Source organism: Mobula birostris, chromosome 7 (assembly GCF_030028105.1).
Source record: "Mobula birostris isolate sMobBir1 chromosome 7, sMobBir1.hap1, whole genome shotgun sequence".
NCBI classification, from domain to species: domain Eukaryota; kingdom Metazoa; phylum Chordata; class Chondrichthyes; order Myliobatiformes; family Myliobatidae; genus Mobula; species Mobula birostris.
In genome coordinates this window covers 154,520,017-154,641,912 of record NC_092376.1, presented here as the reverse complement: position 1 = coordinate 154,641,912, position 121,896 = coordinate 154,520,017, and the positions used below count along the sequence as shown (strand labels likewise).

The window sequence follows — 121,896 nt, the reverse complement described above, 5'->3', positions numbered from 1 at the left end:
AGATAAGTATGCTAGACAAGTTTTTTCACTCTACTTCGGTACAAGTGACAATTGTTCCCATTTACCAAACGTTAAATCTGTATTAAACCGCTTGGGATTCTTTTTGTATTATATGTGGCTATATGAGTGGCGAGTTGTTGTCCTGCCCAAAGTGGAAAACACTTCAGTTTAAGCAAACAGTTTGCTGACTGAAGGGCGATCCGTGATGGTAAACGTCTCACAGTCTAATTATAGTTGAGGCGATCGATATTACTCATACTTGCAATTGCTTGCAATCCACGGCCGCCCTCCATTGGTAAAATCATGCATGTTTCCGGAAGAAAGTCACAGTCGTTTCTGCCACTGCAACTGACATGCGGGGCTATGAAGAAATTGTCGCGTTTCTGGGAGAATGGGGACCGTACCAGAAGTTAATGTTTTTCGTCTTGAGTTTTAGCATCTTTAGCAACGGTTTTTGCGGACTCTCCTTTGTTTTCGTTGGTGGTGTACCGGAACACCGCTGCTTAATTCCTGGGAATCTCAACCTCAGTGAAGCATGGAGGAACAGGACAATTCCTCTGATACAAGGTGCCGAACTACAGCATAGTAAATGCACTCGGTACCGGCTGAACGTGATAACGAACCTTTCGGAGACATTCCCCGACCCAGATTTCCTCAACGTGTCTGAGATCGAACAGGAACCGTGTCTGGATGGATGGGAGTACAGTAAGGAGCAGTATATCTCCACTATCGTCTCAGAGGTTTGTGACTGGGGAGGTACACTGCTCACGCTCAACCACAGTTAGCCTGGGAATATTCTTTTGAAATTGGCTGTGGTGCAATAATTTTTAAAGAGCGAATGGACGAAGTGCGTTTGAATCCATTCATGAGCCTACAGCGGTAAATTTATCGCCAATACGAGCTCGAGTCAGGGATATTTTTAATGTTTAACCTTGGATGAGGATTTTAAAGTATTAAACTTCAACCCTGTCGTTAACTCCCTCGATCAGAATTCAAAATGTCCCCTTCTTCCAAGAGGTCTAATTTCATTCAATTTGCCGCCCACTTCTGTTAGTTTAACATTTTCAAAAACTTCATAACCTCCGATTGTAGATTGTAGACAGGAAGTTTCTTGGTTCTAAGAGTGGGGAGTGAATGTAAAAGCTGCCAGGGGAAGGGGAAAAAAAAGTGTTTTAAGTTCCCGAACAAATTTTTGACAGTAGAATTGTTTGCTAAAATGTGCTGTAGAACCAGATGGGATGCATCATCTTTCAGTTTATTCATGTATTCCTCTAAACCATCCTTTCTTAACCTTTTTATCCCGGAGGAACTTGTGAAATAATTTTCAGGTCTCAGGAAATCCCTGCATAAAAAAAAATCTACAGCTCCTAGTTCCTTAGCATGATGGGTAAGTCGTAGATATAATAATCCAAAAATAATTGTCAATGTTCCTTTGAGTAGAGAATAATTTTTTACCCAACCTTAAGAAAGGTAGTTAAGCTTAGCTTACCTTTCTTGAAATTAATCTTTCTTTCCCTTTCATAAATTTGAAAAACTCATAGGGCAAATATAATACATTTCTGTTAAATAACTAGCTTAAGTCAAATTGGGATTTAATTTTTTCTAAAGGTAGGCTCTGTAGATTTAATTTGAGTAGTTTGAAAAATGATTTTATGCTATTTACAATATGAAAATTTATTGACAATGTTGAAATGTAAAGTTACTAAAAACCATAAGCCAAAGCAATATGAATAAAAATATAGCCTAAGACACAATTTTATACAAAGTCTTGAAAAAACATTTTCTTACTAAGTGACACGATCAGGCTCAAACATAGCATGTGAAACTTGTGCTTGTTTTTGCTGCATAAGTACTCAGTTCTTGTCATGGTCCGGTCCGTGAAGTCTGCATTCCGTTTACGGTCCGATCCATCGATCTTTATTCCAGAGTTTCCTGTTTTCTCCCTTGTTCTGTTGGGTGCCTTAATTGAGGCACCTGATTCTCATTGTGGGCTGGCACATAAATACCTCTCAAACCAAAGATTCCCTGCTGGATTGTTCCCTTTCCCTCCCCTTCCTTCTGAAATCTTGTCAGTATCCCTGTCAAGTTCAACTGCTGGAGTGAGACTGGAGCCTTGCCATGCCAAGATAAGGAATTATCTATTGTTGAGTTTGGAACTGTCTCTTTGGGTCCCTGTGTTTAGTGTTCATGTTCTGTGTATGAGTCCCAGCCCTACATCCTGTTCCGAAGGAGGGGACCTGACTCTGTGTTCCCAGTTCCTGTGTTCCAGTCCAAGGCTCTGTGTTCCTGTGCTCCAGTGTTCCAAAACCAAGTCCAGGCACTGTGTTCCAGCTCTGTCCAAGTCTGAGCTTCACGTCCTTGCCCAGCCCAGGAGTACCTTGCCCAGTCCGGTGCTAGAGATTCCTCATCCTGTGCTGGATTGTCCCCATCCGAATCCTCGGCAGTTCCCTCAGCAAGCATCCCAGCCCTGCATCCTAGAAAGTGTCCAGGCCCTGCACTCCAAGGAGTTCCTGCTCCGTACCCAAGAGCCTAACCAAGCCGAGTCCAAGAGCCGAGCCAAACCTAGTCCAAGAGCCTCGTCCAGCCCAGGAGTACCTTGCCCAGCCTGGTGCTGGAGATTCCTCATCCTGTGCTGGTGTACCTCATCCTGTCCTGTAGTCACATTCTGTCCTTGCCAAGATCCTAGTCCTGAGTCCTTGCCTAGACCTGACTTCTGGTTCTGAGTCCCAACCAACACCCAGATTCCGGGTCCTTGTCCAGACTCTGGTTCCAGAGTTCCGAGTTCCTAGTCCAGACTCCTTGTTCCTAATTCCACATCCAGGTCCCGGCTTCTAGCCCAGGCCCTGAATCCTAGTCTCGTCCAGGGCCTGTGTCAATGTCCAGTGTCGTTTCTTCCTGACTCACCTTGCCGTCCCGATAATCCTAGTCCTGTTCCTAGAACTTCAGTGTCTGTGTCTTGTAGTTGGGTCTGCTACCAGTGCCCCCCTTGTAACAGTTCTGGGTTGAACTTGAGATAAACACACACAGATTTCACCTTCAACTGGAAGGAGACAGTTTTTATCCTTGCTCTTGACGCTTGTTAAATAAGAAAAGCTTGCTTACACATGTAAAAAGTTGGGTGAGGTAATCCAGGAGGGAGGGGCTGACATCACAGCCCAAACTCAGTGGGTCCATTCAATGCTCGGAAAATGCACTTCACGCTCCTCACCAGCCTACTGTCCTCCCCTCTGTACAATACAGCACTCACCAATTATCAATGGTATTCCGTATCACACATTAAAAACTGAGAATAGACACAACCAAACAAACACAGTCCTACTGCACACTGCCATACTGGGCTGAGAGACATCTAATGAGATTGCTAATGGGGCTACACACACACAAAATGCTGGAGGAACGTAGTGGGCCAAGGAGCATCTACGGAAAAGAGTACTGTCGACATTTCGGGCTGAAACCAGTCCTGCCAAAGGGCTTCAGCCCAAAACATTGACAATACTCTTTTCCATAGATGCTGCCTGGCCTGCTGAATTCCTCCAGCATTTGTGTGTGTTTCTTGGATTTCCAGCATCTGCAAATTTTCTCTTGTTTGTGATTAAATTGCTTCGCATGAAGTTCACAAAACAATGATTTTTTTTAATCACGATCTCTCACAGAGCCCCTAAGCGACCTCTCATGGAACTCTAGCTTTCCCCAGAACCCTGGTTGAGAAACCCTGAGCTAAAGTATGCCCCGTTAATCAAGTGAGGTCAAGTTTATTGTTATTTAACTATATACACATATACTGTCAAATCAGACATTTCTCCGAACCAAGGTGTAAAGCATACATAATGCACATATAATACACAATAACTGAGGAAAGTAAGGATAAAATCCACAGATGAAATACACATAAACAAAGTTGTTGGCATATGTACGTCTCGAGAGACAATCTTTTTGTGATGTTTCTTGGGGTTGTAGTCTTGCAACTATTTGCACTTTCTAGAGTGGCTGTCCAACCCTACTCCAGAGTGACAGGCTCTTTCACAGAGGCTGCAGGTGAAGGAGGAAGGTGCTCTGGGTGATCAGCTCTGGCTTTTCTTCTGGCTCTCTTGTTGATGAGCATGTTGGTTCTTGATATCTCTGCACGTCGTACACCACTTTTGACTGCAGCCCTCCATTCTATCTGGTCTTCAACGGTTTCCTCCGAGGTGCTGAGGTCCATGCCTGCCAGCTTCATGTAGTGTTTGCAGACATCCCTGTAGCAGAGGCATGGTCTCCCTCATGGGCTTTAACCCTCACTCAGCTTGCCTTGCATCACGTCCTTGGGAATGCCTCCCTGGTTCACCTGTTTGATATGGCCCAATCATCTGAGGCATCTGTGGCTGGGTGTGCTTGGATACTGGCGGTGTCGGCCCACTGCAGAACCTTTGTGTTGGTGATTCTGTCTTGCCAGGAGGTGTGCAAGGTGTGCCCGAGGCAGTGTAGGTGGAATGAGTTTAGCCTCTTACCTGAAGTATAGCATCCAAGCCTCACTGGCATAGAGGAATGTGCTGAGCACGCACACCTGGCACATACCCAGTTTTGTTTTCTTTGTGCGCTGTCTGTTGTTCCACACTCTCTTGCTCAGAATGGCCATGACAGCTGCAGCTTTGGCAATCTTGCTGTTTACCTCTGCTTCGAGGGACAGGGAGCTGGTGATGGTCAACCAAAGATAGGTGAAGAAGTCAATTACATAAAGACAGCAACCATCAATGGTGATGTTTGGGGGAGATTCTGCACCCTGGACAGAACTGATAAACAAAGTAAAGTGCATAAATTAAATATTGTGAGGTACAGAACAGATTAATCCATAACACTTCGAATGCAATGCAGTAGGAAGTTCAGAAGCCTGGTGGGACCCCTGATAATACTAAGGGCCTTGTTTATGCAGCATTCCTGATAAATATCCCTGATGGCTGGTTGGGAGACCCCTATGATCCTGTCAGCTGCTCTCACAGGCTTTTGTAGGGACTTCCAGTCCAATGCTTGTCTGATCTCATGCCAGAAGGACAGGCAGCTTAATCACTTGTTTCCTAAATTCTTTTATGCAATATGCTGGAAATCCCAAAATATAAAGAATGGTGCTGGAAATATCCAGCATATTAAAGAAGCTCCTCTGTCATGATTTCAAGGGAGACAAGAGTAGCTTGTAAAGCTAGAAGAGAGGGGATGTCTCTGATAGGGCAAAGCTGGGGTTACCATGGAGCAGGATGTAAACAAAGTAACTGGCCAATGACTGAATGGTAGCAGTTAAGAATGAGAAGACAAAAAAAAGAAGGTGGGTTCAGTAAAAGGGAAGAAATTTAAAGAAAATCTGAGGGGCAATTTTGTTTATGCAGAAAATGGTGGTTATATAGAACAATCTTCTGGAGGAGGTGGTGTGGAAAGTTACTACATTTAAAAGGCATGTGAACAGGTACTTGGACAGAAGTGGAGGGATATAAATCCAGTGCATGGCAGGCTGTTCAAGAAGGTTCAGTCTCTTGGCATTCAGAGTGAGGCAGTAAAATGGTTTTGACATTGACTTCATGAGAACAGCTAGAAATCAGTCATAGATGGTTGCTTGTGGTGTGCCTCAAGGATCAAAGCTGTACCCATTGCTGTATGCCATCTACATCAATGACCTGGATGATAATTTGGCAACTTGGATTATCAGATTTGTGTGGTGAATACCAGGAAAGGCTATTGAAGCTTGCAGTGGGATCTGGATCAGCTGGAAAAATGAGCTGAAGAATGGCAGATGGAATCAAAAGCAGACAAGAATGAGGTGTTGCACTTTGGGAGGACAAACCAGAGTAGGTCTTAGACAATGAATGGTAGGGCATTGGGAATACAGATCCATAATTCCTTGAAAGTGGTGTCACAGGTAGAGAGGGTGGTAAAGAGAACTTTTGGTATATTTGCCTTTATAAATCGAAATACTGAGTACAAGAGTCGGGAGTCGGGATGCTATACTGAAGTTGTATTAGACATGGGCAAGTCCTAATTTGGAGTGTTGCGTGCTGTTCTGGTCATCTTCCTCCAGGAAAATTAACAATAAGACTGAAAGAGTACAGAGAAAATTTGCTAGGTATAGATGAGGTAAATGATCACAGTTCTATTCCTAGGATAGCGGAGCCTAAAACTGGAGGGCATAGATCTAAGGTGAGAGGAGGAAAGATTTAAAAGGGATCTGAGAGGCAATTTTTTCAGAGGGTCATGGGTATATGTAGTGAGCTTTTGGAGGAAGCAGGGTATAATTACAATGTTTTAACAATCGGTACATGGATGGAAAAAGTTTAGAGAAATATGGGCCAAATACAGACAAACGGGACTACCTCAAAGAGGTATCTTGCTCTGAAACACCTGATATTTCATATCAGAGGAAGTACAGGTAGGTGCTAAGTAAAGGATAAATCAAAAGGACAAAGATTAAATCAAGCAGATTTGTCTCTTTGCTCCCTTAATATAATTTCCTATTTAAATGAAAGAGCCTTTTTTCATGAGAAATTCATTCCATTTTGTTTTACAGAAGTTGTAATGTGTTTGTAGTCCAGGGTCCCTTTTCTCGGTAACATCTGCAAAGCTGGTTGATGCACTTAAGGCTGAAGTTGTAAGGAACAACCATGCATTAAAGTATTAGGGACTGAAACATTACCCTAGATGATATGCTACGTAATGTTTCACTGTATGTTGGAATAATGGAAGAGATCTCGGCAGCAGGATTCAGAAGATGTTTTCAAAAAAGAAAGCAAGTGGGGCAGGAGTAGATATCCTTGATGTTGTTCAATAGTCATTGGCCCTTGGAAAGAAATTATGCGTTTACTCAAATTTGCTATAAGAAATGAGAATTTGCCATAAGAACATCAGAATAGGGGTAGTTGTGTGGGTCCACAAAACAATAAGATCATTGCTGATCCTTTGTCAGTTTGAACTCACTTGATTCAGATTGTCCTTGATTCCATCAACAAAAATATGAGTTGTTACATTATCTTACAACAACTTGACTACACATAATGATAGAGGAAGCCAGCAGACCAGGCAGCATCTATGGAGGGAATAGATGATGTTTGGGCTGATACCCTACATCAGGACATCATTTCCCTCCACAGATGATGCCTCACCTGCTAAGTTCTCCAGTATTTTGCGTATGTTGATTCAGGTTTCCAGCATCTACAGCCTCACTGTGTGTCTCCGTTAACATATGGGCTTGCTGAATCTACTCCAGGTTTTCTAGGGCAGCCCAGAAGATGGAATAGATTCTGCAGGTGCTGGAAATCTCTGGCAATGCATACAAATGGTAGAGGAACTCAACAGGTCAGGAAGCGTCTTACAGAGGCAAACGGATCATCAATATTTTGGGTCGAGACCTTTCATGAGGTCTAGAAAGGAAGGGGGAAGACAGGAGGTTCTCCACCTCCTTCCCTTTATTCCATTGTCTACTGTCTTCTCCCATCAGATTCATTTCTCTTCCTAACTTTACTTCTTCAAACTCTCACCTTCCAGCTTCTCACATTGTTACATTTCACTCCCTCACCCCCACCTACCCACCTCCTCACTTGGAATCAACTATCATCTGCCAGCTTGTGATCCTCGCAATCCCTCCACCTTTTTATTCTGGCTCCTTCCTTCTTGCTTTCCAGTCCTGATGAAGGATCTCAGCCTGAAATATCAACTGTTAATTTCCCTTTATAAACACTGTCTGATCTACTGGGTTCCTCCAGCATTTTCTATGTGCAGCCCAGAATAACTCACTTACTTTCTGGTCCAAATGAATGTGCTCCAGCCTTCCAGGTCCATCTGCAAGCAATCACTGTCCTTCCAGCTCAGGTCACTCCATTCCAGGATCCCAGGATCCCAGGAATGACCAGACACAGCCACTTACCACAGAAGCATGGTAAGAGGTCTGTACTGCAACTGAGACTGAAACAGCATAGGTTCAAATTCCCTATCCGCACTGTACTATTAGTTAATGCCAGGCTGCTAAGAACAAAGTTGATGAATTAAGGGCAAAACTGACCTCCCTAAAAGAACTGAGGAACTGCTTTGTGCTCTGTTTTACAGAAACATGGCTTATACCTCTTCACAACAGCCTTGATACAGGATGCCCTGAAGGTCTCTTCCTTTTCAGCGCAGCTAGCACCTTCAACCAGTCCAACCAAGAATGTGTTCCAAAATACTACCAGTATGTCTCCTGTCTCACCTGGGGACCAGACACCTTTGACTAAAGTGCCTACCCAGACAACCCACACCTACACTTTGGAAAAGCAGACCTCCAGGCTGTGCTCTTTCTCTCTGCATACAAACTGAAGCTGAAACAGGATCCAGTACAGAAAGTCATTCAGTGCTGGTCTAAAGAAACAGACGATCTTCCACATAACTCTTCTGAGTCAGTAGGCTGGTCCATATTTAAAGAGTCAACAAGCAGCTTAGGTATGTATACCACAAACATGGGAAATTCTGCAGATGCTGGAAGTCCAAAGCAACACACACAAAATACAGGAGGAATGCAGCAGGCCAGGCTACATCTATGGATGTAAACAACCGATATTTCAGGTCAAAACCTTTCATCATGACTGATGAAGGGTCTCCGCCCAAACCATCGACTGTTTACTCTTTTGCATAGATGCTACCTGACCTGGTGAGTTCCTACAGCAGTTGGTGTGTGTTGCTTTAGATGTGTATATCACCATTGCCATGGACTTTTATCAGCAAGTGTGTTGAGGGCTACGTACCAAGGAGGAAAATCCATGTGTTTCCAAATCAGAAACCATGGATGAACTGGGAAATTCACTCCAACTGAAGACTAGCACTGCAGTATTCAAATCAGGCAGCCCTGACTTGTATTAGCCGCTGTAAAGCTATCAGGGATGGCAAGAGATAATGCCACCCCAAAATTGAGTACCCCCTCTTGCCAGGGTGCTCTCAACACAGCTTCTATCCTGCTGTTAAATAATCAACATTCAAGATTCAAGATTATATATATAAGAACAAACCTATTAAACACAATGTACAAATAAGTGTGGAGAGTGGCTATATATAAATAAGATTAGCTTATATACAGTACAGTACAGTACATTGACTGATTGCATGTACGTAAGGTGACACTGACAGGAAATGATGAAGTGACAAAGTGACTCTTGGCAAGAGGAGCTCTTCTAGATTGCAGCAGGACATGACTGTATCAGTGTAGGTATGAGGTGTGGAGTGTAAGCATAAAGTGGCAGTACATGGGGGCTGGGGGCAAAGTGTGTTGAAGGGTTATGGAGGGGAATGGCTGATGTCGATATATTGGTGGTGGGTTACTGTATGGAGGTGTTGGTCAGCCTGAGGGCTTGGGGATGTAAATGTTTTTGAGTCTAGTGGTTGTGGTGTGCATGCTGTATAACCTCTTCCCTGACTGAAGTGGGACAAACAAGCAGGGTAATGTTGGCCTTTTTCTGGCATCTTTCTGTATATGTGCCCTTGATGGCAGGTAGGCTGGCGTACATTGTAGAGCTGTCACGTCTGCCGCAATGCAGTTTCCGTACCACACAGTAATGCAGCATTTCAGGAAGCGCTATTAAGAATATTGAATCGTTTCTAAGTATGATGAGATGGGCTCTTGACCTCACAATCCACCTCGTTTTGACCTTTCACCTTATTGTCTACCTGCACTATACTTTCTCTGTAACTGCAACACTTCATTCTGCACTGTTATTGTTTTACCTTGTACTACCTCAATACACTGTTGTAATTAATTGATCTGTATGAACAGTATTACGCAAGATACATTTTTTATTATACTTTGGTACATGTGATAATTATAAACCAAATTGCCAATTTACCAGCCTTGAATATATGCAACTAAACATTCTCAACATGGTAAGGAAGTGATTTCCAAAGAATCACCATCTTGGAAGAAATTGTTTCTGTATATCTATCCTCATTGACAATTGCCTTATATTTAGACTATCTCTCAAGTTCTAGACCTCCCCAGCCAGCGGAAACAACCTCTCATAATCCTAGAATCTTGGATACTTAAATCCCAATGCAATATGAACAATGAGATAAACACATTTAATTATTTCTGGTTATGCATATTATTGAACTAGAATTATTCATAACACTGTCAAAAGAAAAGCAATGTAATTTTACAGCTATTCCATATTCTTCAAAGGTGCCATAGAATGTTTCATATCTGTCAAAGAAAACAGCTGGATTCACAAGTTTATCAATTCATGCAAAACATATCATGACATGGCAGTTTTAACTTGTCATGGGACATTGCTCACAGTATAACACTGACGAAGTTCCAAACACTGTAACTTTATAACCTCGGAGGCCACGTTACAGGCAAAGATAGTTGTGGCAATGGGAGTGCTTTCTCATTCTGGAAGAAAATATATAGTTCACATAACTGTATATGCTTTAGATTATTAAAAGAGATTTGAAGCTCTAGACTAATGGTTTGGACATTTGTTTGTTGCTTTTGAGACTCATCGGAGAAGTTGACTGAGCTTTGCACCTGTTTTGAAAGTCTATAGTGCATGGATTCAGATTCAATATAATGTAGCACATATTTGGACCCCTCATTTTCTTCTTGTTTCTTTTTAGTGGGACTTAGTATGTAAAGATCATTGGAAAGCCCCGTTTTCTATGTCGATGTTCTTTGCAGGCGTGCTGGTTGGTTCCATTGTTTCCGGCCAATTGTCAGACAGGTGAGTTATCTCTTTTATTTCGTTTTGCCACAAAAGTTTTTTTTTGACATTCTTGTTTGCTATTTGTAAGAGCTGCTATGTTTTTGAATTAAAGTTCAAAGTTCAAAGTAATATCTATTATTGAAGTACACATACAGCTATGTCATTATATCCAACCCTGAGATTCATTGTCATGCAGATATACTCAATAAATGCATAGAATAATAACTGTAACAGTATCAATGAATGCACACACCAACTTGGGCTTTCTACCACTGTGCAAAAAACAAAAAACTGTGCAAATACAAAAATAAGTAATTAATAAATAAATCAGCAATAAATATCAAGAACATGAGAGAAGTGTCTTTGAAAATCAGTCCATAGGTTGTGGGAACATTTCAATGTGGATTAAGTGAAACTGAATGAAGTTACCCCTTTCTTTCAAGAATCTGATGATTCAGCAGTCGTGAGTGCAAATCAAATTTGCTTAATTGAGTGTAGGCCTCTTTGTGATGATGTGAAACCATGAAATTCATTACATTATTTGATTTTAAAATATAGTTTTACATTGAAAGTAACTATTGGTCATTGATCCAATGGGAGGTTGGTCACGAGGTTACAGTTGCTCGCCATTCAGGATGGAGTAGTAAATTAGATTACACATTAGCTTTGAGGGAGAAGTCAATCAGTGGTAGTAGAGGGTTGTCTCTCTTACTGGAGGCCTGTGACTAGTGGTGTGGTGCAGGGACTGGTGCTGTGTCCTTTGTTGCTTGTCATCTTTATCAATGATCTGCATAATAATGTTGTTAAGTGGATCAATAAATTTGCAGATGACCCCCAAGATTGGGGGTGTAGTGGACAGCGAGGAAGACAAGAATGTTGATAGATCTGTTATCAAAAGTCTGTCTGTCAACATTCTTGTAAATTTTGTCTGTATTCTTTCAACCTTGTTTACACCTTTCCTTTTGAAAGAGAACCAAAACTGCACACAATACTCCAAATTAGGCCTCGCCAACGTCTTATACACTTCAATATAACATCCAATCATTTGTCTTCAACCTATAAAAGAGTGAGTAGGTTAGGACTGTAATCCTTAGAATGTAGAAGATTGAAAGGAGATTTAATGGAAGTATACAAAATGATGAATGGTATAGATAGTGTAAATTCAAGCAGATGTTCTCCACTGTGGCTGGTTGGGACTACAACCAGAGGTTATGGGTTAAGGCTGAATGGTGGAAAGTTTAAGGGGAATATGAGGGGAAACATCTTCACTCAGAGGGTCAGGACAGTGTACAATGAGCTGCCAGCACAACTGGTGCATGCAAGCTCGATTTCAACATTTAAGAGAGGTTTGGATAGGTACGTGGATGGTAGAGGTATGGGGGGCTATGGTCCCAGTAGTGCAGGTGGATGGGAGTAGGCAGTTTAAATATTTTCTGCATGAACAAAATGGGCCAAGGGGCCTGTTTCTGTGCTGTCCTTATCTATGACTCTATGAAATGTCGATAACAGTGCACTAAGCAAGCATATTCCTTTGACTTAAGGTCAAAGGAAAATGGCTGGTTTATCTGCTTCAGTTAATCATTATGTGAAAATATTATGCCAGAAAGCACTTGCTGCTGTAGATGAAACATGAGATGTTGGATTATATTTTAAGTCCAGAATGGGACTATGTGTGATCATCAGCAGACTTCCCCATTCCTGACATTATGCAAACAGAAAATCATTCATAATGACTGAATGCTGCCTTATTAAGAAATACTGCTGTATTATCCTGTGGCTATGATAAATGGCCTCTGGCTAGCCAGAGTATAATATTTGTTAGCTATAACTTCAGGCACTGTGAGCTTTGCTATCTGACACAGATGTGTTACTTTGAGCCAAGGACAGTTACTCTTTTCTGATATTCATCCAGTGCAATATTAAAAGTAGATGGATGTGTATCATCTCACCAAGCTAGCTCCACCTCTTGCACACTGATGATCTTTGAGTCCAGGGTTTTGGGAAGTCTTGATCCTAACTTCTTGGTTTCTCTTCTTATTATCTTGTTTTATTTTTTCTTTCACAGGGTATGGATAATGCTAGCATTGCTCTCAATTAATTGTCAATTCCTGATTGTCCTAAAATGAAATTGCAGTTAACCTTTGGATGTACATTGCTGTGGGTTCTATTGTGGTCAAGATCTGAAACGTTAAGAATCAACCATCTTGGTGGGTTTGGAGTCAAGTAAAGACCCAACTGTGTAAGGATGGCAGATTTCCTTTTCCAACGTACATTTGTGAATGTACAGAGGAGGAAGAGGATGCTCAGCAAAGCCATATTATCAGTGAATCAGTAATGGCTTCTTTGTGCACCTTGGCTTTGTCTGCTGCAAAAGGCAAGGTCTCCCAGTGATCACCCATTTCAATTTGACCCCATTCTGATGTCTGTCCTCTACTGCTACAATGAAACCATACTCGGGTTGAAGGAGCAAAACTTCATATTCCATCTGGGTAGCCTCCAGTCTGATGGCTTGAACATCAATTAATCTAACTTCCAATAAGTGCTACACCTCCTCTGTTTTAATGCTCCCTCTCTCATGCCTTCTCTTATCATTTTCCCATCTCCCTCCTCTGGTGCTCCCATTCTTCCATGGTCTATTGCCGCCTTCTTCAGCCTTTTATTTCTTCCATTATCACCACCCAGCTTCTTACGAAACTCTTTTCCCACCCACCCAACTTTCCCCTCTCCTACCACCTGCCAGTTTGTACTCATTCCCTCCTCCACCTTTTTTATTCAGGATTCTGCCTTCTTCCATCAGTCTTGATGAAGAGTCAACTGTTTATTCCGCTCCATAAGTGCTGCACGACTTGCTGAGTTCCTTCAGCATTTTGTATGTTTTGCTCAATAGTCAGGTTGTTTCTGCGGGGAAAGGCATGATTTTATTCTATGTATTTTACATGACTGTTGCTACAGAGAATTTCAAAGAGGAAAGAGATTAAATTACCTGAGCCCATTCTAACCCTTCCAATAGCGCTTGGCGGAAACCGGTATGTAATCAACTGGTAGATTGCTGGGAAAGAGGGAAGTTATTACAAACCAGCACTTCAGTAGTGGCAATCTTTGGGTTTCAACTAACACCAATGACGAGTGAATAACACTCAGTGGCCACTTTTTTAGTCACTTTCTGTACCTAATAAAGTGGCCATTCAGTGCACATTTGTGGTCTTCTACTGCTGTAGCCCATCTGCTTCAAGATTTGATGTGTCAGCTGTTTGGAGATGCTCTTCTGCAACCATAGTTGTAATGCATAGTTAGTTAAGTTACTGTCACCTTCCTGTCAACTTGAACCAGTCTAGCCTTTCTCCTCTGACCTCTTTCATCAACAGGGCATTTTTGCCCATAATGTGGCAGCAATTCAAAGCACGAAGGCATACGAACATAGTCAAGAGGTTGAGTGATTGCTCAGACCAACATCAGAATGGTGAAGAAATGTAATCTATGTGTCTTTGACACTGGAATGGTTATTGGGGCCAGACAGACTGGTTTGAGTATCACCAAAATTGCTGATCTCCAGGATTTTTATGCATAACCGTCTCTGGAGCTTATAGAGAGTGGTATGAAAAACAAAAAAAAAAATCCAGTGAATGGCAGTTCTGTGGGCAGAAATGCCTTGTTAGTGAGAGGTTGGAGGAAAATGGCAAGACTGGTTCAAGTTGGCATGAAGGCAACAGTAACTCATATAACCATGCATTATCACAGTAGTGTGTAGAAGAGCATTTCTGAATGCACAGTACACCAAACCCTGAAGTGGATGGGCTACAGCTGCTGAAGACCATGAACATGTACTGAGTGGCCATTTTATTAGGTACAGGAGGTACTAATAAAGTGGCCACTGAGTTTATGTTAAGCCTCCAGTCAAAGGGAAAGAGAAGAGAATATACATTCATAAGTTTTCAAGAAGTGATAAAAACTCTCGGGCAACAGTTCATCATCATCATCATCATCATGGACCATCTTGTATGATGTAGAAATCATGGTCTATCCATGACCATGATTGCTCTTGGCAAATTTTTCTACAGGAGTGGCTTGTCTTTGCTTTCTGGGCAGTGTCTTTACAAGATGGGTGACTCCAGCTGTTATAAAGAAGATGTAACTATGCTTGCCTTCATTAGTCAATGCATTGTCTTCAAGTGTCACAAAATGAAGTTACAGCTTTATAAAGCTCTGCTTCGGCCACATCAGAAACGTTGCAATAATTTCTGGTTGCCCCATTATAGGAAGGATGTGGATACTGTAGAGAAGGTTCTGAAGAGACTTCCCTGGTTGTTCTAGGATTAGAAGACGTGCTGTAAGGAAAGGTTGGAAGAAATTGATCTGTTTTCCTTGGGGCTGTGGAGGCTAAGGGGAAATTTCGTAGAAGCTATTACAATAATGAAAAATATAGATAGACTGTTCGCACTTTTTTGTCCCAGGGCCAAAATGCCTAATAGTAAAGGGCATGCATTTAAGATGAGAGGGAAACATTTCAAAGGAGGTGTGTGGGGAAAGATTCTTTACATAGAGTGGTGGGTGCCGGGAATGCACTGGTAGGGGTGGTGCCAGAGGCAAATATGACTGAGGTGTTAAAGAGACTTTCAGATAAGCACATGGAAATGTAGAAAGTAGAAGGATGTGGATGTGGGCAGACTGAAAAGATTAGTTTGATTAGACATCATTAGCTTAATTATTCAACATAATGTGTGGGTCAAAGGGCCTGTTCTCGTGCTGTTCAATGTTCCAGAAAATCTTAAATCAGAATACAGAAAACTAATTTTGGTGTGGGGAATAAATATCAGTGTGAGAATGTTTTGTTGGCAGCAAGCATACAGATTCATTTAGATTTAACAAAGGTGAGGGAAAGCACAAACGTAGATCGAAGATACAAATCTTCAATTCGAGCAAAAATACTAGATAGAGAAAGGCTGTAGCAAAAGTTGACTGGAAAAATCTCTATAAAGTTCATCGGTGATAGTGTGGGACATATCCAAGTACACTGCAGAGTTCAGGGCAAATACATTCTCAGTATAAAGAAAGCTGGAGCTTCCAATTCTACAAAGAGCCAAAGGTGGAGAAGTATTCAGGATTGGGTGAGGCAGTAATGAATGCTTAAACTCAGTATTAATGTTCTGTAATACTGCAACCCAAAATGTAGGAACTGCAAACTGTCCATGAATATATTACCAGCAAGTTGAAAAATCAATGGTGGAGGAAGGAAGCTCAGTAAATCCAACAACTAGCAGACACCAACGACACTCGAGGCTTTTTCAACGCAACTGAAGCTATTTTTGGCCCATCCGCTCACGGTCAAGCCCCTCTCAAAAGCAAAGATGGTTCAACCATTCTGAAGAGCAATGCTGACATCAATTCTAGATGGAGGGAGCACTTTGAAGATCTTCTAATTCAAACCGTCTCATTTGACAGGAATGTGATTAACAACATTCCAAAACAGCCTGTTGACGACTCCCTAAGCAAAATACCAACACTTGAAGAAATCAAGGAGGCCATCAAAACCTTGATAGATATATTCACCAAAAGCCATCTTTGAGGCATTCAGCAAGGTCGTACCAAAAATTAAGTTGGAATCTAGAGATTCACTGTGCATAAGTAAGATCCAACTTAATTTCTAGTCTATCCTTGCTGAATTCCTGGTTTTGTATGATGACTGTGTAATGCCCTGGTTGAGATTTTTACTGCTATGCTGTAGGTACTTCTTTTTAGCAGTTACGTAAAAGCAGATTAGAATGTTTTGGTTTTGGCTAAAAGCTAAGGGGCTTTAATGTTCAGCTTGGGAATGCTGTGTCACCCAATCAGGATGGTGAAATGGAGAGACGGTTCTCGAGGGAGCTGTGTGTGAGGTGAGATTTCTGATGGACAGTGTGGTTTGCGTTTTTTTTGATGGGAGCTGCTGAGAGGACGGGAGGGAAAAAGGCTGAGGATGCCCCGGGAAGGAGCATCCCTGTTGCACGAAGTGCTTTATGCAGATGAATGGCTTCAAGGGCCAGTACTCCCAATAAGAGCACCCATTTGTTCGAGATGGATTTCAAGCGGTTTGGAATATGGTTTGTGTTTTCACGTGTTCCGTGGGTCCAGCGTGTGGGTAATAAGGCAACTTCAGGATGAGCTCCAACTTTATGTGCAAGTTTGGACATAACTTGCTGAATTCCTGGTTTTGTGTGATGCCCTGGTTAAGGTTTTTACTGCTCTTTATTTTTCTCCTTTTCTTTTTCCTATTAACTGCTCAATAAAGTTGAAATTTGTAAATACACTTTCTTTATAAATTTTATGCAGTGTACAATTTGTTATTTCTTGCCGACCGACATCTGTGTATGGACAGTATTTATGCAGTATTTACTCAAATTGAGGTTTCTTTAACCAGAACATGACGACGTTCCCGTTTAGTTGAAAGCCAAATCAGACCAACCCCAGATGCCCATTTTTTATGAAAGGTGGACTTCTCACCGCTGAGTGCCGTGGCTGTTGGCAGGACTGAATAACGAGCCAGGTTTACATAAGAGCCTGGTGAGGAAGCTGCATCTGAATTAGGTGCCCATGCAGTTTTTCATTTGTTGACATGCATAAATCTTTGCTTAGATCATTTCCATGAAGTAACGTACAGAATAAATCCATATCATGTGTATTAATCAGTGGCAGAGAGTCTGTGCATTCATATCGAAATCTTCATTTGTTGTTGCTTTGCAGGTTTGGAAGAAAGCTAGTTCTATTTGGAACAATGGCTGTACAGTGTATATTCAGCATTGCTCAAGTGTTCGCTCCAAGCTGGGAAATATTCTGCCTTCTTAATTTCCTCATTGGTCTCGGACAAATATCAAACTATGTAGCTGCCTTTGTTCTTGGTATGTATCTTTACTGGCCCTTCAATATCATAGATTATTTTGTAACTGTCAGTAAAGCATTAAGTCTGGTCAGTTGACTAGAGGCTAGTAGAACACCCATACATTTTTGAAATCTTATTCTTTATCTAATTCCTTTGCTATGGAAAGAATATCTCAAAAATCTGGAAACATGTTGAGTAGCTTGAGTGCTTCAGTTGACCAGCTAATCAGATAATTTCTGAAATGCAGAAATATTCAGAACAGTAAAATATACACAAAAATTCCTGAATTTTACATTTATGTGTCTGAAAGCTTTGGCCCTATGTACAGACAACAGCTCCACATGAGCACCTGAAGAGCAGTAAACATTGAGATTGCAGGTCAAAAGTAGGAATCGTCTTGAATAGCTTTTTTAAAAAATATTTTTGCTTAGCACAGTCATGAAGAGCAGAATAGCCTCTTATTTTTTAATTCTATAATTCTATGAGATGCATTTGTTTGGCTGGAAAGAATGGTTAGGAAGGGGGAAAACACAATTCTTGTGATCTTTATTGAATCTGCTAACATCAGGAGGAAGGGAAATGGTCCTGTTGAGATTTGGGAGCTAACTTCAAAAGGAGTTCAAGTGCAGTGGTTTCCAAATGCATCTGCTAATGGAAAGGGGCAATGAGATCCAGGAGGAAGAAGCAGTTTTATTTAATTTGACATTAGACTCAATATTAGGAGAGGAGAAAATGTTATTCCTGGAACAGTTTGTTTCTCAACCATGTCAGATAAGGTGGTATAAAGAACTTTAGTTACCAATAAATGGGAGAGAGGTCAGTCAGAAACAATAGTGCATGCAAGGAAGGAAGAATTTGGTACATAAGAAAACATTAGGGATATGGGCCAAGCGTGGGCAAATAGAATTACTGTAGAAGGGCATGCAGTCCACATGTACAAGTTGGGCTGAAGTGCCTAATCCCATGTTATATTGCTCTGTGACTCCATGACTCTAAAAAGACAGAGTTCAGGTCATAAAAGATATTGAAGAATGGGAAATAAACGATGAACTTTCTAGTAATGTTTAGAAATTTCTAAGTAAACTGGTGATAGTGATATGGTAGGTGAATGAAATTCTTGTTTAATTATAAAAGGGAAGAGAAATGGAATTAAAGAACTTACCGGCCTGATTAAAATTGGTTGGGTGATAGAAGAGAGACTTTAGTGATGATGGATAAACATTCAACTCAGCAAGAGGTGATGGTGCACAATGGCAACAATGACATAGGTAGAAAGGGGAAAGAGGTCCTGCACAGTGAGTATAGGGATTTAGGAAAGAGACTGAAGAGCAGGACCTCGAAGATAATAATCCCTGCTTTACTCCTACTATTATGTGCTAGTCAAGGCAGGAATTAGATGATAGTATATGTGTAGGAGGGCAAGGTTTCAGGTTCTTGGATCATTGGAACCTCTTCTGGGGCAGGGGTAACCTGTATCAGAAGAGGCCTAGGGGAGAGCTGATAGAGGTTTATAAGAATATGAGAAGCTGAGACGGAGCAGAGAGACAGTATCTCTTTCCCAGGGTTCAAATATTCAATACCAGAGGGCATGAATTTCAAGTGAGATGTGGCCATTTCCGAGGAGTTGTGAAGGACAAGCATTTTACAGAGGGTTATGGGTGCCTGGAATGCACTACCTGGGATGGTGGTAGAAGCAGAAGATTAGTGACTTTTAAGAGATGTTTAGATAGGCACATGAGCGTGAGTATAATGTAAGGATATAGACATTGTTTTGGCAGAAGAGATTAGTTTGTTTAACCACTTGATTACTAAATTAATTGGTTTGGCACAAGATTGTGGGCTGAAGGACTTTTTTCTTGTGCTGTGCTGTTCTATGTTCTATGTACTATATTCATGATGTCTCAAAAGAAACAAATGGCATTTAATCATTCACAGTTTTATTAAATTTATAGGTATTATATTAACAAAAACATTGAAATCAACTAGCTAATTAACTTAGGTTGCCTGTGACACAAAGATTGCTGGCCCAATAAGTAGTGTAGACAAAAGCATTAAATTACAAAGAACCATGGATAATCAGAATGTGGGTTGAAGGTGGAAGATGCACTTTACTGAGACCGTCCTTTCAAATTGGTATAGACCTGAACACTCATAACTGATGATAATCAAAGAATAGAATTCTAATATATTTTGGGATCTATGTACATGGATCATTAAATGTACCACTTAAATACTGAAATTTTTTTTTGTCTGCTATATCAAATAAACGGGAAGTTTTTCTCCACAAAGCACTGAATCAAGCACGCCTAGAGTGTCAAGTAATGTTGTTGCATCCTAATTTCAGTAAATATGCAAGTAATAAGATCTCACTGGGAATTTATCAGAGTTCTAGTGATCAATTTATGAGAAGAGTTACCTAAACTAAATTTGTACAGCCTGGGAATTATCAAGATAATTTCAATGAGATTTTTATGATTTTATGAGGCAGTTTGAAACTCCTAGTACTAGCAGAAACCAAAAGCAAATAGAAATAACTCTAAAATCAGAGTTGGTCCTTTAGGAGGAAATCAAGTCCCTTTCTCACAAAATGTACAAAATATATTGGAAGTGTGAAACTTTTTCTCAAATATAGCAGATGAAAGAATAATCATTTTAAATCAGGTGATTCATTTGAAATTCATTAAATACTGTATTATTATAGTGTACAATATGGATGGATAAATTTAACTACAAATTAGTCCATGGTCTCATTAAATAATAGGTTGGAGGGACTGCTTTTCTAATGTGTCTGTGCTCCCATGTGTTTTAATTCTCTGTGGGTCCGATATTTGTTTTCATTGTACATGAGCTAAATACTGTGTGCGGAAATTAAACACAACCCACTGCATTTTAACAATCAGAAGCTATACATTCCACACTCCCACAATGAAATTAACCAGTGTTTATCCCACTGACCAACACATTCCTGGTATTCCTTTACAAAAGGAAAAAAGAACTTAAGGACATATTCATTGAATCAACTATTTTCAAATTTGTATTTTTCACTTGTGAGATAATCATTCTTCATGTATAATTGGTCAAAGTATTTAACTATTTCTATTTCACATGGTAGATAATTTTGAACTTGTTTCCTCTTATATCTCGTTAATTAATCAGAATCAGAATCACTTTATTGCCAGTATGTGAAACACACCAGAAATGCTTGTGTTTCAGCGCCAAGCACAAGCACAGCATAAGTCCTCTTCATGCATATGTTATCCTTAATATAATTTGAGGATTTTTTCCAAGTACGATTTCTATTCTAGTGCTCCTGTATTTCACAACAGAAATGCACTCATCAGTAAATAAGCTGTTGGGTAACTTCTGGATTTGCTCCATTAGTATCACCCTCCCATTCCAACTTGCACAGGTCACTGCCTGGGGTGATTGATTTGAATCTCCAAGAGGCTTCAATATTATCACCAGCTCAATTGCCAGGATGATAACCACATTAGCATTGAGGGAATAAGAGTGGCTTAACAAGAAAACATGTTTTCTTACACTTCTGTTGAACTGACTTTATTTCTTACATCCTTCACATACATGAGAAATAAAAATCTTTACATTACATCTCCATCTAAATGTGCAATGTGCAATCATAGTAACTTATAATAAATAGAACAGTCAATGTAATATAGAGTACACTCAAATCAGAGTGAGTTCATCAGTCTGATGGCCTGGTGGAAGAAGCCTGTTGGTCCTGGTTTTTATGCTGTGGTATTGCTTCCCAGATGGTAGCAGCTGGGGTAGATTCTGGTTGGGATGGCTTGGGTCCTCAATGATCCTACAGGCCCTTTTTAGACACCTGTCCTTGAAAATGTCCTGAATCATGAGAAGTTCACGACTACACATCCGCTGGGCTGTCTGCACCACTCTCTGCAGAGTCCTGCGATTAAGGGAGGTACACTAGATCTCACTGGAACCAATGAATACTTGCTGTTAAAATTTTATGACATTTTAAATGTCCTTAGCAAAACCTGTGTTAGTTTTCTACATTTTGGGTGTTGGGTACTTGAAAAGATATAATTTCCCATGGGAGACCATGAAGCCTGCTAGTGGCATAGTGGCATCAGCGCTGGACTTCGAGGCGAGAGGTCCTGAGTTCGAATCCAGCTGGCTTCCTTGTACGCTTTCCAGCCGTGCCATGCCTGGATTGAGTGTCGAACTAACAACTCGACCTCGTAAAAAAAACCTGGAGAAGGATGGTCTCCACCAGCTTTCAGATGCCCAAGACACACGGTATGATGAGCATACCAATGAAGCTTGTCATGATCGCACCTCGACAACTGGATGCTGTCCAAGTTGCATGCCATAGTAGCAGCTGTACAATAGTACATAATGTACTGGTTGGGCACAGGATTACATTCAGCCAGAGACTCATTCCACCGAGATGCAACACCTAGCGTTATAGGAAATCATTCCTGCCTGTGGCCATCAAACTTTACAACTCCTCCCTTGGAGGGTCAGACACCCTGAGCCAGTAGGCTGGTCCTGAACTTATTTTATGGTGCAACTGTAATGAAAACCAATTTCCCCCGGGATCAATAAAGTATGACTATGACTTAAGTATATACACACACACACCCCCAAGAATTTCCCTAGTTATATTTCTTTGTTTTGGGAGGACATATAACCCTTTCCCCAATCCTCATCTAATAACTTCATTGTTCTCTATAAATGAATTTGAATCATACAAACACACTGTTTCCATTCTCTTCTCCTGTGAAGAAACTCAGAACTAATTGCAAAAATAGGATTGTTGGCTTCTCCTGATCTGATTTATGGTAGTCAATCGGATGTTACAATTGACCTTTGCACTTCTGTCCAGTGCTGAGGAAATAATATTTCATAACCATACATTTGCTCACATCATGTCCACGTGCTCTATTTTAGGTATAACTGGACAATCAAGTCAACAAAATGATGGTTAAGAAGAAAATGTATACTACTGACAGAAAATGCGCAAAGTACAATATTGGCAAAGAACAAAATGTCATTGTGTTGACCTATCACCAACTGAAGTCATGAATTCTGTTGTAATTACTACTTTTTTTCTTCCAGGATCAGAAATTCTTGGAAAATCCATTCGGCTTATGTACAGCACCTTGGGAGTGTGCATTTCTTATGCTCTTGGCTACATGTTGCTGCCCTTCATTGCATACTTTCTAAGAAACTGGCGGATGCTGCTTTTGGCTCTTTCTCTCATAGGCCTGACATACATTCCTTTGTGGTGGTACGTAGGAATTTCTACCTTAACCACTTATTCTTGGTGTCTTCTGCCAGAAATTACAAACAACTTGAAATAGGCTGGGTGTCCTCTTTAGGTGAGGTTAGGGATTGCATTAATATTGGCAATGTATTAGAAAAGTCTAGTAATCTCTTGCTCGTTTGTAACATAAGTATCAAATATTTCTTGGCATCAAATGATTGCTAGCCCGTTGTATCATTTTCATGAGACCAAGCCAGTTAAATTAGGTTGGGTCTAATTAAACCTGAATTTTATTTTAATTTTTATAATGAATTACATTTTTGTTTGGTGTTCAGTTAAGAAATACACAGGGAATTAATTTAAATTTCTGCTTAATAGAATCTGCAAACAGAACTATGCAAATGACCTTTAGTGCTCAGTTGTCACGTCAATCCATATTACTGCCAGCCAAAATCCAATGACTGAGGGAGAAGGTGAAAACCAACTATCAGGGCAATTGTTAGAAAAAACTGTAAAAAATTGAGTAAATTTGAAATGACTGGGCCAGATCGAACCAGCATAGACTGGACAGGCTTCACAGTGTTTGGTATTGCTCTCCGGGAGGGTTTAAACTCGAGTGGTAGGATGACAGGAACTAGAACAGAGAAAGAGAAGGGAGAAACATGAAGAAATCATCAAAAAGAAAAGGAAGCATAAATGGAAGAGAAATCAAAAAAGACGAGAGGGAAGTAGGGCCATGACGCAAGTAAAAAATATCTAAGAGGGGTTATAATATTCCAAAGATCAAGTCTAAGGACATTGTGCCCAAATTAAAATTCCAGCTCAGAAATGGGAGCAATTACTACCAGTGAACAAAGAACTGGCAAAACATTTAAATGTTACTTTGGTTCTGACCTCACAAAGAAACCACATAAGAGTTTACTTAAAAATCTAATTTTACTTCAGGTCCAAAAATTGCAATTCATTATGCCAATATTATCTACTATCTCTTTTAATAACAAAATGCAAAGTAAACTTTGGACAGAAAATAATGGAGAATAATGATTGGATTCAGAGGAATTACAATCTCCTGATACACAACCACAAGAACAGTCAAGCTAAGCACCATTTTGTTCTGTTTCCCTCTGGAACAGGGGTTCCCAACCTTTTGGCATAAAATGGGGCTGGGCCAGAATAGGCCCTTCTGGCCCAACAAGTCTCACTGCCCAACAACCCACCTATTTAACCAAAGGACAATTTACAATGACCTATTAACCTACTAACCGGTTCATCTTTGGAATGTGGGAGGAAACCAGAGCACCTGGAGGAAACTCACATGTTCGTGGGGAGGGTGTAGAAGCCCCTTGCAGATGGTATGGGAATTGAACTCCAAACTCCTACACCCAAGCTGTAATAGTGTCATGCTAACCACCAACTGTCCATCGCTTTGCTGGTTCCATCTGGACTAGTGTCATTTATCCTAAGGATATGAATCCCTCCCTCCTACATTCATTTCTCTAAGCACATACTCATCCCATATTCTGTATCTTCTTGTTTCAACTTTTACTGTAGAGTGGTATGGGGAATAATTTTGAGATTACTAACTTTAGGTCTAACTTCTCATATACAGGTTGTGGGGCCTCAAGCAGTATACATCAATGTCAATGTCAAAGTCAATATCATTATATCAATCAATATCATTGGAATAGTAATATGCCACACCTATTACAGGTAATTCATACTTCACAGCTTTACAGTGCCTTTTATTTAGATTCAGAGCTCTTAGTTTCAGATTGAACTGCGTCAGTTTCATCTTAATGATCCATTCTGTCATGTTATGATCACCCTTTTAGTTGTTTAGTCCAGTGGTCCCCAACTACCGGGCCGTGGACCAGTACTGGGCCGCAAAGCATGTGCTACCAGGCCGCAGGGAAACAATATGATTTGGTAGTATGCTGAGTAAAGAACAAACGTCGCTTGAGAGTTTCTTTAGAAGAGGTGGTAGGGGACATAAAAGGCCTAACGATGATGATAACGCAGAGACAACTGAGGCCAAGACAACAAAAAAAAAGAAAGCTTTCTTCAACAGAAAACACGACGAGTTGTACATAAAATATGGCTTTATTGTGACCGGTAACTCGCACGCTCCAAGCCCCCAGTGTGTGATATGCAGAGACAAGCTGGCTAGTGAGGAAATGAAGCCCTCAAAACTGCTTCGGCACCTTGTCCAAGCACCCTGCACTTAAAGTCAAACCCGTTGAGTTTTTTGAGTGGAAAAAGCACGAGCAAGTGCTGAGAGCCACCACCTCCACAAAATGCTGCTGCTCTGAGAGTGTCGTGTTTAGTAGCTAGCCGTATTACTAAGGCTAAGAAACGTCTATCTGAGCAGCTTTGCGAGAGCACAGAGCACAGACGCTTCTCTTATACACTGAAGTCAGGTGGCTATCAAGGGGGAGAGCCCTGGCCAGGATTTTTGAGTTAGGAGAGCAGCTACAGAGATTTCTTTTAGGAAAAAAGTCACCACTGGCAGCACACTTCAGTGACGAGGAGTGGATAGCAAAACTCGCTTATCTGTGTGACATCTTCAACCTGCTCAATGAACTCAATTTGTCACTTCAGGGGAGAATGACAACTGTCTTCAAGTTGGCAGATAAAGTGTCTGCTTTCAAAGCCGAACTGGAACTGTGGGGATGGCGAGTGGACAGAGGCATATATGACATGTTCCCAACATTAGCTGGGATTTTGGGAGAGACTGAGGCTGCACCATCTTTCTCACAGCTGGTGTGCGATCACCTATCTTCACTGTCAACAGAGTTCGAGCGTTACTTCCCAACTGCAAATAACCAAAATGTGCCAAAGGAATGGGTCCATGACCGATTTGTGAATGTCCCCGGTGAATCATCCATGTCAGCGCGGGAAGAAGATCAACTCGAGCTTGCAAATGACGGTGGGCTGAAAAGTATGTTTGACATAACATCTCTGCGGGCATTCTGGATCAAAGTCAAGGCTGAATAGCCTGAGATAGCCACGAAAGCACTGAAAACATTGCTTCCATTTCTAACATCATATCTCTGCGAAGCGGGATTTTCTGCAATGAATACAATGAAAACTAAATTGTGGAATAGACTGGACATAAGGAACCCCCTTTGAGTATCGCTGTCTCCTATCACCCCTCGATGGCACCGTCTCGTTGCAGGAAAACAAGCCCGGGGCTCCCACTGATTCAGCGATATTGGTGTGTTGCAATGATTTTATATGTTCATACAAGAAAAATATGCGCTGTGTGTTTAATATTTAAACATTACTTAAAATGTTATGACACTATTGACTTTTAAGTGTCTTATAATTGACTTATCACTACATTCATGCAAGGAAAATTTGCACTGTGTGTTTAACGCAGCAAGCCTGCTGCATTCCACCAGCAATTTTTGTGTGTGTTGCTTGAATTTCCAGCACCTGCAGATTTCCTTGTGGCTGTGTGTTTAATATTAAATTCGTTAGGTAAACACTTTTAGAAACGAAATTGAGTGTATTAGCCACTTATAAGTGACTTATAATTGAATTATCACCTATATTCCGGTTGTGATTAACCCCACACCCCCGTTGGCCAGTCCGCAAGAATATTGTCAATGTTAAAGCAGTCCGCGGTGCAAAAAAGTTTGGGGACCCCGGCTTAGTCTGAGAAGTCATGTTCTCAAATTTGGGACTTCGATAAGGAGAAATTTTTTCACCCACAGAAAGGAAACTTGTGGAATTGACTACCATGGAGGACTGAGGAGGCAAAGTTACTGAATACTTTAAAAAAGGGAATAAGTTTCTAGATGCAAAAGTCTTTGGGACTGTGGGGAGAGCATTTCAATATGGCACTGAGGGGGATTAATCACAATGAGCATAAATATGTATTAGTTGTAAATTTAGCTCTGAAATATGTTCTGCACTGGAATTTTATGAAGTTGCAGTCACTGGGTTCATGTAGCACTATTCCTAGAACTTAGACAGGCAATAAATTAGACATGGGAACTTAGTAGCAGAGGTACACGAAAGGTCATACCTCTGGCAAAAATAGATCAGGGAATGCTTTAACAGCTGAGATAATTTCCTCTAGTTTACTATTTACATTTGGTAATTACAAATGTTCATTCAGTTCAAATGTTATTTTCTAAATTAATATAAGTTTTGCTAAATCTACAGATACAGCTTCATTTACAAAGTAGCTCAGAGATATTGAAACTTCCTATGCTCTTATAGAAGTATTATTGAACCAAAATTCTATGAAACCATAGAAGAACTACAGCACAGAAACAGGCCTTTTGGCCCTTCTTGGCTGTGCCAAACCATTTTCTGCCTAGTCCCACTGAATAGAACCCATGTTGAAACTACAAAACGGAAAGAATCTTCAATTGCATTTTATGCTACCGATTGTATTCCCTGAAATTTCAAACGATATGAACTTCTAAAATTGAATTAGTTTTCAGTTAACGGCACATATCTTCAAATAGCGTGTTTATTGAAAACATGGGATGAGAAGTAACAAATGGAAGATGAGTCAATGATTCACTGCAGTGCTGTTGTCATTTGACACCTCAGTTTAAATTGGCGGTAATTGTTAAAGTCCTTGGCAAGGCTGAGAAAAACAAGTTCTAACTCTGAATGCCAACTGACAAAGTTTTAACTTAGATGACAGAGTTTATGATTTCATTTATTCTTTATATCTCAGTAAAGAGATGGAAAATTCTGGTCAGTAAACATACAAACTGATATTTTAGACGCAAGAGTTGTTGACTGACAATTTCTTTTAATGCAGCTGTCTTTATCGTAGAGCAGAGATTCCTGCTATCCTAGTACTCTGATACTGATGCCAGTAAATTTCATGATGAGACCTCAAGGTGAGGCCTCACTAGTGCCCTATAAAGCATCAGCATCATGTCCCTGCTTTTGTATTCCAGACCTCCTGAAATGAATGCTAACATTGCATTTGCCTTCCTGAACACCAATTCAACCTGCAAATTAACCTTGTTCTGTACAAGGACTCCCAAGTCCCTTTGCATCTAAGATTTTTGGATTTTCTCCCCGTTTAGAAAATAGTGGGCACATTTATTTCTACTACCAAAGTGTATGAACATGCATTTTTTAATGTTGTATTCCATTTACCACCTTCTTTCCCATTCTTCTGATCTGTCTTCTGCAGCCCTCCTGTTTCCTCAAATCTACATGCCCCTCCACCAATCTTCGTATCATCTAAATGATTGATATACAACATAAAAAAAGTAGTCCCAACACCAACCCCTGCAGAACACTACTAGTCACTGGCAACCAAACAGAAAAGAGTGAATCAGCTATGACCAGAATATTTCCAATGGAAAATACTTTGCATTTGCATGGATAGTTGTCAAAAGGGATAGTGCACATGGAATCTTGGGTAATGTACTGACATAGCTAGAGAACTGTATGCCAGGCATAAGGCAAAGAGTATGAGTGAGGGAATCCGTTCAGCTTGTCTGGTGGAGTACTGCAGTAGTTAGAGGTTGGGCCACAGTTCTCCACAATGAAAAATATGACCTCGAGAACCAAATCTTGTATTGCCATGAACTTGCTAATTTAGGTGGGATTTTGATTACAGAGAAGAATGTAAGTAGGCTCTCGTGTAATATACGGAAACTAAATAAGTGGGAGAAAAGATGCCAGAAGGAAGGAATTACATGTGGAAAAAAATGTGTGAACATATTTCTTCGACCCATTCCAAGGCTAAAACTAGAGCAACCATCTCAGATGTGAATACCAATACCTTGAGAATCCTTTCTTAATAATCATCTGAAACTTTGGAATGTAAACAACAGCTAAACATCCTGTCACTGGATCTTTTAAAAGATCTTTAAAAAGAAAAGACAGTATATATATAAAATTCAGAAGATGGTGGCAACTCAAGTAGGAGATGTTTCTGATTAGAGTAATATACTTTTTAAAGTGAACTCCTATTTACCGTCGAATCACACGCAGCTAAGTACCTGAGCACATTAAGGGCTTTTTCACACTTCTCTAGAATTTTATTCATATGGACCTTCTATGTTAGCCTTATGTTCATCCACATGCCTAAAAACTTTACAACTGACTCCTGTTCAAGAGATTTCCCATATAAAGTGAGATAAATTGTGGGTGTAATTTTCCTATTAGAAAAACAAATAACTTGAATTTTAGCAACAAAAAATTTAACCCCCCCCCCCAACTAATGTCCCCATTCCACTACTTCATTAATAGCTGCCTGCATTCTCCCAACTATATAATTTATATTCCTACCTTTCTTGACACTGCACCATCACCAGCATTTGACAATTCGGAAATGTCAAGATTCAAGTACATTTATTATCAAATTATAAAACCTCACAGGTAGCCACAAAGCAAGAAACCTGAAGGAACACAATTGAAGGAAAAAAAGAATAGAAATAAGAATAAAAGACCAACTCTCAATGCGCAAGAGAAAAAAAATACAAATCATGCAAACAATTGAAGTAAACAACAGCAATCCGAACCAAAAATGAGTCCTCAGATCCGAACTCCAAAGCAGCCTGGTATTGGCTCAAAGCCTCACTTATGAATTCATCGTAGTAGTGGGCACAGAGCACAGCAGCCCGGGCGGTCTTCATAGCCTCAGTGCTATGGAGATGACCATCGCAGAGAACAAGCGAAATTGGCTCTTGCCCCAACTGATCTGGGCCGGCAAATAAATTGACCAAACAATGGAACAATGAAAGGCTCTGTGCCCTGAAGTGAGGAGGGAAGGTCATGGAGAGTGTGTGATATCGGTTCTCACCTCTGGTAACTGAACCAGCATTTAAGTAAATGTGATTAATCATAATATTAAAAAAGAGTGGGCTACACACACTCCCCTGTAGTGTCCCATTTTCAGTCTCATACTCCTCAGAAAATGTTCTCTACACCAACAAAAAACTGCTACTACTGAAACATTATTAACTTGGGCTTTACAAATATCAGATTCCAAAAGTAACACCAAGTCTATGGTCATTCTCCATTTCAGAAATCCTATTGGTATGCAGCTAATTTTTCACCACTTTCCACAAAATATGAAAGCTTTGCTGTAACCATTCATTCTATAATATTACCTACATGAGAATTTAGTGAAATAGGTCTATAACTAGAATGATCTGATTGATCCTTACCAGGTTTCTAAAAGCCAGAGATAAAAACCATTAATTTCCAGAAAGCAAGAAGTCACCCTTCAACCCATAGCATTAAAGAATTTCAAAACTCGTATAAGTTTCAAATCCAATAATATGTAAACCTATAACAAATATCATCTTTCCAAAGTGATGTCTGGCCAGCGCAATTAATAGCCCTTTTACTTTCAACCAATATACAGTATAGTAAATTCAACATCTAAGCAGGAACTGGAAAATTCTTTTTTCATGGCAAAGCGAGGATTGCTTGCCTAAACTGTTTGTGTATCTGGTCTTTCTTTTTTTTTAAATTTAAATTGGCTGAACTATATGTACTGATAAAAGTTTTTGCCAATAGTTCTACTTTTTTTTCCAAGTCAGTAACTGCAAACCTCTCACAAAACTAGTAATGCATCATATTTTCTAACAGCACTCATTTTCTGTATCATGCCCCAAATTTCTCCTACCTGGAACTGTTTCCCAATGCTATTACAGTGTGCTCTCCAATACATTTTCACTGCTTCTCACTACTTTTCTAACTATAGCTTGAGCTCTTTTATATTGTATGAATAATGAATAGGAGTAACACTGCCTAACTTTCCTAAAAGTTTTATTCCACTCCTTCACAACTCTTTTTCATTGATCCATCCACCAGGAAACTGACTTCTTTTACTATTTCCCAATAATTTGGGAATTCATTCCTGAGTTATTGAGCTGAGTACAGAGCACAAGGTACTCAACTCAGTCTCCTCCAAAACAAGAAAATCAGGAAATCTACTTTCACATAGATCAGGGATGGCCAACCTATGGCACATGCGGCAAAAGTGGCGCATTGCACCTCAGTGATAATAATAAAAAAGTAAGCCTACTCATGCAAAAATTATTTAACCAAAAACCAATTTGTAGAAAAACAACCTATAACAGGATTTCAAGTAGCTTAGAGCCAGAAATGGGTTTTACTGAGAATAAATGTAAAACTTAGCAATTATTCTTAGCGATTTTATTATCTCGTGCACATCTTTTGGCGAATGTTATCTTCTTTCACATTAACACACATAAAAATTGCTGGTGAATGCAGCAGGCCAGGCAGCATCGCTAGGAAGAGGTACAGTCGACATTTCGGGTGGAGACCCTTCGTCAGGACTAACTGAAAGAAGAGATAGTAAGAGATTTGAAAGTGGGAGGGGGAGGGAGAGATCCAAAATGATAGGAGATGACAGCAGGGGGAGGGATGGAGCCAAGAGCTGGAAAGTTGATTGGCAAAAGTGATATGAGAGGATCATGGGATGGGAGGCTTAGGGAGAAAGAAAGGGGGAGGGGGGAAGCTTAGAGGATGGGCAAGGAGTATAGTGAGAGGGACAGAGGGAGAAAAAGGAGAGAGAGAGGAAAAAAAATTAATAATATTAAAAAATAAGTAAATAACGGATGGGATACGAAGGGGAGGTGGGGCATTAACGGAAGTTAGAGAAGTCAATGTTCGTGCCATCAGGTTGGAGGCTACCCAGACAGAATATAAGGTGTTATTCCTCTAACCTAAGTGTGGCTTTTTCTTGACAGTAGAGGAGGCCGTGGATAGACATATCAGAATGGGAATGGGACGTGGAATTAAAATGTGTGGCCCCTGGGAGATCCTGCTTTCTCTGGTGGACAGAGCGTAGGTGTTCAGCGAAACGGTCTCCCAGCCTGCATCGGGTCTCGCCAATATATAGAAGGCCGCATCGGAAGCACCAGACACAGTATATCACCCCAGCCAACTCACAGGTGAAGTGTCACCTCACCTGGAAAGCAAGATCTCCCAGTGGCCACACATTTTAATTCCACGTCCCATTCCTATTCTGATATGTCTATCCGCGGCCTCCTCCTCACCTTATGTTCCGTCTGGGTAGCCTCCAACCTGATGGCATGAACCTTGACTTCTCTAACTTCTGTTAATGCCCCACCTCCCCTTCGTACCCTATCCCTTAATTATTTTTTTTTCTTTCCCCCTTTTTTCTCTCTTTTTTCTCCATCTGTCCCTCTCACTATAACTCCTTGCCTATCCTCTGGGATTCCACACCCCCCCCTTCTTTCTCCCTAGGCCTTCTGTCATGATCCTCTCCCTTCTCCAGCCTCGTATCCCTTTTGCCAATCAACTTTCCAGCTCTTAGCCCCATCCCTCCCCTTCCTGTCTGATTGTTGGTGGTTTTGTATTGCTATATTTACGCTCTATTCTTGGTTAGTGCAGCTGTAATGAAACCAAATTTCCCTCAGGATTAATAAAGTATATCTATCTATCTATCTATCTATCTATCTTCTATCATTTCGGATCTCCCCCACCCCCTCCCACTTTCAAATCTCTTACAACCTCTTCTTTCAGTTGGTCCTGACAAAGGGTCTCGGCCCAAAATGTCGACTGTACCTCTTTCTATAGATGCTGCCTGGCCTGCTGCGTTCACCAACAATTTTTATGTGTGTTGCTTGAAATTCCAGCATCTGCAGATTTCCTCGTGTTTGCGTTCTTTCACATTAATCTGTTTTCAATTTTAAAAAATGTTCAGTGAGTCAAACTAGGAAAGAAAGACTTTGTTCTGCGGTAGTTCCATAACTGTTCAACACACGTTTTATACTTGTTTGATCCTGAGGCGCCAGGCGTCTGCGCCAGCGGTGCGTCGCAGGTTTTTGCCGGTCAGTTTACAATTGACACTCGTGCCCTACGGAGTTGTGCTTTATTTGTCCTTTGTAGACATTTGCAGTTTTGTACTTTTTCAAAAATTATGCCTTGTTTTTACATTCAGTTACCCATCACAGTGCAAAAGAAATGCAGAAAGTGATAGTAAGGGTGAATTCAATGAACAGTGGGAAAAAGAGTTTTTATTTTGTAGCGGGTCCGTCAGGAAAACCGTTGTGCATTGTTTGTGAAAACACTTTCTCACATAATAGAAGACATGATCTTACTAAACACTATAAAACACAACATCAGAATGAAATAGAAGGAAAACTGAAGCTAGAGCTTGGGTCTGACTTAAGGAAAGAATACGTGATTAAGAAAAAGGAAGAAATCAAAAAAAGACAAAATATATTTCTTAAAAGAAGTCTCATTAAGGTAAGTAATGATTATCTTGTTTTTATATCAAATCAATTCATCATGTAAAAATGCTAAGTATTTTTACAAGAACTGAATGCGGGTACAAGAGTTGTATGGTGCATCTGAGCTCGTGCATGAAAAAATTGATGCATGGAATGTAAAAGGTTGGCCAGCCCTGACAAAGATCATCAAAAACATCTCAATTTGCTTTTTTTTCAAATTCCGTCTGGAGATACGAGAACCTTTCCTCTGATTCACATCAACTCCTCACTGTTCTATCTTTATACACTCCCCAGTTACACACACTTGCTATATCCTCAAATACCAGTATAAAGTCTGTAGCAGGAAAATTGCTGTTAAATAGATTCACTCTTGTACTCCTACCATTATTCAAGCACACCAAGCATTTTTCTTCCAGAAGGTTTTCCACCACCGTCCCATTCACATTTGTGTCACCATGCTTCTACATAGTACTATAAGCATCAAAATTCCTACACCATATGACCTTATTTTTCCCATTTCCACCCGCACTTGCCAATATATTAGATGTTAACATTTCACATGGGTTATAAAAAATTATTATCTGTACTTTGCTATTCTTTCCCCAAATTACAACCACAATTGACTTATAAACAACTCCAAACTCTATATGCTATTCCATTTTTGACAAAGGTAGCCATTCCTCATCCATTACCCATTTTCCAATCGTGTCTTATATCAATGTAACCGTGTACCTTATAACTTAGGCAAGATTTTAACAAGGTTTATTTGGTAAATCTTCAATAAATGTCGTAAATTCTTGACAGGCTTCCAGCATTCCAGTGTAAGATTAGAAAAGCCATTCGCAACCCTCCTTTGAAGTCTGAACATTATTTATCCCTCCTTGTAAGGCGTTATTAGTAACTTCTAGAGTTAAGTCTTTTATCTTTGAATGTTTTTCTGCAGCTGTTAATATAATCTTAATTCTTTCTGTCCAACTATTAGTTTGTGCTGGGCAATTTACCACACTTGCCATGAAAGAGACAATCTTTAGTTTATCAATGATCTATAATAATCATGCTCTTCACACAATGTCCCTAATATATCTGTATTCCGGATATAAATATGTCCCATTACAGAAGTCATGGTCTTCTGTACATTCTGCAGAGCCTCAACATATGATATGCCCATTTCCACTCAAACACACTGGACTTCCACAGCTTTCTCTTATACGGAGCATCCTGCATCGGCAGAGCTATGTTCTCCTCCACAGTTGGTACATTTTAGCCTAACAGCTTCTCCACAATTGTCAGCATCATGTTCTCCACCACATCTACCAAACTGCTTTTTACCCTTACGCACAGCCTAACTTCAAGCATTGAAAATATCTCAGAGGAGGAGGCACATAGGCTCGAACCATGTAACTTTTATAAATGAAATTTACCCTATCTGGCAAATTTTCCCATCAAATTTAATCAACACAGATAAGTTATCTGTTCTTACACCACCATGGAACCCATTTAAACATTTAGCATTCACAACTTTTCCCCAGACTAAATTATTTTTAACACTGTCCATGAATAGATCGAGAGGCTCTACAGGGACTGCAAATCTCCTCACTGAGAAACTGTTTTTAAATTTAGAACATTAGCCAATGCTGTTAAATTATGTGCAAGTGCAACTTTCTTGCTGACTTCCAAGGATTTGCATTCTCTTTCCTAAAAAGCTGTTCTGAGGATCGTCACTTTGTTGTGATGGAGAGGCTCGTGAGTTCTTGAGAGTCTAAGAGCAATGCTGTTTGGAGTTTATCTCCTGGTAGGTCTCTCAGGACAGTAAGTTCAAGGCAAAGGTTCCAGACAAAGAACGATCCAAACAAGAGCTGAGCAGTGAAGCTGGCAGAAGATGATAACTCATCACAATGGCAATGAAGGCAATGGAAGGCTGCAGCAGTGAAGGGTCTCCAGTGGTCTTGCGTTCCACAGCACTGGACCCTGACACCAATCTGTCGAGGACTGTGTAGTGGTTTCCTGTTCACGTTAAACAGACATCCTCCATTAAGGGAATAACCCCTTTGGGAGAACATTCACTCATGTAATGCTTCAAAAGTTTAAAGTTGTGCTGCTGGACAATGAACAATCTGTCTGCATATCGAGACACCTTGTGAATTATTCCAGCTGAAGCTGTATTCAGGAATCACCCTGCTCAGTGCAGGATGGTTGATTCTGTCTTCCGGCACTCATTACTTCTGCACGAAGGGAAACCAGGAATACAATATGTTGGGCAGCACATGGCGGTAGTGACATTTGAAAAAAAAGTGAGTTGGGGCAGTTAGGACATCGTACACACCACAGATCCCATGGAAATTAGGCACTTGACAAGGACCAAAACAAACAGATTTTTAGGGTCTGTGACATTGCATGTGGAATAGCATTTGTGAGACTTCCCATCCCCCTGTGAATAAATGTCAGCCTGGTGTAGATTCTGACACAGATTAAGCATATTGATTCCAAGGCAGGTTTATGGATTTGTTGGAATTATTACTTTACAAGCCTCTTTTGTTATCTAAGTCTGGCATTGTTTTTCATCATTTCTGAATCACTCTTTTTAAGTAAAACCATTCTGCTACACTTGATATCCTTCAAGAAAACTCATTGTTACCCCCAGTGTGAAATAAATACAGAGCCAAAGACTGGGTGACCAATCAAATAGAGCCTTGACTTTCCACCAAAGGAGACAAGACTACTATTTAATCTGAAACCTACCATTAGTGGCCACTTTATTAGGTACCACCTGTACACCTGCTTATTAATTCAAATATATAATCAGCCAACAACTCAATTCACAATCATATGCAGACATGGTCAGGAGGTTCAGTTGTTGTTCAGAACAAACATCAAAATGGGGAAGAAATGTGACTTCGACTGTGCCAGACGGGTTGGTTTGAGTATCTCAAAAAACTGCTGATTTCATGGGATTTTCACACACAATAGTCTCAAGAGATTACGGAGACTGGTACGATAAACAAAAAGAATATCCAGTCAGTGGTAGTACTGTGGGCAACAAAGCCTTGTTAATGAGAAAGGTCAAAAGAGTATGGTCAGACTAGTTCAAGCTGACAGGAAGGCAACAGTAACTCAATAAGCATATGAAACAACAGTGGTGTGCAGAAGAGCATCACTGAAGCACGACATGTAGAACTTAGAAGTAGAGAAGCCATAGCAGCAGAAGACTATGGACATACTTTCAATGACCACTTTATTGGTTACAGAAGAAGCCAGATACAGTTGCAACTGAGTGCATTCTCATGGCTAGCAAGACTATTGCTGCACCTGCCCCCTCCCTATGGCCCTCCTTCCTCATTCCTCTTCCCTTCCTCATCTTCCAGACTTACCTCCTTCCTCTTTGTCTCTCCTCCTCCATCCCTTCAATGTCATTCTTCCTTTCCATTGTCTCTCCTCCTCTTCCTTCCCCAAGACACTGTCTCTCCACCTTCCTTTCTCCCTGATCTCTATCTCCACTTTCTTTTTTCCCTTGCCCCCTCCACCCGTTTCTCTCACTTTGCTATCTTTCCCTTCAAACTCTCTCCCTCTCTCATCCTCCTCCTTCTTTCTCGGGGGATATTCCTGCAGATAAAGGCAATGTAGTTTGCCTCATGTAGTTGAACATGTCACTTGCAAATTCAGCAGGTTTCATTCTCATATTATGTGTCAAGATTAACCCAGTTCTTAAAGTGCAGGAGTCAAGTAGATGCACATCTGATAATATTGAGGGCAGCTGAACGACATCCAAGCAAAGAGGTGAGGGCATTGTGCACCATGCCAATTCAATTCTGATGGTGCATCACTGCATCACAGCATGCCAGGGAACACGGATTCGTAGTAGATGACTTTAATAATCGTACTTTTTGCTGATAGGTACATGTCCTTATGAAGTTGGTAGTAAGCTATTTTCTTGAAGTGTCAAATTAAAGTCCTACCATAATACTGTTAAAGTCAACAGAATGAGAATTTAGATCCAGTGACAATGAAGGGAAGAAGAAACACATTTTAAGTCAAAATAGGTTGCTGATTGAGAAAGGCAGATCTTTGCCAATGACACAGGATTGTTGACGCTTTTCCATAAGCCTGTCAGAATATTAAGCCATCTTTCATACTATCTTCTGCTCTTTGAGATTTCTGAATCAACTTCAAGCTAATAAGAGGGATATAATTTTAAGGAGAATGGAGGAAAGTATATGGGGGATGTCAGGGATAGGTTCTTAAACAGAGAGTGCTCAGAACATATTGCCAGGGATGGTGGTAGAGGCAGAAACTGTATACTGGGGACATGTAAGACACTCATAGATAAACACATAGATGAAAGAAAAATGAAGGATTATGTGGGAGGAGGGCTCAAACTGACTGGCATCTCCTTAGAGCAAAGGGTTTGGATGGGGTGGAGTTTGTTAGATGTGCTCAGGAAGGTTTTCTGACGCAATATGTAGATAAGCCATCTGGAGGAGAGGGTGTTCCTGATCTGGTATTGGGAAATGAACCTGGTCAGGTGTCCGATTTCGCAGTCAAAAAACACTGCAACTACTAACTCTTTATTTCCTTGGGCCTTCCTTATTTCAGTCTCTAACCTTATCACTGAGTCCTCCTTCCTAAAACCACTCTGATAACTTGCCAGCATTCCCCTCTTCTCAAGCTCATACGATAACTTTTCTGTTATCATCCTTTCCATTATTTTACATATATTTGATGTTAACGCTGTTGGTCTGTAGCTAGTGGGTTTTGACAGATCCTTGCCAGGTTTCCTTATTAGAATCACTACTGCTTCTTTCCATTCACTTGGTAATCTTCCCTCCTCCCACACTCTGTTATAAAAATGCAGCAACTTCAAGAGCGCTCTTTCTCCAAGATTTTTTAGCATAACATAGCATATCAGATCTTTCCCTGGGGATGTTGGTCTCGATCTCTTTATTGCTCTCACCGTTTCTGCCAATGTAAATGGATCATCAATTATATCATCAGTTTCTTCCCTCCTGTTTAACACACCTAGGTGTTGACTGATGTTAACATGTGGAGTGAACGAGCGAAAAAATTGATCGCCAGGAAAAACAAGTTTCGGGTTGAGAGAAAGAGAGTGGAGAAGGAGTGGGATAGGGATTCGGGATCAGAGGTAGGCTGCTGGGGAGAAATGGATTATGGTGAAGGGAGAAATAAAGGGAATGAGGAGATAGTGAGGGGACAGATGAATGAAAACCAAGACAAAGGTAATAAAAGAATAAGAAATGACAGTGGAGAGAACTCTGAAAGTGAGGAAGATAAAGAAGTTCAGAGAGAAGGTGTTGTCATAATATCCTCCTTTACTTCCTGGAGTGGACACTTCCTGGATGTTACAGCTATATAAGATCTTAGTTAGGCCCCACTTGGAGTATTGTGTTCATTTCTCGTCACCTCACTACAGGAAGGATGTGGATATTATAGAAAGAGTGCAGAGGAGATTTACAAGGATGTTGCCTGGATTGGAGAGCTTGCCTTATGAAAATATGTTGAGTGAACTTGGCCCTTCCTCCTTGGAGCGGCAGTGGATGAGAGCGACCTGATAGAGGTGTATAATATGATGAGAGGCATTGATCCTGTGGATAGCCAGAGGCTTTTTCCCTAGGCTAAAATGGTTAATACGAGGGGGTGCTTGGAAGTAGGGACAGAGGCAATATCAGGGGTAAGTTTTTCACACAGATTATGCTGGTTGTGTGGAATGCACTTCAGTGAAGGTGGTAGAGACAGATACAATAGAATCTTTTAAGAACCTCTTAGATAAGTAATTGGAGCTTAGAAAAATACAGTGCTATGCGGTAGGGAAATTCTAGGCAATTTCTAGAGTAGGTTACATGGTCAGCACAACATTGTTGTCTGAAGGGCCAGTAATGTGCTGTAGAGTTCTATGTTCTATGATCTTAGATGAGGTTGAAATGTTGGCATTGTGGGCTGAGGGGCCTTTACTGTGTTGTAATGTTCTATGTTTCTAGGTAATTAAATTACGTTATGTCATGTGATTTGAAAGTATTTCAACTTGTGAAATTATTTGTGAAGTCAGTATCCTAAAATAACACTTCTACTTTCAGGCTTATTCCTGAATCTCCACGCTGGTTGTTGGTAAAAGGAAGGGTAAAGGAGGCAGAAGAAATACTCCAATATATTGCAAAGAAGAATGGTGTCACTCTCCCAGAGGTGCTTCTCGATGAACCTGAGGTATCAGCCGCCATGTTTCTGCTTACTGAGTGATTGGTTAGTTCAATAATAGAGACCAGTTCATTTTTAAAAAAATAATATTTCTTCCCTATCCCCTCTCTTTTTGCTGTAGCAAGCTGTGTGTAGGTAATTTCAGCTCCACTTTCACCCAGCAACAAACCACACATGTACTTTCTAGGAGGATTCTCCATGTATTGATTAGACCATGAGAACCTCGATGAATACTTCCCCATAAGTTTTAGCAACAACAATATTATGAGCAAAGCACAGAGAAAAGTTCAGATATGTTTGACAATACTATTTTGTATTGATTAAGTTTGCTTACTCACTCCTTAGTAATGTAGGCAACTATACCATGTGCCTTTTTAACAAGTTTATCTATATCTGCTGCCACTCTCAGGGACACTTGGATATTCCCATTTAGCTCTCTTAACCACATTATGGATATATAAATAAGAACCCAAGCATTGAATTCTGCTTCAACGCACCAGTCATCACTTACCAGCCTGACAAAAGATCTCTTTATTCCTCTGGTCTGTTTCTATCTGGCAATCACTTCTCAATTAAGGGCAGGCCCAGTTACCCAGTTCTTCTGCTAAAATGTACACTTGCTTCTTATGAGATCTTGATGAAAGCTTTGTGAAAGACTGAATAGAGCATAATCTCTGCTTTGCCTTTATCATTTCCACCAGTTACATCCTCAAAAAACTGCAGTAAATGTGTTGTGATTTCCCTTTCAAAAATCAATGTTCACTTTGCCCAATCCCACTAACATTTTAAATCTTTTATTACTTCTTTCACAATAGATTCTAGCATTTTCCCCATCACCAAGGTTAAGTAGACTGTTCTGTATTTCTCTGTTATACCCTTCCGGCTTTTTATTTGTCATCCCTAATCTGGAGGAACTGGTTTAGGGTCCTAAGAATCTTGCAGATGGCAACTTGGGGCTGCCTCAGTTGATGCTTGTGGATTTCCAGAACATAAAGAATAGGAAATCTGGCCATACATCAAGACCATGGCTTGCTTGCTATCTCAGCATCACTTTCTCACTTGACTCCTTAATTGTCCATAAACATATTGATCTCTTTTGAATGGAGATGACTGAGCCTCCATAAACCCCTGGTGTAGAGAGTTCCAAAGATTCAACACAATCTGTGTGAAGTAATTTCTCATTATCTCAGTGCCAAACAATTTACCTATAATTCTCAGATTGTGCCTCCCACTCCCCAGGTCCTCAGCCAATGAAACAGCCTCAATGTCTCAAGTCTATCAAGCCATTTTTAACATTTTAATTGGATCTCCCATTGTTCTAAGTTTTAGAGAAGACTGACCAAGTCTGCTTAAACTCTTCTCATATGCCATCTCTGTAAACAGTAATTCTTCACGGCACTATCTCAATGGCAAGAACAAGTTTTCAAAAGTAAGGAAGCCATAGTTTCACACAGTATCTGAGGTACATCTCACCTAGATCTTCTCCATTCAGAATAAAATTTTCATGTCTCAAATCCTTCATGATTCAAATCCTCTTTTAAATCAGGTGAACATATTACTTGCCACTAATTATCTGCTACACCTGCATGTTGCTCCTGAGCAATTTATGCACAATCGCATCTCGCTCCCTCTGAATATTAGAGTCTTTCTCTATGTAGTAAATACTGCTTCACTTTCTTATGCTGTGCTCCAAAGGGAATGACTTAATATTTTTCTACATGACAGTCTATTTACAATAATCTTGCCACACATACAGTTTCCCTAGTTATCCCTGAAGATTCTTTCTATTCTCCCTCAAAGTCACAGTGTAGCTAGTTTAATGCTTCAAGTTGATAGGGCAGTTTAAAAGTGGCAGGATTTGTTCACCTTCATTTGTTGGGGTACTGAGTTCAAGAACCATGAGGTAACTTTGCAGTTCTACAAAACCTTGATTAGACTACATTAGTATGCTATGTAGGAGGGAAGGTTAGATTGATCTCAGAGTATGTTAAAAGGTCAGCTCAACGTTGCGGACCAAAGGGCCTGTAATGCGTTGTAGTGTTCTATGGTGTAATATCATCAGTAAACTCTGAATTATGACATTGATCTCATCAGCCAACTCACTGATATATGTACAATATGAAAAGAGGGGCCCAAGCATTGACCCTTGCAGTACCCTACTTGTTTGTCAATCTGAGGATGATCCATTTATTCTCACTCTTTGGTTATTTGCTGGTAATTTATCTGTTAAAGATGGCGCCAGTAACTGGCGACTTTGTACATGCTGTCCCAAGTAAACTGCCCTCTCCACTATCCTATACCCAAGAAACCCTTCTAAACCTCCAATCTAGCAAGATCAAGATCAACAACACCCTGGCAAAGCTACTGACCCAGCTGGAGATCACCGCGCCAGAATTACTCCCTAAACTCCGGACCGCACCTGGACCTGACCAATGAGGCCCACCACGTTCCCGGAGACCCGCGGTCTGCTACCTGCTGGAGCGCTTGGACACACGGCTCATTCCGACCAGCACCTCTCCGGAGCAGACCACCACACAGAAGTGACGGCGGAGACCTCAAGGTGCCCCAGACGCTTCCCCGGAGCGACCACCGTAAAGCCCCATTGGTGGCCATCCACAGCTGCTGGAAGTGAGGCCTCCGCCGCCGACCTCGGAAATCAAGCCCGAGGCTCAGCTGGAGTGGAGGCCTCCGCAACCATGACTCGGCTTACGGACTGGTTTCAGCAACGAACCCAGCCATCTGGGATTAAGTGTCGGCTTCAGGGTCTGACCCAATTGACAGCCTGGGCCCCCGGAAGCTGGAAGTGGCACCAGAGCCTCCCCCACTACTCGGCACGACCCAGAGCGCACGATGACGCGACTCGCCGCTCGATCCCTGCGGAACACATCCACCTACCTCAAAGAGCTGCCAACAACACACTGCATCGATGAAAACCTGGAAAGATGCACTATTTACCGAGGAAGTGTGGGAAAAGAGCTGGGCTGCCTGTCAGATTGAAGCTGAGGGGCTTCAGGGTCCCTGTGCCCACCATCCTACTAGCTAATGTGCAAGCTATAGAGAACAAGGTGGATGATCTTCAAGGGAGACTCACCTACTGCAGGGAGATGCAGAACTGCTGTGTATTCTGTTTCACTGAGAGCTGGCTCTCCCCTGCCACACCCGACTGTGCCATCCAACTGGAGGGATTTTCGATCCATCGGATGGACCGCACGGCATCTTCGGGCAAGACGAGGGGAGGTGGTGTCTGCCTACTGATCAACACTGCGTGATGCTCGGACACAGTGGCACTGACAAGCTCCTGCAGCCCGGACCTGGAACACTTGTCGGTGAAGTGTCGTCCCTACTATCGGCCACGGGAATTACCTCGGTCATACTGACAGCGGTCTACGTTCACCCCCAGGCGGACATGGAATGTGCTCTGAACATACTATATGCCAGCATCAGTGAACTTGAGACCAGGTATCTGGAGGCTTTGCTCATTACAGCCGGGGACTTTAACCAGGCCAACCTCAGAAAGGCGCTGCCAAAGTTATACCAACATGTCTCCTGCCCCACTAGAGGCCCGAATATACTTGACCACTGCTACACAAGAGTCAAGGATGCCTACCGTTCCGTCCCACGACCTCACTTTGGAAAATCGGACCATCAGGCCGTACTCCTCCTCCCGGCTTACAAAAAGAAACTGAAGCGGGAGGTCATTGTGTCAGAAGTAGTGTCGCATTGGACGGAGGAAACGGATGAGGTCCTCCGTGACTGCTTTGAATCAGTGGACTGGTTAGTATTCAAGGACTCGGCAGCTAACTTTGATGAGTATGCTTCAGCTGTCACGGACTTTATTTGGAAATACACGGAGGACTGTGTGTCTCACAAGGTGATCTGGGTATTCCCTAACTGGAAACCTTGGATGAATTATGAAGTCAAGTCCCTTTTAAAGGCTAGAGCTGCAGCTTTTAGGGTCCGGGGATACCAGTCGCTACACGGAATCCAGGCGTGAACTCCGGAAAGCCAATAAGGGCTCCAAGAGGCAATATCAAGCGAAGTTGGAAGCCCAAGCTAACCAAAGGGATGCCAGTAGACTATGGCAGGGTCTAAATGAGATCACTGGGTGCAAAGAAAAGGCTGGGAATATCAATAACTCTGGAGCTTCTCTTCCTGATGAACTTAACGTATTCTATGCAAGATTCAAAAAGAAGAGAAGCGTCCCGCTCCCTCCGGATGAACTGGACCTGGTGGCATCGAGATTCGTCGTCACCAAGGAGGACGTTAGAAGGGCCTTCCTGAAGATAAATCCAAGGAAGGTGACGGGCCCAGATGGCATCCCAGGACGGGTTCTCTGGGCCTGTGCAAGTGAGCTAGCGGGAGTGTTTGCTGATATCTTCAACTGCTCCCTGCTTCAGTCTAAGATCCTCTCGTGTTTTAAGAAGGCAACGATAATCCTTGTGCCGAAGAAGAGCAAGGTGGCATGCCTGAATGACTATCGACCTGTGGCTCTGACATCAATTGCTATGAAGTGCTTCGAGAGATTGATTATGGCACACATCAGCCACAGCCTACCGTCAACCTTGACGCTTTGCAATTCGCCTACCGGAGCAACAGGTCAACAGCAGATGCCATCTCTCTGGCCCTACATTCCTCCTTAGAACACCTGGAGAATAAAGATGCATACGTTAGGCTCCTTTTCATTGACTACAGCTCTGCCTTCATTCCAGATAAACTGATCCCTAAGCTCCAGAACCTGGGCCTTAGCACTCAGATCTGCAGCTGGATCTTCAACTTCCTCACAGACAGGACCCAGGCTGTAAAAATAGGGGACAAGCTCTCCTCTACAATCACTCTGAGCAGCGGTGCCCACAAGGCTGTGTACTCAGCCCCCTGCTGTACTCAGTGTACACCCATGATTGTGTAGCCAAGTTTCCATCAAACTCAATATATAAGTTTGCTGATGACACAACAATTGTAGGCCGTATCTCAGGTAATGATGAGTTTGAGTAGAGAGAGGAAATTAAGAACCTGGTGGCATGGTGCAAAGACAATAACCTATCCCTCAACGTCAGCAAGACAAAGGAATTGGCTGTTGACTTCAGAAGGAGTAGCGGACCGCACGACCCAATTTACGTCGGTGGTGTGCAAGTGGAACAGGTCAAAAGCTTTAAGTTCCTCGGGGTCAATATCACAAATGACCTGACTTGGTCCAACCAAGCAGAGTCCACTGCCAAGAAGGCCCACCAGCGCCTTTACTTCCTGAAAAAACTGAAGAAATTTGGCCTGTCCCCTAAAACCCTCACTAATTTTTATAAATGCACCATAGAAATCATTCTTCTAGGGTGCATCACAACCTGGTATGGAAGTTGTTCTGTCCAAGACCGAAAGAAGCTGCAGAGGATCGTGAACACGGCACAGCGTATCTCACAAACCAATCTTCCGTCCTTGGACTCACTTTACACCGAACACTGTCAGAGCAGTGCTGCCAGGATAATCAAGGACATGACCCACCCAGCCAACACACTTTTTGTCCATCTTCCCTCCGGGAGAAGGCTCAGGAGCTTGAAGACTCATACGGCCAGATTTGGGAACAGCTTCCTTCCAACTGTGATAAGGCTGCTGAACGGATCCTGACCCGGATCTGGGCCGTACCCTCCAAATATCTGGACCCGCCTCTCGGTTTTTTTTTGCATTACCTTACTTTCCATTTTTCTATTTTCTACTATGATTTATAATTTAAAATTTTACTATTTACTAATTTTTACTATTTTTAATATTTACTATCGATTTGTAATCCAGGGAGTGGAAGCGCAGAATCAAATATCGCTGTGATGATTGTACGTTCTAGTATCAATTGTTTAGCGACAATAAAGTATAAGTAATCAGAATATAGTCCTATTGACTTACATGATACTGTGAGAATAAAATTGTTCTTTGATGACACAGACAATATCACAAATTTTGACATGGCACTGTAACAAAGAACAATGCCTTTGATAATCAGGGAAAAAAAGCTCAAATTAATTTTACTGAGCTGTATTAACAGTTACAGTCACATTAAATTTACTTAAAATATCAGTTTTCTTATGTTTTTAACTTAATCAAGAAGACATTCCTCTTTAAGGCATGGGAGACAGAAGGACTTTGCTTCCAAATGAGCTCAATGCCTTCTATGCTAGCTTTGACCGTCAGAACACAGTGAAACAATTGTGAACCCTCACATCTTCCAATGATCCAATGATCCTATGATCTCGATATCTAAGCTGATGTGCACGCTGCCTTTAGGAAGGAGAATCCAAGGTAAGCCTTTGGATTAGATAGGGTACCGGGATGTGTTCTAAAGACCTGTGCTGCCCAACTAACTGATGTGTTCTCAAAGATCGTTAATCTCTTGGTTCAGCAGTGTGCGCTACCCACCTGCTTCAAGCAGGCTTCAATTATACCAGTGCCCAAGAAGAGCATGGTGACCTGCCTCAGAGACTATCACTCAGTTGTAAATACATCTACAGTGAAGAAGTGTCTGGAGAGCCTGGTGATAAAACATATCAGATCCTTCTGAGAGGCAACGGGGATTCACTCCAATTTGACTACTGGAGCAACAGGTCCATAGCAGATGCCACCTCACTGGCTCTTCACTCAATCCTGGAACAGTTGGACAGCAAAGGTGCATACATCAGCATGCTCTTTATCGACTACAGCTCAGCATTCAATAGCATCATCCTCTCAGAACTAATCAATAAGCTCCAAGGCCTTTGCCTCAACACCTTCTTGTGCAATTGGATCCTGGATTTCCTTACTTATAGACCCCAGTCAGTTCAGATTGGCAACAACATCTCCTCCACGATATCCACCAGCACGGGTGTACCACGGGGCTGTGTGCTTCACCCCCCTCCCCTACTCACTTTACTATCACTGTGTGGCTAAGCACAACTCCAATGCTAGATTCAAGTTTGCTGATGACACCACTGCTGTGGGCCAAGTCAAAAGTGATGATGAATCAGCATACAGGAGGGAGATTAAAAACTGGCCGAGTGGTGTCATAACAACAGCCCCTCATGCAGTGTAGGCAAGACCAAGGAACTTATCATAGACTTTAGGAGAAGGAAACCAGAGATCTATGACACCCCCCCCCCCCATCAGAGGCAGAGGATCAGAAGTGGAGGCAGTTAGCAACTTTAAATTCCACTGTATCATTTCAGAGGACCGGTCCTGAGCTGAGCGCTGAAGTGTAATTGCAGAGAAAGAACAGCAGTGACTGTACTCCCTTAAGAGTCTGCAGAGACTCAGTGTGACATCTAAAACTTTGACAACCTCCTATAGTTGTGTAGTGGAGAGTATGCTGACTGGCTGCACCATGGCCTGGTACGGAAACACCAATGCCTTTGAATGGAAAATCCTACAAAAGGAGGTGAATTCAGCCCAGTAAATCACGGGTAAAGCCCTCCCTACCATTGAGCACATCTACATGAAGCAAACAGCATCCGTGATCAGAGATCCCCACCACTCAGATCATGCTGTCATCAGGTAGGAGGTACAGGAGCATCAGTACTCACACCACCAGATTCAACAACAGTTACTACTCCAAAACCATCAAGCTTTGAATAAAAGAGAATAACTACACTCCCCTTGGCCCCATCATTAAAATGTTCCTACAACCAATAATCTCACTCTCAGGACTCTTTATCACATTAGCTCATGTTCTAATTGTTTATTGCTCTTTGTTTATGGATTCAGTACATTTATTATCAAAGTATGTATGCAGTATGTGAACCTGAAATTCATCATCTCCAGAGTCACAAAACAAATAACAACCATGAAACCAACCCGGTCAAAGAAAAGCATGAAACGTCAAAACCCCACCGTGCAAAAAAAATTGTGCAAACGGCAACAGAAAAATACCAGCCAAAAACATGGAATATAAACCACAAAATGAACAGACATATTTCACTACTGTTCCACTCAGTGTTCACTGTCTGCAGGCTGCCCAAAAAGAGCAACAAAAAAAGAGTGACCAGAAGTGGAACTAGAAACTAGAACACATCCTAGAAACAATCTACATTCTGTGGTGATTACTCCAGCCCTACCCACCAACAGCATCGAGGGAGAGAGGGATCTCTGGAATGCAAGGATACTCCCTTGGAAGCAGCGAGTGAGAGGGAACAAGAGACCACCATACACAGACACCCTCTCTGGCAGCAGCGAGAGGCTGGTAGACTGCGCTGAATGCTCGCTCGCATTCACAATCACCTCAATCACTTCATTCCGCTCGGCGCTTTAATCGGTGAGATCGGCAAGTGATGGAGTCAATCCTAGGCTCACACCCCGTCTCCTGGCTCCCTGGTCTGCATGGTCACAGCTTCATGGAAGATTCTCGGAAACAACAAACCCCCCGATCGCCTGGTCGGCCCGAAATCACACCGCCAGAAAGTAGATGAAGGGCCTAATGGTACTGGAACCATATCTGAAATAAACACAAGATGTAAACAGAGTGAAAGTGGGACGGCACACTAGTGTGGTAGGCAGCACAACGCATTACAGTACCGGTAACTTGCCTCTGCCCGTTAGGAGTTTGTACATTCTCCCCGTGACCGCATGGGTGCTCCGGTTTCCTCCTACACTCCAAAGATGTACTGGTTGATAGGTTAATTGGTCATTGTAAATTGTCCTGTGATTAGCTAGAATTGAATTAGAGGTTGCTAGGCAGTGTGGCTCAAAGGGGTGGAAGGACCTGTGCTGAGCTATATCTCAATTAATAAACAAAACTAAATAAATGAAAGAAATTGCTCTGTGACCTGTCTTCAGGATGTCACCTTTGGTAGCATTGTTTACCGGTGCCGTCTTCTTCTAGATGCCTGCATTTGCACAGTTTGTTCTCCGTGTAAGCTGCTTGTTTGGGTTACTATTGAAGATAAGAGATAGGAAAAAATGTGTGCCTTCCAATTGGGATAAACGGCTTCAGTGGAAATTTCTCTGGTGAGGGACACTAAGGTTGGGCTTGGGGCTTTTGAGAGGGGAGAAGAGAGAAGATGCTGGAGAGAAGAGGTCAAAGGAGTCGACCCGTAGTAGGGGCGTGGTTCGATGAAGCCAGTGGAGATCGAATGAGGATCGGCGAAGGGAAAACCGTGAGCTCTAACTTGTGCACATTAGACTGTTTCATTTAAAATGGGCCCTTTTCATTTTTTTTGCTTTTTCTTTACTAACCCTTTAGTCAAGTTAAGAATTATAAAGCTAAATCATTCATTTGTAAGCCCTGTACTGTCTGTTATTTCATGGTACTTATTTGTAACAGGCTAACAAATCACGTAGCATCCACACAAACAAGGGGATTTTGGGAGGCTTGCACTTCAACCTCCCACGATTGGCGGGGCCAGAGGGTGTCTCCCTAGACTTACACAGCCAACAAAACCAGAGTGTTACATAAGCAAGAATGATAGTTGATTGAAGTGGGGTTGTAATCATATATCCCAGGAATAAAGAGAGAAGTGCTGAGACTTACAACAGATCAAAGGATCACATTCCAGCTCATTATTTTCATAATGAGACTAGCTACTCTTAACTCCAGTCTGTTCAAGATGAACAGAATAGAAAAAAAAACACAGGTGAACGAACAAAACTGTGAATGTGATAGTTCTCACAGGAATATTTCCATATTTCCATTGTGCATGTTAGGGTGTATTCTGGAGTTATGGAATATAGCAAATAATAATTTGAACAGCAGCCATTCTTCAGATCTGAATGTTGATTTTGGATTGAATTTAAAATCTAGCTCAGAACAATGACCTAGCACCTATGCTCCATCCACCAGAAAAAGTGGGATCTCCCGGCAGCAACCCACTTTAATTTTACTTCCCATTTCCATTCCGACATCTACTGCAGCGATGAAGTTGGAGGAGCAACACCCTGTGTTCTGTCTGGCTAGACTCCAAACTAATGGCATGAGCATTGACCTCTCGAACTTCTGGTAATTGGCCCCATTTCACCATTCCCATTTCTGTTTCCATCTCTCACATCATTTCCTTACATGCCTGTCAACTCCCTCTGGTGCTCGTCCCTCTTCCCATTCTACCAAGATTATCTACCTCTCCTATCAGATTCCCCCTTCACCAGCCCTTTATTTCTTTCACCTTTCAGCTTCCCAGCTCTTTACTTTAGCCCTCTCCATCTCCCAGTTTCACCTATCACCTACCACGTACCACCTTGTAATTCTTCCTCTTCTCCCACACCTTCTTCCACTAACTTATCATCTTTTTTTTCCAGTCCTGATAAAGGGGATCACCCCAAATCATCAAAAGGTTACTCTTTTCCAGAGATGCTGCCTGACCTGCTCAGTTGCTCCACCATTTTGTGTGTGTTGCTGGCATTTCCAGTATCTGCAGATTTTCTTTGTCTCAGCACAATGGCCTTCCTGGAACTGCAGATTGGGGTTGATTGCAAACCAGGAAACACTTCATTGACCTGAGGTGTTGGCAGATGCATGAATGTAGCTCAGAGACAGTGCTGATTAAAATTCAGTTTAGGGTGTCTTGAGTGTTGGTGCGAAATTCTAGTTGTTTGAAAATTACATGTAACTCAAAGGAAGCACTGTGAATGCATTGTAACTTTAGAATTGTCCAGCTGTTACCTTTGATCTTCAGCATATAAAGATGTAATGGTGGGTCAGGGAGCCTTTCTCCAGAGTGACTCCAAATTCTGTCAGCTTGTGTGTAAAGTGGCTTTCACTGACAGTCACAACAGTGCAAATGTCACCATGGTGAAAGTTAATATTAGCAGTACTTTACATTAATATACTTTACATTAACAATAAAGGTTTATTTTCTTTTGCTATTTCAGCTTGAAGATATGAGAACCAAACATGCACAGTCTTACACAATTTTCCATCTTGTTGAAACTTATAACATCCGAGCTATCACTGTCATTAATGTTCTGATATGGTGAGTATTTCATGGAACCACGATACAAAGACTGTTTGTTTTATAAGATCTGACATGGACCTCTCACCCCCTGGTCCAGCCATCCTCTTTAACCATATTTCTGCAACTTTTTATTATTGTAGTGTTAATTTGGTGCCATTTTTAAGGACCCTATTTAATATGTATCAGTCATCCTTTCAGGGAAATCCTAACCACACATTGCATAAAATTGCTTTTCTTCCTATTGCGTCAGGTTCTTTGGCTTATCACCTTGAGTATGTACCTTCATTAATTTGTCAATTTCACTTGCAGAATCAGGGTCATAATCATGTTTCATATCACTATCATTGTGAAATTTGTTGTTTTGCTGTACATTGAAATGAGTAATTATAATTAAACTATAAATGACAATAAAATATAGAAGTTAAATTCAATATGTAGTACAAAATGGGAAGAAAAACAGAAAAAAAAATTGTTAGTGTGGTAATGCACATGGATTCATTGTACATTCAGAAATCTGATGGTGGAGGGGAAGAAGCTGTTCTTCATGCTCCTGTACCTCCCTGATGGCAGCAGTGAGAACAATGTGTGCCTCCTAGTGATGTGTTCCTTATTGATGGAAGCCTCCTTTTGGAGGCATCAGATTTTGTAGATGTCCTCAGTGCCAGGGAGTGTTGTGACCGTAGTTGAGCTGAGTTTTCAACCTTTCGCAGCTATTTCTGCTCCTGTGCTGCAGTCCACGGTCCTTCTGTAGAAATTAGCCAGAGCCTTTGGTGACATACAAAGGCTTCTCAAACTCCTAATGAAGTATAGCCACAGTTTTGCCTTCTTTGTAAATGCATCAATATGTTGGGCCCAGGACAGATCTAAGGAGATGTTGACACTCAGGAACTTTCCACTGCTGATCCCTTGATGAGAACTGGGGTGTGTTTCCTCGCCTTCCCCTTCCTGAAGATCACAATCAATGTCTTGGGCTTCCTGATGTTGATGTTGCAACACTATTCAGGCAGCTTATCTATTTCTCTCCTGTATGCCACCTCGTCACCATCTGATATTCTACTAACAATAGTTGTATTACCAGCAAATAGATGGAACTTGAACTGTGCCTAGCCATATATTGTCACTTTTATGATTGGCTAGAATTTCTTCACACCTCACAGAGAGACACATATCTTGGTCACAGCAAAGCACACCAAAAATATTGATCATTGATTTGCCACATTTTGTTGTTTACTTAATTGAAATTGCTATTATCACATTGTGATTTAGTGAGCATTGATTCTCATAATTAATAATGGTAAATAAGACACTATGTGTCTGATGCTCTGGGCAGCATTATTTACCTTCTCTACACCATTCATAAACTCTACTTTTTGGCTTTCTCCTCTAACTCGTCTTGTTTTGTCACCATTTGGGCAACTTTCTAATTTAAGTTGTTTCAGAGGGCCTTCCACCACAATCCATTGTTTACTGTCATATGAAGCTAGTGGCAGCAACACGGTGAGATTATTAACTGTCAATAGCCATGATGTGACAACAGAGTGGATAGCCATGGTATGATTAATCCAGCCCGGTGCAAAATTTACATGAGCAGTTCAGCTCGGGATGAGAACAAAATCGTCTGGTAAAAAGCCTCTCCCTCACTTCTGCCCTTGGGACTCCAAATGTTGCATATTAAATGCAGCCCCTGTTAAAGCACATCAGAAAATTATATTACCCAACAACTATACTCCTTAATCACAGTGAGTATAAACAACTCAAAGATTCACTATGTACTTTCAAAGAAGACATTAACACTTTATTTTCCAAACTCTTTTAGTCACACAACTTCTAGCTTACTTCCATAACTTCCAAAACACACTCCCTCTATTTAGATATTACTCACTCTTGAAGAGCTTGTCTAGGTATCAATCTGGATGAGTTTCTTCTCTGAATCACTAACTTAAGAGTCTTCTTCATTAGTCATTGATTTCTGGAGTTGCTGTAGCCAGTATCTCATGAGGCACTCTTTTATGCATTCTTTCTCATACCTTGCTTAGTTGTTACTTAGTTCTTTATTGACAATTTTACACCGCAAGTCCAGTCCTCATTCACATAAACATGTATTTCTCTAACTTCTTCAAATTCCTGCTGATGATTTTCCACAATTACCTCAATCATTGGTTCCTTAATTATCAGAGAGTCTGTTTCTGCTTTTACTATTGATCTGTCTGTCCTTTTCACAAGATGTCTCTTTTCTAAACATCCTCATATGTTTGTCTTGATGAAGGGTCTCGGCCCGAAACGTTGACTGTACCTCTTCCTATAGATGCTGCCTGGCCTGCTGCATTCCACCAGCATTTTGTGCATGTTCCTCATATGCCTGTTCTGTTTTATGAACGGTTCACAGTGAGATGTAAAGCTATGTCAGCTATGTTCTCACAGTAATACTGACCATGTGTCAATCATCCAACTGTTGTCCTTGATTCTCAACATCCCTTTCTAGCCAGCAGAGTATCATCCCAAAGCCTGATGGGATATTTGATAACACTCCATATGATACAATCCCAAGCCTTTTTTAACCCTTTTTCATTTGTGGCTTATATTTCTACTTTGACTTCAGTCCTCTCCTGTTCTTAATTTAACATCCTTTCACAAACTCTTCTTATGTCTGAAATGTTAGTCATAGGAATCGATTTAGGTCTGTTTAATCTCAAGCTTGTTTATAATCCATCTATACCTGATTTCCATACTACCTTCATATTCTGTGAAAGAACATTGCTTGAGCTAAATGTCCAGATTTAGCTTGAGCTAATCTGTTCAGTTTGTTTTGTCTCCAATATTCACCTACATCAAAATCAATGGAGCTTGGGAAGCATAGTACAGCACATTTATGCATTCCTGGTTTACCTCCAGAACAATAACTATTTAATAAGCATCAATAATTCTTACATGTGTATAAGTTATCCTAATATTCCGAAGTTCCATTGGACTGTGTGTGAAAAATGCACTTCCTAATTTTACTTATAAATTGACAATCATTAATTTTAAGATCCTGCAGTGTTATTCTTCATGTTCTCATTGGTTCTCTCACATTCCTTAAAGCTTCCAGAATCTTGATTAGCTCTTTTGAATCAAGACGGCACAAAATAGGTCTGATGTGGAAACACCAATTCCTTTGGATGGAATATCTTACAAAGTGTAGTGGTTTTAGTCCAGTACATCACAGGCAAAGGCCTCCCTACCATTGAGCACACCCAAATGAAATGCTGACTTAGGAAAGCAGTAGCCACCATCAGAGATCCACATCACTGAGGCCATGTTCTTTTCTTGCTGCTGCCATCAGGTTGAAGGTACAAGAGCCTCAAGACTTATACCACTAGGTTCAAGAACAGTTACTACCCCACAACCATCAGGCTCTTGAACAAAATGGATAAGTACACTCACTTGCCAATTCATTGAGATGTTCCCATAACCAGTTATCTCACTTTAAGGACTCTTAGTTTTGTTATTTCATGTTCTCATTATTTTTTGCTATTTGCACAATTTGTTGTCTTCTGCACTCTAGTAGATTTTTCATTGATCCTGTTGCAGTTATACTTGCGGAGTATGTCCACAGGAAAGTGAATCTCAGGGTTGTATATAATGATATATATGGACTTTGATAATAAAAATTACTTTGAAATTTGAACGTTGAGAGTAGGTTTAAACAAACTTTCCACATAAGCAAAGGTGCTGGTAAAACTGCACTAGGCCTTCAACATGTCCCAGGTGCTTATTGCTCAAAAATGAGCACACCTTTCCAACTGAGGTCTGACCTGAGATAATGGACCTTCCTTTTGTACTGACTACCCTTCAAGACAATGGCTAACATTGTATTTTAATTATGCATAGGAGCCATTAATGTGTTGTGCACAAGGGCATTCAAATCCCTCTAGTACTTCATAGTCCTAAGCTTTTATCATGGAGAAAATAGAGGAACGACTGCGCAGGCGCGTGGACGTCAGCGAGTTAGAATGGTGGGAAGAGTATAAAAAGAAGACAGCTTTATACAGCGGGTGAGGAAGGAGTGGGAGACAGAATAGGAAGGCTTTATCTCGACGGGGCTTCAGCGATAACGGGTTGAGGTGAGGTAAGTTACTTGTGAAGAATAGGAATAGGAAGTATGTCTGTGAGACCGGTATTCTGTATTGGGTGTCAGATGTGGAATGTCCGTGAGACTCCCAGCCTCCCAGACAGCCACATCTGCACCAAGTGCGTCAAATTGCAGCTCCTTAGGGACAGGGTTAGGGAACTGGAGATGCAGCTCGATGACCATTATATGGTCAGGGAAAGTGGGGTGGTGATAGAGAGTAGCTATAGGCAATTAGTCACAACGGGAGACAGATAAGTGGGTAACAGTCTGGAGAGAGAAGGGCAAGAGTCAGATACTAGAGAGTACCCCTGTGGCTGTCCCCCTTAACAATAAGTACAAACCCTATTTCCAGAAAAATTGGGATATTTTCCAAAATACAATAAAAACAAAAATTTGTGATATGTTAATTCACGTGAACCTTTATTTAACTGACAAAAGTATTAAAGAAAAGATTTTCAATAGTTTTACTGACCAATTTAATTGTATTTTGTAAATATACACAAATTTAGAATTTGATGGCTGCAACACACTCAACAAAAGTTGGGACAGAGTTAAAATAAGATTGAAAAGCGCACAGAATATTCAAGTAACACCGGTTTGGAAGACTCCACATTAAGCAGGCTAATTGGTAGCGGGTGAGGTATCATGACTGGGTATAAAAGTAGTGTCCATCAAAGGCTCAGTCTTTGCGAGTAAAGATGGGTCGTGGCTCACCCCTTTGTGCCAAAATTCGTGAGAGAATTGTTAGTCAGTTCAAAAGGAACATTTCTCAACACAAGATCGGGAGTACTTCAGAAAACCATTGTCACTCAACACAGTCCGTTGCTGCATCCAGAAATGCAACTTGAAACTGTATTACGCAAGGAGGAAGCCATACATCAACTCTATGCAGAAACGCCGGCGAGTTCTCTGGGCCCGAGCTCATCTCAGATGGACTGAAAGACTGTAGAACTGTGTGCTGCAGTCAGATGAGTCCACATTTCAGTTACTTTTCAGAAAAAATAGATGTCAAGTTGTCTGTACCAAAGATGAAAATGACCATCCAGATTGTTATCAGCGAAGGGTGAAAAAGCCAGCATCTGTGATGGTATGGGGGTGCATCAGTTCCCCCTGGCATGGGTGAGTTGCATGTATGTGAAGGTACCATTGACTCTGAGGCATATATTAGGATTTTAGAGAGACATATGTTGCCATCAAGGCGACGTCTCTTCCCGGGACGTCCATGCTTATTTCAGCAGGACAATGCCAGACCACATTCTGCATTGCGCACAACAGTGTGGCTTTGTAGACACAGAGTGCGTGTGCTTGACTGGCCTACTGCCAGTCCAGATCTATCTTCTATTGAAAATGTTACAGCTGTATAGAATCCTGGTCAGATCCCGCTTGGATTACTGTGCTCATTTCTGGTCACCTCACAACAGGAAGGATGTGGAAACTATTGAAAGGGTGCAGAGGAGATGTACAAGGATGTTGACTGGATTGGGGAGCATGCCTTATGAGAGGAGATGTCAGGGGTAAATTTTTTATGCAGAGAGTGGTGAGTGCGTGGAATGGGCTGTCAGCGACTATGGTGGAAGCAGATACAATAGGCTCTTTTAAGGGGCTCCTGGATAGGTAGATGGAACTTAGAAAAATAGAGGTCTATGGGTAACCCTAGATAATTTCTAAGGTAAGAACATGTTCGGCACAGCATTGTGGTCCAGAGGGCCTGTATTGTGCTGTAGGTTTTCTGTGTTTCTATGTTCCTAAAATATTCTCTTTTCTTTTTGGTTTTGACAGCCCTGTAATTACCCTGAAAGTTATTTTTGTTAAAATCAATTGTACAGAATCTTTCAAGTCCATTTAGGGAATATGCATGCACTTAACTATGCATTATTATATCAATCTACTTCAAAACAATCAAGTACATTAGGAGATGACCTCCTATTTCAAAATTTCATTAAAGAAAACTATCTTAATCAGCTATGATGTTACAAATCATAGCCCTCTATTCTACCGAGAGACCCAGACAATTAGTGAACTACTTGTGTGCTTTTAAGTGTATAATATATTTACAGGTCACAAAGAACCATAGAGAAACTGATTATTGTGGAATATCTCCATTAAATCTACAACATAATAATGAGCTTCTAGTTACCTGTCAGTTTTGATTTTTCATTCTGTTTGGATCTTGGCTTCCTATAAATTTCCAGTGAAGTTCAGAATGCGACATCAAGTAATATCTTAGGATATAGCGGGAAGCAAAGGAAGAAATTGTTGCAGTTTGAAATGGATAAAGCCTCAGAAGATCCGAGGATGAGTAATCTGTGTCTTTATATAAGAACTGCAAAGACAAGCCAGGGTACTGTGATAATGAGCCTAACATGAATGGTGGGAAAGCTACTAGAGGGGATAATGGGATACAGGATCTATCTATGTTTCAAAATACTTTGTTTCAGTAAGTTATCATGACATTGTGTGTGGTTAATGTTGTCTCACAAAATTGATTATTTGAAGAGATGACTAAGAGGATTGTTCAGGGGCAGAGCAGTAGATGTTCCCTACATGGACTGTAGCATGGCTTTTAATAAGATCCCACATGATAGTGTAGTTTGGAAAGTGGAATCAAATGGGATTCAGGGTGACATAGCCAATTGGATGCAAAATGGCTATGCAGCAGGAAGCAGAGGGTTGTAGTAGAGGAATGTTTTCCAGATTAGAGACCTATGGCCGATGGTATGGCACAGGAATTGTTTCTAGTTTCCCTGTTGTTTGTTATATTTATTAATGATTTGGATTATAATGCATGATCAGTAGGTTTGCAGATAACATTAAATTCGGTTGTTTGGTGTGTAGTGAAAAAGGTTGTCAATGTTGCAATAGGACCTGTATCAAGTGGGACAGCGAGCAAAGGAACAGAAGATAGAATTTGACTAAGATAAGTGTAAAATGAAGCATTTTTGGAAGTTAAACCCAAGCAGCACATATGCAACAAATAGCTTGACTTTGGGGAGTGCTATAGATCAGAAAGACTGAAGGGTATAAATACATAGCTCCATAACAATAATAATATGGGTAGATTTAGGATGGAGCTTTGAAACCTTTGACAAGATGGCAGAGAAGGTTTATAGTGTGCCTACCCTCATTACTGAGACATTAAGTACAAGATTTGGAATGTCATGATACAGTTATATAAGATATTTGTAAGGTTGCACTTGGAATATTCTGTGAAGTTTTTCTCATCATGCTATTGAAAGAAAGTGATTAAGCTAGAAAAGGTGCAGAAGAGATTCAAAAGGATTTTTTCAGGACTGGAGAGCTTCAGTATATGGACATGCTGTATCAGTATAGGAAGCTGAGCAGTAGTCTTATTGACATTTATAAACTCACTAGAGGCTTAGATAAGGTAATTGGAAATTCTTTTTCTAAGGATCTAACTCTGAAGGGCACATGTACAAGGTGAGAGGGGAAAGATTTCAGGGGAATCTGAGGGACAAGATCTTCACACAGAGGATGATGGGTTTTTGAAACCTGCTACCAGAAGAAGTGGTGAGGTGTGTACAATTACATTGTTTAAAAGACATTTTGACAGGTCCATGGATAGGAAATATATGGGCCCAATTTGATCAGATGGTACTAGCTCAGGAGGGCACCTTGACTGGTATGGATAAGTGGGGCCAATGAGCCTCTTTCCATGTATGTAACACTATGACTGTATCTGTGACTCTAATATGATAATGATGGCCTGATGACAGAAGTTACTTGAAGATCCTTTACAATTAGTTTTATCATTTTGTTGCAGGATGATTTTAACAGTTGGATACTTTGGCCTGTCCTTGAGCACTCCCAATCTTCATGGTGATAACTATTTGAACTGCTTCTTCTCTGCTGCCATTGAGGTTCCTGCCTACACAGCAGCCTGGCTTTTCCTTCAGAAGTTTTCACGCAGGTGCACCCTTTCAAGCACAACTCTTTTTGGTGGAGCTGTTCTTATACTCACCCAGTTTATGCCTTCAGGTACAATATTTTCAGAGTGATACTAAAATAATCGTAATCATTTTATTATTGGTTTACTGAACTAGATAGTTCTTCTCAATCTGAACGGGTTTTAATATTCAACTTATTATTTCCATAAGTATCATAATCTCAGTAATATTTGTTATATTGTGACTGTGAGGTGCTGCGATGAGAACACTGAGGGGAAAATGGTGGGCTGAAACATTTCCAGGAACTGATTGTGAGAGCATTAATGCCTTCACTATGATTTTCCAAAGTTCTTTTAATTCTTGAAATCTTTCCTATTGGTTAAGAAAATGGTACTTGCTAGAGAGATCCTGTATCTCAGAATTGCTTCCAGTAACTTTTCCACCATTCATCGTCACAGTTCCCTAAAGCACCTGGGAAGTGAGAGAAGGAAGTGGGTGGTGAATTTTAAATGAAGTATCCTGTCATCTCAAAGGGCTTATTTCTTTATATTTTCCTAAGATGTAAAAGCAACATTAAAATGCCTGTACTTCTGTAAGGGGTCATTTCCTCAGTGGTCATATTCCAAGAAAATTAATCCATTGAGTAAACACTGTGAACAAAATCACCAAAATCTGTTCTTTAAATCTTTGAATATAATTTTTAACTACTGATATGTTCAATTTCTATTCATATCTGAAGCTTAATCAAGGTTTTCTGCAAGAAATCGGAGTCTTAATTGGCACTTCCTATGTGATGCAATTATTTGCAAATACTGTGTTCAAACAGCATGGAAATGCTGATTGTTTCTTAAAATCTGTTCACTCTACAGATCTTTTCTGAAGACTTACCTTTTAAAATGTAAGCAATTTTTCAGACTTGTGTTTGAAAAAAGATACTGTCATCTATAGTAAGTTGCAAGATTAATAGAATTCTGTATTGACCATTTCATTAACAGTCAGTCTTTGATTAGTTGAAACAGAGAACAATTAGCCGTGGATGGCAGTGGATGCAAAGTCAATGAGTATATTTAAAGAGGACTTTGATAGGTTCTTGATTAAACAGGGTGTCAAAGATTACTGAGAGAAGACAGAAGACTGGGGTTGAGAGGGATAGTAAATCAGCCATGATGGAATGGTGGAGCAAACTCAATGGGCTGAATGGCTTAATTCTGAACCTATGTCTTATGGTCTTGTGGACAAATAAGGAAGGGATTAGAAATGATTGCAAGCAAACCCTGATTTTTTAAAAAGAAACCTTAAAGGGACATGGTTAAACAAAACTTATGCTTGCACTAGAACATTAGAAATGGCAGAGCTTCACAATTGTGATTTCTATAAGAATATTTTTTTTAAAAAACAGAAATGTCCCTTATTTGTTATGGCCTGAGAAATTAATTATACATTCCTCTGAATTTAATCTACACTTTTGATGTGTGTCACTAACTGAATTAGTATTTTAGCAACTGATCCAGATCAATTGTAAACAAAATCATTCATTTTAATTTAAACACTTTGACACAAAGTAGTTTTTAATAAATTAGAGCAGCATTTCAAAAGCTCAGTTGATTGATGACAGGATACTGTCCTTCAACAGTGTCAGAGAATGAAGGTTTCAAGGCCCACTTTCTCTCTTCATTTATTTTTTTTTAGATTATGAGAACACTCAGTCCTCTTTTTATTGTCATTTAGAAATACATACATGCATTAAGAAATGATACAATGTTTCTCCGGAATGGTATCACAGAAAACAGGACAAACCAAAGACTAACACTGACAGAACCACATAATTATAACATATAGTTACAGCAGTGCAAAGCAATACCATAATTTGATGAAGAACAAACCTTGGGCACGGTAATAAAGTCTCAAAAGTCCCCGAGTTGATCGACTCCCAAGTCCCCGATAGCAGGCAGCAAAAGGGGAAAACTCCCTGCCATAAAACTCCGGGCACCGTCAAATTGCCTATGCCTTGGAAGCAGCCAACCACAGCCGACACTGAGTCTATCCACCCAAAAACTTCGAGCTTCCGACCGGCCTCTCCGATACATCTCCCGAGCGCCATCCTCTGCCGAGTGCCTTCGACCTCGCCCCGGCCGCTGAAACACACAAAGCCGAGGAATCAGGGGCATTCTGCTCCGGAGATTCCGGTTACCACACAGTATCATCAGCAGCAAAGCGGGCATTTCAGAAGTTTTCCAGATGTTCTTCAACAGTGTCATAGAATGGAGGTTTCAAGGCCCACTTTTTCTCTTCATTTATCACTGTTTTCAGAAGTCACAAGACAAAATAAAACATGTCAGTCTTTTCAGTAAAAAAACTTTAATCTTTAATTCAAAATTTTCCCCCATGATCAATTGTACAAAGTTAAATGTCTAAAACATTACATCTCCAATCTCCCTTGCAACTTAGATACTTTGATCTCTTATAATGGTATAGAAACTTAAAGGGTAATAAATGCTAGGCTCTTCAGCAACCTGCAATTCCTAAAATATTAATAAAAAATTTACTGATGACTACTACTAAGAACAGTTGAACTTAGCTGAAACTGCATAAACTGAGGTAAATTATTAATCTGATTAGGAAGATAGCTAATTTACAACAAGGAGTAAATTAAATGGATGATTAAATATCCTAAATGATCAATTGTGACCCATTACCCAGGGATCAGTGATGGGGACATGGCTATTCTGGTATCCATTAACAATTTAGTTTTGCATCAGAACAGAATGCATCCATGTTTCCTGATGAGATACCACAGCTAGTGTGGTTTAAGACAAAATAATTTACAGATTATATGAATGAGTTAAAATGTAACAAATATTTATCCGGACTTAGCTTTGATGAGTCTGCTCCGGATGTTGTTTTTGGTCCCACAGTCCTGCCGAATGACGCTGCCCAGGTAGGTGAATCTGCCGGTGCTGGAGAAATCGACGCCATATGCCTTGACCGGAGGAGGAGCCTCTACATTGAGGGTCATGGTCTCAGTCTTTATCTGGCTGGCTCTGTGTCCGGCCTATCCACCAAGGGTACATAGGTGCTGAGTTTTTTCTTTCTGGTGTGTGTGTGTGGGTCTTCCACAAAGTTAAGGTCTTCTAAAGCATCTCTGTTTATCCTTGACTTCTCCATTGACTTCTCTAACTTCCGTTAATGCCCCACCTCCCCCTTGTATCCCATCCGTTATTTATTTATTTTATATATATATATATATATTCTTTCTCTCTCCTTTTTCTCCCTCTGTTCCTCTCACTATAACTCCTTGCTCATCCCTCTGGGCTCCCCCCCCCCAACTTTCTTTCTCCCCAGGCCTCCCATCCCATTGTCCTCTCATATCCCTTTTGCCAATCACCTGTCCAGCTCTTGGCTCCATCCCTCCCCCTCCTGTCTTCTCCTATCATTTTGGATCTCCCCCTCCCCCTTCCCCTTTCAAATCTCTTACTAGCTCTTCTTTCAGTTAGTCCTGACGAAGGGTCTCAGCCCGAAACGTCGACTGTACTTCTTCCTATACATGCTGCCTGGCCTGCTGCGTTCACCAGCAACTTTTACGTGTGTTGCTTGAAATTCCAGCATCTGCAGATTTCCTCGTGTCTGCTTATCCTTCATTGTTTGCCTCATAACCCAGTCAATCTTCAGCATCAGTATCACCAACATCACACAGCCTTGCCTGACTCCTGTCTTGCTTTCAAAGCTCATTTGCAGTCCCCTACTGTGCAGGTGAAATTAGCACAGAAACTCTGGATAAGATGGACAGCTTTAGAAGGGATCTTGTACGATCTGAGGATATGCCAGAGACTCTCCCTGTGTGAAAAGCCTTTTCAAAGTCCATGAAATTCACCTACAGTTGTCTCTGCCATTCTGTGATGCTATGCAGTATGAAGATCTGGTTGACAGAGGCTCTGTTTCTCCTGAAGCCAGTTGCTCTTTCCCCTTGCACACTTTGAAGACATCTATAATCCATTGGACAATGACTCTTGCTGGGCATTGACAAAAGTGTGATGCCACACCAGTGTTGCAATCACTTAGTGCTCCTTTCTTGGGGATCCTAACAATAACTCCCTTTTTTCAGCATACAATCTGTCACATCCTGGAGTTTTGCTGTTTTTTGATGGTTTAATCACAGCAACGATCTCTTCTTTCTTGTATGGACCTGTCAAAGTCTTCTGCTGCCTCTTGTATGTCAGGTTCTTCATTTGATGGTGGTTTATTCAGTAATTCTCTGAACTACTCTGTCCATTGTTCTTCTTGGTTTTTCTCAGATGTCAAAAGGAGACCATTCTTATCTCTCACAGGACCACTAGATCTGCCCTGGAACTTCCCTCATACCAATTTTGAAACCTTGTATATATTTCCCTGATTGGCTGCTGCTTCAGCCTCCTCTACAAGGTCTTCCATGTAAACTCTCTTAGTCCTTCTTCCAAATCTCTTCACTTTCTTGTTAGCTTAAGTGAATGCTAATTGAAGTTGCACCTTAATTCGTGTTAACTTTGCATGAAACACTTTCTTCTTAATTTTCCATCTTTATTCTAAGGCTGACCATGTTTCCTTCTGTATCCATTTCTTTTTTCAGCTCTGTATCCTAGACACACCTTACTACTCTCCTTGAAGACTAAGGCAATCCATTTCCACATTTTGTCAATCTTGTCTACTGACACATCCTCGTCAAGGTCTTGCAAAGCCTGGAAATCTGTTCTTAAGCTGAATGTTGAAGGGAGATCTCTCACCGGTATCCTTGAGCTTTCAACATCAAAACATCTTTGTACATGTGGTGCCAGTGCTTCTCAACTTGAGTTTCATCACTGCGACAACAATGTGGTGATCACTTCCAGGATTGTCTTCACGTACCATTGATCATTAAATGGTCAACCTGGTTCTTCTCACGTCATTGATGTGATCACCATGTAGGTTGTGAATTTCATGGTGTGGAACGTGGATCCCTTCTATGACCAGATTGTTCATGGCAGAGGATTCTGCCATTCTTTCACCCTTGTTCTACATCCATGCATGCCCAGGACCCTAGTGAAATGTGAGTTGTTATTTCCCACTTTGGCATTTAGATTTCCCATGAGTATGATTAAGTCATGGCATAGTGTTAACTCTATCTCCAATTGCAGTTGTTCATAGAAGACACCATTTTCTTCAATGTCATTGTTGTTAGTTGGAGCATAGCACTGGATCACTTGCTTCCCTCTCAGCCTGACTCTCATCAGCCTACTACTGATTGGTTTCCACTCCAGCAAGCACTTCTCGAAGACTTTCTTCAAAATGACAACTACATCATTATTTTCCTGACCATTTTCCCTTCCTGAGTATAAAACTGTTTCACTGGTTGCTGCCTTTAGTCTGCCAGACCCTGTCCATCTGCTTTCACTGACACCCAATATATGCAGGTTGTAACAACGTATTTCTACAGTTATTTGTACTAGCTTGCCAATGTTATACATAGGTCATACATCACAAATACCAAGCTTGGTCTTGGTCTTGGTGGTGTTCAGGGCATCTGTCATCTTGCCAATAGCTTCTTTTCAGTTTTCACTACTGTCAGTCATGCAAATCCCAGGTGGAGACTCCGGAATACCCTTGCACACAGATATAGGATTCTTCATTGCTGTTTCTGTAACACTTTTTTTGTCTGGTCAGTGTTGCTGGCCCTTAACAGAACCTCCAAATCTGGAGAACCAGTGGACTACTCTCATTCTGGTCTCCACCCTTTGACCTGTTTACCAAGTGTGATCCTAGCAAGATTTAAAGCACAAAGCCCTGACTCCTGCCAACATAGCTCTCTGAATCATTGAGGCACACAAGCCTCCAAACCCTATGGCATGGTTGCTGTCCTCTTGGAGGTACAGATGAAGCTTACTTTAATTAATACCACAGAACGAACACCCACGGGATATGGTTACCTTATGTTGTGTGTTACGTAAACGGCAACAATGAATATCAATCAAGACAGGTTATATAAAAGCAAACAAACATTTATTGAACACGGATAAATGATAAAAAAAACAAATGAAAACTTTAACCGGAAGTTAACTGTTATGCAGCCGTTTAACAAATCGTCACTCCACACTGGTTCTTAAAGCGTTAAATGCGAAAATAGTTCTTTAAGCGATAAAGTCAGATAAGGTTCTTAAAATGGTAAATTTGAAAGTCCAACAAATTTATACGTTCAATTGGGAGAGATGTCTCTGGAGAAGGATTTCTTCATAGACACGAGTCTTCTGCCAGTTCTGTCCAAGCATTCACGATGCAGTAAATAAACAGTTTAAAACAACTGACCTTAGTTTCTAGAGAGCAAACCTTTGCATGAACTCTTTTTTTTTCTTTTGGCAAGAGTTATCTCAATGCAGGTTGCTACTCCTTCAACGAAGACTCAATAAGGTCGATCCTTTATTAAACTGCTGACCGATGCCGACTCCTCTCAATCCTTCGGTCCTGTACTTCGATAAAGTCTTCACTCTCCCTTCTACTGCTGGAATTGAGTAAATCAGCACATCTAGCCAAAAATTTCCAGTCCAATAATATTGTATCTTGAAACATAACGCGCAACCGTTTCAAAAATGAAGCTGCGTCACAAAAACAAAAGCACAACAGAAACGGAGACACAGCACGTTCTACCTGGAAATCTACAAACTAAAAAACTAACTGTGTCATCTGGGTCTTCCCTTTATATACCCATGGTGCACATGTCATCACGTGACCTCACATCGGTGGGAAGATTACATCAGGTGACTATTACATCATTCTTACAAAAAAAAACACACAGATCTCCTTGAGGCATGTAACATGTGAACTAAATCTATCCAACACTTTACTTCTTCCAATTGTCCCAAATCAACTTCATCACCCAATGTTGTTGGCACATACCTGTGAGTCAATTCAGCATTGCCTGCAACGTAAGAACAAGGTACGCATTGTGGCCACTTTATTAGTTACACTTATCAGGACTATCTAATCAGTCAATCATGTGGCAGCAACTCAATGGATAAAAAACAAGCAGACATGGTCAAGAGGTTCAGTTGTTGTTCAGAACAAACATCTGAATGAGTAAGAAGTGTGATCTAAGTGATTGACCATGGAGTAGTTGATGGTGATAGGCAGGGTGGTTTGAAGCTGATGATCTCCTGGGATTTTCATCCATAACAGTCTCTAGAGTTTACTTGTGTGAAAAACAACAAAAAAATCCATGAATAGCAGTTCTGTGGATGAAAATGCCTTGTTAATGAGAGAGCTCTGAGGGGATTGTCCATATTAGTTCAAGCTGACAGGAAGGTGACAATAACTAAAAAAGAAACATGCATTACAACAGTAGTGTGCAGAAGAGCATCTCTGAGTGCAGAACACATTGAACCTTGAAGTGGATGGGCTATCACAGGAGAAGACCATGAAGATACACTCAGTGTCCACTTAATATTAGGTACAGGAAAGTTATTTCTACCTGTCAAATCAGTGTAACACCAACATTAGAGATCTCCTTTTATGAATAGATGTTTTGATTGTACATCTGTCCATCGGAGAAACATATTACAAATAATGGAAGAATGTTTTTTTTTTCTGGCCATTAATTTGAATGAATGAGGAACACACCATTACATCCTGATTTGTGGCACATGACCACAATTCTCTTAGCTTTAAAATTGTTATGGAAAAAGACAGAACAGGTCCATAAGTTAAAAGTGCTGAAATGGAGCAGCGTCAACTTAGAGGGCACTCGACAGGATTTCACTGAAGTCGACTGGATGATCTTATTTAAAGACAAAGCAACAGTTAGCAAGTGAGAGGTTCTTATCAAGAGACCAGGGACAACATGTTCCTGTCAGGGTGAAATGTGGACATATCAAGAACAGATGATGAGAGATATTGAAGCTCTGGTAAGGAAAAAGAAGGAAGCGTAAATTGTATTTACTTTAATGATATTAACTTTCATCTTCAGTGTGAGGTGATGCACATTGGACAGTCAAACTAGGCTAGTGTTTATAGAGTGAATGGTAGTTTCTGACGAGTGCTGTGGAACAGAGCAACCTGTGAGGAGTACAAATCCACAGTTTGTGTGAGTAAACTGTGGTGAAGAAGGCAGTTAGCATGCTGACCTTCATCAATCAGGATAATGAGCTCAGGAGTGGGACATTATGTTGCAGTTATAAAGCAATTTGTGGTGTGGCCCCAGTTGGAGAATTGTGTGCAATATTGGTCATCCTGTTATAGGAAAAAAATTCAAACTGGAGAGAGTACAGAGGTGATTTACAGGGATGCTGCCTAGATTATAAGGATACAACCTGGGTTACAAGGAGAGGCTGGCTACACTAGATCTTTTTCTTTTGACAGCAGGAGAATGAGCAGTGTCCTCATAAAAGTTTATAAAATCGTGAGGGGTATGGATAAGGTGGATGGTCAGTCTTTTCCCCAGGGCTGGAGAGCCCAAAACACAGATAGAAAAGGGGAGAAATTTAAAAGAAGTGTGAGAAGTAACTTCTTCGCACAGAGGCAGTGAGTACCTGGAATGAGCTGCCAGAGGAAGTGATTGAGACAAGTACAGGTGCAACACTTAAGAGGTATTTTGGATAGGTACATGGAGGGGAGGCCTTAGGGGGTTGGGCTGAATGCTGTCAACTGGGACTGGTTGGCATGCACCAGCTGAGATGAAGGACTTGTTTCTGTCTTGCATTACTCTATGAATAGGTCAGGGGTATGTTTAGGGAAAATCTTCCTGTGCAACAAGCGCATGGCAGGAAGTACAGACAGGAGTTTAGGAACCAATCTCCCTGATTGCTTCTGGTGTATTTACATATTTCAGGACTTGCCACGGCACTGGTGATGAGTGGAAAACTTGCAACTACATGTGGCTTCTCCATGATCTATGTCTACACAGCTGAGCTGTACCCAACAGCAGTAAGAAATATGGGTGTTGGAGTCTGTTCAATGGCCAGCAGGATAGGCAGCATTGTCTCACCGTACATTTTTTATCTTGGTAAGAAAATTGTTTGACATTATCTATTGCACATAGATTTTAAAAAAGAATATTCTATTCTGTCTCAGCACACAGCGACTATTCCGAAACTAAACACTTTGTGCACAGAATGTGTAAATGGAGATAAATAATGATATAAGTATGCAGAATCAACCATTCTTTCTATTATATACAGTTATGTGTCCCATATTTTTGAGTTTGATGGTGTTTTCAGGTATATCATTAGCAGAGTGAATATTTGTTGAAGCAAGAGTAAGCATTTTATCACAGACAATGACAGATAATCCTCTCAGAATTTGGGTCTGGACCCTGATTTTCTTTATATATAGTGGTAACATGCCTCTTTTTCAGTGAAGATTGTCTGGATTTCCACAACTTTAGTTATCTTAGAAGGAGGCGAGAACAGCTGGATCCATCTGCACAGCTCCAAAGGAGCAGGGGAGTTTTTGTTTTAACTAGCCCCAATAATCAAAACTCCAAACACCCCTAATCCATTGGCTTCGTTTTGCATACATCTTCAAAGATGAATCACTCCCTTTTGTTTTTGTTAACAGAAAATAAATGAAAATTGAAGAAAACAAAGTTCCAATGGAAGTTCTGAAAAGGTCTAAAATGATTACTGTTAGTAAAGAATATCTTTCAGCAACATTAAAAGTACCAAAATCAAAACAAATTTCAGTATTTTAAGGCTGTAACGAACAGATAACCAAATAAATTATTGAATGTTAAGTGGATTTTGAGAAATTACCATATGAAGTGTCTTGCTGAGGTGTTTACGGAAAAGCAAGGATTCAGATATAAACAGGGCAAGTGGTTTAGTTAGCAGACAGAAAGCTTTTTCTGAAATAATGGAGCAAAATTGAGATTCATTAGGTCTCAAAACTCAATAAAGAATAGATTTCTCTGGGAGTGGATGCAATAAGAGTTCTCTGGTTTGAGAGCTCTTTATTATTATGTACTATCAAGTAGTATGTAAATATGTTCTCTTAATTTAAAAAAATGAAAAACAATTTCCCTAGCTGAAGATTGCAAGAATTAAGGATCATAGTCTCAGACATGCAATCAACTATATTGGACTGAGAAGAGTTTTCTTCACTTAGAAGATCTTGAATGTTTGGAGTCTTCCTTTTTAATAGGCCATGGCTGCTCAGCCAATGAGTATATTCAAGGTTGAAATCTATTAAATTGTTGGTGTTAAGACAGTGAAAGGACATGGAAGTGGAAGTGACAATGTCAAGCACTACTTGGTAGATTAGTCGGCCACCCTCAGAAGGCACGTGATCTGCTCTTGCTACTGCTTTTTTTTAAATGTTCACTTCTGATTTTCATTGTGGAAATATAGGCAAGGAGAAACAATTTCTGCTGTTTAGGATGTTGCCACTCTGCACAGATGACATCAGTAGACACTGACTAAAGTCATCGTAGCATTTTAGCCATTGTGTAATAACACACATAATATCTGAAATCACGGTACTGCGTTATGACATGATCCATCCGTGCCAGCTTCTGAGGATTAGATGCTCTAACTTCCTAGAATATGAATAGCTGGTGTGGCACCCAATATCAAGGATTCCTCCACCATGGGCTCACATCCTCATGGACTTTGTCACGGGTCTTCGTCCTTTCAAGGGGAAGACTGTTACCATGGAAACTGAGTATCGTTTTTCAAAGGCCTGCAAATTCATCGCCTTGGACAGACTTCCATCTGTGGTTGGAGACAACCAAGACTGTCCTGAAGCAGGCCTTCAGGATCCATGGTTTTCCAGTGGGCGTTACGTCGGATCGCGGTCCACAATTTGCATCATGCTTCTAGAGGGTATTTTGCAGACTGATTGGGACAGCAGCGAGTCTTTCTGCTGGGTTTCACTCACCATCCTACAGCCAGGCAGAGAGAATGAATCAAGTAATGGAATGTACCACAAGATGCCTGTCCTCTAAAATACCGTACAAGTGGTGAGACCATTTGATGTGGGCAGTGATCGCCAAAAACACTTCACGGCATTCGTCACATGGGATGTCTCCTTTCAAATGTCAATCTGGGTATTCTCTGCCACTCTTCCCTGAGCAGGAGGCAGAGGCTGTGGTCCCTGCAGCCAAAGAGCTCATCCTGTGTTGTAAGGAGAGATGCACTAGGGCCAGGGAGATTTTGTTAGCTAACCACAAGAGAAGACAGGGACCAGTTTTGCAGCCTAGGCAGCTGGTCTGGTTGTTGACTCAGGGTTTGCCTCTCCAAGTGGAGTCCAGGAAATTGGCATCCAAGTTCATTGGACCCTTCAGGATTCTCAGGAAAGTAAACCTAGTGGCTTATACCTTGCAGATTCAGAAAACCCTCAAGATCAATCCCACTTTCCACACTTCCAAGTTAAAGCCTATGAACACCAGCTGTTAGCCCCAATACCATCAGCCCTGCCACCACCCAGGTTTGTTGATGGGGGGACAGGTTTTCACTGGGAGAGGAACTTTGAACTCACGTACTTTTTGAGGTGTTCGGCAATATCTTGTGAACTGGGAAGGATTTGGATCAGAGGAGAGGTGCTGGATGTCTGAAAGAGACATTTTGGATCAGGCTCTCATCCATGACGACAATTATTATCTATCAGAGCAGCTAGGTCTGTCAGGAGTCAGCATAAGGGAAGAGGTCCTGTTATGACATGCACCCATCCACACCAGCTTCCGAGGTTTAGACGCTCTAACTCCCCAGAGTATGGATAGTTGGCACGGCCTCTTTAAAGATTCAGGATGGTCCCACTAATTGGCAATCATATTTTGAGCACCAAGGATTAAGCATTTAAAGGGCACCCGAACTAAGGTTTGGTGCTCAATTATAAGCCGACTCGTGATTTCATCTAGTGTTTGTTTTGTTCTCAGATTCTCGATCCAGTTTGATATTGTGTCTCAATCCTAGCCTCAGATACTCCAGCATTTGGGTCTAAGCCATCCTCATCAAGGACTCTCGTTACAGTCCTGTATAACTTGCTGTAAGACCTTCTGCACTTTATGACGAAATGACAGTCTGTGGATTTGAGTCAGTTAGTAAATTTCAAATGAATTTTCCAGTTGTTCATTGGAAACAAACTGCCCTTTTTTCCTGGAATATATTGCCTACCATAAAGGGCTAAAAGCTAACTTAAAAATTAAAGTGCCTGCATTAAGGGTGTTTATTGACAACATGAGGTGAGGTAAGCTGAGTCCATTGTTCTGTGTGGATGTACACGTGTTCATATTATTAAAAAACAACTCTGTATTTTCACAGGAGCACTTGATAAGTTTTTGCCTTTTACTCTAATGGGAATTTCTACAGCATTATCAGGACTTCTTGTTTTGTTGCTGCCTGAAACATTCAAAACCCCTCTCCCAGACACCCTTGAACAGATGCAAAATGTAAAGGGGTAAGTTGTAGTAATAGTTTCTATTTTTCTCTCAGTTCTCTGCTCCAAACAACTGTTGACAGTACATTAGTATAACAATTTCAATGCAGCAAATGTTACAAGATGACTTTAACAAGAAATTAAAAAAACATCTATCTTTATTTTTGAATTTAAAATAACAAGAGTTGAGTTAGACCATAAGACATAGGAGCAAATTTGTCTATTTTGCCTGTCAGATTTGCTCTGCCATTCCATTATGGCTGATTTATCATCCCTCTCAATCCCACTCTCCCACCTTCTTCCTGCAACCTTTGACACCCTAACTTATCAAAAGCTATCAACCTGCTCTTTGAACATACTCAGTGGCATGGCCTCCACAGCCGTCTGTGGCAATGAATTCCACAGATTTACTCAGGAAATACACCGACTGGCTGAAGAAATTCCTCCTCATCTCTGTTCTAATTGGACAGCTGTTCTGTGGTTGTGCTCTCTAGATTCACTCACAGGCCCAGAGGCATCAAATGCTCCTCATACATTAATCCTTCCATTACTGTAATCATTCTTGTGATCGTCCTCTGAATCCTCCCCGATGCCAGCACATCTTTTCTTAGATAAGTGGCACAAAAACTGCTCACAATACTCCAAGTGCAGTCTGACCAATATCTTATAACGTCTTGGCTTCACATCCTTGTTGTGGTATTCCAGTCCTCTCAAAATAACTGCTAACATTGTATTTGGCTTCATTACCACAGACTCAATTTGCAAATTAGCCTTTAGGGATCTGTTCCCTCTAAGCTGCACGGATGCGGGGCTGCCCAGTAACTGAACTGCTTCCACGCAGATAGCATTTGTTGCTATGCAGCTGGAATTTTCTATTACATAATTTTAAGTTAAACTGTCGCGCAGCTTCTAGCCATGTTAAAATTCCTTGCTCAGAATAATAGTTGGTTTGCGCAGCTATGAAAACAAATTAGAGGGAATATTGCTTTAGGGAATCCTGTACAAGAACTGCAGAATCTCTTTTCACCTTTGGTTTTTCAAATTTCTCCACATTTAGAAAGTAGTCTACATCTTTATTCCTTCTAGCAAAGTGCATCACCATACACTTCCTTTCACTCTTTTCCATCTGCCACTTCTTTGCCCATTCTCCTCATCTGTCTGCGTCTTCTGCAGACTCCCTCCTTCCTTGTCACTACCTGCTCTCTGCTTATCTTCATATCATCTGCAAATTTGGCCACAAAGCCATTGATTCCATCATCCAAATCATTGTTTTAGATTAGAGTGTGGCAGAGATCAGCATTATTGGAGTAGATGATTTCAAAGAGCCTTTAACAGCTGATCTCTGCCACCAACGATACAGTGAGGAGACCAGGGAATGGAAAGCAAGCCAGGGAGATAGACCATTGGATTGGAGAGCTTGTCAGTTGTGAAATGACACTTTGGAAAGTGCTTAGACAGAATAACAGCTTTAAATTCAAGCTATTTGAGGCAACAAACTCAAAGTTAGAAGATACTGGATAAGTTAGAGTTGCGTAGAACAGAATATTAATGGCAGAGTTTGATTTTGTGACAAAGGACAGGAGGCTACCATGGAGAGTATTTAACAAAAAACGGAAGGGGAGAAGACAGGTTTGTAAATATTTAAAAGATAGATCAAAGCACGTAAAATTGCAGAGTAAACATAAACTTTACCTGTAAAATTACATGGAATCTACAGCAAAGAAATGGCTATAAACTAGTCTGTGCTAAGGTGAATTACATACTCTATATACGTACATGTCCCCTACTTTCTTTACTTTACCCTCGTAACAGAGAAAGGAATGAAGCCTTTTCTCTATTCCTTTCTGCTGCATGTTTACTTCACTACTTTTTAATGCATCTCAACTACTCAATGAAGTAGCAAACTCAACACAATTTAACAACACTTCAGCTGTGAAGTTCGAAATGAAATTTTGAACCAAAAAATGACTCGGCTGAGTACAATTTGTTTCAGCCTCAGTAAGATCCCAGCGACCAATGGAGTCAGTAAACAATGGTGGGAGATGGAAACAACCGTTTCACAGTTGTCACTCTCTTTATTTGCAAAAATATTCACTTATGATTTGGTATCAGGCAGTCCAACAGGACAATGTGAAGGTTATCTGGGAGTTGAATGAGAAGCTGCGACATTATCAGTGCCCATTTTCATTATGTTTGCAAGCTGTCACTCCTTTCAAAAAATTTATCACAAAATTGCAAACATTAGCCTCTCTCCTCCCTGAATGTCTTAGTTTCCTCATCCCCTGTCCATGAATGCCTGTCTCTCATTGTAACTCTCATTATAATTTCCACAGTTCTCAGCTGTCACAGAATGTGGAGCATTTTAAAACACCCAACACTGCAACAATGACTGGTGTCCTTGGCCCTTTCTTCCTTACTACAGCACAATTATTTTATAGTCATAGTCATAGTCATAGTCATACTTTATTGATCCCGGGGGAAATTGATTTTCGTTACAGTTGCACCATAAATAATAAATAGTAATAGAACCATAAATAGTTAAATAGTAATATGTAAATTATGCTAGTAAATTATGAAATAAGTCCAGGACCAGCCTATTGGCTCAAGGTGTCTGACTCTCCAAGGGAGGAATTGTGAAGTTTGATGGCCACAGGCAGGAATGACTTCCTATGATGCTCTGTATTGCATCTCGGTGGAATGAGTCTCTGGCTGAATGTACTCCTGTGCCCACCCAGTACATTATGTAGTGGATGGGAGACATTGACCCAGATAGCATGTAACTTAGACAGCATCCTCTTTTCAGACACCACCGTGAGAGAGTTCAGTTCCTTCCCCACAATATCACTGGCCTTACGAATGAGTTTGTTGATTGTTGATGCTACCCTCAGCCTGCTGCCCCAGCACACAACAGCAAACATGATAGCACTGGCCACCACAGTTTCGTAGAACATCCTCAGCATCCTCCGGCAGATGTTAAAGGACCTCAGTCTCCTCAGGAAATAGAGACGGCTCTGTCCCTTCTTGTAGACAGCCTCAGTGTACTTTGACCAGTCCAGTTTATTGTCAATTCATATCCCGAGGTATTTGTAATCCTCCACCATGTCCACACTGACCCCCTGGATGGAAACAGGGGTCACTGGTACCTTAGCTCTCCTCAGGTCTACCACCAGCTCCTTAGTCTTTTTCACATTAAGCTGCAGATAATTCTGCTCACATCATGTGACAAAGTTTCCTACTGTAGCCCTGCAATCAGCCTCATCTCCCTTGCTGATGCATCCAACTATGGCAGAGTCATCCGAAAACTTCTGAAAATGACAAGACTCTGTGCAGTAGTTGAAGTCGGATGTGTAAATGGTGAAGAGAAAGGGAGACAAGACAGTCCCCTGTGGAGCCCCAGTGCTGCTGATCACTCTGTCGGACACACAATGTTGCAAGCACACATACTGCGGTCTGCCAGTCAGGTAATCAAGAATCCATGACACCAGGGAAGTATCCACCTGCATTGCTGTCAGCTTCTCCCCCAGCAGAGCAGGGCGGATGGTGTTGAACGCACTGGAGAAGTCGAAAAACATGACCCTCACAGTGCTCGCTGGCTTGTCCAGGTGAGCGTAGACATGGTTCAGCAGGTAGACGATGGCATTCTCAACTCCTAGTCAGGGCTGGTAGGTGAACTGGAGGGGATCTAAGTGTGGCCTGACCATAGGCTGGAGCAGCTCCAGAACAAGTCTCTCCAGGGTCCTCATGATGTGGGAGGTCAGTGCCACCGGTCTGTAGTCATTGAGGCCACTGGGGCACAGCGTCTTTGGCACAGGGACGAGGCAGGACATCTTCCACAGCACAGGAACCCTCCGGAGCCTCAGGCTCAGGTTGAAGACATGGCAAAGTACTCCACATAGCTGAGGGGCACAGGCTTTGAGCACTCTGGTACTGAGACCATCCGGTCCTGCAGCCTTGCTTGGGTTGAGACGTTTCAACTGTCTTCTCACCTGTTCAGCTGTGAAGCCCACCGTGGTGGTTTCCTGTGGGGAAGGGGTATAGTCATGAGAGCAGGGTGGGGGACTGTGAGGAGGGGTAAGAGGGGAGAATGGAATATGTGCTGGTTGGGGGCCACCAACAGATGGCTCATGTGGGGGATGGGCAGGGGCCACAATGTCAAATCTGTTAAAGAACAGGTTAAGTTCATTGGCCCTGTCCACACTGCCTTCAGCTCCTCTGTTGCTAGTTTGCCGGAACCCAATGATGGTCCTCATCCCCCTCCAGACCTCTCTCATGTTGTTCTGCTGGTGTTTCCACTCAAGCTTCCTCCTGTACCTGTCTTTAGCCTCCCTGATCCTGGCTTTCAGGTCATTCTGTATTGCCCTCAGCTCCTCCCTATTTCCATCTCTAAACACCCTCTTTTTAGCGTTCAGGATGTCCTTAATGTCCTTTGTCACCCATGGCTTGTTATTTGAATAACAAAGGACGGTTCTTGTTGGAACATTGCAGTCCACACAGAAGTTGATGTAATCAGTGATGCACTCTGCGAGCCTTGTCTTCCCTTGAAGGCTCACTTCAGCTTCATTCTACAATTGGACTTCTCTTTGACATGATATTTTAAAATTAACCTTCAGCAACAGGTTCTCACACACACTGTGGAATTCCATCAGCATATAGACTTGGTGTTTCTCCCTTTCAGCTGCAGCGTTAATCTCAGTGGTGTCATCCTGATCTAGCAGATTGATGACATCCTGTTACATGAGGAGAGTGGGAAATGGAATGCCAGCCAGGGATAACGGTCAGAGCAGAGTGAAGGGACGAAGCTAGGGGACGAACCAGGACTCTATGATCCCCATTTAATTTTTAATTTATTATTTTCTTTATTGCTTTCTGTGGTTTGGGAACTATTTATGGCCAAAGCCATGGCAAGTGTTGATGTGTGTTTTGATTGTTCAGGATTATTCAAATTCCACATTCATGCTTTCCAGCGCGGGATCTTGCTCAAACCTGGCCATTGGCTTCATTCATTACAATGCACCATCTTCCTCCAGAGTACATTATCCACTTTCACCCATCTTCCAGGGTGTTAATTCCAGCCTAATGCACTCCTGGAAGTCCCATCAAGTAAATTCTGCCTCCAGTTGTCCCACTTTCTGCAGTATTTTAATAATAATGTGGTCACTGCTTGTGGTTCCTGCCTAATGAATTAAAACTGATGTTTCTATGAAGGACCATATGTGCAAAGTTTCCTTTACCATCTTTGACATGTGGAATGTTTTGTTAATGGAGTTCTTTGTCATAGTAATGTGTTTCTTTGTTAACATATATTGCCTGCCACAAGTCTTATAAAATAATGCCATTCTGAAATTATATACTATGTCACTGTATCAATCCATGGAATATGTTGGAAAGGGTTCAGTTAACATTCATTCTTTATAACAATGATTTCTTTTTGATTTGATTGTAGACTCAAATGTGGAAGTACGAGTAAACGTCACATCAGGTCTTATAAAAAAGGAAAACCTGAACATAATGATCAAAACAATGAGGAAAATTAATCCAGCAACTGATCTGCAGCGGTACAGATGAACAATCACTTTCCCGGTTTACTATGTATTGCAATGACATATATTGAAGAAACCAGAATGTAGTGATACAACCAGAATACTCAGGGATCAGTGTAAAACACACAGACCCACAGAATATCGCACAATTTAGATTTCTAGAAGATCCTCAATTTTATACTAGTTCACTTATAATTTTTGAGAACATGCTTTGTCAAGTTATTTTTACTATTTAAAAAATGTATCATTGGAGCATGCCAGCTGCTCAGCTGCCTACCATTTCGTGGCTGGCCACTTTTAAAACCAGCTGCCAGACTGAGGGTGTTAGCACTATCCTGATGTAGCTCAACAGCATGAGGTCACCCAGTATAAATCTGTCTCAATCACCAGCAAAACACTGCTCCTGAAGATGCCAGAACACTGAAGGGGAAGTTAGCATGGCTGAAACTCAGCAGATCTTATCTTCAGTTTACTTTAAAAAAGTAGTCACGTTCTTATGCTCCCAAAGCTGAAAACAAATGAGAGGGATAGACTTGACCACTTAACTGTAGGCCCCTTTGAAAATTGAAGCTTTTTTAAATAGAACAGTAGTAATTACAAACTCCATTTGAGCACATAACACTCACTTTAAATCCATCAAATGAAGTGAAATTAACCCATAAAAAATAACATTCTCTATTTTCTCTTCAAAGAGAGTAATTTTGCTGTGAACTGACAATTGCAGTTCATACAGTTTGCTATTTCTCAAAGACATTGTTCCTGCTCCATTCCTCCATATGAAATCATAATTCCCATGGTTGAAATAAAATGGGAATTACATCATTTATGTCAAATACATGGAGAAAAGTTACAAGACAAATAATTGTACATTAAGATATTTTTCTGCATAGTAGCAGAACAAGTGAGTATTCATCAATGAAACAACCGTGATTGAAATAGCATTTGGAGATAATAACTTGACAATGAAGAAATATAGTAATGTTCTACAAACAGAATAAATTGCAAACTAGCATTTAGGATAAATGAGCATAAGTCAAACTCAAGAATAGAGTTTCCCAATATCAGGGTATAAAGGTAAGTTAGATTAGTTGGGTATAGGGATCTTAGATTTCTAAAGCTTCATATATTTGTTGGCAGTGGATGCAGGCAACAGTCATCTCAGCATGAAATGAGAAAGTGGAAGATAGGTTGGGTTCAGCAGTTGGTTGGGATTTGCTCAGGTGGTTTCGGGGAATAAAGTTGGGTAGATGGTGAGCAGGTCATCAGTTAGTTGATTGAGGAATTTGAGCAGAGAAGTGGTGATAGTATCAGCACGAAGAGGTTAACACGTTCATGGATAAGGGTTCATAGAGGTGATATGCCTGCAAGTGAAAATACAGGAAGAAATGTTTGGAGCGATCCTCTAAAAATGATATAGTTATTCTGGCAATCTTGCACAATTGATTGTAAACTGTGAATGCAGAAGTTGACACTGGTTCAATGGCACTTCTTACTGAAGAGAAACTGGATCATTTTATTAGACATTATGGTTATTAAATCTAATTTTAGGGACTAGGTGTGAGTAATGTAACTGAAATACTGAAATTTGGCTGCTCATATATATACTAATAAGTTATAGGATTTAAATATGTATTATGACATGTTCAAATCTGTTTTATCTGATATTTACTTTCTATATTTCTTTTCCTTCACAAACTATGGGCTTCATTGATGAGGCTGGTATTTATTGACCACTCCTACTTCCTCCTGAATTTGTCGTTAGATCATTCTGAGGTCACTTACTAGTCAATCCCACTGGTAAAAAATTACACAGTCTGGATAATACTGTTCTATTCGGCACATAATAGCTGCAACAATTAAAACTGATTGTATTCATTATAATTATCATTGTATGTTGGAACTTAATAGAAATAAACAGACCTAAGTTGCAAATTAGCTAAGATACTTCTGAATGGAAATAAAGTCTGAGGGACTCAATGCATCACCAATTTATTAATGTCCCAACAGAAAATGATTTGTCTCATAAGAATAATTTAGATTTAGTTGCAGGTTATTCATGCAAATTTTAATATAAATCCTGTGTATACAAACACAAGTTATCTTCAATACCATTAAAACAATTTTCTTCTGACTCCAATAAAAGTAGAAACTGAACTGACACATTATTTTTGATACTCTATGTATGTGGTTACTGCTCAGGTTTTAACTGGCTGGGAACTTGTCCCCTACAAGTACTAATCAAATGGTTTCTATATAATCTGATATTCGCTAAATCAAAAATAAAATTTGGGGAACTTTTCAATATGACAAGATTCAATTCCACATAAAAGCTCAATACCATTTTTTTTCAATTTATTGGGTTGGGACTGGGTCCTATTCAGTGATTCAGTTCAGTGTTTCTATTTTGGGTACCGAAGGCTTTATTTAAACACTGGATAACTGACTCATGACTGACATTAACTAAATTTTTGACCAACAGTACTGAGTACAAAGTCTTAGATGTTCTATTATGTTGCCAACTTTATGTTGGGCCAACTTTCCATTTGTCTCCATGCTGCATGAATATAATCAGCCAAAACTGATACATCTAGAAAGTCTCAGTATATGATTTTTCACTGCTTTCTTTTTGTTTGTGCTCTTGTTCACAATTTGCCATCATTTGTTACTTACTACATGATCTTGCTGTATGCGTTCCGGCATTATGTCGACAACTGATGGCAGGTTAACTGATTTACAGTTCTCTGTATTTTCTTTCATCTCCTAAAGAGCGGTATTGCTCTACTCCAATCTGTTGGGAAGGTTCCAAAGGATTATTATTTCGTGTCTATGGAGTATCCTGAGCCCAGACTGTTAGCGGCAATCACTATGTTTTCTACTTATTGCAGTGGAAGGAACATCATTAATGAAATGGTTGAAGATGGTTGTACTGAGGGTACTGAGGAACTACTATGGTGATATCCTGGAACTTAGATAGTAAAAGGAAGATACTGGTAAAACTCTACAGATCAGACTGCTTCTGTTGCTGACTGGCTCCTTACTGTGTTGGAAATTCCTTGTTATTGGTTCTGATTCTAGAGATACCACAACTAGTCTATTCACCTCACTCCAAGAATTGGCCACATTTGAAATCCTTGACCTTAGTTCAAGAACACAATGCATTGTTATTAGCTAATGACTAGATTGAATATGGGATTGTGGATCCCATATGAAGTTGTGGCCTTAAGGCACTCAACTTCAGAACTGCCTGGGAAGGTGATAATAGAACATAGACCAGTTCAGAATAGGGACAAGCTTTTCAGCCCACAATGTTGTTCCAAACTAATTATATTAGTAAACAAATAGCCAACTAAACTAATCCTTACTGCTTACACAATGTCGATCTCCTTCCATTTCTCAAATGTCAAATGTAACTACCTTTACCAGCATCCCAGGCACCCATGACTCTCTGTGCAAAAAAACTTACACGCGTTCACCCTAAATGCATGCCCTCTGGCATTAGGCATGTCAATCCTGGGAGAAAAAACACTGTTTGTCTACTCTATCTATACCTCTCATAATCTTATGGACCTTTATCACATCTCCCCTCAGCCTCTACTGCTCCAGAGAAAACAACACAAATTTGTCCAACCTCTCGTTGGACCGCACATGCCCTCTAATCCAAACCGCACATGCCCTCTAATCCAAACAGCATTTTGGTAGGTATCTTCTGCGCCTTCTTCAGAACTCATCATCCTTCTTGTAATGGGGCAAACAGAACTGTATGCAACGCTCCAGATGCCGCCTAACTGGAGTTTTATAAAGCTGCAACACAACTTCCTAACTATTGAACTCAAATCCTCAACGAATTAAGGCAAGTATGCTGCATGCCTTCTCAACAACTCTATCAACTTATGTAACCACTGTCACGGAGCTATAAACTTAGACCCAAGATCCCTCTGCTCAAGGGTCTTGTCCATAACAGTATGGTGAAGATGGCTGTCTAAGGCTATGCACTAAGAAGAAAAAAGCTGCAGGCTTAGTAAGGAGTGCTTGTGGACTGCACCATTTGCTGCTCAGCTTTGATGCAGGGTAACAAAAGAGAAACAAAACAATGTGTCCTTCAGAAGGTATCATACAAATATAATGGGTTCAAATACATGCAAATCACCCAACTGTGACTCCATAGAGGATGTTAAGTGTGTAGATAAACGTGTCCATGTTTGAGTGTAAGAATATTTAATAGGTTTGTACACAAACAAGGGAAAGTCTGCAGATGCTGCAAGTCCAAAGCAACTCACACAAGATGCTGGAGGAACTCAGCAGGCCAGGCAGCAGTTATGGAAAAGAATAAACAATCGACGTTTCGGGCTGAGACCCTTCAACAGGACTGGAGAAAAAAAGATGAAGAATCAGAGTAAGAAGGCAGGCGGAGGAGAGGAAGAAACGCAAGGCAATAGGTGAAGATGGGGAGGGAGGGGTGAAGTAAAGAGCTGGGAAGTTGATTGGTGAAAGAGATATGGGGCTGGAGAAGGGAGAATCTGATAGGAGGGAATAGAAGGCCATGGAAGGAAGAAAAAGGGGAGGAGCACCAGAGAGAGGTGAGGGACAGGTAAGGAGATAAGGTGAGAGAGGGAAATGGTGAAGGGGAGGTTTGAGAAATCAATGTTCATGTCTTCAGGTTGGAGGCTCCACAGATGGCATATAAGGTGTTGCTCCTCCAACATGAGTGTGGCCTCATCATGACAGTGGAGGAGGCCATGGATCGACATGTCAGAATGCAAATGCAAAGTGAAATTAGAATGGGTGGCCACTGGGTGACCTCTGTTCTGGCAGACAGAGAGTAGATGCTTGGCGAAGCGACTCCTAATCTACGTTGTGTCTCACTGATATAAAGGAAGCCACACTGGGGAAACTGAATATAGTAGATGATCCCAAAAGATTCTCAAGTGGAGTGTTTTCTCACCTGGAAGGACTGTTTGGGGTCCTGAATGGTAATGACGGTGGAGGTGTAAGGGCATGTGTAGTACTTGCTCTGCTTGCACGGATAAGTGCCAGAAGGGAAGTCAGTGGGGAGGGATGAATGGACAAGGAATTTGTGTAGGGACGATCCCTGCGGAAAGCAAAAAGTGGTGGGGGGAAGGGAAAGGTGTTTGGTGGTGGGATCCTGTTGGAGATGGTGGAATTACAGTGAATAATGTGCTGGATTCGGAGGCTGGTGGGATGGTAAGTGAGGACAAAAGGAACACTATCCCTGGTGGGGTGGCAGGAGGATGGGGTGAGGGCAGATGTGCACAAAATGGAAGAGATGCAGTTGAGGGCGGAGTTGATGGTGGATGAAGAGAAGCCTCTTTCTTTGAAGAAGAAGGACATCTCCTTCGTTCTGGAATGAAAAGCCTCATCCTGAGAGCAGATGTGACAGAGACGGAGGGACTGAGAGAAGCGGATGGCATTTTTACAAGTAACAGGATGGAGTGATCCTTTTGGCAATAGGCTAATAATTTTTAAAGATTGCTTTGTAATTCATTCTGATGTATGCATCTTATGCATATTTCTTTTGGTTCAGATATGTGCTAACAATGTCTTGGAATTATGGAAATATTGCACAAGATTTGATTCCTCACCTTAAAGACTGATCATAATTTGACTATAATCTCAAACACATAAAAATGATCCTTCTGTAATGTCTGCAGATCTCAAGTTTTTGATTTTGTTTGCTAGGGCAATGTGAAAACTACAAATCATTTAAATAGAGATGTTTTTAAAATGAAAGGTTCATCTTTGATGTGGTGTTCATTGACGCAGGGAATGGTAGTGACACAGAATTAAATTTTATTTGATTTTTGGGTATTAAATTGCAAACCACTTTATGTGAACTTAAACGCTGTCATTATAGGTCTTTGACAGCCGTATTATTGGAACCTCAAACAGTTGGCTGAATAAAAAGAATGCTTTAGTTTCAAATCTTCAGCTCTCAAGTAATAATCTGCAAGACAAATCACCTACTATTCTTTGGGAATGTTAAACATTTACTTGGAGGCAACCAAGCCATCTTCCATCCTGATATGGAAATATATCAGCATTCTTTCGCCATCTAGGTATTTGCTCTTTCTATCTATAGGACTGCAGGAGTTTAAAGAAGGACATAGAAGGACTGCAGGAGTTATAAGGATGGGAAATAAATGTTTGCCTTTCTGGGAAGGTTCCTACAGATTCTACATTTCCATAGATTTCTACAGATGAACTGTGGAGAGAATTCTAACTGACTGCATCACCATCAGGTCTGGTGGTGGGGTGGGGTGTAATGCACAGGATTGAAGTAAGCTGCAGAGAATTTTAAAGTTAGTCAGCTCCATCATGAGTGCTCCCTTCCCTAGTATCCAGGACATCTTCAAGGAGTGATGCCTCAAAAAGGTGGCATTCGGCACTGAGGACTCCCATCACCCACATCATGTCTTGGTCTCATTGCTACCATCAGGATGGACATACAGAGGCCTGAAGGCACACACTCAATGATTCAGGAACAGCTTGTTCCCCTCTGCCATCTAATTTCTGAATGGACATTGAACCTAATATATATATCACACACATATATACAAAAAATATAGTCAGCGAAGTTTATGACATATGCCAATGATATTAAACCTGATTCTGATTTTGACTTTGAAGGTCCTCATCCTCTCAATGGGAAAAAAGAAATGATTTTCATTCCATTGGAAGGAGTAACTCATCAGTTGACTAGAGAGGAATGGTAACAAGAGCAATCTACTTCATTACATTTAAAACCAAATAATTGTTGATACTAAAGATTAAGAGTGCCATCAAAATTTTCAGACAGTTCAGTACATACCCAGAACAAGCACGCTTAAAGACATTTTTTTGTCTTTTTGCTTGGCATGTCTGTGAAAGAAAGGGAGAAAAGGGACTTGACAAAATATAGGAAACTTTGCTCCCAAAGAATATATTATTAATTAGTTGTTTCTTTCCACAATCCTCCACAGATGGCTGGTCTCAAAAAGTTCACTGTTCACTGAAAGTATTTCTGTCACATAATGACTTCTAGAAGTCTGTTCAGCTTTTGCATGGCTTTAATCCTTAGAGATCACATACATCCTTTTTAAAAGAATCAGTCATGCTATTATTTCATTAAATAACAAAGTAAATTCATAATTCATATGCTGTTGTTGTAGAACTTCACTTGACAGAAGTCAGAGTTGTAGAATTGAACTTTGCTATTGCGGGATTCATCTGTGACCCCTTTTCCTTTTAAACGGGATTCTGTGTTGGATTTGCAGCATAGTTGAATTGCTCCTCATATTTATCCACTGTACTGAATAGCATGTAATTCAATCATAAAGATTAAAATAACTTACTCCATACTAATTAAATCCATACTAATTACAAAGAGGATACTTACATTTGTTCTCTTTGTCCATTTTTTTTTTAGTGTCCATCACTCATTTTATAGGGCTAGATTCTCTACCTGCTCACAGAAATTTGAAAGAAAATTAATGCTAGATTGACAGTAATAATTGCTATGTAATCCGTCATTCTGCTACAGGAGAGGTCTGCGATGAGGCTTGACAGTACTAGTGCTCAGGAAGCTTTGAATTTATTTCCTTCTGAATCTTATAAAGGTTAAGTTAGGTGGCCCAAATATTAACACCTCGGGCCTTCACCTGCACAAACTCCTGCCCACACTAACACTCCTTCAGCTAAACTACTGGTCACATTTTGCTCTGTTTCTTTTCACCCTATTTTTTCTTTACTTTTCTTAACCAAAAGGGTGGGGATTTTGGCAAATGGAATGGCTAATACTTTAGAGAGCTATGAGTCATTGCAAAGTCAGGATGCAGGGAGTTCTGTAATTTACATGGGCCCCTTTGATGTGCCATGTACATTGTCCTGTTGTTTTAGACTAGAATGAAAGCTAAAGAAAAATCTCCAGGTCTTATAATTGACAAGGGAGTTAATAACTCATGACTACTGATCAGATAAGAAAATGAATTGAAGACAGTCCATAGCTTTCTCTTGCGGCCACCCTCGAGGTGGAGGAGCAACACCTTATATTCCATCTGGATAGCCTCCAACCTGATGGAATGAATATTGATTTCTCCTCTCGGTTAAAAAAAATCCTTCTCCCTTTCTTCTTCTATTCTCCACTCTGGCCCTTTACCACTTCTTACCTGCCTATCACCTCCCCACACGTACCCTCCTCCTTCCCTTTCTCCTATAGTCACTCTCCTCTTCTATCAAATTCTTTCCTCTCCAGTACATTACCTTTCCCACCCATCTGGCTTTACCTATCACCTTCCAGCTGGCCTCTTTCCCCTCCCCCGACCTTTTTATTCTGTCATCTTCCCCCTTCCTTTCCATTCCTGAAGAAGAGTCTCAGCCGGAAATGTCGACTGTTTATTCATTTCCACAGATGCTACAGATGAACAAGATTTGATAAGCGATCTTGAAGTAAAGGAGCCATTAGGAGGTAGTGACCATAATATGATAAGTTTTTATCTGCAAGTTGAGAGGGATAAGGGCAGATCAGAAGTGTCAGTATTGCAGTTGAACAAAGGAGACTATGGAGCCATGAGGGAGGAGCTGGCCAAAGTTGACTGGTCGGATATCCTAGCAGAAAAGATAGTGGAACAACAATGGCAGGTATTCTTGGAAATAATGCACAAGGTGCAAAATCAGTTCATCCCCTGGAGAAGGAAGGATTCAAAGGGGGGAAAGTGCCACAGTGGTTGACAAAGGATGTCAGAGATAGCAAAGTATTAAAAAAGAAGAAGTTTAACAGAGCTAAGGTGAGTGGGAAGACGGATGATTGGGAAATTTTTAAGGAGCAACAGAACTTAACTAAAAAGGCAATACGGGGAGAAAAAATGAGGTATGAATGCAAGCTAGCTAGGAATATAAAGGAGGATAGGAAAAGTTTTTTTAGGTATGTGAAGAGAAGGAAGATAGTTAAGAACAATGTTGGGCCCTTGAAGAATGAATTGGGAGAAATTGTTATGGGAAACAGAGAAATGGCAGACGAATTTAATAAGTACTTTGGATCTGTCTTCACTAGGGAAGTCACAAGCAATCTCCCAGATGTATGGATGGGCCAAGGACATAGGGTAACAGAGGAACTGAAACAGATTGACATTAGGAAGGAAACGGTGATGAGTAGACTGATGGGACTGAAGGCTAACAAATCCCCAGGTCCAGACGGTCTGCATCCTAGGGTACTAAAGGAGGTGGCTCTGGAAATTGCAGATGCATTGGTGATCATTTCCCAATGTTCCTTAGATTCAGGATCAGTTCCTGAGGATTGGCGAATGGCTAATGTTACCCCACTTTTTAAGAAAGGAGGGAGGGAGAAAACAGAGAACTATCGCCTAACATCAGTGGTGGGGAAGATGCTAGAGTCCATTATTAAAGATGAAATAGTGGCATATCTTGATAGCAGTGATAAGATTGGGCCAACCCAGCATGGGTTTACCAAGGGCAGATCATGCTTGACTAATCTATTGGAGTTTTTCGAGGATGTAACCAGGAAGATAGACGCAGGAGATCCAGTGGATGTGGTGTAGCTTGACTTTCAGAAGGCATTTGATAAGGTACCACATAGGAGATTGGTGGGTAAAATCAGAGCTCATGGAATTGGGGGGAGGATATTGACATGGATAGAAAACTGGTTGGCAGTTAGAAAGCAAAGGGTAGCAGTGAATGGGTGTTTCTGGGAATGGCAAATGGTGACTAGTGGGGTGCCACAGGGCTTGGTATTGGGACCACAGCTGTTTACAATTTACGTCAATGATTTAGAGGAAGGTATTGTGAATAACATCAGCAAGTTTGCTGATTATACTAAGCTGGGTGGCAGTGTGACATGTGATGAGGATGTTAGGAGAATTCAAGGTGACTTGGATAGGCTGGGTGAGTGGGTAGAAACTTGGCAGATGGCACTTAATGTGAATAAGTGTGAGGTTATTCACTTTGGGAGCGAGAACAGGAAGGCAGATTATTATCTGAACGGTGTGGAGTTAGGTAAGGGAGAAATACAAAGAGATCTAGGAGTACTTGTTCATCAGTCTTTGAAGGTGAATGAGCAAGTGCAGCAGGCAGTGAAGAAGGCTAATGGAATGTTGGCCTTTATTACAAAGGGAATTGAGTACAAGAGCAAGGAAATCCTTTTGCATTTGTACAGGGCTCTGGTGAGACCACACCTGGAGTATTGTGTGCAGTTTTGGTCTCCAGGGTTAAGGAAGGACATCCTGGCTGTGGAGGAGGTGCAGCATAGGTTCACTAGGTTAATTCCTGGGATGTCCGGACTGTCTTACGCAGAGAGGTTAGAGAGACTGGGCTTGTACACGCTGGAATTAAGGAGATTGAGGGGGGATCTGATTGAGACATATAAGATTATTAAGGGATTGGACAAGATAGAGGCAGGAAATATGTTCCAGATGCTGGGAGAGTCCAGTACCAGAGGGCATGGTTAAAGAATAAGGGGTGGGTCACTTAGGACAGAATTGAGGAGGAACTTCTTCTCCCAGAGAGCTGTGGAGGTGTGGAACGCGCTGCCTCAGAAGGCAGTGGAGGCCAATTCTCTGAATGCTTTCAAGAAGGAGCTAGATAGGTATCTTATGGATAGGGGAATCAAGGGTTATGGGGACAAGGCAGGAACCGGGTATTGATAGTAGATGATCAGCCATGATCTCAGAATGGTGGTGCAGGCTCAAAGGGCTGAATGGTCTACTTCTGCACCTACTGTCTATTATCTACCTGACCTGCTGAGTTCCTCCAGCATTTTGTGTGTGTTGCTATGTGACAATAGAAGTAATTATTTCTGACATCCTGATAGATGGGAAATTATATTTGTTTATTCCATCCATGTAACACATTAAAATACATAACTATTCCATTGGTTGTAAGCTTTGTTTCTTTTTATGTCTTATTTGCTCTACATTGTTCTGATTTTATACTTGTATTTAAGTTGGTGTAAAGCTGTCTAAATAATTATGAGCCGTTCGAGCATAGAAATTATTAGCTTGTTTTGGCATTTCTCCCAGTTTTATACACGCTGACCCAATTTATGTTGAAAAATCATACCTTACCTCTATGTTTGATCAGAAATTGCTGATTTCACATTTCACCTTCAGTCTAAATAAATATAAAACAGCTACTAAATTTTGTGCAGGGACATTCCATTACTTCTAGAATGGAACACAATGTTTGCATGCTATTTAACTTGAGGAGCTAACAGTAGCTTTTGTGTCATTTTTTTTAATATTCTGCAAGCCGAGCAAGTTTAGCTCATCTGAAATTAACAGGTGCATTGTTTTTTCACTGCCTGTATTCTAATGACAGTGATGAATGCCCCAAATAATTCCCACATTGACATCAAACTTAGTTCAGTGCCAAATAGTTCATAGTAGCTGTCAAACACAAATTAATATTTAAAAGATCATATATGCCTTAATCACAAAGTTGCATGCATTCAGGCATGCAGAAAAGTCGTACCACACCTCACTTTAACTTTCTGTAACAAGATAGTGGAGCCTTGAATAAGATATTATAATGGTAAATCATTTCATTAATGTGTAAATGTTTTTCAATGATACAGTGTGAATGATACAATGGTATCTTCTAAGAAATAGTAAATGTCCATTCATTGCCTTTCACTTTGACCCATGTAGTCCTGCTATGGTCATTAAAGTTTTGAAGTTATCTGAGATTGTTAGATCTGTGTTCAGTAAATCCAAATAACTGATCATTACAACTTGAATTGCCATGAATTTTCCAAGCAGCTCAAGAGACACCTCTTAAGCAGTGTTTTTAGCTTATTCTTTAAGAACGAGTTGTGATAGTCCCAGCATTAACACTTTGTTCTAAGTCAGTGGTTTGCCAAGGTCAGACGGGCACACAAGTTAGTCATACATACAGCAATAGTGCATGGATACAGAACTTTCAGCTCACAGTTGACCACTGTCCCCACCCAGCTAATCCCAATTTCCTCCATTTGGTCCATATACCTCCAAGCCCTATACCTCCATGTACCCATCCAAGTGCTTCTTAAATGATTCTCAACCATTTCCTCTGACAGTTCATTCCATAAACTCACCATCCTTTCTTGCCCCCCCACCCCCGGTCTCTTTTAAATCAGTCCCCTCTCGCCCTAAACCTAGGTACCTAGTTTTGGTCTACCCAGTCTTGGGGAGAGGACTGTTACCACCCCATATGCCTCTCGTAGTTTTGAACATTTCTATGAGGTCACCCTTCATTCTCCTAAGCAAGAGATGTTCTCCCACATGTTTGTCCTAACATGCTCATTTTTCTGCATCATTCCAGCGGTATACAGTAGATTCTGTCTAACTGAGACACATTGAGAACAGTATATGTTGGACCAATTAAGCAGCTGCCCCAATGAGACAAAATTTCATGGAAATAGGTCAAAGTACATTTATTATGAAGGTACTGATTGTAAACTGTATGTTGTATACTGTATACTTGAGATTCATCTTCTTCCAGGCAGCCACAAAACAAAGAATCACAATAAGATCTCATTAAAAAACCCACACAATGAAGACCATCAACGCCCATTGTGTGAATAAAGAACAAATTGTACAAACAATAAAAAAGTAAACAAACAACATACAGAACACGAACCACAGACTACCTGAAAGTGAGTCCACAAGCACGGAGCCAGATCAGTTCCTAGCCAAGTGGCAATGGCTTTAGGCCGCAGCTGCAGAGTCAGTTCCGTGCTGAAGCACCTTGATCAAATTGTGCAAATAGTAAAAGAAAAGTGAACAAAAACACATGGAACATGAACTGCAGAGTCCCTGACAGTGAGTCCACAGCTGCAGAGCCCATTCAGTGCTGAGGTGAGTGAAGCTCGTCCAGGAGCTTGACGACTGCAGGACAATAATTACTCACTTGGTGGCCTGGGGTGATGGTAGTTGCGAGAAGAGAGGGAGACCAGTCAAACGCAGGCAGATGGCGCCAAACACCTGTGTGTTTTCCGCGCTCACCCTCGACGATCTTAATCTTGCTCAATGCTTTAATTGGCAGGGAGTAATGGAGCCATCCATGGGTTCATCTTCTGTGATCAGGCATTGATGCAGCTGACACAGCCAGCAATGGATGCCCCAGTTGTACCTGCACACTTGAGAGTCTAGTTTGCTGAATCCCACAGGAAGTCACAAAAATGCTAAATTATTTAGTCAGCTCAAAAGTGCTTTCTTCAAAGGGAAATTACAGGCTGCGATCAATTGTAGTTTAGAAGTATATCTTTCTTGTTCTAGCTGTCTTATTAGGAGCAGGAGTAGGCTACTGGGTCCCTCAAGCCTGCTCCACCATTCAATAAGATCATGGTTGGTCTGAATGGAATCTCAAATCCCCATTGTTGTTTCATCTGGTAACATTTCATCCCCATTTATTAAGAATCCATACACTTCAATCTGAAATCTATTCAAATCTCTGTTTCCGGTTTTCTTTGCAGAAATGAATTACAAAACTCACAATCCTCTGCAACAAAGAAACATGCCTAATTTTTGCCTTTGTTGAGAGATATCATATGAACACTAGGAGGTGGTGACTGCCTTGCAGCTTCAACAGCGCCAGTGCATCAGAGTATCAGAGGTCTGCGAACACTGTAGGTTCCAGATGCCAGGGTCGTCTACTGTTCGTTACAGACATATTACACTTTCAGGACGATGCTTCCTGTGTGACTCAGGTGCTCAAGTGAGTGGGTTACCAGCATCACCTATTGATGAGAAAGCAAAGAGTGAAGAAACCTCGCTGAAGGCCACCAACAGCAGCAAGATCCAGAGTTCCGGGACATGGTGGGAAACGCTCTGTTTCACTGGGCAAATTTACACATGGGGCTTTGTCCTAGCTGAAGTGGCTAGACCTCCGCTCAGTGCGGATTTCCTGCGTGCCTGAGGACTGTTAGCAGATCTTAAAAACTGCCGACTTGTGGATGTCCAGGACTTTGGGTCATTATCCTGCTCCCCCAGTAAGTTTCCCACGACTCTATCAAGTGCATGCACCACTGCATGTGAGTTTACTCAGCGGCTGGGCGAATTCCCAAACCTCACCAAGCCCACATTCTCCACTACAGTCATAAAACATGGGGTCGAAAACCACATTCCCACAACTGGCCCACCAGTTCATGCCCGGGTGTATAAACTGGACCCAGAAATGCTGGCAACCACAAAGACTGAGTTTGCCAACGTGGAAAGACTTGGCTTGTTGATCTTGTTGATCTTTTTCACCCCTCCTGTGGTTTCACACACCTCCTTACTATGGTGAACCATACCACTAGGTGGCAAAAAGTCGTCCCTCTTGCATCAATGATGGTCATAGACATGCCATGGGCGTTCATCAGCACCTGGGTTGCCCGGTTTGGCACCCCATCTGATATTTCCTCTGACTGCAGTCCCCATTTCATATTAGACCTCTGGGTGCACTGACCCGGAACCTTAATGTTACACCATGGCATATCACCCACATTCCAATGGCTTTTTGCAAGCAGCTTCTTCACTCCTTAAAGGTTGCTCTGAGGGCTTCCCTGACCAATGAGTCTTGGCATGATTGTCTCTCATATATCCTGCTGGGACTTAGAACAGCTCCAAAAGAGAACCTACAGTCATCTGTGGTAGAGTTGGTATATGGACAGCTGTTACGAGTGCCAGGTGATATCATTCCTGATGCCACAAGCACCTGGTCGGCCTCTCAACAGTCTTCTACCCTCAGAAAATTAATTTCCCTTTCACCTATTCCTACCTCCCATCGTGGAGTACAGCTCTCTTGTGTTCCTGTTGACCTACATTCACCTCGCTTGTTTTCATCCACCATGATGCAACCAATATCCCCTTAGGCCCTCTTACGATGGCCCCATCCACATTTTGGACAGAGAGAAAAGACTTTTATCATAGGAAAGAGGGGTAAACCTGAACAAATTTTGGTAGATCACCTTAAAATGGCCCACCAAGATTTGGAGTATTCCACTGCCATGCCTCTGCCGTCATGACATGACCATGAGCATGTCAACGCACTTTGGGATGAGCAAGAGGCATCTGCTGTTCTTCCACCCATGGAACACAGGACCCGAGCCGGGCAGCTCATCAGAGCTCCAGACAGGCTCAAAGTGCCAGTTTTAGTGAATTCTGTGGGCTCCTGTGTAGGGTAATATAATTGTGGGAAATGTACTGTACATAATTCACAACAATTGACACTGAGTTGGTGTTTCACTTTAAGAGGCTGGTATGTCATTATTGCGTAAAGATTTTTGGCATGCTTTTGTGTTTCGGTTTTGGAGTTCAATAAGATGTGTTATGGGTTTCATTAAACATAAAAAGCCCCACGTCATTTTATTTTCAAAAGCCTACACTGGCCCCTTCCTGTATATACTGTATGCCCTTGTTGATGGGTAGGGTGGTGACAGGGATGCGTTGGGCAGTTTTGACCACCCATTGTGAAGTCTTGCTGTCCACCGCAGTGCAGCTTCCATACCATACAGTGAAGCAGGGTGTTCTCTATTGCACATCTGTAGAAGATGGTTAGAACTGATGTGCATAGTCCAGCTCTCTTCAGCCTCCTCATAAAGCAGAGACATTGGCGAGCTTTCTTGACTGTGCAGGTTGCGTTCTAAGACCATGAGAGGTTGTGTGAGATGGGCATTCCCAGGAGTTCGAAACTGATCACAATTTCCATTTCTGATCTGCTCATGTAAAGAGGGGTGTGAGTGGTGTGAGTTCTCCTTCGTCTTTTTCATTTCAATTTTAAAATCTTTTTTATTAATTATTATTAAAGATCAACAAAAATACATTAAGGTAATCAAGTCAATATGTACAATGAAGAATTAAATTAGCAAATGACTGATTAACAAAGCTAAGCAATATATCAATATTAAGAAGAAAAAATAAAGTTTTAAGAATATTTTTTGAAAGAGAAAAGGAAAGGTAAAAAAGAACCCCTACTAACTAAGAGAGAAAAAAACCCTACTAACTAAAAAAGTACGGGAAAAAAACCCCATTGGGAGCACAATCCCGGAGCTATACGTCATACAAGCTTCCATAAAAGAAAAACATCAATCTGCCAACTCAAATCCATTTAAACAAGAATCTTTTTACAAAATGTATCTTGATAGGTTAAATGTAAAGTGAAACACCTCAATTCAGTGCCCATATTTGCAACTGATCTATATACTGCTATATTCTTTGGACAAACTTATATGCCATCCACAACACCACCAATCTTCATATCACCTGCAAACTTACTTACCCATCTATGTTTTACACCAGTCATTTATATACATCACAAGAGCAGAGGTCCCAGTACAGGTCCATGTAAAACACCACAAATCACAGACCTCCAGTTAGAATAAGTCCCTTTGACCACTATCTACCCCCTGTCTTCCATGAGGAAGACAGCTCTGAATCCAAATGGCCAGTTCACCATTGATCCCATGTACTTAATGTTCTGGATGAGCCTCCCCCAAGGGACCTTGTCAGATACCTTATTATAATCCATGAAGAGAACATCCACAGATCTACCTTCATCAATCACGCTCATCACTTTGTCAATAAACTCAATCAAGTTAGTAAGACACGCTAGCTGTGTCTAATTAGCCCATGGTTTTCCAAATGCTCATAAATCCTATTCCTAAGAATTTTCTCCAGTAACTTTCCTACCACTGATGTGAGACTCTCTGATCTTCAGTTTCTATTATTATCCCTGGTTCCCTTCTTGAATAATGGAACAACAATAGATATTTGTCAGTCTTCCAGGATCTTGACTATGGCTAGAAATGACACGAAGACATTTGTCATGGCCCGAGCAATCTCATCTACTGCCTCTCTCAATAACCTGAGCTATATCCCATCAGGCCCTTGAGCCATCCACTTCAATGTTCTTCATTTCATTTTTAAATCTTTTTTATTAATTATTATTGAAAATCAACAACAAAAAATATTGAAATAATTAAGTCAACATATCAATATGTATAATAAGAGTTAAACTATCAACCAAGCTAATCAGAATATCAATAATTATAAGAAAAAAAAACAAAATGTTAAAGCTATTTTTTTTGGAAAAAAAAGAAAGAAGGAAAAAAGAACCCCTACTAACTAAAACAAAAAAAAACCTACTAACAAAAAAAACAAGAAAAAAAAACATTTGGAGCACAAACCCGGAGCTATACGACATACAAGCTTTCATAAAAAAAAGACATCAATCCACCAACCAAATCCATTTACCCAAGAATCAGAAGGTGACTATCTTAATTAACTCAAATCAAATGATAGTAGGGGGCGAAAGAGCCCCACCTTTTCTCAAAGTCAAATCGAGGATCAAAAGATCGACTTCTGATTTTTTTTCCCGAACTATGACATAACATCACCTGAGAGAACCATTGTATCAAAGTGGGAGCAGAAGCATCTTTCCATTTTAATAAAATAGCCCTTCTAGCCCATAATGTGACAAATGCAATTACGTGTTGGTCTGATATAGAATTACCGTGAATATATTGAGGAATTATACCAAACAAAACTGGCAATTTATTAGGTTGTAAATTAATTTTTAAAGCTTTAGAAATTGTAGAAAAAATAGATTTCCAAAACTGTTTCAATACAGAACATGACCAAAACATAACTGTTAATGTAGCTGTCTCAGTTTTACAACTATCACACTAACTATTAACATTAGGAAATATTTTAGACAGTCTCTCCTTTGTCAAATAATAACGATGTACAATTTTAAATTGAATTAGAGAGTGACTGGCGCAAATTGAAGAAGAGTTAACCAACTTCAAAATTCGCAACCAATCCTCTGTTATCAAGGTTATGTTAAGCTCTCTTTCCCAGTCTTGCTTAATCTTAAATAAAGGATGATTATCCTGTTGTAATAGTAAATAATAAATTTTCCTAATGAAACCTTTCACTAAAGGGTTCATTTCTAAAATAATGTCTAACAAGTCAGAATCTTGTATATATGGAAAATTACTTAAATATTCTTGTAAGAAATGTCTGACCTGAAGATATTGCAAAAAGTGTGAGTATGAGAGAGAATATTTAGTTACTAATTTCTCAAAGGAAATCAATCGGCCTTCTTGAAACAAATCCATAAAGGAATAAATAAATTCCTTTATTCCTCCAAAGAGAAAAGGTAAGATCACTAAGTGAAGGTTTAATTAAATAGTTTCAATAAATTAAACTAAGAAAGTTAAATTTTTTAAGATTAAAAAACTTACGAAACTGGTACCAAATTCGTAATGACTACTTAATCATAGGATTTATATTTAGAATAGAAATTTTGGCTAGTTATACAGGTAAAGAAGCTCCTAATAATGAAGTTAAGTAAAATTGTTTCACAGCTTTCAATTCCAGATCAACCCATGGTGGTCGTTCATTTTTATCGGTCCAATATAACCAAGAACACACATAACGTATATTAACCACCCAATAATACATTCTTAAATTAGACAAAGCAAGACCTCCATCCTTTTTTAATTTTTGTAAATGACATTTTCCACTTCTTGGTCTTTTATTATTCCAAACAAAAGATGAAATAATAGAATCAACCTGATCAAAAAACTTCTTAGTAAGAAAAACAGGAATATTTTGAAATACATATAAAAATTTTGGTAAGTTCATCATTTTAACTGCATGTATTCAACTGGCTAACAAAAGTGTAAGTGGATTCCATCTAGAAAATAATTGCTTCATAAAATCCACTAAGGGAACTAAATTAGCTCTATAAATGTCTCCATAATTTTTAGTGATGATAATACCTAAATATTTAAAAGAATACGTAACTTTAAAAGGAATATCATCATATATAGAAGCAGAATCATTTAAAGGAAATAATTGAATTTTATGCAGGTTTAAGTTATATCCTGAAAACTTTCCAAATTCATTTAATAATTTCAATATACTAGAAATAGATTCTTCAGGATTTGAAAGATAAAGGGATCATCAGCATAAAGGGAAATCTTATGAATAGTCCTATTTATGGAAATTCCTTAAAAATCTTTAGCTCAGGGGTCCCCAACGTTTTTTGCACTGCGGACTGGTTTGATATTGACAATATTCTTGTAGACCGGCCGATCCGGGGGGTGGTGGGGGGTGCATGGGTAGGGTTGCCAACGGACAAGAGTAGCAGTCAAATACATTGGGTTTACCCCGAGAAAGACTACAATGACCATGAAGCCTTGCGCAGGCACCACTGCGCATGTGTGCACGTGATGATTATTTCTCTACAAATCGTTTTTGGCGATTCTGTTGGCGGGGGGGGGGGGTTGTTAATCAGGACCAGGATATCGGTGACAAGTGGCTAATACGCTCAATTTCGTTTCTAAAAGGGTTTATCTAACGAATTTAATATTAAACACACAGCGCATATTTTCCTCGCATGAATATAGCGATATGTCAATTATCAGGGGAGGACAGGGAAGCTTGAAGTAAGTGTTGAAAGAACTTCCAGTAGAAGTGGCAGAAGCAGGTTCGATATTATCATTTAGAGTTAAATTGGATAGGTATATGGACAGGAAAGGAATGGAGGGTTATGGGCTGAGTGCAGATCGGTGGGGCAAGGTGAGAGTAGCGTTCGGCACAACTAGAAGGGTAGAGATGGCCTGTTTCCGTGCTGTAATTGTTATATGGTTATATAAGTCAATAGCATCATAACATTTTAAGTAACGTTTGGATATTAAACACACAGCGCATATTTTCCCCGTATGAACATATAAAATTATTGCAACGCACCAATATTGCTGAATCAGGACTCAAGACGGTCCTATCCAGGGGTGACGGGAGACAGCGATACTCGAAGGGGGTTCCTTATGTCCATTCTATTCCGCAATTTAGATTTTGTTACATTCATCGCAGAGATATGTTGGAAATGGAAGCAATGTTTTCAGTGCTTCCGTGGCTATGTCAGGATATTGAGCCTTGACCTTGATCCAGAGATGTTATGTCAAACATGCTTTTCAGCCCGCCGTCATTTACAAGCTCGAGGAGTTGATCTCCTTCCCGCACTGACATGGACGTCGCGCGCGTAATGGCTCAACAGTGGGCGTGACAGGGAATGAGGAAAGGTGCAGCTGACTCATATCGCCAAATCATATCGTTTCCTTGCAGCCCGGCAGGGAATGAGGAAAGGTACAGCTGACTCATATCGCCAAATCATATCGTTTCCTCGCGGCCCGGTAGCGCATGCTCTGCGGCCTGGTACTGGTCCGCGGCTCGGTGGTTGGGGACCGCTGCTTTAGCTTCACGAAGTGCAATAGCCAAAGGTTCCAGCAGCAAATTAAATAACAAAAGCCTTAACGGGCATCCTTGTCTCATACCCCACGAAAGTCGAAAAAAGGGGGATCTGCAGTTATTAGTAATAACAGTGGCAATAGGGCTTTTATATATCATTCTAATCCAGTTATTAAAATTAGCACCAAAGCTAAATTTCTCTGAAACGTTAAATAAATATTTCCATTCCACTCTATCAAATGCCTTTTCAGCATCAAGAGAAACAACACATTGGAGAGTTTTCCAGAGGGATGAGCATATAACATTTAACAGTCGCCGAGTGTTAGAAAAGGAATAATGGCCTTTTATAAAAACCTGTTTGGTCTTGAGAAATAATTTTAGCTAGTATATTCTCCAACTGATTAGCCATTATTTTTGAAAAAATTTTAGCATGCACATTTAATAATGAGATAGGTCTATATGAAGCACAATCAGTAGGGTCTTTCTTAAGAATTAAAGAGATAGAAGCTTCATTAAATATAGAAGGTAACTCTCCTAACAAAAAAGAATCTTTAAGCATTTCCAACATATAAGGAGTAATCAAATCCTCAAATTTTTTATAAAATCCTACAGAAAAACCATCCAGTCCAGGAGCTTTACTGGATTGCATTGAAAGAATAGCTTTCTGAATTTCTCTTTCAGTAAAAGGAGTATTAAGAATTTGTTGATCTTCAACAGATATTCTAGGAAAATCAATCTTTTGTAAAAAGGCATACAATTTAGAAGGATCAGCTGGAAACTGAGTTTTATAGAGTTCACTGTAATAGTTTTGAAAAATTTTATTAATATCTTCATAATTACAAGCTAAACTATCACCTCCCTTACAAATTTTTAAAATTTATTTTTTAGCTCTAACTGCCTTTAGTTGGGATGCTAATAGCTTATTACTTTTATCTCCAAACACATAAAATTGACTTTTTAATTTAAGCAAATTTCTTTCAATAGGATAATTTAATAGTAAGTTATATTGTGATTGAAGTTCAACCCTTTGTTTAAATAAATCAATATTAGGAGAAACTGCATAGGTGTTATCCGTGTCTTCAATTTGTTTTGAAATTCTATCTAACTCTATTTTTGTCTGTTTCTCAAGCTTAGCCAAATAGGAGATTATCTGACCTCGCAAATATGCTTTAAATGTATCCCATATAATTAATTTTGACACATCTCCCGTATTATTAAAAAGAAAAATATCTTTTATCTGAATCTCTATAAATTTGACAAACTCCGAAATTTGTAATACATTTTCTGGAAAACGCCAAGGCAAGTTTACATTACTAACATCATTCAATTCCAAAGTTAAGCTTAAAGGTGCATGATCCGAAACAGCAATAGCATCATATTCACATTTCTGGACTTTGGACAAAAATCGAAAATCAGCTATAAAATAATCAATTCTTGAATATTTTTATGGACATGTGAATAAAAAGAATAACCTCTATCATTAGGATGTAAATTTCTCCAAATTTCTATCAAACCGTAATCAATTAAAAAGGAATTAATAAGTGATGCGGAACAACTCAGAAGCTGCTGATTGGTTGAACTCTTGTCAATCAAAGAATTTAAACAACAGTTGAAGTCACCTTCCATCAGCAACATATATTCATTTAAGTCTGTTAATAATCCAAATACATTTAAAAAAAAAGGATCATCTACACTATGTCCATATAGATTAACCAGGACAATTTTTCTATTACAAATTGTTCTTTTAATAATTAAAAATCTACCATTGATATCTGAGACAATGTCTTCTTGGATAAATAAAATATTAGATTTAATAAAAATAGATACTCCCTTTGTTTTATTTTAACAATTAGCATGATATTGAAGCCCTTCCACATTTTAAAAAATATATTTTGATCGCCCGTTCTGATATGCATTTCTTGAACAAAAATTATATCGGGCTGGAATCGATTAATAAATTTAAAAGTCTTCTTTCGCTTAATAGGGTGATTCCAGCCATGGACGTTCCAACTGTTACGTACCCCGTAACTGGGTTGCCAAACCAGCAGAAATTGACCACTTAGTTGGAGTCTGAATTACTGGAACTAAGAAAGTTTTATTAAAGGAATAAGCAACACAGTACTCTAATCATAAGGATATAAATGCAACAGGTTAGCAATGATAAAACACACATGTACACAGAACTAAGATAATAGGATCAATCAAGCTCTATCGCAGTCTAGGGGTAGAATGATCAGCCTCAAGTGACACAGAGTTCAGTTCGCAGTAATCGCTGTTGTGCCGTTGGGGAGGGAGAGAGAGAGAGTGAATGAATATGCAAATTGGATTCCAAACAGACCTTCAATATTCCTCGCAGTTAGCTTTCGGGCGAGCCCTTTGTAATGTCTTCTGAGGTCACCGACTGTGACCCCTCTGTTCCAGATACGATCGTTCTTCTGCGGTGAACCCAGCACCCAGGCAAGGGCGGAAACACACACCAGGTTCCCGCCAACTGTACTGTTCCACCCTGTGCGTCTATGGCTGGTCCCGCGACCAGACCTCCAAAACTCTCACGAACTTGTGGGGGCACACCGCTTCCAGGGTCTCATTACCTCGTGGTGTCGTGGTGTGTCTGTTGCCTTAGCGAACCTGTCCCTTTTATCCCCCTGCTGGGGTATCGCCTGTCCATCAAACTTCAAACAGTTCAGGTTCAAAGCAACCGGTCTTGACAATACTCTGAACTGTGTCTCCCTTTCGTTAATCTCTCTCGTCCCCCATTAACATTTTTGAATGTTCCCCCATTGTCCTCTTATCGGCATCAATCTTCTGATAATTTGGTCTGTTGTCACACAAGTAATAATGTTTATCTGTTTAACAACCATAGAATATTGTTCTTAACACGAAAATACACGCGATAAACCCCAAAATACAAAAGTACCCCGAATCCTCCCACATCCCAAAAGGTAGAAATCCGGCAAAAAGAGAGAAAAGGCCGGAATGCATTCCCAGAGAAAGAAGGAAAAAGCAGAACTCCGCGTGCCGCTCAATTTAAACAGTGATTTAAAAGTTTTTTCTCTCAATTCCCCCCCTTACAAAGAAAACACATGACCCTAAGATAAGAAAGCCTAGCAAAGAAGAAGAAAAGATGTTTATACTTAATTATTGAAAATAAACTAGGGAATGCAAAAACAATCTCCAGAGACGTCAAAGCAATACTATTAAACCTAAAAAATATCATATCTAACAAGAGAAAAATGGCGCCATTACTCCTTTGGCTTACTACCCAATTTTAACAAAAAACCCAAAGCTAATTATCTATTACTAAACACTCCTCACTATATAAGAAAAAGTCTATGTAAACTATAAAAACTATCACTTAATTAATGAAAGAAAAGGAAGAAAGAAGCAGATAATCAAACCAATTAACAATCTGTCCACTGTGTTAATTCACTCCGTATACCAGACTTCAAAAAAAGTCATTCATTAGTCAAACCAAGAAGTTCACCTCTTCCTTAAATAGTCCATTGATCAAAGGATATCTTCAACATATCAGAAATCTTCAAAGCTTGTTTTCTTTCAGAAAATTATTCAGCAACCCTAATATCCTTCATACGTCACGCGACTCCACAATAGAATTAACATAGTCCAATGCCACTTGGGGATCCAAAAAACAGGAGGTGTAGAATCTTTAGGAAATAATTTTAATCGAGCAGGGTAACGGAGAGATGGGAAAAAATCCCTTTGCATGGGCTATCTTCATAGCTGGAACAAATTTGATCCGCTGTTTCATAACTTCCCGTGGATAGTCTTTGTAAAAATGGATCTCGGAACCATTAAATTTAAAAACTCTCTGTTTCCTTGCACATTTTAGGATTTGGTCTTTAACTTTAAAGTGAAGAAAATTGATCAAAATTGGCCGAGCTTTACCTGAAATCTGAGAATTTGAAGTGAAAATTCTATGTACTCTTTCAATATCGGGGGGCTGAGGTGGAATATCTGGAAATAGAGATTGAAACAAATTGGCAAAATAGTCCAATAAATTCCCACTCTCAGAACCTTCCTTCAGTCCAACAATTGGAATGTTATTCTGACAAGGCTTCGCCTCTAAATCGACAATTTTACGTTGAGCCTGTTCCAAGTGGGTTGAAATATCCACAATCTGATGTTTCGATTCTTTAAACTCAGTATTCAAGGAAATAATATTTTCCTCTATAGTCTGAAAACACTGTCGGAACGACTTCAACTCAGAAGTGTTATTGCCTATTTTGTTGTCGAGAGCCATCAATGCACATTCCAAACACTCAGCCCAGACAGGCATATCTTCTGATTTTTCTTTCAAAGTTTTTCCCTTTCCATTGCTGGATTCAAAGAGCTGCTTTCCACTTCTTAAAGGATATGACATAATGACAACTATTTCCCTCTAAGATCCGAGGTTTAAACTAAAATTCAAGGTTTAAACTGGGCAAAGGAGGAATTAAAGGCAGCCACAAAATTTATGCATTACTCCATTGAGCTGCAGGTGGAAGTCTAATGTTCTTTAGGAAACCCAACACTATCTGCTTCCTTATATCAAAATTTCCAAGCATATCAAAACATTCAGCACTGAACTCCTTTTCCTCCACATCCTTCTCCTTGATAAATACTGATGCAAAGTACTCATTAAGAAACTCACCCACATCCTGCACTTCCAAGCAAATACTTCCCCTGCCTCCACTTTATACTTGGGTAGTTCTCCCTCTCCCTACTTGCTCTTGCTCAATATATGGATAGAATGCTTTGGGATTCTCTTTATTCCCACTTGACAAAGACTTTTCCTGGCCCTTTCTGACTTTCCTAATTCACTTCTTGAGGTCTTTTGTCACTTGTTTATAATCCTCAAGGGCTCTTTTTGATCCTAGTTTCCCAAGCTTTATTTACTTTTCCTTTCGACTAAATTCATCACCTCCCTCAACATCCATGGTTCTCCTAATTAAGACCTTAGTTATGCAATAGCTAGAGTCCAATATGCAACTCTATTTGCAGAGTGTGCCGAGAAATTTACCAGGATATTGAATGGGATGGAGCTTGAGGAGGCAATGGAGAATCTGGTTGTTTTCCTTGGAGCAAGAAGACTGAAAGCAGACCTGACTGAAGTGCAGAAAATAATACAAAGCATAAACACGTTGGATAGTGAGAAGAGGAGCCTATGATAAGAAAGAATAGACTTATAGATTTCAGAGAAATCTGAAAATGATAAGCAGGTTAGAACCAAGTGCCAAAAAATCAATTGTCATCACTAAACTCTTCAATACAATCTCTTAACCTTCCTATTCTACTTCAATCCTGCAATCTTTCCCATATAGTCCTGCAATCGATTCTCTCATCCACATCCATCTCATGGACTCCATACTGAATCCTCTAGTAGAATTACTGAAATATCTCTAACAAGAATCATAAGTAATATACAGTTTGAATAACTCAGAAGCAAACCAATCCACTTTTAAAGTACAATTACTTTTGCTAAATAACAAAGTAGTTGACATACCATATGCATCCAATACCTCCCCATTCAATGTCCAGCTAGATGGGACTGCACTCATTGGTTTCTTTACTTCATAGACAAGGAATATCCCTTTTTTCTTCGTGATGGGATGTGGAGACCATTGGCAATACCATCGTCAATAGTCTATTTCAAATTGTTCTTGAAAAGTGGATATAGAAAGAATATTTTCTCTAATGGAAGAAACTGGAACTCGGGGTCACTGCTTAGAAAGAAAGCAACAATGAGGAACTCTGCGGGTTCTGATTCGTTGGAACACTTTCCCTAAAGGGCAAAAGAAGCAGAATCTGTGAATGTTTTTAAAGCAGAGGTAGCTAGAGTCTTGAAACACAAGGGTATAAAAGTTATCATAGGTAGATTGGAATGCAGAGTAAAGGTTACTGTGAGATCAGCTGTAATTTTATTAAAACACAAAGTCAACCAGTGTGGCTAAGTCCTCAAATCCTGTATGTTGTTCAAATGATTGTGTATTTGTAATCATCTTCTAAAAAGAGACCAGTGAGCAAAATGATTTTTATTGCAACCTGGTAGTTTAATTGTCACCATCGCAAATATGAGGTTGTAGCGATGTGCTACACACAGAGCTAGAAATAATGACATGCAGTCTGTAAGTTGCACTCGAGACTAGTTTATTCCAACTTCGCGGCACTGGCTTTTACGCAGTTCTGTTCCCGCCCTCTCCGAGCGGAAATGACATCAGAGGTGCATTACAAAAGTCTCTTCCCGCGTGCGGGCTTTCTCCCCTCGTTGGTGAAGAAGAAGGCCCAGCGCCATTTTGGGGCTGGCCTCTCTGCCGACGCACGCGCCATTTTGTGAGCCAGTTCGCCTGCGTAGAAAGTGGGTCGCCACATAACCCCCCCCCCCCCAGAACCGACGATACACCCCCCCAATGTCCACAGTCTGGATCAGTCTCTGTTTGGGCGGTCTGCCACTGCACCATGGTGCCTGAGCGTCAACTAGCTGCGCCTAGTCCACATCTGCCAGGTTGATTCGGCCCACCGTGAAAATCTCCTCTTTCCCCCCAATGTGCGGAACACAGGTGGACCCGTTGTTCCTGATCACCTTGTACGGCCCCTCGAACGGCCGCTGTAGCGGTGCCCGGTGTGCGCCCCTTCGTATGAATACAAACTTACAGTTCTGCAGGTCTTTGGATACGCAGGTCGGGATCTGTCCGTGCTGTGAAATCGGTACGGTGGCCAGGTTGCCGAGCCTTTCGCGTAGTCTGTCCAGGACTGCTGCCGGTTCTTCCTCTTGTCCCCTTGGGGCTGGTATGAACTCTCCTGGGACGACCAGGGGTGCGCCGTACACCGACGAGGTGTGCAGATCCTCTTTGGGCGCTGAGCGGATTCCAAGCAGGACCCAGGGAAGCTCGTCCACCCAGTTAGGCCCTTTCAGGTGGGCCATGAGAGCCGACTTCAAGTGATGGTGGAAGCGTTCCACTAGTCCGTTCGACTGTGGGTGGTAGGCAGTTGTGAGGTTCAGCTGTGTTCCCAACGGGCTGGCCACAGCCGACCACAGGCTGGAGGTGAACTGGGCGCCTCTGTCGGAGGTAATGTGGGCCGGTATCCCAAAGCGTGCTACCCAGTTTGCAATCAGCGCTTGAGCACAGGAATCAGCGGTGGTGTCGGTGAGCGGGACCGCCTCTGGCCATCTCGTGAACCCACCTACCATAGTTAGGAGGTACTGCGCTCCTCGTGACACTGGCAGGGGCCCCACGATATCCACATGAATGTGGTCGAATCTCCGGCGGGTGGGTTCGAACTGTTGCGGCAGTGCTTTGGTATGCCGCTGCACCTTGGCTGTTCGGCACTGCATGCACGTTTTGGCCCATTCGCTGACCTGTTTGCGAAGTCCATGCCACACGAACTTGCTGGAGACCATCCAAACGGTTGTCCTGATAGATCGGCGCGCCAAGCCATGTATGGAGTTGAAAACTCGCCGCCACCAGGCTGCCGGGACGATGGGGCGAGGTTGGCCAGTAGCCACGTCACACAGGAGGGTCCTCTCACCTGGGCCTACGAGGAAGTCTTGCAGCTGCAAACCCAAGACTGTGGTCCTGTAGCTGGGCATCTCGTCGTCTGCCTGCTGCACCTCTGCCAGTGCTGCATAATCCACCCCCTGGGACAGGGCCTGGTTAACTGGTTTGGAGAGTGCATCCGCCATGACATTGTCCTTTCTGGAGACATGCTGGACGTCTGTCGTGTACTCGGAGATGTAGGACAGATGTCACTGCTGGCGGGCTGACAAGGGATCGGACACCTTCGTGAACGCGAAGGTCAACGGTTTGTGGTCTGTGAACGCTGTGAACGGCCTGTCTTCTAAGAAGTACCTGAAATGCCAGATTGCCAGGTATAGTGCCAACAGCTCCCGGTCGAAGGCACTGTACTTGAGTTCGGGTGGCCGTAGGTGCCTGCTGAAGAATGCCAGGGGTTGCAAGCACCCCTGAATGAGTAGCTCCAGCACCCTACCGACTGCTGTGTTGGATGTGTCCACTGCGAGGGTGGTTGGAACGTCCGTTCTGGGGTGCACCAGCATCACGGCATCTGCCAAGGCTTCCTTGGCTTTAACGAAAGCGGCCGCGGCCGCTTCGTCCCAAGCAATGTCCTTGCCTTTACCCGACATCAGGGTGAACAAAGGGCGCATGATACGGGCTGCTGAGGGGAGGAAGCGGTGGTAGAAGTTCACCATACCAACAAACTCCTGCAGGCCTTTGACTGTGTTGGGCCGGGCAAAGTGGCGGATCGCGTCTACCATGGCGGGCAGAGGTGTTGCCCCATCTTTGGTAATCCTGTGGCCCAGGAAGTCGATGGTGTCGAGTCTGAACAGACATTTGGCCGGGCTGATCGTGAGGCCGAAATCACTCAGGCAGGAGTAGAGCTGGTGGAGGTGGGACAGATACTCCTGACGACTACTGCTGGCTATGAGGATGTCGTCCAAATAGATGAACGCAAGGTCCAGGTCGCGTCCCACCGCATCCATTAGTCGCTGGAACGTCTGTGCGGCATTCTTCAGGCCGAACAGCATTCGGAGGAATTCGAAAAGGCCGAACGGGGTGATGAGTGCTGTTTTGAGGATGTCTTCAGTGTGTACCGGGATTTGATGGTATCCCCGGACGAAGTCTACTTTGGAAAAGATGCTTACCCCGTACAGGTTTGCTGTAAAGTCCTGTATGTGCAGCACGGGGTAGTGGTCTGGAGTTGTAGCCTCGTTCAGTCTGCAGTAGTCGCCGCATGGTCTCCAGCCCCCAGCTGCTTTGGGCACCATGTGGGGGGGGAGGCTCATGGGCTGTCGGACCGCCGTACGATTACCAATTCCTCCATCCTCTTGAACTCCTCCATCGCCAGGCGGAGCTTGTCCAGGGGGAGCCTTCGTGCACGGCCATGGAGGGGTGGTCCCTGGGTCGGAATGTGGCGCTGTACTCCGTGTCTGGGCATGGCTGCCATGAACTGTGGTGCCAGAACCGATGGAAAGTCCGCCAGGATTCTAGTGAATTCGTTGTCAGACAGTGTGATGGAATCCAGGTGTGGGGCCGGCAACTTGGCTTCACCCAGGGAGAACGTCTGGAAAGTCTTGGCATGGACCAGTCTTTTCCATTGCAAATCCACCAGCAGGTTGCGAGCTCGCAAGAAGTCCACCTCCAGGAGTGGGTGAGCCAAGGTGGCCAGTGTGAAGTCCCACGTGAACTGGCTGGCGCCGAACTGCAGCTGCACTGTGCGGGTGCCGTAGGTCCATATCGTGCTGCCATTTGCGGCCCTCAGGGTGGGTCCCGGCTCCCTGTTGCAGGTGTCATACTCCGTCGGGGGTAAGACACTGATTTTCACTCTGGTGTCAACCAAGAAGCGGCGTCCCGACTGTTTGTCCCAGACGTACAAGAGGCTGACCTGGTGGCCAGCCGCTGTAGCCATTAGTGGCGGCTGGCCCTGGCGTTTCCCGGGAACTTGCAGAGTGGGTGACAATGGCAGGCTTCTGTGCTCCACTGCTGGTGGTAGAAACACCATAGTTCATTGGCCTCCTCACTCCTGCCTCTGGGTTGTGTGCGTTCCGTTGCTGGGACTGGTCTGGCCTGCTGTTGGGCGCGTGGCTTGGTAATCTGTCCGACAGATGCTTCACTCTCCCTCTTGGCTTTCCACAGCACATCTGCCCAGGCTGCCACCTTCTGGGGATCACTGAAATCTGTGTCGGCCAGCAGCAGATGTATGTCCTCGGGCAGCTGCTCTAGGAATGCCTGTTCAAACATGAGGCAGAGCTTGTGTCCTTCAGCCAGGACCAGCATCTCATTCATTAATGCTGATGGCGGCCTGTCTCCCAAACCGTCCAGGTATAGCGAGCGGGCACCTCGTTCACGTTGTGAGAGGCCAAAGGTCCCTATGAGCAGCGCTTTGAATGCTGCATATTTGCCTTCTTCCAGGGGTGACTGTATGAAATACTCAACCTGGGCGGCTGTCTCCTGGTCAAGGGAGCTCACTACGTAGTAGTGATATGTGGAATCAGAAGATATCTGCCGAATCTGGAACTAGGCTTCTGCTTGGTCAAACCACATGTGTGGTTGCAGCGTCCAAAAAATTGGTAGTTTTAGCAAAACTGCGTGAACAGATGAAGAGTTGATCATCTTTGGTCCGAATCCCATTTGGACCGTCGGGGTCAGAAATGTAGCGATGTGCTACACACTGAGCTAGAAATAATGACGCGCAGTCTGTAAGTTGCGCTTGAGACTAGTTTATTCCAACTTCGCGGCACTGGCTTTTAAGCAGTTCCGCTCCCACCCTCTCTGGGCAGAAATGACATCAGAGGTGTATTACAAAAGTCTCTTCCTGCGCATGGGCTTTCTCCCCTTGCTGGTAAAGAAGAAGGCCCAGCGCCATTTTGGGGCTGGCCTCTGTACTGACACGCGCGACATTTTCTGAGCCAGTTCGCCTGTGTAGAAAGTGGGTCGCCACAAGGTTTTCATTCAATTAATAGCTTAAATTCTCCATTTCCCATTCTCCATTTAACATGAACCCAGCCCTCTGGAAATGATTATAGTAAATCAATCACATTGCAGTGATGATTGTGAGAATATAGTGGGTATGAATACTGAAGGATGTTCATGTCTAACACATGGGAATAAACCCATGTGAAGGTAGTGGCTAGATGATAGGTACAGTAAACTTAGAAGTTGTGTAGATTTGCCTTGTCACCAGAAACTTCAGATTTGAATTTTGAGTTTTGATAATAAACAGGATTTTGAAGGCCTGGCAAAGACTTGTTTAATACATCAGGATGAGAGGCCACTGCTCCAGTGAAAGTGTAATGGTAGCTAGCCTGTCTTTCAGGAGGGTGCATGTTGAATCCTTACAAATTGTAAATGAGAACTTTCTTATTTTGGTCAAGAGTCTGAAAGGGATTAGAGGTATGGCCCATGATATGTCCTCTAAGATATTGATGAATCAGCAGTTCCATACACAGCCAAGTTAAAAACAGCCCCTTAAAAGAAATGGAAGGAAAGAAGAGGAACTAGAGGGGGTTAGTATGAAACTATGTGTGTGGACAATTGTCATGATGAAACCATGGAATTACATTGGGGGTACTAGGACCTACACCACACAGCAACAAAGGTGAATGTTAGATTTTTAAAAATCTCAGTGCAACATCTGTTTCCTGCACCCGACACACCCAGTAATGGTGATGGAGAATGTCAAGTACAGAATGAATATGAAGTGGAAGTCCACAAGTTATAATGACACATAATTACGAGAGCACTTACAGTTCACAATGTATACAATAGCCATAACAAAGGAGAAAGCATGTACTGACAAAATGTGATGTATCACAATCATTGGCACTTGAAGTTAATTTACATTTGGGCAACTATGTATGAAATAAACTGACTGTCTTATTTCATATTCATAAGCAGTTTAGCTAATTGGATAGTTCTATATGTCTGCTTCTACAGTTGCTTCAGGAAAACCCACAGAAATAATACTCACCATTTCTGTATTCTCCACAACTTTACAATCTTCTTCTTCACTACTTCTAGACTCTTCACGACCCTTGGCCCTCTTCTGTATTTCAGGAAATTCCTTAATCTTTTGCCAAAATTTTGGATACGTGCCCCAATAACTCTCTATGAGGCTCACTGGTAAACAGTTTCATATCAAGCCTGTGAAAATCCTTGGGATATTAACTTTGTTAAGGGACTACAAAATAGAACTTTATTGTTTAACTTAGGTCCCAAAATGTGGGTTGCACTATTTTTTATTCTTGCAATTGGCATTCATTTATGATTCATTATTTTAAGTCTACATTTATCATAAACTGATGGAGAAAGATAGGTAGATATTTTATTGATCCAAAAGGAAATTACAGTGACACAGCAGCATTAAAAATGCTCAGATATAAATATTAGAAGAGAAGTAGAAAGAATAAAAAATAAGTTACCACAAGTCTAAAAGGAGGGGGTCATCACTCCCCCGCCTATAGGTTGACCCATTGTTGAGCCTAATGGCCGAGGGTAAGAATGACCTCATATAGTGCTCTTTGGAGCAGTGCAGTTGTCTTAATTGTTTAACATATAATTTATCAACAATAGGATGAATTTTTGACTAGTTTATCACTTGCAGAAGATGAACGTTTTTATTCCTGAAATTCACATGCTACATTATTCATTATTTTGTATTGGTGTTGGTTAATCATTCTCACATGTACAAAGATGTAGTGAAAAACTTGTCCTTGCTGACTGCTCATACAGATCAAAATCATTACATAGTGTATTGGAGGAAGAACAGGGTAAAAGAACAACAATGCAGTGAAAGTGCGGTGCATGTAAACAATAAAGTACAAGATCATCACAAGGTAGCATGTAAGAGTCCGTCTTATCCTACAACTGGACCATTCAAGAATCTGACAAGGTGGGTTAAAAGCTGTCATTGTGCTTTCACACATTTTATAAATACTTAGTTGGTCAGTGGATAGAGAACTACAGATCATGTTTCAGGCTGATTTTATTAAATCACTACTTCTGTTTCTCTCTGCCAAAGCTGTCTGATCTGCTGAGTACTTCCAGCATTTATCATTTAGTTTTGGTGCATTGTGCTGGTGGCTATATTTGAAATAAAGTCCCAGTTTAATCCCATAACCCAGCTTTTTCTTCAGGCATCTGCAAATTAAATATCTTGAGGTAGATGCACATTCAGCTTTGGAAGTTGTATTCCATTCTTATAACAGGAAGCACATTTCATACCCTGCTCCTTAATGTCTAACAAAACTCTTCAATGATTTGGTGTACAGACACTAATGCTGAAACAACACTTATTAGCTGGGGCTGTCACCTGGTGCGGACATTGCCGTAGTACGGATTGAGAGATACTGAAGCAGGTCAATTTTAATGCAAACAATGTTTGGCGTTTTAATTCATTGCTGCTTCAGGACTCGGATTTTTTTAACTTTATGAATGAACAGATTGATTTCTTTTTTACAATCAACTACACAGAGGATATTTCTGTGAACATTCTTTGGGATACTTTTAAAGCTTATATTCGTGGTCAGATTATCTCGTATTCTGCTGCTTTGAGGAAGAAGTTGAAGCAGGAGGAGTTAGTAATTGTGGACAAGATTAAGGAAATTGATAAGAAATATGTTACAGCTCCCTCTGAGTAGCTGTATAAACAAAGAACTGAACTTCAAATGGAGCACAGCTTATTACTTTCGTCCTCAATTGTAAACCAATTAAAGAAAACAAGAAGTGAATTTTATGTACACAGTGACAAAGTTGGTAAACTGTTGGCTAACCAACTGAAGTCTAATTATACTAAATCTCAAATTAATCAGATTTATAATCAAAATGATCGACTGATATTTGATCATGCGGAGATCAATCAAACCTTCTTTGATTTTTATTCTTCCTTATATCAATCTGAGTCTTTACAAGACTCTAAATATATGAATGACTTTTTAGATAACCTAGATTTCCCTGAGATTTCACAGGATATGTCTCCTATGCTTGATACTCCCATTACTACTGATGAGATTAAGAATGTTATTTCCTCTATGAACCTGGGGAAAGCTCCTGGCCCTGATGGGTTTACCGTGGAATTTTATAAGTTTTTTGCACCTTCATTAATCCCTTGGTTCTGTAGGGTTTTGGAGGCTTCATTAAAACTTGGTAAACTTCCCAAATCCTTTTATAGAGCGTCAATCTCTCTAATATTAAAGAAGGATAAAGATCCTGCTCAATGTGCATCTTATAGACCAATATCTTTATTAAATGTTGATTCTAAAATTTTTTCTAAATTATTAGCAAACAGATTAGAAAAAGTACTCCCTTTTATTATTTCGGAAGACCAAACGGGTTTTATTAAAGGTCGTTACTCTTTCTATAACATTCGCACACTGTTAAATATTGTTTATACCCTCTCACAAAATGTTCCTGAGTGTGTTATCTCTTTAGGTGCTGAAAAAGCTTTTGATAGAGTAGAATGGCCTTACTTATTTAAGGTGCTTGAAATGTTTAATTTTAGCTCGAAATTTATATCCTGGATTAAACTGTTATATCATTCTCCTCTGGCCTCGGTCCGTACTAACTCTTTAAGCTCACCTTTTTTCCCTCTTTTTCGAGGTACTCGACAAGGTTGTCCTCTTAGTCCTTTATTATTTGATATTGCATTAGAACCTCTTGCAATTGCCATTCGAGGATCTCCAAATATTATTGGGATAACTCGGGGCTTAAAGTCCCATAAAATATCACTCAATGCTGATGACTTACTTTTATATATTTCTAATCCTCAAATATCTATCCCTGCTGCTTTAGATTTATTAGCACAATTTAGTCTTTCTTCAGGTTATAAATTAAACCTTAGTAAGAGTGAACTTTTTCCGATTAATAAACAACTTCCCTTGTATCATAACTTTCTGTTTAAATTGATTAATAATTATTTCTCATATCTTGGGATTAAAATTACTTGTAAACACAAAGATTTATTTAAGACTAATTTTTTACCCTTAATTGATCATATTACTCAACTTTCATCTAAATGGTTTCCATTATATTTAACTTTGATTGGTCGTATTAATGCAGTTAAGATGTTTATTCTGCCAAAAATTTTATATATATTTCAGGCATTACCGATTCTTGTTCCAAAATCTTTTTTTGATAAAAGTTGATTCTAAAATTTCTTCATTTATTTGGCAAAATAAAAACCCGAGATTGGGTAAAATACATTTACAGAAAGCCAAGAGAGATGGAGGTCTAGCATTACTTAACTTTAGATTCTATTATTGGGCAATTAATATTCGACATATGAAATTTTGGTTACTTGACCAAGATACACTCATTCCTAAATGAGTAGCATTGGAATTACAATCTGCTCAGGGCTATGCACTTGGCTCTCTTTTAGGTTCCTTTCTTCCTTTTGATTTGAAATGCCTCAAACTGGTCTCTAACCCGATAGTTAAGTATACCTTGCGTATTTGGTTTCAATTCAGAAAATTTTTTGATCTCAACCAATTTGGGCTAGCGATCCCTATTTTAGATAACATATTTTTTCCTCCCTCTTTCGCGGATCGTGCGTTTCAAATTTGGAAGACTAAGGGTATTTCACGGTTTTTGGATTTATTTTTAGATGGTTCCCTTATGTCTTTTGAAAAATTATCTAATAAATATAATTTACCAAGAATACATCTTTTTAGATATCTTCAAGTTAGAAATTTCCTAAGTACTATACTCTCTTCCTTTCCGATGCTACCTCCTACATATATTTTAGATACTATAATTAACCTTAATCCATGTCAGAAAGGTGTAACAGCTATTATTTATAATATTATTATGAAACTTAGGAAAGCTCCATTTGATAAGATTAGGGTAGATTGGGAACAGGAATTGGGTTCCATTATTTCCATGGATGACTGGGGGCAGATTTTACAATTAGTCAATACTTCCTCTATCTGTGCTAAACATTCCCTAATTCAATTTAAAGTTGTTCATAGAGCACATATGTCCAAAGATAAATTAGCTCACTTTTATTCTCATATTAATCCTTTTTGTGATAGATGTCCGGGGCAGATAGCCTCTTTAACTCATATGTTTTGGTCTTGTCCTACTCTGGAAACCTTTTGGAGAGACATTTTTAATATTATCTCAAAGGTATTGAATATAGATATTTCTCCTCATCCTATTACTGCTATCTTTGGATTACCTAAAATTTCCAGTAATCTTTCCCCTTCAGCCCATAGAATGATTGCATTTCTTACTCTAATGGAGAAAAGATGTATCTTACAACATTGGAAAGAGCCTAATGCTCCAACTATCTTTTTTTGGTTTTCCCAGACGATATTATACTTAAATTTGGAGAAAATTAGAAGTAATCTTTATGATTCCTCACTTAAATTTGAACAGACCTGGAGATCTTTTATTCAATATTTTCATTTAATGTAATATTTTTCTCTTTTGTTCCATATTTATATTCCCCTCTTGCCTTTTTTTTAACTGTTTTTAATGGAGGTCGGGTTTGAGGACGTGATTTTAAGTTCTTTAACTCCACCTGTTTCCAAGTTAGCCCATTGCTTTGCTTTGCTTTTAGTTTAGTTGCACGGTGGGTTTTTTTTTTTCCTTTTCTCTATTGATATATATATCTAACAGTGTATTAGTGCCTTTATGGTTTACCCTTTGTATACTTATTCAATAAAAAGATTTAAAAAGAAAGAAAGAAAGAAAGAACAATGTTAAAGGGAAAAGAAAACACTAAACTCTAGGTCAAACAGGACCGTTAACTAAAACATTCAGATGGACAACGAAGCCTACGTAGCAGCTGAAAAGAACAACTAAGAATAAAACTAATACTGCTAGTCTTCAGAGTCATTTGACTCGACAGTCCAATTTCTCAGGCAATGCAAAAAGCGAAGCATAGCTATGTCTTGGGTTCAAGTCTCGACATACACTACGACGGAACGAATGGAGTTAAATACCATAGAAACCATAGAAACTATAGAAACTACAGCACAGAAACAGGCCTTTTGGCCCTTCTTGGCTGTGCCAAACCATTTTCTGCCTAGTCCCACTGACCTGCATACGGACCATATCCCTCCATACACCTCCCATCCATGTACCTGTCCAATTTATTCTTAAATGTTAAAAAAGAACCCGCATTTACCACCTCGTCTGGCAGCTCATTCCATACCCCCACCACTCCCTGTGGGAAGAAGCCCCCCCTAATGTTCCCTTTAAACTTTTCCCCCCTCACCCTTAACCCATGTCCTCTGGTTTTTTTCTCCCCTTGCCTCAATAGAAAACGCCTGCTTGCATTCACTCTATCTATACCCATCATAATTTTATATCCCTCTATCAAATCTCCCCTCATTCTTCTATGCTCCAGGGAATAAAGTCCTAACCTATTCAACCTTTCTCTGTAACTGAGTTTCTCAAGTCCCGGCAACATTCTTGTAAACCTTCTCTGCACCCTTTCAACCTTATTTATATCCTTCCTGTAATTTGGTGACCAAAACTGAACATAATACTCCAGATCCGGCCTCACCAATGCCTTATGCAACCTCATCATAACATTCCGGCTCTTATACTCAATATTTTGATTAATAAAGGCCAATGTACCAAAAGCTCTCTTTACAACCCTATCTACCTGTGACGACACTTTTAGGGAATTTTGTATCTGTATTCCCAGATCCCTCTGTTCCACTGCACTCCTCAGTGCCTTACCATTAACCTTGTATGTTCTACCTTGGTTTGTCCTTCCAACATGCAATACCTCACACTTGTCTGCATTAAACTCCATCTGCCATTTTTCAGCCCATTTTTCCAGCTGGTCCAAGTCCCTCTGCAGGCTCTGAAAACCTTCCTTGCTGTCTACTGCACCTCCAATCTTTGTATCATCAGCAAATTTGCTGATCCAATTTACCACATTATCATCCAGATCATTGATATAGATGACAAATAACAATGGACCCAGTACTGATCCCTGTGGCACACTACTAGTCACAGACCTCCACTTGGAGAAGCAATTCTCTACTACCACTCTTTGGCTTCTTCCATTGAGCCAATGTCTGATCCAATTTACCACCTCTCCATGTATACCTAGCGACTGAATTTTCCTAACTAACCTCCCATGCGGGACCTTGTCAAAGGCCTTACTGAAGTCCATGTAGACAATATCCACTGCCTTCCCTTCATCCACTTTCCTGGTAACCTTCTTGAAAAACTCCAATAGATTGGTCAAACATGACCTACCACGCACAAAGCCATGTTGACTCTCTGTAATAAGTCCCTGTCTATCCAAATGCTTGTAGATTCTATCTCTTAGTACTCCCTCCAATCATTTACCTGCTACCGACGTTAAACTTACCGGCCTATAATTTCCCGGATTACTTTTTGATCCTTTTTTAAACAACGGAACAACATGAGCCACTCTCCAATCCTCTGGCACCTCACCTGTAGACAGCAACATTTTAAATATTTCTGCCAGGGCCCCTGCAATTTCAACACTAGTCTCCTTCAGGGTCCGAGGGAACACCCTGTCAGGTCCTGGGGATTTATTCACTTTAATTTTCCTCAAGACAGCAAGGACCTCCTCCTTTTCGATCTGTACAGTTTCCATGATCTCACTACTTGTTTCCCCTAATTCCATAGACTTCATGCCAGTTTCCTTAGTAAATACAGACGCAAAAAAACCTATTTAAGATCTCCCCCATTTCCTTTGGTTCCGCACATAGCCAACCACTCTGATCTTCAAGAGGACCAATTTTATCCCTTACAATCCTTTTGGTCTTAATATACCTGTAAAAGCTCTTTGGATTATCCTTCACTTTGACTGCCAAGGCAACCTCACGTCTTCTTTTAGCCCTCCTGATTTCTTTCTTAAGTATTTTCTTGCACTTCTTATACTCCTCAAGCACCTTATTTACTCCCTGCTTCCTATACATGTCATACAACTCCCTCTTCTTCTTTATCAGAGTTGCAATATGCCTTGAGAATCAAGGTTCCTTATTCCTATTCACTTTGCCTTTAATCCTGACAGGAACATACAAATTCTTCACTCTCAAAATTTCTCCTTTGAAGGCTTCCCACCTACCGATCACATCCTTGCCAGAGAACAACCTGTCCCAATCCACGCTTTTTAGATCCTTTCTCATTTCTTCAAATTTGGCCTTCTTCCAGTTAAGAACCTCAACCCTAGGACCAGATCTATCCTTGTCGTATTTGTCCTTGATCAAATACGATCACAATTAAATAATAATTGGCTGACAGGTGCATATTCACAAGCGCAATTGCCGAATCTGCAGCGCTGCTGAATCCATGGTTGTGACAGAGGCTTAATAAAGTTTTTGATATGGCGTTTGTATGCTTTTTTTATTTGCATTGAAATCAATGACCCAATTTACAAAGAAGAATCTCCCTTACACTCCGATGTCCACATTTGGAACAAACACCGCCAGCATCAAAAATTCAGAATTCGCATCTGCAGAACTTTCAGTTCTTCATCCTATCAAATCCCTGACCTTAGATTGTAATTCTTTTCTATATTGTCTTATAGTGCGCCACTTCAAACTTAATAAAACTCAATAATATAAATTATTTATTTTATTAAATTGGTTGCTATGACTACCCATTGTACTTGCGACACAGTAGGTGTCCTCCTGATGCCTGCTGCCCTGCTCATTATTTACAGCATGGCCAAATTATTAACCATCTGCAATTCCAAAATGTTATTCAGATTCAGATTTACTTAATCACATCGAAATATACAATGAAATGTCGGATTTGCGTTAACAGCGAATACACGCAAGGATGTGCTGGGGTCAGCCCGAGATTTTGCAACACATTCCATCGCCAACATAACGTGCCTACAATGCCTGGCGGAACTACACACAACACAAAAGAACGGAACATACCCAGCAACAAAGCACCAACAGCGAAATAAAGTCTCATTCATTCCTCACTCCCGCCCACCCAGCCGCACACATATACAGCCTATTGTTGCGTGAATGAAATCACTAGAGAGAGATGTACTGGTAGATAGAAAATAGCTTCTTTATTCGACAAAACAAGATACAGCAGGCATCATACCGAGACGTTTTCGGTGGAAAGGTCTGCTGGCCCAACGTGGGGCTCGATATTTATTTAATAAACACAAAGGACAAGTCTATATTTACAAAGTATAGGCAATGCTTTCTTTTGAAGCTACATACAGACTTCACACCTTCTGGGTCACATCCATCCCACAGACGCCAGCATCGTCTGTGGACTGGGATTCACAGCTTTTAGGAAATGCATTGTTCCAAATTAAATCCACAATTACATTGCCAAGGAACAGAATACTGGTAGCCAAAGCCATTTGCTAAATGTAAATAACCTAAACCCAAAAATCACTCTAACACAGCCCCCAAACCCCTATCTTCAGTCTCCAGCAGACTCGTAGATTCGCAGACACCGGACCCCGATTTGCCCGATGGGCTCATGGAGATTCACAAACTCGGGGCTCTCACTGAACCAAGAACCAAGAACCGAATAGTTTTTAGATACAACAGAAATACAATGGTTCTAAAAATGAAACAAGAGAACACACTGTGTATTTTCCTTGCATCCTAGTCTTTAAATGCTTTGGGACCTGATCCAGCTGTGCATTGCATCAGTGTGTTAGAGAAATTTTGCTGTTCCTTTTATCACTTTTACTGCCACTGCTTCTCAATCTATAGTAGTGTCGTGTGATTAATTCAAGCTCCTACTAATTGTTTCTAACATCACTATATTTTTGTAGCAAGTTCAAGCCTGCTGCACAAACACCGAGGTTTCAAACTTCTACTGAAACCTGCAGATAATGTTACAGTTCCATCCCATCTCTGGAATCCATGTGGTCTTCAGTGGTGGAACAGATTTTTCTGGAACTTCTCAGGTTAAAATGGTCATTTGCGCACACTGACTGTCAATGGGTGACCCGTTCACAGATTTTGACTTTCTTTACCATGATGGCGCTCATATCCCAAACTATGATATGAAGTAGTGCCCTGTGTTGAGTTTGCACTGCAGTTAAATCTGCATATAGTGATGGTATTGATTACCGGCGGCATTCCTGTCAGTAAGATGTGATAAAAAGATCCCGGCGAAACAAAATAGACTTGTGTTTAACGTTTTGTTGCGTACTACAAATAACTATTACCAGTCGTTAGGCTGAATGACGAGTGGATTCCTGAAGCAAAGAGACATATCATCGCTTAGTAAGAATACGGCTCTGGTGCTGCTGGTCCGCCCACCACCGGTTATCGTTCCAAGCTTCGCGAAGAAAGTCGCTGTCTGCTCTGTGGCTGCAGCTAACATACGGGATTACGATGAAGTTACCGCTTTCTTGGGAGGCTGGGGACTACATCAGAAACTCCTCTTCTCCCTTCTGAGTGTCAGCGTCATTCCGAATGGTTTCACCGGATTAAGTATCATTTTCGTCGGAGATGTCCCAGAACATCGCTGCTTAATTCCCGAGAACCTCAACCTCAGCGAAGCATGGAGGAACAAGACCATCCCTCTACAAGGCGCCGAACAGCAGCGCAGCAAGTGCAGTCGGTACCGGCTGGACGTGATAATGAACCTTTCGGAAACGTTCCCCGACCCAGATTTTCTCAACATGTCTGAGATCGAACAGGAACCGTGTCTGGATGGATGGGAGTACAGTAAGGAGCAGTACATCTCCACCATCGTAACCGAGGTATGTGCTTGTACCTGCAGTGGTTAGCCCGAGAATGATTTGTAAAGCCTGTTGTGATAAATTCAGCTGTCTCAATACAATCTGGGTGCTTTCCAGATTTGGCCAAAACAATGCATTTCACTGTATGTTTTGATGTACATGTGACAAATAAAGCAGATCTTAATCTTATTTTATTTAAACACAGACATAAGGAAACAAGTTTATTTTTCATTCGGAGTCAGTGAAGAACTAACAAGCCTGATAGAGTTCTTTGAGGAGGTGACCAGGCATATAGATGAGGGTAGTGCAGTGGATGTGATCTATATGGATTTTAGTAAGGCATTTGACAAGGTTCCACATGGTAGGCTTATTCAGAAAGTTACAAGGAATGGGATCCAGGGAAGTTTGGCCAGGTGGATTCAGAATTGGCTTGCCTGCAGAAGGCAGAGGGTGGTGGTGGAGGGAGTACATTCAGATTGGAGGATTGTGACTAGTGATGTCCCACAAGGATCTGTTCTGCGACCTCTACTTTTCGTGATTTTTATTAACGACCTGGATGTGGGGGTAGAAGGGTGGGTTGGCAAGTTTGCAGATGACACAAAGGTTGGTGGTGTTGTAGATAGTGTAGAGGATCATCAAAGCTTGCAGAGAGACATTGATAGGATGCAGAAGTGGGCTGAGAAGTGGCAGATGGAGTTCAACCCAGAGAAGTGTGAGGTGGTGCACTTTGGGAGGACAAATTCCAAGGCAGAGTACAAAGTAAATGGCAGGATACTTGGTAGTGTGGAGGAGCAGAGGGATCTCGGGGTACATGTCCACAGATCCCTGAAAGTTGTCTCACAGGTGGATAGGGTAGTTAAGAAAGCTTATGGGGTGTTAGCTTTCATAAATCGAGGGATAGAGTTTAAGAGTTGCGATGTAATGATGCAGCTCTATAAAACTCTGGTTAGGCCACACTTGGAGTACTGTGTCCATTTCTGGTCACCTCACTATAGGAAGGATGTGGAAGCACTGGAAAGGGTACAGAGGAGATTTACCAGGATGCTGCCTGGTTTAGAAAGTATGCATATGATCAGAGATTAAGGGAGCTAGGGCTTTACTCTTTGGAGAAAAGAATCGTGTATTTCCTGTTTCCAAATCAAGCACTTAAGCTCAAAATCAGAACAAGTTGCAGACGAGCCCCCAATTTCTGTTATGTGGACGGCAACAATGAAATATAGAATTGAGTCAGGTTTTATAAACAAACATAAACATTTATTAAACTCTGCTCAACTATAGTGAAAAGTAAACAAACGACTAACGTAACCAGAATTTAACTGCTATACAGCAATTTAACAAACAGCCAAATTCTGGAATAGTTCTTAAAGTGGTAAATTCGAACACAGTCTTAAAGTGGTAAATTCAAAAGTCCAAGTGATTTATACAGTCAGTAAGGAGAAACTTCCCTGAAAACTGATTTCTTTGAAGACATGATGTTACTGTTGATCCCAGCCGAGAAGCGCCTTGTCCAAAGAATTCATGATGAAGGAAATAAAACGGCTTAAATGAACTGACCTTTTTCCTGGAGGGTGAACACTGCATTAAGCTTCCTGATCTTGCAGGTGTTATCTCAGATGCAGGCCGCTATTCCTCAACAAAGATTCAATAAGGTCGACCCTTTATAAAGCTGCCGAACGACACCAACTTTACTCGGTCATTTGGGTTCCCGTACTTTGGTAAGGACTTCACTCTCCAATACTAGACTGTAAAGGTAAAACAAAGATGCAACAAACAAGAACTGGCAGGGATTGGCGAAACTGCCAGTATAATGTTTTTACCTCAAAATAGAAAGTAATACTCCACTTTAAAACAAAACTGCATCATGAGATGAATACGCAGCATAACTAATTAACTAATGAACTAAAACTGTATGGCAACAAGGATTTTCCTTTATATACCTGTTTGAACATGGCATCATGTGACCTCATACCGGTGGGAAAATTACATCACCCCACCATCACAAGACAATGACATCATGCTCACAAGATACTCAATTACATCATGGTCAGAAGACAGTCATAAGATACCCATGAGGTATGTAACAATATATAATTTGATTAAGCATTCTTGTTTGTTTAAATAATTCATTGCAGGTTATATGTAAACATATGTAATTGGCATACGTCAATTATCACATCACCACATGATAAGTGTGCGCCTAACTTAAAATAAAAAATGAAGTTGAACTTGCATTCTCGGCTCCTTGTTTTACTTTTAATTAATTTTTATGTTTTTGAGTTACAAAGCATATCAGTATATCAGTAGTGATGAATAAGTTTTAAACCAACCACGACCTCTGCCGACCTATTGAAGTGCAGTGAGATGTTCAAATTATTTTTTTAAGTGCAGCGAGACATTTGAGTTTTTTTTTAAAGCAACACAGCACATGTTCTTCGCACAAGGAAGGACGATTAACTAAAAAGAAGGCAGAAAATGAAAGGATTCACAGGTTCATCAACGCTGAGTACTGGTGATAATAAGCATTAAAAAAGAGCAGAAATGGCTGGCTATATTGGAAAGATTGACACATTAGATTACATAAAATATAACTGGAATATATATTGAACAGATTATGCAGTATATTTGTTGTAGAATACACCTTCTGGTGCTACTTGGACACATCTTCAGTGATGAACCCGGGGTCATCGGGTGTTTCGGGTCTTTAATCATCAGACACCCTCGCCCGGTCGACACAGCCAGGGGTGATCAGCCCCCAACTTGTGTCCAAGTGGCGTACTAATCCATGGATACTGTGGTGGCCAGTGCTATCATGTTTGCTGTTGTGTGCTGGGGCAGCAGGCTGAGGGTAGCAGACACCAACAGAATCAACAAACTCATTCGTAAGGCCGGTGATATTGTGGGGATGGAACTGGACTCTCTGACAGTGGTGTCTGAAAAGAGGATGCTGTCTAAGTTGCATGCCATCCTGGACAACGTCTCCTATCCACTACATAATGTACTGGTTGGGCACAGGAGTACATTCAGCCAGAGACTCATTCCACTGAGATGCAACACAGAGCGTCATAGGAAGTCATTCCTGCCTGTGGCCATCAAACTTTAAAACTCCTCCCTTGGAGGGTCAGACACCCTGAGCCAATACGCTGGTCCTGGACTTTCTTCCTGGCATAACTTACATATTACTATTTAACTATTTATGGTTTTATTACTATTTATTATTTATGGTGCAACTGTAACGAAAATCAATTTCCCCCGGGATCAATAAAGTATGACTATGACTATGACTACCCCCTCTGGATCCACAGCCACCACGAGGCCTTTCCAGCAGACTCCTGAAAGTTCTTGGTGGCTCTTCCGCACCTCAGTCCTTTAACTCCAAAGAGTTTTAGAGCCCACTGTAATGAATGGCCAGCAAAGCCCCAGCACCCAACTTTGACTGGCTCACAGCGAGCTCTCCAGCCATTGCTCCAGCATTCTGCAACAAGATCTGTGTATCTAGCCCTCTTGCACCCGTTGGCCTCTTCAATCCAATCTTCCCAGGGGACAGTAAGTTCCAGCATGTTGGCGCGTGGCAAAGTGGTTAAGGCGTCGGTCCAGTGATCTGAAGGTCGCTAGTTTGAGCCTCAGCTGAGGCAGCGTGTTGTGTCCTTGAGCAAGGCACTTATCCACATATTGCTCTGAGGTGACAACAGTACCAAGCTGTATTGGCCCTACTGCCCTTCCCTTCGACAACATCGGTGGCGTGGAGAGGGGAGACTTGCAGCATGGGCAACTGCCGGTCTTCCTTACAACCTTGCCCAGGCCTCAGTCAACATCGAAATTGATGGACCGCCGAAGAAGAAGTTCCAGCAGCACCACTTGCTTTGTAGACTCCGATATTAACACTATGTCTGGGCGGAGCAGAGAGGCTCTGAGAACTTGAGCTGCCTCCCTAGGTCGACTTGGAACTGCCAGTCTCGTGCAGTGGCAAGAAGCCCTCCCGAGGAGCTAAATAAAGCAGTCAATGAGAAACAAGTACCAATTATATCAAGTGCATTGGATGTAAAGGCATATAGTTTTTTTTAGAGAGATAGATTCTTATTGATCCCAAAGGAAATTACAGTGTCACATTAACATTGCAAGTGCACAGATATACACATATACAAATATTAGAAGAGAAATAAGAAAGAATTAAAAATAAGCTACCTCAAACAGTTTAACAGGAGGGAGTCATCACTTCCCTGGTTATAGCTTGACTCATTATAGAACCTAATGGCCAAGGGTAAGAATGACCTCATAAAGTGCTCTTTGAAACAACACAATTGTCTTAGTCTGATACTAAAAGTGATGTGCTTAATGATGCTCTGACAGATTGTTTCGTTTGTGAAGTCTTTCAAGAAAGCATTCAAAAATGGCTCCTAACTAAAGCACATTTATATTTAAATGAACAGTTGAAGTAGCAGTGTCAATGGAAACAGCAGACAGAAATGCAACTGAGCAGCT

At 41.0% G+C, this 121,896-nt stretch overlaps 1 pseudogene; it reads left to right on the top strand.

Moving 5' to 3' along the window:
- Nucleotides 1-205: 205 nt before the first annotated feature.
- Nucleotides 206-70,506, top strand: LOC140200519 (organic cation/carnitine transporter 2-like; annotated as a pseudogene).
- Nucleotides 70,507-121,896: the final 51,390 nt, after the last annotated feature.